General features: G+C 40.5%; 9 protein-coding genes and 2 long non-coding RNA genes across 17 annotated transcripts in view; 5 read left to right on the forward strand and 6 right to left on the reverse strand.

Moving 5' to 3' along the window:
• Nucleotides 1-81, reverse strand: part of LOC145430842 (uncharacterized) — a 3,184-nt gene extending 3,103 nt beyond the window's left edge. Inside the window, exon 1 of the mRNA XM_080305825.1 lies at nt 1-81. This exon is cut by the window's left edge and continues 283 nt beyond it. The gene's annotated coding sequence lies outside the window, so the exon portion shown is untranslated.
• Nucleotides 82-4,009: 3,928 nt separating this feature from the next.
• Nucleotides 4,010-6,899, reverse strand: LOC113029326 (transmembrane protein 236). The gene is made up of 4 exons (XM_026180153.2): nt 6,514-6,899; nt 6,206-6,278; nt 5,393-5,516; nt 4,010-4,855 (listed from the first exon to the last, which is right to left on the reverse strand). Exons 1-4 carry the CDS (start codon nt 6,783-6,785, stop codon nt 4,158-4,160), a joined length of 1,167 nt encoding a protein of 388 aa, XP_026035938.1. The 5' UTR covers nt 6,786-6,899; the 3' UTR covers nt 4,010-4,157.
• Nucleotides 6,900-9,010: 2,111 nt separating this feature from the next.
• hacd1 (3-hydroxyacyl-CoA dehydratase 1) lies at nt 9,011-24,323 on the forward strand. The gene is made up of 7 exons (XM_026179817.2): nt 9,011-9,302; nt 13,730-13,847; nt 14,878-14,896; nt 15,012-15,100; nt 15,359-15,480; nt 20,231-20,409; nt 22,957-24,323. The coding sequence occupies exons 1-7, from the start codon at nt 9,184-9,186 to the stop codon at nt 23,037-23,039; spliced, it is 729 nt and encodes a 242-aa protein (XP_026035602.1). The 5' UTR covers nt 9,011-9,183; the 3' UTR covers nt 23,040-24,323.
• A 65-nt stretch (nt 24,324-24,388) lies between these two features.
• Nucleotides 24,389-69,198, reverse strand: LOC113029145 (collectin-12). Its single transcript, XM_026179816.2, has 10 exons — nt 68,897-69,198; nt 67,855-67,905; nt 38,482-38,604; nt 30,129-30,215; nt 28,976-30,019; nt 28,355-28,852; nt 27,498-27,634; nt 27,301-27,410; nt 25,336-25,481; nt 24,389-25,231 (listed from the first exon to the last, which is right to left on the reverse strand). The coding sequence occupies exons 1-10, from the start codon at nt 68,901-68,903 to the stop codon at nt 25,212-25,214; spliced, it is 2,223 nt and encodes a 740-aa protein (XP_026035601.1). The 5' UTR covers nt 68,904-69,198; the 3' UTR covers nt 24,389-25,211.
• A 979-nt stretch (nt 69,199-70,177) lies between these two features.
• LOC145430959 (uncharacterized) lies at nt 70,178-73,023 on the forward strand. The gene is made up of 4 exons (XR_013911317.1): nt 70,178-70,735; nt 70,985-71,125; nt 72,555-72,774; nt 72,859-73,023. It is a non-coding gene; the product is annotated as an uncharacterized LOC145430959 (long non-coding RNA).
• Nucleotides 73,024-74,057: 1,034 nt separating this feature from the next.
• LOC113029147 (clusterin-like protein 1) lies at nt 74,058-78,100 on the forward strand. 2 transcript variants are annotated; one of them, XM_026179818.2, is made up of 9 exons: nt 74,058-74,202; nt 74,859-74,960; nt 75,059-75,207; nt 75,632-75,802; nt 75,897-76,347; nt 76,438-76,566; nt 77,012-77,226; nt 77,367-77,547; nt 77,871-78,100. In XM_026179818.2, exons 2-9 carry the CDS (start codon nt 74,870-74,872, stop codon nt 77,879-77,881), a joined length of 1,398 nt encoding a protein of 465 aa, XP_026035603.2. In that variant the 5' UTR covers nt 74,058-74,202; nt 74,859-74,869; the 3' UTR covers nt 77,882-78,100. The 2 variants fall into 2 exon arrangements, with proteins under 2 accessions (XP_026035603.2, XP_026035604.2); XM_026179819.2 differs by having other exon boundaries at nt 74,124-74,202; nt 74,831-74,960.
• Nucleotides 78,101-78,430: 330 nt separating this feature from the next.
• tyms (thymidylate synthetase) lies at nt 78,431-80,858 on the forward strand. Its single transcript, XM_026179820.2, has 7 exons — nt 78,431-78,785; nt 79,075-79,148; nt 79,240-79,414; nt 79,857-79,958; nt 80,049-80,224; nt 80,326-80,397; nt 80,489-80,858. The coding sequence occupies exons 1-7, from the start codon at nt 78,545-78,547 to the stop codon at nt 80,624-80,626; spliced, it is 978 nt and encodes a 325-aa protein (XP_026035605.2). The 5' UTR covers nt 78,431-78,544; the 3' UTR covers nt 80,627-80,858.
• LOC113029149 (uncharacterized) lies at nt 79,014-80,603 on the reverse strand. The gene is made up of 2 exons (XR_003273354.2): nt 80,464-80,603; nt 79,014-79,154 (listed from the first exon to the last, which is right to left on the reverse strand). It is a non-coding gene; the product is annotated as an uncharacterized LOC113029149 (long non-coding RNA).
• A 56-nt stretch (nt 80,859-80,914) lies between the features above and the next one.
• enosf1 (enolase superfamily member 1) lies at nt 80,915-86,383 on the reverse strand. The gene is made up of 15 exons (XM_026179822.2): nt 86,115-86,383; nt 85,905-86,007; nt 84,410-84,525; nt 83,893-83,979; nt 83,777-83,803; nt 83,619-83,691; nt 83,475-83,513; nt 83,274-83,356; nt 83,067-83,189; nt 82,859-82,993; nt 82,500-82,541; nt 82,289-82,418; nt 82,046-82,145; nt 81,880-81,961; nt 80,915-81,776 (listed from the first exon to the last, which is right to left on the reverse strand). Exons 1-15 carry the CDS (start codon nt 86,298-86,300, stop codon nt 81,684-81,686), a joined length of 1,419 nt encoding a protein of 472 aa, XP_026035607.1. The 5' UTR covers nt 86,301-86,383; the 3' UTR covers nt 80,915-81,683.
• Nucleotides 86,370-109,977, reverse strand: LOC113029151 (tyrosine-protein kinase yes). The gene is made up of 12 exons (XM_026179821.2): nt 109,556-109,977; nt 98,554-98,857; nt 96,658-96,757; nt 96,029-96,127; nt 95,672-95,775; nt 93,728-93,877; nt 93,055-93,210; nt 92,464-92,643; nt 91,796-91,872; nt 91,323-91,476; nt 89,699-89,830; nt 86,370-87,668 (listed from the first exon to the last, which is right to left on the reverse strand). The coding sequence occupies exons 2-12, from the start codon at nt 98,846-98,848 to the stop codon at nt 87,460-87,462; spliced, it is 1,656 nt and encodes a 551-aa protein (XP_026035606.1). The 5' UTR covers nt 98,849-98,857; nt 109,556-109,977; the 3' UTR covers nt 86,370-87,459.
• Nucleotides 109,978-123,470: 13,493 nt separating this feature from the next.
• adcyap1a (adenylate cyclase activating polypeptide 1a) lies at nt 123,471-129,214 on the forward strand. 6 transcript variants are annotated; one of them, XM_026179859.2, is made up of 7 exons: nt 123,471-123,790; nt 124,024-124,128; nt 124,687-124,821; nt 125,530-125,634; nt 126,433-126,567; nt 127,127-127,247; nt 128,678-129,214. In XM_026179859.2, the coding sequence occupies exons 2-7, from the start codon at nt 124,031-124,033 to the stop codon at nt 128,684-128,686; spliced, it is 603 nt and encodes a 200-aa protein (XP_026035644.1). In that variant the 5' UTR covers nt 123,471-123,790; nt 124,024-124,030; the 3' UTR covers nt 128,687-129,214. The 6 variants fall into 6 exon arrangements, with proteins under 6 accessions (XP_026035644.1, XP_026035642.1, XP_080162199.1 ...); XM_026179857.2 differs by lacking the exon at nt 128,678-129,214 and having other exon boundaries at nt 123,475-123,790; nt 127,127-127,852; XM_080306073.1 differs by lacking the exon at nt 125,530-125,634 and having other exon boundaries at nt 123,649-123,790.
• The last annotated feature ends 13,157 nt before the right edge of the window (nt 129,215-142,371 follow it).

The following is a 142,371-nucleotide window of genomic DNA, read 5'->3' on the forward strand; positions in this document are numbered from 1 at the left end:
CGTGTCTTCCCAGCGCCTCAGCTTTAGTTGCTCCCAGTATAGTTTTTGTATGACTTCTTATGTTCCTGTTAATAAAGACCTGCCTTTGAGTTCATCCCTAGAGCCGTGCATTTAGGTCCTCTCTTGCCTTCACACAGCCACCGCATGACACTTACCATTAACTTACGAACAGTTGAAGGCCTTACTGTAGATTTAATATCGGAAAAAGACAGATAAATACATACATAAATAAATAAACACATATATACATAGTCTGTTTGACTTAATATTATAAAAACAACCACGTCAAGACATGAAACACACAACAGACCAAAAATAGATGGATGATAAAAGCTAGATGTTAGAAGAAGGATTATAAAATCACCAAAGATATTTCAAAGCATTCTGAGAGACAAGAAAATATATCTCTATGTTTTTTATTAACACAATCCATTGATTACTGACAAAGTGGATGCTGCTATCCTTAAATCCACCCAGAACAAAGAAACACAAAACAGAAAAACAGAGAAAGTTTATAGCAACCCGTGTAGTGGAAGCCGACAGAACCCAGGGCATCAAATCCAGAGGCACATAAGTGCATAAAAGTTGCCAGTGCTCTGGTGACTGCAATGCTCATTAACTACTCAGTTACAGAGTTACATTCATTTTCTTCTACTCATCCAATTCAGGATTGCACGGGAGCTGGAGCCTGTCCCAACCATATTCAAACCTAAGAACACTGTGTCACAGTATCCTCTGCCAGGCACGGTGGCTCCATCATACTCCGGGGCTGTTTCACTGCCAGTTCTACTAGTGCTGCCAGTACATGTGGTACTAACTAATAATCAGAATTTCTGAATTATCTTTCTTCTTTTGCAAACACAAATACTTAACAACAATATTTAAAGCATGAAGAAATTATGCACAATATGGTAAAAAATGAAGACACCCTTCAATGCTAAAGCACATTTTAGCCTTTGTAGGTTGCTGCACCCACAATTTCTACCTTGATATTCCTTTCAACAGTGGTCACCCTGAGTCCCATGTATCCTCCAGTGACTCCAAAGTCCTGAACCTTTGAAGATCATGACATTTCTCTCATTGCACTTGCCCCAGTTTAAAGGCAGGTCCTGGTCTTTTAGGCCAAAGACCAGCAGCATCTTCACCCAGTGAAGGTGAAGTGTATATCATATATAGATATATTTAAATTCATTTAAAAGCCTAATATCCACCAAAAAATAAAAAATCTGAAGTGCCTATATCAGCAGTGATGCAGAGGTCTTGAAGGACACAAAGGGACACAGCAATTTTAAATAAGGTAACGTTATTCTCAGTGTGTGGTTTGCTGTTAGTGGCAAACGAGGCTGTAAGAGAGATTTCCTAATTTCCAGTCAAGGGGAGATGGGGTCTGGTACGTGCCAAGGTGTGTGACATGGAGGAACGGTAACACAGAGACACAGTACCTTCCCCTCTGAATCACCCTGAAAAATATCATGTCATTTACACCTGGTCAAATGCCTGCAAGGTCTACAAGCTTTTTGCAGACTTTTTTGGCAGGGTAGGCAAGAAGGGAAACAAACTGATCTCTCCATTCATCAAGAAAATGAAAGTCAACTTTGAAGGTCAGGTAGAAGTTTAAATGTTTGTAAAAAAAAGAAAAGAAAAGAAAGAGAGATTACATTTTTCAAGGGTAAAGATATTGCCGTTGTCATTGTTTTGTAACTGTTCTGAAGTAGCCATTGCATTATGGTTAAAGAAACACAGACTGTGTTATACAAGACTAAATTTGAAGATCTTTCATATGTCAGAAGATTTGGCAGAACAAATATGAGGAAACAAGGGTATAATGAGGTTTGTTGGACTTTGCTGATGTGATGGGTTTTGCAGGATAGCACTTCTCATGAGGCTTTGGGTGAACAGTACAGCGATGATATGTTTCAGCATACTTATATGACAAGAGGAAATCCTGCTCCCTATTCAGGGAAATGAGGGACAATATGACCACTTTGGCCTCAAACTGCAAGAATTCCCGTTAATACTTATTAACTTACACGGTAAGTTATAAGTAGCGTGAAGAGCATATAATGGAGGTGGGTTGCAATGCGGATTGCAGGAACAGTGAGTGAATTCAATCTTGGAAGGACCTAGGTGGCCAGTGGCTTCAAACCCATTTGTTGTGAGGCAATGGTGCTAACCCCGATACCACTACAACTTTAGGAAGATGAACACAAAAAGTCAAATATATGCCCCGTATATGTGTAGTGGGTAAATGTCCTTACTATCTTCTAGATAGAAATATCAAAGGAGTGGATATAAGAGACGAAAACATATGTTATGGGATTTAAACCCTAAACAACAAATAGAGGGTTTAATAAAAATGTTACATTATTTTTCTTTATGTGTGCACTGTAGTCACATCTTGATTGGTTGAGTTAAAACTCACGATACTAATGATTGGAAGCAAAATTACAAAACCTGCTATTGTCCAAGTACCTGAGTGTAAACTGCAGTGGGCATTATGTCATTAAAATATAGTACCTACTGTATGCTATTGGTATTTTTTCACGTTAATGTCTTGTGTTACTTTATTTAATTTGTTTTGGTTCTGCAACTTTGTCTATTCAGAAAATGATAATTGTCACAAAAGTGCTGTGTCAGTGCTGTATTAATTTACTTTACACTTTTCAGTGTAGTCATTGTTTCAGTGAACAATGACTGCCCTGTCATTGTTCTTGTGTGTGATGAAGTTGTTTTTGCAGAAGAATAACGGGAAACCCCTGCTCTTGAGGATTTAGAAAAAGATCAGATGAATTACAAGGAAAAACATTTAAGCAGAGTTTTTTTAAAAATTCCTAAAAACATACATGGGAGGTCAGTGCCAGTGAATTTTGTCTGCATAAAAAATATTTCACAAGTCAAAGTTGCAACATATTTTATGAGTTTCTTTATTAAGTTGACCAAAATATATGTATCAGTGACACAATCTCACACCAGTTTTTCTTTTTGTATAGAAACTTAGCCAAAAAAACAACCTAATATAAACAACATGAATTTATGCTTTTACATATTCACCGCACTTTATGATTGTAGAAAAATCATTACATTACAGGTACATTTCCAAAGTGCCATTCTTGGTTTAAAAAAAGTATATTTGGACATAACATGACAACAGTCACTCGACATGTAGTTTCCATTGCCTAAGAGCTCCCTTTTGGCCTGTGAAAATTACCATCATGCATTTTGTCACATGCACAAATTCATACTTGGTTTGACTGCACCAGCTGTGAATTGTGACTCCATCATGAAGTCTGAGAATGAACTTTTTCGTAAGTTATTCAATATTACGTTATCTTAAAAAATACCAGGGTTTAAGTGCCATTTGTACCATTAAAACTTAGGTGTAATAACAGAAAATCACTGTGGCATCACAATCTAGAAAAATGCTTGAAAATTACAATATATTAATCCCAGTCTTATAAATTTGAACATTTGAGCTAGATTTTTTTCTTAGCTTTTTCAATAATTGTCTTCTAGTTAAACAGGTTTTTATTTAGCGTGATGCCAGATTTGATGAACATATTACATATTGTTCTTCTACTCCTCACTAAAACATCATATATTCAATGCTCGGCCTGTTATTTGGTGTAAACATCTGGTATGAACTCTCTTGGCAATAACTACTTGAGAAGTCCTTTTGTTCTTTTAGTACTTAACCTATTACTTGACTCGTTTTAAGAAGTGCCGGTGCAGCCACCATCTGAATCAATACATTCTGTGTTTGTGTCAAACCTTTGCTTTAACCACCTCTTTTAAGGCAGTTGAGTAGCTGTGCATGACACATGGTTCAAAAACAAATCTCATTTCAGTCTTTGTTTAGCCAGTTTCCTTTTGATTGGCTGCCCTTTATAAACCAAAGGTTTAAACAGCATGTAGGTGGGGCTTCTGTGCTCACAGGCAAAGCTAAGTGCCTGAGACGATCATATAAGTGATATGGACTCTCTATAATGCCATGGAGAGCCATAGAAGACATAAAGCTGTCTGAAACAGAGTGTTTAGAGCAGTCTGAAGCCATCATCTACAAATTTGGCTGTTTAAAATGAGCACCCACTGTCGTGACAGTATTTAATGTATATATGACAGAAAATAAGGAAAAGCTTGTTTGCCCTTGAATGCTGGTCTCAAAAAAACATCCTCTCTGTGTTGAAGACCTTCAACTTGGTCATAAAGTTGAAGTAGATGAAGGCCAGCGAGACCAACAAGTTCTTCATCAGATAGAGGATGGGCGTAACAAAGCCGAAGAAGGCAATGAGGCCAACGCGCACAAAGAAGAAGGGTAAATCCTGCAGGGCTACTCCTAGGGAGGAAAGCAGGGGGCTGTGGGGCATGACCACCACACGCAAGCATGATAGGTAGCTGAAGATATAGATGGGAAACACCCAGCCTGAGTAGTAGACCAGAGGATGTCCTGCCACTCTCACCATCTCCACCGTATCCATCCAGAACATAAAGCTGTCCACAAACACGTCTGCACGGGCATCAGTGGCGCACAGGAATCTCAGAGGCCCAGTGTATGCATAGGGAGATATGTGGTACGGTGTGGTGCTTCCTGATGGTTCACTCAATCCAGACATGCCATATGGCCTCCCATTGTTACCTGGTATGCCCGGTAGCGTCCCATTGGTCTCTGGTCGAGCTCCTGCTCCGTTCTGGCTCCTGTCATTGAGCTGGTTTGCTCCTGGTTGCATAGGAGTGGGCACACCTTGCCTGTGCACAGCTGGCCCTGGCACAGCTGGAGTGATAGGTGTTACTGGTGCTACTTGTTCCACATGTGTGAGGACAGTGGAAGGGATGTCAGCATCTCTTTCGGTGTCATTAGCTGGAGAGAAGAAAAAGAAAACACAATATCTTGGATTATATTTACTTAAGCTGTTTATCATCAAGTGGTGTCGGCCCAGATTTACAAAGAGACAGCTGAAGGCTATCAGACAAATAATGTGGCTCACAGATATAAACATTAATCTGCTGTTTAGACAGAGGCAATAAATCAAGAGATCGCTCATTCAAACGATTTGGGCTTTGAAGAAATTCATATGAACTGTTTTATCATGTGGTTTTTAAGAAAATATATTTCCCTACTTCTGCCATGTCAGATTCAGAAAAATTTAAAAATATATCCTGCTCATTTCCTCATTTTGGATAAGTGAGAAATGAAGCAGTCCAAAGAAATATCCTGCTCATTTCTTCATTTTGCTCGAGTGATGTATAGAAATGTTCACAGTGTGTTTGCAGTTGCCTCCAAGCTCCTGCAATGCAAAACCCAGCATACTTTACTATACAAGTCTGCAGCAGAAAGTTCAGGATCTACAGCAGTCAAAGAGTGATTTGTGTAATGTGTTGAGAGAGCTGCGCTCACCCTGGCCGGTCAGCCTGCAGTGTCGTATCCTCTCCACAACGTCAATGCAGATGAGCGAGAAGAGGACTAGTGACACGGGGAGCTCAGTGAATGTATCGTGTTTCAGGTTGTTATTTATCTGAACCTGGATAAACAACCGTAAAATTGTTAGCCTGACTGAGTACTGTAATTATTTACTCACTTTTAATCTTTACAGAGCCCACTGGTTCACCTCAATGGTAATAAACATTTTGGGATTTGTCACTTGCAGCGAGGGCATTTGACACAGCCCTAAACAGACGAGTTGCTCATCTTAGCAGAATTTATGGTTCTTATGTTGAAGCCACTAGATAAGCAAAGGTCAAAAGGTTTGCTTAAGCTTTAAAGAATGCCACAAAAAAGGGCAAATAAGGTCTGGGCTGTAGCCAGTTAGGAAGTGAAAATGTGCCTCGTGGACATGATTTGACAAGGACAGCATGGACAGGAAGAGGAACCAAGCTGCTTATCAGTAGCTCCTTATCCATAAGGCTAGATAGTCCTCTCCTGAGATCCATAAGGATTCTCACAGCTCATCACATTTGTTTCAGTGATACTGTGAATCCTGTCATACACCATGTTCCCAAACACAATGTTGTAATAGATATATGTTTAAGTTAATAGCAACTTCTTTGGAGTATAAACACAATCACCCAACATGACTACAAAGGATCTACAATTACAGGTTGAGTCATGTTACAAGTATAGCAACATACAGGTCAAAGTTCATGATCAGAGCAGAGATAAACCTGATATGACAAATGAAAGCAGTGAGAAACAATCTGTTGGGTGTTGTACCTCAGAGCTGGCAATGAGAAAGGCAAAGCAGGGTAATGTGGATAGGATCACATAAACAAGGGTCACTGGCCTCCTGATATAAAGACAAAAAAAGGGCAAGAAAGAAAACAAGGGAGGAAGTTAAAGTCAGTGACAGGAATTGCTAAAGCCTGGTATTAACCAGCCAAGTTCTGTCCAAACCAGTCACAGGCCAGTTCAGCCTCAAACCAGCTGATCATGTCTCGGTCCCGTAGGACAGCACTGGGATCCCAGCTGCTGAGCATACACAACTCGGACCAGTTCTCAATCTTCATGTCTGAGAAACTCACCACTTCTTCCTCCCTATGAGAAATTTCTTCTTCATGAAGACCATATACTTCAGGGGTACCCAGACCAGCAGGGCAGTGGAGGTCACATAGGCAATAGAGGAGGCCACGATCAACCAGTAGGCAGTGCTGCCGTCTCCGGGGGGTTGTGCTGATGTTTTGACCTTTGCAACGATGACAGCAAACCTCTGCATGACGATGAAGAGTGGCACGCACAGGCCTGCAAACTGCAGCACCTCGCACAGGGCAAACTTCACCGTCCTCCCTGAGCCCATCCTGTGGCAGCTCACAAAAAGAAAAAGAAGGGAGGGAGACAGGGGCTGTTGTCGCAGTGAGGCGACCCCTGTCCCTCTGAGGGCTGGTCAGGCCTCGGACCTCTGCATTGTCTGCCTCCACTAGCATTTTCCACACACCACAGCCCTGGCTCTCTGCTCACCCAACTGCTTACACTGCACTAGGCATTGTGTGCCTTGGCGTGGCGGTGATGTGACCGGCCCTTTGCTCTCTTTTGATACAACGTACAAACAAAGTTCGTCTAACTTTACACCCTGAAGGACATGCATGTGACACAGCAATCGCTTTGGGGCAATCCGAGGTAAAAACAGCATCTCAGCCAGTGTTTTTCAGGCTTATCACATCACAGTCCACACAGCTTTAATGATGTGTACCTTGTATTCTTCCTGGGAATTCTCCAAATATAAGAAACACAAGTTAATTACTCCCACAGTATAATCAGCATCCCAGGACTACTGGCTGTAACCCAAGAAACAAGATACCACTAAAAACACATAGACTCCTCTCATGCTTATATATCACCATCTAGTGGCAAAGTGTTCTAACTGCAAAATTTTGGAATCCACACTGTTTTGTAACAATTGCAAATGCATTCGTGCTTTGAAATTGCTGTCAGTTCAACATGTTATTGTTCATCAAATTCAGGCGCTTGATTATGATTTGTTGCATCATAATAATAAGCGACATGAGACTTTTTTCCCCACCAAAGCCCAGCTAGAACTTTACCAGTCAAAAGCATTCATGAAGTAATTTTATCTGTCTTTAGTTCTAAAGCCATCAAGCCACAGTATCTGCTATGCCACAGACCAATATCGCTGCATAAAAGTGACGACGGAGTAAAAATGTTGCTGAATTGTTTAGACTTGTGTCTGCAAAACCCACACAGCTGGACATTGTGCCATTGCTGTCTTCAGACGTGTGAACACTTGATCAAGTAACTGGATCAGGATTAGATAATCTGGACTATACTCAGTGCTGTCTTCGGTTTGCACACATTTCTACGTGGTGTCATTAGAAGAGCTAATTTTAGATTCTGCATCGACGCGGTTTCTGAAGCAGTTCCTTCATGAGAGCACAACTCAGTCCAGTACAGGCTGATACCTGTATACTCCCAAGCAATTACAGTCCTGTGCAATACCAACGAAATTTGAAACGATTCAAAATGTTGTATCTTAATAATTTAAGTACTTCATCAAATTATTGATTATCAACAATAAATAAAGAAACTGTGAAAAGACTAGACTGAAAGTACAGACCCCAGAGCTCAAAGTCAGTAAAACTGTTTTTTATTTGCATTTGTATAGGATTTTCTTAAAATCCTGAAGATCAAGGCTCACATAGCAGATAGCAGATACAGTCGCTATCTAATCAGGGCTGGTTTTGGCAACTTGCCCCATTGGAGTATGTCAAAATGTGCTTGACATGTGGTGAAACTGTGGCCTGTCAGTCAAGGCCAAATGTATGATACTGCAAATTTTGGTATCCATACTTTGGTAATACCAAGTAAATACAAGGCCAGTGTTGCCGATACCAATAGTGTTACTGAGACTCATGTAGGGGTTATGTAGGGGTGAACAGTGTGTTATGATGACATGAATCATCATCAGTTTTTAACTTCTGATCACATTTTAATTACCACTAAATCACTTTGATTTATTACATCAATAATTAGTTAATAAAACTAATAAACTAATTTGAGGTATACTGAACACAATTCAATGGGATATATACGTAGAGCAAGGGGTGTGAAACATAAGGCCTGGGGGCCAGAATCAGCCAAGCAAGGCCTCCAATTCAGCCAATGGGAAGGCTTGGGGAAAAAGTAACCATCAGTTCATAAATTTCGGACTTATATTTTTCATAGGTTTTCCTATATTTTCACAGGTTTTACAGCTTTTTCTACTGATAAACACTTTGGCCATGGCCATTTACAACACATTTATAATTACATTATCTATGTCTGCAATTTTACACCTTTACTTCTTGCAGTTTAAGTCCAAACAATCATCCTGACAGGTCTTTGTCATTTGCTACAACATTTCTTCATCGTGTAGAAAAACTGCTCTTCTTTGTCTTATGTGATGTTATCTAATTTATAAAAGTTATACCTAAACTTGTTCACGCTGAGCTGAAGATTGGGGTGAAAATAAGCCTGAATTTCTATAGTTGCACCAACTGAGCCGTGACAAGCCGGCTTTATTTCACTAGTCTTTGCCTCACCGGCAGGCCACGCACTTGTTTCACTAGTCCCGCGAGAGGGGGATCCATGGGCGGATAGCTAGATAGATGGATGGATGGATGGATAACCCCGCTGCTCCCCTCCCTACTAGCCCCAGCTGTCAGCTCCCTTCCTGACTTCCCCACCCTGCCCCCGGTACCATGGCGTCCAGCGAGGAGGACGGCACGGTTGAGGAGAAGGAAAACAACAACAAAAAGAGAACGAAAAGCACCCTCGCTACCGCATGGCTCACTTTCTACAACATCGCCATGACCGCCGGGTACGTGCGTTATTCCGCCCCTGTCGCCTATTAATAAGAAAGGCAGTGAAGTTATAGCCGCTCCCTAAAAAACCGTAAGCGTGTGTTGCTGTTTATAGGACTGCGTCTCCGCCGAAAGTGCCTGTTCAGCTCGCTTGGATTTAGCAGTTCGTCGTCGCAATTGAGTTTGAGCAAGCTTTAGCGGTCAGTTTGGTAGTTTCTACGAAGAAACGAGCGACCGTTATTTGTCTCGAGTGTTGGAAAATGAATGAATGGTGTTTGGTGAAAGTGGCAGGCTGGCGCAACAGCCGTGTCCAAATAGGGCTGGCTGCATGGTGTCAGCGTCAAGGCCCACAGTGCGTCCGACAGTTGCAGTGATAAGTATAGCCGGACCGCGCTGACACTGGAGCTCAGGTCTGGGACAGTGAAGTGCTCAATGGGCACATTTTTAATAACAACAACGTTTGTGTGAAGAGAGCTTCCTGTGTTGTGATAAAGGACAAACACATGAGAACTTGAGAATAGCGGAGGTGTTGGGGTCACTGGATCAGTGGTGACTAAGCGCTTCCAGTTTGGCGCATGGCTTCAGGTACTGATCACTTTAATAATAATAATAATAATTATAACACGAAATAAAACAAGAATATATTTGTGCACATCGTTGTGACTCTGTCCAACTTAGTAACTTGTTTTTCATGTGTTAGTCAAAGATAAGTAAAATTGCAGCTGTCCAAATCTACTTGGCCCTATGTGGAAAACATTATATACACCCCTCCTCCCTCTATTATCCTCTTGATACATTATGAATTAACTGTGAATAACCCCATTTAAAAAAGAAAATCTGAGTTCAGTTTCACTACCCAAACCCAGGCCTGATTACTGCTAGATGTGTTGGATCAAGAAATCACTTAACTATAAGCTGTCTGACAAAGGGAAATAGGCTAAAAGATCTCAGATAGCAACGAGTAAAGCCACAATCTACAGAAACGACTGACAAACAAAGTAATTGACATCCATCAGTCTGGGATACAAAGTAATTTCTAAGGCCTTCGGCGTGAGAGCCATTATACGCAAATGGAGAAAACTTGAAACAGTTGCAAACCTTCCCAGTAGAGGTCGGCCTACCAACATTACTCTAAGAGCGCACAAGTGACTCATCCATTAGGTCACAAAAGAACCCAGAACATCTACAGAACTGCAGGCCTCACTTCAGTTAGGGTCAGAGTTCACGACTGAACAATAACAAAGAGGCTGGTCAAAAATGGCATCCATGGGAGAGTTCAAGGAGAAAACCACTGACGACAAAGAAAGGCTCATCTTGCCTAAAGTAACAGTGCTTTGCATAAAAAGAACATCATAGCAACAGGTGGTGGTAGTGTGATGGTCTGGTGCTGCTCTGTTGTTTCAGCACCAGGACGACTTGGTGTAATTGATGCTTTCTATTAGAAAATCCAGAATGAGAATCTCCAACCATTAGTTCATGGCTGGAAGCTCAAGCTCCCTCGGGTTATACAGCAGAAAAATGATCCTGGTTTTGGTGTGGTCTAGTCAAAGCCTGAACTGAAATCAGTTTGAGATAGTTTGGGATCATTATGATACACGGTTTAGGGTCCAGTTACTTTTTCACATAGGGCCGAGCAGATTTGGATAGCTTTCCCCCCTCGTAATAAATAAAATGTCATCATTTAAAAACTGTATTTTGCATCTTCTCTGTGTTTCCTTGTCTAATATTAAAATTTGTGACAAATATGCAAAAAATAGGAAATCGGGAAATGGGGTGAATTCTTTTTCACAGCACTGGTGTTGGTCTAGAACGTCACAGCTGGTGCGTCCTCAGTGAAAGGTGCATGACATCAGGGAAAGACGTGTACACACAAACATAGGTTTTCCTTATGAGGACATTTAGCGACAATATGCATTAAGAAAGCTTCACTTGCGCTCCGCTTATCAGTATGAGATCCTTTTTATAAATCAACTTAAATGGACTCACTGGTGGCTATAAACAGCTGAGTGAGGATGCTTCTTGGCTGCTCATCCTATCTACTGTGCAGGATTTTTTAAAGTTTTTTTATATAACATTGCAGCTGGATTTATTTTTTATGTTGTTTTTTTTAACATGCACATGCAAGACTTGTGAGTTCTTAGAGGTTTTTTATTCATAACTATTATTAGAACATGTATTAATAGAGCTATTGTGTTCTACAGTTGTCTCATTCCTAAATTAACAAAAAACAAAGCTCATTAAAGTGTGTATCCTGTTTGTTTTTTGTTTTTTTAAATGCCCTAACCCTTGACTGAATTCAAAGATTTAATCCAATTTTTTTTTTTAGATGTTTTTCTTTATTTCAAATTTTATTTGTCAGGGAAAATCTTCTACTCCCTCACATCAGAAAGGAGACAGTTGGGGTGGTTTGAGCATCTGGCTAGGATGCTTGCTGGTCCTGGTCGAGCTGTTGGGGTCTTGTCCAACTGGGAGGATGCCCTGGGGCAGACTCAGAACATGCAAGAAGGAGAGAAGGGATCAATCAAAAGGAAAATCCTGTTTTTCTGTGGTTTTACTTACACATAGAGTAAAGCTGGTGTGTTGCAGAGAGAGTTTGTAGCTGCTGCTATTCTTTAATATTTCACTGAAAGTGCCTTTACAATTGCCTGATGTAAAATGCTGCAGCTTTGGTTTGCTTTCTCAAGCTATTCCATTTTGCCCTCTTTATTATTTTGATTTTAGTTGCCAGTTTATTTATTCCAGTGCTCACTTTATGTATGGATAACTGTCTGATACATGTATACTTATAAATAGGGCTGCCACAAACGATTATTTTGATAGTCGACTAGTCACCGATTATTTTTGCGATTAGTCGACTAATCAGATCATCCATTGGACATACAGCTTATTGCACCAGCAGCATCTGCTCTTATATAACTATCATTAGCTTACAGCTTTAAGTGTTTAAGGTATGTGGTAACTAAAAATAAAGACAAGATGATAGTTTATTAAATTTTAATGAAATCTGCAGATTGTTGTGGTTTAATAAACTCCTTGCTATCTAAAATATAACAGGACACCGGAGTAAATTCTTGAGCATCTCACACTTCTGATAATCAGCTGTCTGCTTGACGTTTATTCAGCTGTGTAAAAACTTTAATCTCAGCCAAACCGATTTACTCAGGAACAAATAAAATACTAAAAAAAAGCCAAACAATAACATTTTGAAGTTATCTAAGTGACTTATATATATATTTAACCTGAGTAGCGAAAGACGGCGGTGGGTTTGAAAACGATTTGCCGGGAGTCCGGTGTTCTCACGGCTCTAGTTAGCCTAGCCTAGCCTCCGGCTAGCTATCGAGCTAGTGGGTAACAGACGTCTCTGAAAACGTCGGCGCACTTTTGAAAATATGTGGTGTCTTGATAAACTGAGCAGATATTTGAGGTTTACACAGCTACATTCTCGCCTGAAAATATGTTAAACATTTATTTTGTGACCCAGAAAGAATAATAAGAGTAAAACCAACTAGCTGCCACCATTGTTGGAAACTGAGCTGGGCCGCGCTATGAATTCTGGGACACAGCTTCTTCTTCTTCGGGGTTTAACGGCAGTTGGCATCCTTGTACATGCAGTGCTGCCATCTTCTGTTTCAGTCTGTTATTACACTCTTAAATCCTGCTACTTATTCCTGCGTCTTTCAGGATCTTACAAAGCTTCAAACGACACGTCGACTATTAAATCAGTCGTCGACGATTTTGATAGTCGACGTAATCGTGACTAGTCGACTAATCGTGGCAGCCCTACTTATAAACATAATGTAAATTTGTCTACCATCAGAAATTGTGGCATAGCTGTTGAACCGTGGTTGTGGCCTAGTGAAAAACACAAACAGACCAGTTTTATGACAATGTTAGGTTTTTTGTATTTGTCTGGTGTCTCAGTGGAATAAACAGGTAACACCAGATAAATAGAGGCAGTAATGTCTGTCTGTTACAGAATACCTTTGAAGAAAAGTATTTATTTTACTTTATTACATGACATAGTGATTGATATAGTGAAAAGCAGCATTTAGTGAGAGAATTTTTATCAGCTTTGTAGCCCAGTATGTCAGCATGTACTGGGAATTCCTTGGTTTCAGTGACAAGGTTAGAAAATGTTAATAATTTTTTTTAGTTTCATTCAGTATTTATGTTGTTTAAATTCCCAAGTTTTTTCCCTTTAAATTTACATCTCAAATGTGTTATTATAAGTTTCCTGTTCTATTCATATTGTCATCCTCAGTTTGATGTTATTATGAGGTGACTAAATGACTTAAATTAGGTTTAAAAGATTATATTTCCAGTTGTGTCACAGTTATTTTTGTTTGTTTTTTCCATTGCAGAAAAATGTCTGTCCTTTACACTCATTTTCTCCTTTCACATTTCAGTTGCACTGAGCGGTTGTGTGATTTTTATTTGTCTGCAGGTGGCTGGTTTTGGCCATGGCAATGACACGCTTCTACATACAGAAAGGCACACACAAGGGTCTGTACAGAAGTATAGCAAGGACACTCAAGTTTTTCCAGACCTTTGCATTAGTTGAGGTAAGACTTTTAAGTCTTAGAGACTGTGTGGAAAAAAAAAAAAGAATTTCGGCCTGAAAATTGAAGAAAATGCATAACTTTATAGTTAATGGCCAGCAGGGGGCAACAGGTGGTAAAAAGCTATCGGTCAGTATATAAGTCTATGAGAAAACAACCATACTACTCAATTTTTTTTAAAATGACCTACTTAAACATTTATATCTTGATTTTTATGGTTGTAATCATCAGTTTTAAGGCTTGTCAACAGGGATATTAAGACCGATGCTAGCTCTGATGTTAATATTTGGTTATTTTGATATTTCAATTGATATTTTATACATTAACGGATTACTCTAACAGTTGTTATATGCAGTTATTTATTTGTTCACACTTGTTGTTGCGTTTGTGGCGTTCAAAAAGGGAAGATGCCCCCTGGTGGACAAACTATGAAATGACAACATCCTTAAGATAATTGAAGGGTGTTTCTCACTATTTTCTTTGCTTTAAAATTTCTCTGTTATAAATGCCAGTAAAGATAGATTAGTAAGTAGCTTATTTTGGCTGATAATATTATCCTGCCAATAAATCAGCTGAGCTATAATAAATAGACAATAGAGCAGGAGGGTGTAGCTTTATTGTCCTTGACAAATAGCTACCTAATAGGTGTGCAGTGTTCTTTTTTATATAATGGCAAGTGTATTTTGTCGTAAGCCTGTTTTTCGCTAGCCAAAACTATCATCCCAGTAGGATGAAAGTTAGTGAAGGATGCACTTTGCTAACAATGTTTTAGCTGGACAGTTTACCATCTTTTGTTCAAAGATGTTCTTGTCTGGTTTTAAATAGCCGAAATAGCAAATGGAAAGTTTCAGAATTAGTCCACAGACCATTGGGTGACACAATGGTGCCATGTCCATCTTTGATTTACAGTCTATAGCGTTTCCTGTCACAAGTGGGACTTTAGTGAATTAGTGAATTTAAAAAACAAATACTTTTTTCTTAGACTTTAACAAGGCAGTCATTTTTACTGCTGTTTGTGTTGCTTGTCTTACAGGTGGGACATTGTGCCATTGGTATGTGACAACTTACATGAAAATATTTGGCTAATTTGTACAGATTCAGATAAATTCCCTCATCTGGCCATGTATTTATTGGTGATTTTTGTTTCTTACTTTGGCTGTGTTGCAGGAATCGTGAGGACTTCTGTGATTGTAACTGGGGTTCAAGTGTGTTCGCGGATTTTTATGGTTTGGTTCATCACCAACAGCATCAGACAGGTGACTTTTATGATAAACCGCAACTCCGTGACTTTTTACAATTGATCAGTCTTTAGTTGACAGATTTCACCACAGTACTCTTAACCTCCACACACTGTATGTATTGTCACAACTATTCTGGAACACAGTCTGTCCAGTTGCTTTTTTTCCCCCACATAAAAATCGTACTTTTCTCATCTTTTTGCCTGTAAGAGCTGCACCTGTCAGGTTTGAAGCTTCTTTTAACTCTTTATTTTTTGCCATTTTCCTGACTTAAAGATCCAGAGTGAAGAAAGCGTAATCCTATTTCTGGTTGTGTGGACGATGACAGAGATTATCAGATATTCCTACTACACATTCAAACTGCTCAACCACCTGCCGTACTTCATCAAATGGGCCAGGTGGAGACACCGTTAGCTGGGGCTGGGATGAGTTTGAATTGTCTTTCCTGTTTCGGGACACTGTCTGAGCATGTCGGCCTAATCCGGTGAATTCACCTCTGGCATGCTTTCTTGGCCTTGTAGCGCCGCGCGTGTATTAAGTATCTGTCGTCTAATACAAAGAGGAGTCGCATGTGTGTGTTTATTGATTAGCACCTCATTAGCCATTCTGTTTGTGGTCAGTGATCTAACCACTAACACAGCACTCTGAGGAAACAGGAAAAGGTGAAATGCTTGTTTATCTTTTGGTTTAAAACATAAAGAATTTCTGAATAAGTTTAGTTAGTTGCTGAAAGAGGCTGAAACCAGGCATTTTTTGTGAAAGAAATATTCTCAGCTGTAGTGAAATATAATACCTGTCTTGTGTTGAAGGCAGAGTACTTGTGATGTGTCGTTCTGGCCTCGAAGCAGCTCACCTGAAACTGGAGTCGTTAGTAGAAACGTGAGCCGTCCCCACTGAAGGCTGTCCAGCGCGCAGGCTCGGCATCTTAATTTTATTTATTCTTTCTGCTTCGCTGTGTCACGTGATTCTTCAGGCGGTCCATCTAATGCCAGCCACTCTTTTGTTTCTGCTCTGGATTCTTGTGCTCTTGAATGGCACCCTTCGCCTCCCCGCCCCCACCCTTCACGTCTTTCTTTAAGCACGGAGGAGACGACAGGCCCCTGGCAAGGGGCTCATGTTCAGCTGCTCCTGTTTTTAAGACCATCTGTTTTGGTCACGGAATGTTCACCCAACATTTCTCTCATCCGCTGAGACGCTCCCCCGAGCCTTTGCTGTGGTCCCCACTAAATACAGGAACTCTATAGTCCTGAGTCATGGCATATCATTTGGTCCTGGAGAGAGCTGCCATCATAGGAAGAGGCATGCTGTCTCACTGTTATTTGGGGCGGTGACGAGAAATTAAGTTGGTACTTTGTGATTAACTTAGTTGTGTGCAGGAGTTCTACCGTTGGTTTTTCAAGAACACAGTGTTTCCTTGCTGCTGGGTCTTCTTCCTCTTTTCTCCCATTATCCAAAGGAGTTCTGCAGGGCTCCACATTAGGTCCATTGCTCTTTTCTCGTTACATAAAGAACCTTTGTGATAATTTATCAAATGCTGCTTTCCATCTTTATGCAGATGATACAATTATCTGTTGTTCATCTCCTTCAGTAGCACAAACCCTATAATTCTGCAGTCTGCCTTTGATGTTGTTCAGTCCCATTTAACTCAACTTAAGTTGGTGTTAAATCCAGAGAAATCCAAGTTCATGTTATTCTCAAATGGCAAAGAGTTGTTAGCTACGTTTCCTAAGAGACATAGACTTTGTATATTCGCAGACTCTCTCATTAGCTGATCTTTATCTATAAATCTTTGCTTGGGCTAGTTCCCTCTTATTTATGTGTTTATATGTGTAAAACCACAACCAGTGCAGCCTTCATTCTCACAATTTAATACAATTGATTGTCCCAAAAATCAGAACAGAATTGGGGAAAAAGGCTTTGAAATACGTTGCCCCTGCTTGCTGGAATAATCTGCAGAAGGAACTGAAATTATCGAGAGAATAACTCTTTTACTCGGTGTAATTGTTTTTAATTTCGCTCTTAATTTGATCTGTTTTTGTATATTTTTCACATGTTCATATGGGATATTGTATTTTTTTATGTTATATACTTATATACATGTATTTTGACTTTTGTTGCCATGATGTCAGGTCTCTCTTGGAAATGAGATTTTTAATCTCATTGAGATTTTACCTGGATAAATAAAGGACTATTAAGTAATAAAATACAAACAGCCTCTTTCTTAGGCACCAATATCTTTTTTTTTCTCAATTTCCAATATATTATGACCAATTTGTCACCACATATTGATGTGGTTACTATTTTTTTTTCCTGTGCATAGATTTAATATCAGTGTTGCTAAAAAAATCCTCGCACTTTTTCAGTTCTTAGTTACTATATCATCACTACTGTAGCCTCTTCCTGATTGGCTGCTTTGCTTCATAAGGTCACAGTTCTGTATACGGTATGCAACTGAAGTTGTAATTAGACGGCATAGAATACATTTTTATTGCTATGAAGATGATACCCAGCTTTATTGATACATGAAGCCAGATGAAACACTCTGACTTAAACACATAAAGACTGATGACCTCTGATTTCCTGCTTCCAAATTCATAAAAACCTGAGGTTATTGTACTCTGTTCTAAAAATCTTAGAAATATCTTAGAAAAAAACAGATGTTTACTCTGGATGCTGTTAGCTTGACCTCTAATAACACTGTGAGGACTCTTGGAGTCGTTTTTGAACAGGATATGTCCTTCACTGAGCATATTAAAGAAATATGCAGGACTGCTTTGTTTCATCTGCACAACATCTCTAAAATTAGAAACGTCCCGTCTCAGAGTAGCGCTAAAAAGCTAGTTCATGCATTTATTACTTCTAGGCTGGACAATTGTAATTCGTTATTATCAGGCTTTCCGAAAAACTCCCTGATACAAAATCAGAATTGGACTACCTTATTAATTGCTTTGAATCTGAAATTTACATTTATTTCAGATAACCTGTTAACAGGCCCCAAAGATCAGTACATTACAGAGATTGATTCATTATTTAATTAATGTATTTTTGTGTTGTGTATCCATGTACATTTTCTGGTGATAGATTCAGTCCTACTGAGCGTGGACAGTGTCGGCATTGAACAGATTTCTTGGGCTATTCCTTTCTCTTTAATATACCCCCAAAGTATTGCATGTTATTTAAGTCTGATGATATCCTTCTCCACTTTAAAGTTTTCCTTTTTCACCTCCTGTAGAGAAAACAGACATTTGTGTGATTTGAGGCGTGAGCGTTGTTTGTATCGTTTCCATATTTCTCTTCTGCCAAGCTTCATCTTGTCTGCCAGTGTTTGCACCATATGTTCCTGTGGATATACCGAATCTATACATCTGTTCATTCCAGCAACTTTTTATTTCAGGACTACTTTCTGGGTGCAGTTCAGTCCATATATGCTGGATCATATTGGAGCCCAACAAATTTGTCTTGGCCTTGTTTGACCATAGAACATGCTCCCAGTAATCGTCAGACTTTGATGATGTTTAACGTTGTTTAAAGTTGACCTGTTACCCTTTCCTTATTTTCTGCCAGATACATGTTTCAAACTGTTTCAAACAAGCAATTTAGGAAGCTTTTCTCTTCTTGCTTCTTTATGAGAGGGGATATCCCTGATTTGCCTCTGACTGTGAGTGCAGCAGCCCCACCCTCATGCTGCTTAAACTGCTGTTTGTGAGGGGAACCCAATCAGAAGAAAGTTGGTTAAAAGAGTTGGTTAAGAGGTAAAATGACTTATTTGCTATTTTGGTGGATAAACTGGAAGTCCTACTATAAGATAAACAACAACTGTGAGCCATGCAAAGCTAGAAACAAAAATGTGGAGCATAAGAGGTCTTTAATCATTAATCTTGCAATTTCGAGTTGATTTTAGTTGATTAGTCATCTTGCATCATTTTCCATCTTTGTGAAATCTCATATGTTTCTTGCACAATTGTTTTGACAATTCCCTCATGTAATTCTAGGATGTAGATAGACACAGCCCATCCAACAAAGAGAACGTTCTGGTGCTTAGATTGTCAAACATCAGATTTAATCAGGACTGTTTTAGTAATAAGTAGTTTTAAGCGTTTAGCAGTGATTGCAGGTATATTCAGGTATATTGACAGTGAGCTTGAAACAATGCAGTTTTTGACATTTTATTTAAGATTATTTATTGGAGAGGTTTAAGTGACTTCTTTTGTATACCCTCTGTTCTTTGATGACCAGTCTAACCACTAAAATTGAACCTAGTATTTCTTATTCTTGTCTTTTGAGTTGCTTTAAAGAACTTCAATTGGTTTCTTTTATTTACTATAAATCAGATCTGTGGGAATTCATGCAGTGTATTCCCACATATTTGTGTGGGCTTTCTAATCTTAGAAAATTGGATTCAGTTCAATATTTTGGTCATTTTTGTTTGGTAATGTGCCCACTGCAAACAAACAGTGAGGCAAAAGATGCTGTGTTCCTGGTTGTTCTTAACATACCAGTTCACAAATTATAGTTTGGGAACATTAAAGTCTCAGATGTCAGAAGGTTTTTGCACACATGCCAGTTCAGTGGACCAATGTAATTATGCCTTCAGTTGCAAAACTGTGCACTGGCATGAAATAAGGTGAGGAGCTGCTGGAAAGTAATAATGCATATTTTATATCCAGCAGGCAATGAAACATTATTGTAACAACAAATCAGCTTATTACTTAATGCTGGAATATGATCTTATTCTTGACTTTCTCTCAATTAAAATGAACTGCATGAACAAAAAGGTTGAATTTCTTTTTAAACTTTTGCATGTGAACAGCATGAAAGTGTAAAAAGAAAATGATACCTTGGAGTTATCCAGAACCAAAATCACTCAGAGTTCCTGAAGATGGAAAAAATGTGAAAATATAACTTTTTTACAATGTGCTGCTTGACCACCATATCTCTGGAATACCTCGAGGGAAGTTTTATGTCCACAACTCAAGGCAGCTTTTGTTACAGTGTCTGGCCCCTGTGTCAGTCATCTTCCTGTGTTTTCAATATGCATGTGAGTGTATTAACATCCTCTGACTGTCAACTGTCCTAACTGTGTGAGTGCTAAAGTGATCACGCTGCTGGATTTGAAGACATCCATCCTGCTCTTTCTTCTTCCCCCAGATACAACCTCTTCATTGTCTTGTACCCGGTGGGAGTCATTGGTGAGCTGCTCACCATTTATGCTGCGCTGCCGTTCGTACGCAGGTCTGGAATGTACTCCATGAGGCTCCCAAACAAGTATAACGTGTCGTTTGACTACTACTACTGCCTCATCATCGTCATGCTGTCCTACATCCCATGTAAGAAGCAAATTTCATGCCTACATTGTGCACTTTCAGTTTTGGCATGTAGGTCAAAATCCTGCATGATTTTTAAACTGTATTTTCTCCTGTTGTGGTACAAATAATTCTGCCTGTTCTGCTCAAAAGCAGCTTTTCTGTCCTGTGGTGCAATGTTTGGTGGCATTTTATAATTTGAATAGAATCATCTGTTGTGGTATATCCAATTTTATTTGGAATATACTGTGTGTTCACATGTCGTACATAATTTTGAATATAAAGATCGTTTTTCATAACACAGCTGTCAATGACTCCTTGAAGTCTAGAATCCATAGACTTCACCAGATGTTGTTTTCTCTCATTGATTTGTGATGCTACCTTCAGTTGCTGGTTTTTGTCTTTCTGCATTCATTTAATAACTATTGATCTGAGATTGGGTGACTGACTTGGCCACTGAAGAATATCCCTTTTCTTGGGCTTGAGAAACTCTTGGCTTGCTTTTGCAGTTTGCTTTGGCTTGTTCTCAATTTGCACAGTGAAGCTCTGTCTGATCGGTTTTGCAGTATTTGGCTGAATCTGAGCAGAGAGTGTAGTCCTGTACACTTATTATTCACAGCACTGTCACAAGTCACAGATTAGATTTAAATTTTAATCTAGTCCAATCTGGTCTTCTCATTCATGATTATAACAAGTGGGTTGCAACTTGTTGTAAACTCTGTGTTTCCATCCATGAAGCCATCTCTTGTTCATCGACTTTGATAGTACTCCTACTTTCTCCACACTCTTGACTGAGCTCAGTGTTGTAAAGGGTTTTTCTTAACCATGGAAATAATTCTGCGATCATCCCGTTTAGTTGTTTCTTGTGGTCTTCTGGACCTTTTGATGTTAATGAGCTAACCAATTCATTTATTCTTTTTAAGAATTAACCACATTCTTGATTCGGCCACAAGTTTTTGCTGTCTCACTAATGATGGCCTACTTCACTCTAGGGCTGCCACAAACGATTATTTTGATAGTCGACTAGTCACCGATTATTTTTGCGATTAGTCGACTAATCAGATCATCATCCATTAGACGTAAAACTACAGCTTATTGCACCAGCAGCATCTGCTCTTATATAACTATCATTAGCTTACAGCTTTAAGTGTTTAAGGTCTGTGCTAACTAAAAATAAAGACAAGATGATAGTTTATTAAATTTTAATGAAATTTGCAGATTGTTTCGGTGAAGTTTAATAAACTCCTTGCTATCTAAAATATAACAGGACACTGGAGTATATTCTGGAGCATCTCACACTTCTGATAATCAGCTGTCTGCTTGACGTTTATTCAGCTATGTAAAAACTATAACTTTAATCTCAGCCAAACCGATTTACTCAGGAACAAATAAAATACTAAAAAAAAAAAAAGCCAAACAATAACATTTTAAGTTATCTAAGTGACTCATATATATTTAACCTGAGTAGCGAAAGACGGCGGTGGGTTTGAAAACGATTTGCGGGGAGTCCGGTGTTCTCACGGCTCTAGTGACCTAGCCCCCGGCTCGCTAACGAGCTAGTGGGTAACAGACGTCTCCGAAAACGTCGGAGCGCTTTTGAAAATATGTGGTGTCCTGATAAACTGAGCAGATATTTGAGGTTTACACAGCTACATTCTCGCCTGAAAATATGTTAAACGTTTATTTTGTGACCCAGAAAGAATAATAAGAGTAACATTAAAACTAACTAGCTGCCACCATTGTTGGAAACTGCGCTGGGCCGCGCTATGAATTCTGGGACACAGCTGCTTCTTCTTCTTCTTCTTCGGGGTTTAACGGTAGCTGACATCCTTGTACATGCAATGCTGCCATCTTCTGTTTCAGTCCGTTATTACACTCTTAAATCCTGCCACTTATTCCTGCGTCTTTTGTGATCGTACAAAGTTTCAAACGACGCGTCGACTATTAAATCAGTCGTCGACGATTTTGATAGTCGACGTAATCGTGACTAGTCGACAAATCGTGGCAGCCCTACTTCACTCCCACTGACATGTCTTTGGTCCTCAGGTTGAGAGTTCCAGTGAAAAGATACCGAATGCAAGTTCAACACCTGGAAGCAACTCCAGGTCTCTTGCCTGCATAATTTGTCATGAAATGATGGGAGGGAGTAAGACTCACTTGTTCATGTACTTTTGAGCCCCTGAAAACATACTGCACTGTATGAAAATGGCTGTAACTGCTCAACAGTTCATGCAAAATGCGTGTCAAATCCTTTGAATTAAAGCTGAAAGTTTTTACTTAAATCCGATGTTGATTATTTGATACAAAATGACAAAAATAGCCTTTGTTCAAAAAAATACGGACCAAATGTCATGGAATATATGGAAAAGTTGTCAGCTGTAATAGGCTCCAGGCTTTGCCAGACCACCCCAGTGGCTTATGTCTGTGAATGCATGTCTTCCCACTGTGCTGCTTCTTATTCAGAATTGAGACCAAGTTGAGAGTTGTGAATTTGTATTTCACTCTAACTTGCTTTCGTTTGTGTTCATCATAGTCACAGTCACCCTGAACACGCTCTCGTCTTTCTCGCAGTGTTTCCTCAGCTCTACTTCCACATGCTGCGGCAGAGAAGAAGGATGCTTCACGGGGAGGTCATAGTGGAGAAGGACGACTAGACGAGCACCACCTCCCACCTTCATTTGAGCCAGCCTGCCCTCCACTTCACCCTCACCTCCACCACCGCTTCATCTTCATCTCTGTCTCACCTTTTAGCACCATCAGCCATTACATTCTTCATTGCACGGGACCTAAAGAACCACACAGCTGACGATGGTTACCACCCAGTGACAATCAGTAATAACGACAAAGCCACGGAGTAAAACCACAGTAGTAATACCACATCTGGAGTGTTTCTTTGCAGGATTCATTCCTATCTGAATGGTAATATTGGAAACATGTTTACAGTCCCAGTGTTGCTGGAGCTAGAGACAGAAGCCTGTGGCGTCACATCTCAGCACTCAGAGATCACGAGTCCTTTATTCACCCACCAGCCTTACTGCATCTTGTTGCACTGAAGCATCGCAGCCTGAGAGAAACGAGCACTGAGCCACAACACTGCACCCCGAAGAAGGAAGAGCCAAATGAGGGGGAGGGGGGTGTTAAATTAGTCGCCTCAATTAAATTCATCATTCAGCCCATGCAATTGGCAGATTAAGTGTATATTAAGTATTTCATATATAAAATAAGCTTTCAAAGCGAGATTATTCATACCTCAACAATAAATCTACATTTGGACAATATGCTGCTTCTTGTGTGTATGTGTGTAACCCTATGTGTAAACGATGCAATGTGAAATGAGCAGTTAATCATATTTCTTAACAGTAATTTATTCGCATACTGTGAGCAAGCACAGCTCCGACTTAACATTGTGTCCGCTTGGCTCAGCTCGTGCTTTCTTTTATGTTGTTCTGATGTTTACTATGTCAAATTAATTTACAAGAGTGCATCTTAAACCAAATTCGAGTCTTCACAAAAGTAGTAACTTCTTTTTTTCTCTATAGGCCGCTGTAGGTATGAGACTACGATTCAAATTTATGTGAGCACTTCAGTCTTCAGTCTGTCTTGTTTGTTTTTGAAAATATCCGGTGTCTACATCGATTGGACAGTAGTTAGACTCCCTCCTACCAAAGGTGCTATTGTGAGATCATTTTAGTCTTCTGTGCAGCTGAAGGAGTGACTGTGATTGGAGATGACCTAAAGCAGGAAATCAGGATGTGAAATGACTGAGAGGAAATGTTAGCGAAGAACTGCATAGCCCATGGTTATCAAAGAAAAAAACCTTTTTGCTTGTAATCTGGGTTAGTGGGAAAACAATAAAAGAAAGTTATTTAAGGGAAAAAAAACTATAAAAATGTGAAAATACCTTTATGTGCAAATTCAATAAACTAAATTCTACAGTACTGAAGAGTTTTGTGATGAACTTCACTCTGGATCTAGAACTCAGCCACTGAGTACAACCACCCTGTGGATTTTATCTGTTTATTTGTGAGTTATTCCGTCATTTCTTTCATAGTTCTTTGTTTTGCAGGAAAATATCCAAGTGCAGAAAATGCATGAAGGATCCACAGTTTTATTCATGAACATATTTATGTATGTAATAGCAGAAAGTAAATCATACATAAAGTCTTACTCTGTAAATTCGTTTACTAAAACTCAAGCTGATTGTGGCATTTTTCTAAGTTTATACGTGAGTACTATATTTTTTATTTCCTACTCGTGTTATATAGATGGTCATGAGGTTAGATAACAGTTTCAAGATAGCATATCAGCGACATTATGTTTTTTGCGCATCATTTTGCACACCTTATTCCTTTTTTTTCTTTTTTCTTTTGGAATTATATAAAGAGAAGCATTACCAAAGTCCCTTTGGCTTCATAGATTTCATATTTTCCTACAAAAATTGCATAATGAAATATACATTCAGATATTCGGTTGTACATTGAGTACTGTTCTATAAAATGTATTCCAAAAAAATATAAAAATATTTATATATATATATATATATATATATATATAAATCAGTTGATTTGGTTATTAAAAAAAAGATTCTCTTCCTATCTTGGTCACCCTGCTGTATTGCACTCCTGGTAATGTTGGACTGGCTTTACTTTGGAGGAGAAAGGCATCTCATCAGCACTGGAGAGATGTTTACTGTTGCAGCCGTGGGCTCATTTCAAAATTGTCCCTTTGCTCTCTCCATACGGACTGTCCCATGTGCTGCGTCAGTTGGACCAGTGCCACACGGGTGTAGTCTAGCTGCTCACTGTGCACTCAGACTGAACACGTCACTATGATCCAGGTGATCTTGCTGAGGGAAAGAAAGAAAAGAAAAGGGATCAGCATTAAGGTAGTGAGCAAAATATGATTACAATTACTGTGGAGCGAAAACGGGCAAGACAGATGATGACGCACAGGTCTCCATTTCCTTCTCGCAGATGTAGCTTATGAGATCTTCACAGGAGAAATCGTTCCATAGCGCCTCGTGGGTGAGACCCGCGCAGTCTTCTCCTTCTTCATGGCCGTGGCCCCAGTTGTCGGGCTGACCTGGCTTCCATTTCCTGCAGGCGAACAACAGAGGGCGATCACATGTTAGATTTACTGTGTTTGATCTAAGAGCCTAGGAGAAAAGCAAATAAAATAAATCGCATCCAACAATTTTCCATTGAATATGCCTTTATTTTCGGTGGTTAGATCTGAAGGCAGATCCCTGTGGTTTAGTGATGGGATTTCCGGCTCTTTTTAGAGATCCGGCTCTTTCGGTTCGGCTCACTAAAAAGAGCCGGCTCTTTCGGCTCCGAACCGGCTCTTCAGGTTGTTTTGTTGCTTTAATTAATTTATTATTAACAATAATATAAAATTATGCACAAAAGGAATTACTAACATAAAAACAAGTGGTTTTATTTATATATGTTTATATATAAATATATGCGGTGGCCCCTAGAGACAAAACACGTACAAACTCCAAAACACATTTCTAGCATGAACTGAACTTCCAAAGCAGAGCTACTAGATCACTTAAATTACACAATTGAAAGCATGTGTGTATTGTTTGTGTATTTATACACAGGCACTCATATATATATTCAAATAATTTAAAAAAAAAGTTCATTTACCTGTTACTACGACACACCAAATCCGGTCGTTGGTACTTGCTGGCTTGTGTAGCCACAAGATAACAAAGGCTCAACACTGCGCCCAGCATCCTGGAGCACTTCTGTTGTCTTTTGTACGTGTTTTGAGTTTTTATATGCTTCTGAGTTTTTATATGCTTCCGAGTTTTTACGTGCTTCGGAGTTTGTACGTGTTTTTACGTGTTTTGGAGTTTGTACGTGTTTTTACGTGTTTTGGAGTTTGTACATGCTTCAGAGTTCGTACGTGATTTGAAGTTTGTATGTGCTTTGTCTCTAGGGGCCACCGTAAATATACTTTTATTTATTCACTCCACATAAAATGTAATAAATAAATCATATAATATAAAAATCAACTATTCACATTTCAAGTTTTAACTATTTAAATTTTCAGCTTTTTCCTTTCACAAATTTAAAGTGAAAAGAACACAAAACATTGCAAACCACAACACAATTAAATATAAATTATAATATGAAAACTAAAAGAACATGCATATTCTCTGTCATATGGACCTGCATGAATAAACTTTCTCAATCCTTTATCATCTGCAACCGAAAATAGTTGTGGATGATTACTATACCTTTCTAATGTTGTTGTCCCTGCCTCTCTTTCTCTCTCTCTGGCTCTGTTCCTGTGCTACTGAGTGTAACTACCGCCCCTCCCCCCTCTGCCCAGCGTAAAGCACAAGGCTCGCGTGCAGAGTGAAGCGGAAAAAAAGTGCGAGAGAGGCTGAGAGAAAAAAAAAAAACCCACGTGACGGCTCGCGATAAGGAGCCGGCTCGCGTCGTTCACGTCAAAGAGCCGGCTCTAAGAGCCATTTCGTTCGCGAACGACCCATCACTACTGTGGTTAACTTTTCTCAGTAATGCTGCATTAAACTTTTTCACTGTTCGTCTCATTGTTCTGTTTGCAGTTTTGTACACTTTAGTGTTTATCTCACTGTTCCCGAAAAGCAGTGAAATGCTCTCACTGGACGTGCCTCTATAAACAATGTTAGAATGAATTTGAATGTGTTTCTTTTGTTTAAATAGGCAGCAACGAGACTTGAGCACTGGAGGTCTACATTCAACTCTGTGCAATCACAAACTTTTCATAAGATTTTCACAGGGTTTTCAAAGTTTATTTTGTAATGTTTCATGTAACTGAAAACCTACAATTGTTATTATTGTTGGCATTTTTATTGGAAAGAAGTTCTTCTCTGAAACAAATATCCCTCCTGAGCATTTCCTAATTTACTGTAATACTGACGTAAAAGTAGGTTCAGTCCCATCCAGCCAGCGCCACGTGCGCTCCTTTTCCCTGTCGGTCAGACCCATCCAGAAGTAACCTTTGCCAAAGATCTGCCTCTTCAGCCATTTCTGAGGTCACATGAGGACAGAAAGAAAACTCAGTCAAAACTCACAAATACTAGAGAGCAATGTCAGATTACAAGATGTGCGACTCACCTGTTCCTCCATGTCGCTGATGATTAATAATGAACCAGACATTGATTCACAGGTTGTCTTTGCATGATCAAAGCTCTGCAGGTCTTTGGAGAAAAAATAGCACTTGTCTTTGTAGTTTAGCCATTCCGCAGGGCATCCTGCAAGATATTGAAAAAGCATTGTACAATTTGTTTTTTTCTAAAGTGATGTGAGATGAAGAAAAAAAAAAGCTCAGTTTAGCAGAAAGTACCACAAACCTGGCTCTGCCTAGCATTCCTGTAAAACATGTAGTTTAAACCACATAGTTATATATCTATATCTATCAAGAAAAAGTATGAAGAGACAGCAAACTAGACCACTCTAGTTGAGTCCCAGAATAAAAATACAGAGCTGTAAAGGAATCTAACAGGTCTCCTGTGACTAAATTGGCTAGTACGCAAATGGCTAGTTGGTGCTTTTTTAGCCTTTAGACCACAGGTGTCGGAATCCAGGCCCGAGGGCCGGTGTCCTGCAGGTTTTAGATGTGTCCTTGATCCAACACAGCTGATTTAAATGGCTAAATTACCAACATGTCTTCAAGTTCTCCAGAAGTCTGGTAATGAACTAATCATTTGATTCAGGTGTGTTGAAACAGGGTTATATCTAAAACCTGCAGGACACCTGCCCTCGAGGCCTGGAGTTTGACACCCCTTGCAGACCCTAGTTAGCTACACTAACCAGCTGCTAGCAGTTGCTTTATATTTTGCATGGAGGCATGAAAATTGGTAACAAGCTAAACATGATACTAATATGGTGATATTCTAGTTACCAACCAAAGTAAATATATGCTATCTGACTAAGTCAAAATAATCATTCTGAAACTGATTATGAAGTCATACCTGGAGCCCATATGGTAGGACCCACTGCCTCATCCTGCAGAGACACAGGTCCAAAAGGAACTGCAGGGACCCGGATTGGTAGTCCTGGTTGTCCGGGTGGTCCTACTGGCCCTGAGGGCCCTACTGGTCCTGGCAGTCCCCTTGGTCCTTGCTCCCCAGGTGGTCCAATTGGGCCACGGATACCTGGTGGGCCCTGTACACCCTGAGGACCAGGTTGTCCATCTCTTCCAGGCAAACCAGCACTACCTGGTTCTCCTTTAGTACCAGGTGGTCCAGCTCTGCCTCCTGACCCTCTAGGGCCCTTTGACCCGGGGCTGCCAGGTATGCCTGGGAGACCCTTTAACCCTGGAAGGCCCGGTGGTCCTGGACTACCCTGCTCTCCTCTAGGTCCTCGGATCCCAGGAGCTCCCTTGTCTCCTTTCTCTCCCTTCTGGCCTGACTGACCAGGTAGTCCCTGAGGTCCTTTGTCCCCTCTTGGCCCTCTGGGACCAGGGGGACCTGAAACAAAAGAACATTCTCTAACTTTCTCAATTTAATCTTAGCAAGAAAGTTAAAATAAAATGTAACATTTATAACACGCATTGATTCATATAATAAATTTTGCAGGCACACTTCTCATACCCTTTAAAATAGTAAAGTTGGTTATTAGTTGTGAATGCTTGGTGTCCACCAGCTTCATCTCCTCCATGACAATAGAGAGGCTTGTGACCTCCTTGTCCATACGCGCTGCCAGCTCTTCCTGCTGTGACCTCAGACTCGTTGCGTCTGTCCTCACGTCAGCCATACTGTTGTTGAGGTGTAGCAGGAAGTCTGAATGACGGCCAACTGTCTCTGAACAAGTGCGTAAATCATTCAGGTTTAGATTGATTGCACCAAGAAGCTGTGTGGTGAAGCTGATGTTGCCAGTCACACGATCAATACTCTGCTCCGACTCATCCAGTCGCACCTCTAGGCGGTCAAACTTTGTAGATGTGAGGTTGCCGAAGTCCCTCTGCTGATCCATGATCTCTCTCAGAGTCTGGTCATGAACCTCTGCCAGGCTGCTGGTGTTCTGGAGCTGGTTAGCAATAAAAGTGAGCTGTGTCCCCACATCCTCCAGGCTGTCATTGTTGGACTTTGCTAGAGCTGAGGTATTACTGGCCAAGATCTGCAGGTTTTCCACTTTGCTACGAAGCCACTCTGTATCAGAGCGGGTCTGTCGGGTGTTCTGTTCAAGGCTCTGAAAGTCATTGCGCGTCTTATGAATAGCCTGGCTGGTGTCATCGACTGAGCGTTGCAGAGCAGCAATGAGACCTCTCTGCTGGTCCTGAGTGAGGTTGAGACTGCTAATGCTGAGCAGCGCCTGATTTTGGAGTTTTACCTGCTGTTGGAGTTCTCTTTGCAACCTAGCTGTGTCTTCCTGTAGACCCCCAATGATGCTGCCGTACGACTGCAGACTGCCATTTACAGAGCGCAAGGTGGCTGTGTTAATGTTCAGCAGTCCTTGAATGGAGCCCTGGCTGCTCTGGATGTCTGAGCCAATGTTCTGCAGCTGATTCAGCTTAACTTGATCACTGCGGATGCGCTCTTCCACCGCAGTCAGCTGCCTCTGGAGGGTCCAGATGTTGTTCTTAAAAGCCTGGATCTCTGTGGTGGTATTCTCCGACTTCTCTCCGGTCTGATCATCTGAAGATGAAGATTTGTACAGTAAATGATAAAAAAAAAAATATGTCGATGATTTACTGTAGCTTTTAGTTACAGCTTTTGACTTCAACGTGTGAGCCTAGATACATACCTAGCTTTTTCAAATCAGTCTCAACAGCAATGATCTTTCCTCCATAGTTTGCAATACCTTCAGACACACTGTCAACTCTTTGCACCACTGTAAAGAAAACAGGGCAGGCAAGACAAAGGTTAGCTTCACAGGCTCTGTCTTTCATTAACAGACAAAACAGGTATGACAGAACTGCCTGCAACCACAGACACCGTATATAAATGGGATCAGAGAGGAAACCAATTAAAGTCTCTGACATACACTATAGGGGAGATGTGTCCACATGTCTTGGAGGCATGTAATAATGACAAACCGTCAGTAATGTAATCCCTTGGGTTACACCAGATTCAGACGTAAAGTGATATGGAGTTGCTGTGCATTGAAAAGGAAAAAGGCATTAATAAAGAGCGAGAGAGAGGGAGGAAGACACACTGATTCAGCAATGATGGTGTGGGTGGTCACTGACCAATGCTTAGATGTTAGGTGCATAGGAGGACATTGCAGAGGGCCTTAGGGGACAGGAAGTGACCTGAGGGGGGGGGCTTCAGTAAACAAGCGGATCAAAGATGACCAGTGGAGACAGACTCTGTGGCAGGGAGGCTCTTCACGCCCCCACAGGCGACACAGGCATTCATTTCCTCTGGAATGTGTCTGGGATTCCAGGGATGCATCCCGCTTCTACCTCCAGTCTCACCAGGGGGACACATCCTGTAAGTGGGAACAGCATTGGCTCCTCTGCTGTGAAGCTGCATCTGAACTGTTTACTTCAGGATAACGGCTGAATCCAAGGGGTTTAATTATTGACCAGAAACTAAATATATATTTTCCCCTGAATGGGAGCAAGCATCAAAATGCTTTAGATTAATGTTAGCATGAAGTGTGTCTCTGTTTAGTTTTGAATATTTTTTAAAAAAAAAATGTACAGACTAAACTAGGACATACAACTTTTTTTAATTGGTGAGTTCTAGAAATCGTGGTAGGCTGATTTTGTGGTTTGAACTGAGTTACAATAGCTGTTTTCATCTGTTTTCAGATTGTATGCTAAAAAAAAACGTCTGGAAATTTAATTCTGAAAATGTTTCCCGTCTTTGGCTTTTTAACCCTCTCCAAAACCCACCTAAACTTGTTTCTGGGAATAAGCAAACCAGTAAAACTGTCTTGCGATGCAACTGTACCACATAATTTTTTAGTTATGAATCTAAAAGGTCAGTTGGATAGGAAATACTGCACACACAGAAAATTAAATGTAACGCATTTCCAGTAACCAGATGTACAATGAAGCACAAACACCTAAAAAAAGCATATAAACTTTAAGCTCTGCAGACCTATCATAATCTACACCTATGGCACATTGTTTCATTAGCAAACACACACACACACACACACACACACACACACACACACACACACACACACACACACACACACACACACACACACACAAACCTCGAAACTAAAGCTAAACATGAGCAGAAGCTTCTGGAACTTTTCCACATGTTCTGTTCATGGGCTGGCCTCGGGAGAGGATCATTGCATCACACAATGGTAAAATTAACCATAAAACACACATGCAAAAAGCTGAAATTACAACAGGGCTGCAGAGTAAAGCATTATTTTGCCTCATAGGCCCAAATGTTGTAGAAATGAGCTGTTTTGTACTCAGTTTGAACTCTTTCCAAGATTTTGTGTGGACGGGTTCTGAAACTGTGTGTCGGCTCTGTCCGGGCTGTCTTGTAAAATCAAACTCTCTTATGCAACTTTTTAATGAAGTGAGTGAACTTCAAACTCCTGTGTGGGATTGCGCTGAATCTAAGAAGGCCAGCACATTAGCTAAAAGGACAGCGACAGTTTAGCATTAGCTGTCAACTGCAGTAAATTTCACTAGTTAAAACAGGTAGAACAGGAAACAAAAAACACATCTGCATAGGGACTCTGTCTGCAGCAGAAATGATGAATTGATCACTGAAATGTTTTTTGCTCATGAACCGAAAGTTATTTAAAGTTAATTTATAGAGAAATGTCAGTATTTCACTCTTTGGTGTTTTATGCTTGGAATTCAGAAAGAGAGTCGCAGGCTTCTGGTCCTTTTTCTTTGAGGAAAATTAATGGGACGTGAACCCATGAGCTCTGAGAATAACCTCATTTTGCTTTTGGTCCTGTCAATTGAGAAAACAAGCTGCAGGAGAAAAGAGTGGGGTCACTCCCTCCCAATTACACTTCTGTGATTAAACTGCATCAGAACAAAAGAGCCACATACAGGACGTTTCTGTGGGTCAGTGATGGAGAGACACACAAGTTTATTGCGTAGAAGACTCTGGGTCTCACTACATAACCATCTGGAGCTGGGAGTGTGTTTAGGCTGAGCTGTGGTTCCCTTGACAGAGGAGTGCTTCAGTGCCAGTAAAAACCCAGTTTCAGTGGGTTCTGCTGGAGTTGCACTGAGTTCACTCACTTCTCATCTGGGATCAATTAGGCCTGCCTGAAAACATGCAGCGAGGAACAAGAAAGACCGGCTGAGCTCACAGCGTAGGGGGACATCATTGTTCGTGTACTCAAGGCACACAGATAAGCCCCGAACATGTTAACTTCACGCCATTTTCACCAATTGAAAATAAGACGGGGACATAGAGCAGTCACATATGGGAATGTTTAAGACAATTATAGCAGGAACATTCAGAGTTCAATCCTCCAAAAGACGGCGGGACTGCTTCCCGACCTGGAAAAAATTAGAAAAAAAAAGCCAACCAGGAAGTTCAGCTCCACAAAGCCTGAAGAACTTCTCCGGAGGTGTGAGCTTTGGGGGAGTTGGTAAAATAAACTGAGAGAAGGTTGCGGGGTGGAGAGAGAAAAGAGAGAAGGCAGACAGACAGTCAGATGAAGTTGAAATTTAAAGGGTATTTTCACCCAAATTACATAGACAAATACTGTACATGCTCACGACTGATGTTTGTAGTCATGCATACCATGGCTACTTCACCTGTCCCTCCTGCACTTTCTTGCTCATTGTGTCAGATGTTTAGTTACTCCTCGGCCTCCTTTAGCAGTAATGATACTTGTTTTTTTTGGGGTTTTTTTTGGTTTTTTTGGTTTTTTTTGGGCCTGTCCCGTTTGGCTCTTTTGCCATCAGAATTGTTGTCTAAAGGCAAAGAAAGATGCCCAACGGATTTACTTTACCAAACTGACCATCCCAGCCTTGCCGTAATGGTCCATTTGATTCACCTTTTATTGTTTATTTTATTTTCACTTACTGAATACGGGACAGACTTGACTGGGGGAAAGAAGGGGAGAAAGAAAGAGGGAAAGAGAAACAGCTGAGAAGAGGGACGGGGGAGAAGGGCAAAAAACAAAAACCAACAGAACGGGCAGAGAAAAAAAATGCATATATCAATCACCTGGATCACCTGCTGAGAAAGAAAAAAGAAAGCAAGCAGAAGAGAGAGAAAAGAGAGAAGGCAGACAGACAGTCAGATGAAGTTGAAATTTAAAGGGTATTTTCACCCAAATTACATAGACAAATACTGTACATGCTCACGACTGATGTTTGTAGTCATGCATACCATGGCTACTTCACCTGTCCCTCCTGCACTTTCTTGCTCATTGTGTCAGATGTTTAGTTACTCCTCGGCCTCCTTTAGCAGTAATGATACTTGTAACAAATGTAGCATATTTGCAGCTCTGGAGGCCAGGATTACTGAATTGGGGACTCGGCTTCGCACCCTTCATTCACGCGTAGCTAGCCAGGCCCCTGTAGCTGGTGCAGCCGAAGATAGCGTAGGCCCCGCTAGGCTTTCCCCGGCAGACCCCAAGCAGCTGGGGAAAGAGGGCGGCTGGGTGACGGTGAGGAGGAAGCATAGTCCTAAACAGAAGCCCCAGGGACACCCGTTTTTCCCCACTTGGCGACACACCCGCCGGGGGTCAAACTCTGGTAATTGGTGATTCTGTTCTCAGACATGTGAAGCTAGAGACACCAGCAACCATAGTCAATTGTCTTCCAGGGGCCAGAGCAGGCGACATTGAAGGAAATTTAAAACTGCTGGCTAAGGGTAAACGTAAATTCAGTAAAATCATAATTGACGTCGGCAGTAATGACACCCGGATACACCAATCGGAGGTCACTAAAATCAATATTGAATTGGTGTGCAACTTTGCCAAAACAATGTCGGACTCTGTAGTTTTCTCTGGTCCCCTCCCCAATCAGACCAGGAGTGACATGTTTAGCCGCATGTTCTCCTTAAATTGGTGGCTGTCTGAGTGGTGTCCCAGAAACGATGTGGGCTTCATAGATAATTGGCAAACCTTCTGGCCTATTAATTAACGAAAGACCAAGACAGACTTTTAATTCATTTGAAAGCCTGATGCTTAGCCTTGTCCACCCCAGCTGTAAAACTCAGAAACCAGTCTTACTTGTTATCATCTATCGTCCACCTGGGCCTTACACAGAGTTTCTCTCTGATTTCTCAGACTTTTTATCTGATTTAGTTCTCAGCTCAGATAAAATAATTATTGTGGGTGATTTTAACATCCATGTAGATGCTAAAAATGACAGCCTCAACATGGCATTTAATCTGTTATTAGACTCAATTGGCTTCTCTCAAAATGTAAAAGAACCCACCCACCACTTTAATCACACTCTAGATCTTGTTTTAACATATGGCATAGAAACTGAACATTTAACAGTGTTTCCTGAAAACCCTCTCCTGTCTGATCATTTCCTGATAACATTTACATTTACAATAATTGATTACACAGCAGTGGAGAGTAGACTTTATCAAAGTAGATGTCTTTCAGAAAGCGCTGTAACTAAGTTTAAGAATATAATCCGCCCACTGTTATCATCTTCAATGCCCTGTACCAACATAGAGCAGAGCAGCTATCTGAACGCTACCCCAACAGAGGTCGATTATCTTGTTAATAATTTTACCTCCTCACTACGTACGACTCTGGATACTGTAGCTCCTGTGAAAACTAAGGTTTCTAATCAGAAGTTCCTGACTCCGTGGTATAATTCTCAAACAAGTACCCTAAAGCAGATGACTCGCAATCTGGAGAGGAAATGGCGTGTCACAAATTTAGAGGATCATCATTTAACCTGGAGAAATAGTTTGTTGCTTTATAAGAAAGCCCTCTGCAAAGCCAGAACACCTTACTATTCGTCACTGATTGAAGAAAATAAGAACAACCCCAGGTTTCTCTTCAGCACTGTAGCCAGGCTGACAAACAGTCAGAGCTCTATTGAGCCAACCATCCCTTTAACGTTAACTAGTAATGACTTCATGAACTTCTTCACAAATAAAATTTTTATCATTAGAGAAAAAATTACCAATAATCATCCCACAGATGTAATATCATCTCCAGCTACTCTTAGTACCATTGATGTTAAGTTCGACTCTTTTTCTCCAATTGATCTTTCTGAGTTAACTTCAATAATTACTTTCTCCAAACCATCAACGTGTCTTTTTGACCCCATTCCTACAAAACTGATCAAAGAAGTCCTGCCATTAATTAATTCTTCGATCTTAAATATGATCAACCTATCTCTAATAATCGGCTATGTACCACAGGCCTTCAAGCTAGCTGTAGTTAAACCTTTACTTAAAAAGCCATCTCTAGACCCAGCAGTCTTAGCTAATTATAGGCCAATCTCCAACTTCATTGAACCAACAACCAGAATCTCACGAACAGAGATCTGTCAGCACAAGGAAATTGAAACAAAGACAGTGTTTGCCGAAAGGTAAAGAAAGAAAATCCAATTTTGGAAAAAAAACACATATTATGACAATGACAATGTTTCGAATTGCTTGTTGAAGAAACCAATGGATATTAGTACAGTATAGTACTGTTGAAAAGTCTTCAGCTACCCATTATTTCTTTAGATATTTCTTTAACAGGATCTTGAGCAATATTTTTCAGAGGAATTTTAGGACTACTGGAGGACGAAAAACCTAAAAAAAAAAAACCCACGGTATCTACATGAACAGTATGCAAAAGTTACATCAGTTACATCTGGCCCTTCAGTTGATCCATCAACGGTTTGCTGAAGCCTCATCAGAAATGGTCTCAGTGGAAGGGTGGTTGTCAAACAGCCATTGGTAAGGAAGGGAAACAGAGAGAAAAGACTAAGGTCTGCCAAATTACACAAGAACTGGATTGAAAATCAGTGGCAACAGGTCTTATGGAATGATGAATCCAAATGTAAATTTTTTGGTTTAAATCATCAGTATATACAGAGGAGATCAGGAGAGAGTGTGTTACTGTTACAGTCATATACTATCAGTCATGGATAGGGATGGGTACGGTTCTGACATAAACGGTAGTAACCAGACCGAAAAGTAGCGCACATTTCGGTGCTTTATTTTGGTGCTTTTTTTTGTGAGCTGTGATACACTTTAGATTCTAGCCAATCATTTTACGTTTCCGAGGATAGTAGGCAGGTCCAGGTTCGTACGTTCTTTTAGCGCAGAGCTACAGATTAAAAATGCGAAGCGGTCAAAGTCTGGCTGTACTTCACAGCAAAATATGCAAACTCAGCAGCCTGCAACAAGTGCTTTAAGCTGATACTGTGATACTGTCAAAGGAGGTAACACCTCAAATCCGATGAAACACCTGGCGACGCATAAGTTTTTTTTTAAAAGCCGCAAAATGCGCCGTATTTTGATAGCTTGCTGCGAGACCTCACAACGTGCACATCTACTGCGGGTGTGGTGCCTGTTATCGGACGCGGAGTTAGCAACATCCCCCAAAAACCCGAAGAGGAGAGTCCTGGCCCGTAGCCCTGCCAGTGTAGCAGAAATGATGACGGATGATGATGGCAGCAGCAGCCGTTCTTCTCTGCGTGAGTAGCTTAATGTTGTTCGTGTGTAATTTACGTTGAGTAGGCTAACCACGTTATTACATTAATGCATGTAAGGTGAACTAGCAAACATCATCATAGCTACATGCGGCTGTCTTCTTGTTTAATGGCAGATAGTCCCTTCACCGTGGCCAAAAAGGCTAAAATGACCAAAGAAAAAGTGGAAAACAGTTAAACATGAGAGGTTTTTGGACAAAGTTTGTGTTTTTTCCATTGTTTAAGCACTGCTTCCAGCCAAGAGTGATACCATATATGCCCCATAGCGGCAGAAAAGGCTAGCATTGTTATCTTTTTACAAAAAAACAGCTGAACACAAGAGGTTTTTGGACCAATTTTTGCGTTCTCCATTCTTTAAGCACCGGTTTAAGCACCGTTTAAGCACCAGCACCGTTTCAAAAGTACCGGTTTGGCACCGGTATCGGATAAAACCTAAACGATACCCATCCCTAGTCATGGATTAGCCTCCCCGTAACCTAGATCTCAACATTATTAAAGCAGGTGGGATCGTCTTGACAACAAACAATACAAAAGGCAGAAACATTGAAAGCTTTGGATGTCCTTCAAGAAGTCTGCAAAACTATTCCTGAAGACGACTTAAAGAAATGACAAGAAAGCTGATTAAGAGAGTTCAGGCTATGTTGAAGAATAAAGATGGTCACACTAAATATTGACTTTCAAGCTCATTTTTGTTTTATATACTGTGTATGTTTGTACATTTATATATGTTTTGATTTCTATATGCACCTATTTTCTGTTTTCCTATCAAAATATAAAGGAATGGGGATTGGCTAAAGCCTTTCACAGTACTGTATCATCTTCTCTGGCTATTTCCCGTTTCCATTCACAATATATAGAGTATTTGGAGTCAACCCCGCATGTGAAATGCACTGCCAGGCATATTTGTTTTGTTAGCTGTTTCTCTTGAGTTCAATCACTGTTTGTTTTTGGTGACTTCATATTTACACATGAAGGTGAAATCTCTCACGTGACTCTGCAAGAAAGTAAACACGCATTTTTTTAAAATCTAAAACTCCTTGAGTAATGTTTTTGGGTTTTTTTGGCGGGGGTGGGGGGGTGGGGGGGGATTTGGTTTAACAGGGTGTTTATCTGTAACAGGAAATGTAGAGAGAGTAAATTGAGGGTAAAACTGCTAAGTTTTCCTCGTGGATGTGGCAGAAGTGTTGTCATACTTTCCATTACTGAAACATTGAATAATGACAATGAAGCATTGCAAAAGAACATTCATGTCATACTTGAGCATGCTGAAGTCCACTCAAGGGACAGAGAGCTGCTTGCCTCACACACAGGAGGTCTCATACGGTCATGAAACAGTGAAGCTCTTGGCAGCACAAAGAGAAAACTAATGATATGTTTGGATGGTTACTCCATCAACATAATGTAAGTGAATCATTTCAACATTTCAGAAAACAAAGGGCGTCATTGTAGAAGTGTTTGCCATCCTCTAATTTATTCTGTTAGATTACAGTGATAGTGGAAAGGAGCGTGGCGGGCAGCTTGTTTTACCTTTATATCCAAGTATAGCAACAGCGATGGTGAGGAGTGTACACAGCACATAGAGCAGAGCTATGGAGGTCTTCAGTGCCCATTCATTCTTACACTTCGTGCACTGGGTGCCCTCCTGGATTCCTGCGTAAAAACATGAAAGAATACCAAATGAGTCAATACACTTTGCTTCCTATGGAGCATTTTTCTGAATCAGAAATGCCTAAAGTGTGTAGGTGGAGTTTGGTGTTCGCTAAGGACTCCAGGAGGCCCACATCTGGATAAACAGCACTGGAGACTACATTAAAGAGGCCAGCTCTTCCCTCGGGGGTCCTGGTGGAGAAGCGACACAAAAACAATCCCCCCCACTGACTTGTTTAGACTCAGCGACATGCTTATTTTCCTGAACTTAGTCTTCTCTCAGCAAACTGCCTCTCTTTCAGTCGCCTTGTGTGAAAAGATTTCTTCCCAGAGAAACGGAGGCAAACGGTGTGTAGGTTTTTTTTTTTTTTAATGCAGTGTCAGGACTGTGGAATGAAATTAGGGGCCCTTAGCGTGTGGGGACACTTTTGGAATATTCCTTTTCAAGGATATTTTTCATGACAGATGAGTGGTGAGCTCTACAGTGCTGACGGGAACACAGCTGTTTTCATTTTCAGTTCAGGGAGTGTGTGTGTGTGTAAAGGTTGGGAATGTAGCGTGTGAGTGTGTGTGAATTTTGTGTTTTGGGGGGTGGGGGGGGTGTATTTGCTTTTCATGTACCTGGAATAAAAATTTTTATAAAGGAATACAAGATATATTCAGATTAACAGTCAGTTCCCATCATACGTGGATCTGTAAAGTGCAAGAATCACTTAGTGCCAAAGGTTTAACCACACATTGCGCTCGAGTGTGTTTTATATGGTGAGGTAATTCTTAAATAAACTAAAAATCCAGCTCCGATTGGATCCTCAGTGTCCCACTGGGAGTTTCGATGCCAAAGTTAACAACATCATTTATTCTTATTGGTGTGAAGGGATTTTTTGTAAGATCACTGATTGTTAGACCTCAGTCAAAGACCGTGTCAAGTTGGAGAGGAGGTGGAACACCTGGTCAACCTCAACAGGAGATTTACTGTAAAGAGTACAAGCAAGTGATGGATGAAACTGAAAAAGGGGGTTCTAGATGTAATCGTTCCATGCGATTGATTCTGTGCAAACTCAAATGACACCTCCATTACCTCACTGACCAGCAAGAAGACCTACTTTACTTCATATGCCTTAAGGTGCACTCAGTGTGTCGGGCCAGTACCCACACTGTTAAAAGCATATCTTCAGTGGAGGTAAACCAACAAATCAGCCAAGCTGTTCTAACCTGTTGTAGAGTTTGGGATGTTCGCGGTAGATCTTTTGGATCCCGGTGGTTGCAAATTGGGAGGTCCATGAATTGGACTTGACTGGAATTTGTCAACTATTACAAACCTTTGGGTTCTGGCATTTATGATGATGTAATGATACAATGACACATGCCACCTACCAAAAAATTGCCACCCCCAGTGGCCCTTAATGAAGGCCTCCCCTAGCAGGACCCCTTCCCACTGTAAAATCTGCTCAGGAAAGGTTTGAGGGACGGATCAAAGAAGCCAAGTATTCATACAGCCTCCACATTTCCCACATCACAATGTACTCACATAGCACTGAGGCCTCACGTAGCAACCTACAGCAACCAGGATCCACTGCCAACATCCTGGTACCTAATACCAGAGAACACCCACAGAGATCTCCTTTCTGAGTCAGGGCTGTTTAGGCAGTACAAGGTGACTTATACATTAAAAAGTAAGAGGCTGACTGGTGTATGACTTATCATACATTGTCATTTCAACCATGTACAGTGGTACAGTACAGAGTGAAACGAGACAGCATTCCTCTGAGAGCCTGGTGTTACACATGACATATAACAGACAATCAACACGGGACTACGTAAAAGTGCAATGTGCAAAAATTGCAAAAAAAAAAAAGACAAGACAGTGCAACACTAGACCGAACAGGATGATGGCGTGAATGCTGTAAGTGTCCGTGATGGAGGGAAGAGAGGGTACTGCAATCCACCTTTACCATATCAGACAGTGATGCAGCTGCTCAGGACGCTCTCGATAGTCTCTCTGTTGAACGTGGTGAGAATGGATGGAGGGAGATGGGCTTATCTCAGCTTCAGCAGGAAGTAGAGGCGCAGTTGGGCCTTCTTAGTTATGGAGCTGGTGTTGAGAGACCAGGAGAGGTTCTCCGCCAGGTGGACACCAAGGAATTTGGTGCTCTTGACGACGATTATAAGTAATAAGCATCAACATTACCAATATCCTTTTTTCATTTACTTTTTCCTTAAGGGAAAGACAATCCCTGAGCTATAGATATATAATTTTACCACTGGGATTTTTTCTTTTGTTGCACAGATATTAGTGTTCAAATTTTAAAGTTTATGGCCATACCTGTGGTGATCTTCTTTCTGAGGAAATTATAATTTAAACAAAAAGGTTTTTATTTGAATTGCACTTTGTCTTTACTAAATGTGAAGAGATTAAAAAACACTCAATTTTAAGAACTGTTTATGAGTATTTATTTATTTATTTGCAGGATCCTGAAGCAGTTAATTGACTTCTTCCAATTTCTTCCAATTAACTTCACACCTAAAAACATTCTTTGCTCACCACCAACTTCTAAGAAAGCATCTGTCTGATTTCATGCGGTAGCTTTTGGATTTTTTTTTTTTTGCAGGAAACGATACAGGTGAGAACAATTAGTCTGAATAAAATCAGTTAAGTTGCATCATAGTAAAACTGCTAACACAGAAGAGTCTGTAAATGTGAAGCAAACTATAGAGATTTGGCAGTTTTTAAAATGCTTTTGTTCCTGATCCAAACTTTACTCTCTCAACTTAAACAGAGAAGATTTATGTTTTCAACTCAAAACTGTACCATAAAAAAATGGCCTTGAGCATTTGTTTCCAACGATGACAACACAGAAGCCCATAAATCTTGTCGAAGTGTTTCAAAGCAAGACGTTTTTAAGAAAAATCAGTAACTTGTGACTCTCGTCTTGCCAAAATATTCACTTCTTTTCATTCTGTGGCCACAGAAAGATTAGGAAAGTGTGACATGAGTCAAAGAAATGAGAGAAAACTGTGGAAACTGCAGTACTCAGGCAGGTTAAGAGCCTTGTTTGCCTTCTTATGTGTATTAGCAGGTTTTCATGCCTGGAACATGTTAATCTTTTCAAAAACACAGGTCCGGTTCAGGGCACGGAGCGAAAGTGATTACCGCATCAGGAGTTACCAAAGTCTTTCCTCGGCTTGGTTTAACTGTAAGCAGAGAAGTGCACTCTGGGAATATGGCCATGATAAATGATTGCCTTTTCTGAATCATTCATAACTGCTGGCATGTTTGAAGTGTCAGCTCGTGCAAACTTCCCCAATGAAGTGAGCACATCAGTTCATCAGCTCACAGTAATCAAAGTGCTGCTGTTCCAATCCAAACAAGCTGACAGTGTTTACAAATCTGCTGCGCTGAAATGATACCAAAACACTTTGTAAGTGTATGAACTATTGCACAGGCTAAACTCTTTTCCATCTCAGTGCACCCCTAATTGATGAGCTTCAGATGCTCCGTGGATTAAGTGGAGAATTTCAAATTTGACAGCTGCCGTGACACAAAACACGTGGCAAACATCACAATAGGAAAGGAGAGACTTCGGTTTCACAGCTAATTTACAAGAACAAAGAGAAAAGACATCAGATGGAAAAGCTTAAACCTGAGTGTCCACACATGAGTGAACTGTCCAGTTCAGAGGTCATAGCGTGCCTGCTGATTATTTTCCAGTGGGTCACTTCCTGGATAATCGGCTTGTTTTTTTCTTTTTATTTGTGTGTCAACTGTCCATCTTTTTTTACAGCTGGATTCCATAAACGCGAATCATCAGCACAGGACAAACTAAAGCAGATACACTTCTAACTGGCTTGTGTTGACTCAGTAGCAGAAGCTACATTACCCTCGGGGCTAGAAGTAAAATCTTTCACTTTCCTAAGAACTCAGAGATTTCACATTTTTTTAGTTCAACCCAACCAAATGGCCAACGTGCAACTGAGAAAAAATTACAAGTTTACCTTGTGACAGGCTATGTTTAATGTGAAACACAAATCCTACCATCAGTATCCACTTTCCCTCCAGAGGCTATGACTACATTGGCCAGCTGCAACATCACCACCAAGGTGTGTCCACCATAACATATCTAGTTTCTATTGTCACAGTTTCCATTGGGCCTGCACATAAATTGGTCACATTGCACGCCAGCTCTGTGTCCTCAGAGGTCATGGCCACTTTGCACACTTTATGAGATCAGGACAATTTGAAGAAGCATTTAATTGGATAATTCCAAATAAATGCAAGGACAAGTTTCTTATTAATTAAAGAGCTCCGCTTTCTTTCATTTATTTTCTCTGAAGATAATGCGTGTGTTGTCTTACTGTTGCAAGCAAATAAAACCAGCTGTTCACCTCACAGCAGCTCTTTGTGAAGTTTTCTGAGGCATACCGCTCCTTGAATCGAGGTAGATGTTAGGGTTTTTACAATAGTCAAATCAAGGACAAGAAAACTCGGTTTCCTTTAGAAAAGGCATTGTTTTGTTAACTACAAATAACTGCCTGGAGGCATTTTTGCAATGGTCACAAGTGACAAAACAAAAAGGACTGTATATGCTAAGTATGTGGCAATCTGATATTTGGATCAGATATTAATACTGATACCGATACTGATCTAAAGGCTGGATCAGATAACGATTACATATCGATATTTCTGACTGATATCGGTGATGATATCTGATCCAGGTATCGATCAGATATTGCTAGTCTATTCAGTTCAGTTTGATGGTTTTGTGTTTAATTAATCATGGGACAGCGACAGCCAGTAACAGACCTAATATAGCGCGATAGAAGCTGTGTATATAGTCTGTACATAGCCCAACCATCAAGGCAAAAAGCCACCCTCCATGGGTTCTTTTGGGGTCTTATTCCTGATTTTAAAAAAAACAAAACGGAATTGTTGATTTTTGCTCCACAATATTGAAAGATCTTGCAATTTAGCGTAAAAGGTTTCCTAAAGACAAAGAGTCATATCCACACTTTACCCAAATGAATAAAGTCTAAAGTATAACAACTGTCTGTTTGTGTGACAAGCAGACACAGGGAAATGAGTCAGTCACTACAAACAAGCTTTCACACATTCTCAAATGTCTGACACACTAACACAGCCCAGATGCACGAAACCTAACAAATAAATAAAATATGGAGAGGTTTGCAGCTCAGCAAGCTTGTCTGTGCATATAGTCGGATCAGACCTGATAAATAGAAAAGTTTCTGGAGTGACAAATTTCTCAGTATGAGAGGAAGATGAACTTTCACGAGACAGTGGAAAAACACCACGAGCGTCAGGCTCCTTGACCACAGTTTACCATCAGAGACTCCTTTAGTTTGGTTCCTCATCATTAAAGCGGACACCAGTTCGTCATCTTTCCCACTCGCCTACACAGTTAGACGCAGTCGGATCATACTGACCACAACCACAAAAACAACCATCGGCCAGGATGCTCAGACCACAGGCTGACACCAACACTTTTACTGCTCATAGCAAAATATAAAGAATGATGCTCCAAACACAAAGGGCCTTACCAAAACAGGAAAAATACACTAGTGGGTTTTCAATGAGAAAGGATTCCCTTTGTCATCCTGTATGTTTCCAACAAAGTCATCCATTGTTTCTGTAAAACCTCTGAATTGGAACAATGTCCAGACAGTGTCCACCTTGGTGATAAAAAATGTATCCAAGCCTGCATCTTTCATCAGCCTCATTTCCTGAAACAAAGGATTACACAAACATCGCCTTTTTCATCTCAACATGGGCTCTGAAATGACAAAATAATGTCCAGGAGGCCACAGCTGATGCATGTGCCTTGTTCATTAAAACACCATGTTTATTTACTGTAAATAGCAGCAGGGACGCTATAGTAACGGCTGAGAACACAAAGCTGTGAGCTGAGGTCACACAAACTGTGATTTGGATCCCTGCCTTGCTTAACATGCTCTCAAGCCCTTTCCAGGAACCAGAGTGCAGATCTACTCCAAAAGGGTAATCAGTGAATTATACCTGGCACCAAAGACAAAGAAAGGAGTTCAAGACAAACTTCAGCTTCAGTGGAAGAAGCCTTCAAAGAAAAAAGGAGTTTTTTCACAAGACTGCATAGAGTCCTGTGAAAAACTAAGTGCATCCTTACTTCTTCCAAAGGAATTAAGAGGACAGTCAAATACACTTGATTAACATATCATCTGTAAGTGTGACCACCTCAATAAAAGCAGAGGTTTTGGCAGTTTGCTGGAAATTGTGGTGAAGATAAAGACTGAGCCTCAAATGGAGCTCTGAAAGGGAGAATGATGGAGAGCACAGATTTTAAACCATGTAAAGCATAGGCTGATTGGCTCAAAGAAGGCAGGCAAGAAGATGATTAGACTAGAGCAATGATGTCAGTACTGAGATTGACAGCATGGGAAAGCAGTAGACGTGTAAAGAACAGAAAAGCAGCTTACGCAGAAGCTTCATATTCTACAGGCCTCAGTTAGCATGTTAAATGTTAAAGTTCATAAAGATACAACTAGAAAAGACAAAGCAAGGGCAGTTTATTTGGAAGGGGTGCCAGGAGAATATGGCATCACAGGTTAGTTTTGCAAAGCTGCATCTGTACACACCACAAGACCTCTAAAACAACGGATTTAATGGATTAACTCTTAGTTTAGGACAATGCATCAGTTTGTTAGAGGACATAAATACACACTAACCAATGTATATCTATGAGTACAATATTGCTTCTGCTAGTTAAAAGTTTGCATGGACACCAGTGGATGTTGGATAAATTCAAACTTAAATGACAAAGCCACTTCTCAAGCTCCATGGTCGTTATATTTTAAACACACCGCTAACTAAGACAATTCACTCCTTTTCCACACACACACACACACACACACACACACACACACACACACACACACACACACACACACACACACACACACACACACACACACACACATGATTTCAATTTACTGATGAGCCATGAAAAACTGTAAAATATTTTTCACTGCGTGCCAATACGTGTGTTTCCTGGTTTTTTTGTTTCTTCTAATCTGCCCTTCATTACTCAAACAGAAATAAGATGTTTTACAAGATCTCTGATACACTGTAATCTAAGCCAAGTTGTTTTACAGTCAGGAGGGAGATGATGGCCCAATGAATGAGTCATGCACTGCTCAGATTTCTCAGTGGCAAAGTGAGGGGGCCTGGACTGAATCATGTGTGTAATGTGTGTTTGTGTGTGTGTGTGTGTGTGTGTGTGTGCACGCGCTAACAAGTGCACTGGTGCATGACTTTCAGCTTTTGTAGCCATAACTGACTTTCAGGTACTTTTAGCTGCAGAAGAATCCCTGCTTGATGTACATACTTGCATATAAACAAATCAGCTTTAAACAGTTGCCTTCAACTTTGGAGATTTTGGAGGGGTTTAATGAGCTACCAAACAAAAGAATATTCACAAAAAGCTTTTTTCCTTTTGTTTCTACACCTAATGCCACACTGTTAAAGGCACAGAGAACACCTTATGTCCTCCAACATGTCCACTGTGCGTACTTTGAGGCTTTACCTGCCAATGATGCAATCAGAGGAAGTGCAGAATTAGGGCCAAAGGGTTGTGAGTTCATGGGATGGCTCTGGGGCCCAGCAGGAAACCAACACCATCCCAGCTTCATGTGTGGCCTGATTTAGGCTCCATCTCTTTTATTACATGTGATGGAAACCATACGGGAAAGGCGCTCACAGTTGTCAGTGACTGGGTCAACAGCAAAAGGAGGAGTAAAGACAATGAGGACAAGGCCAACGCTTCGTCACGAGAGGCTGAAATTGGAGAAAAGGTGAAATGTGAGGGGAAAAAAGAGCAAGAGAGAGAATGAGAGAGGAGGCAGATGATTTAAAGATTTGAGAGGTGGAGAGAAAGCACTGATGGATGGCCTTTAAAAGCCAATAAATCCATGTTAGATTCAACCACCATGAGCCAAGAACCTCTCAGGGACCATGACACCGGCCACATCATCCACGTAAAAACTGGAGGAGAGGGGAAAAAGTGGTGCCTTTGTGGCAGGATATCGCTCACTGAGCTTTGTTTCAAATCTAACAAAAAACACTGTCAAAATATGAGGCAACCAAGATTACATCACCCAGCAGCTCTCTGAGGCTCCATCAGTCTGTTGCCTCACCATGGGGGTGTGACAGGGAACTATTTTTTTCCACATAATCATCTAATTCATCTGTCAGACCTGCTGTTATGCAGAGACATATTTAAAAGGAAACAGACACGATGCATTTTGCTGATAGCTAGTTGTATTTTGGCTTAATATGAGAAAAATACCAATAACATCAAGTCCACGCTTTTGAGAGAAAACATTTCAGTTTCAGAAAATGTCTCAATGTGTCTGAAAGAAACGTGTCTCAAGGGACTGCGAGACAGAATGAAAAGCAGAATCATTTCATGCAGCTGAAATGATTGATTTTCTGGCCATTTGGTGGCAGCTGAAAACAATAAAATCTGAAATTATCCAATTTGAAAGTTGCTATGTAGAAGTGTTTACACACTCGACGGACACGGAATAAGAGCATCGGTGCTCAACAATCTACTTTGATCTTTACCTACTCCCGAAAGTCACTCAAAGAAAGTGAAAAATTGATGGTTGCTCAGTAATTGCAATGAATTTTTTCCACTTTTGGCAACCAAAAGCAAGCAGTTGCAGCAATCGGCTGGAGTTTATACACACAAACAGATGGGCAACATGTTGCAAGTATAGTTAAGGTCAGTCTGCACCAAATAATGCAACTTGTCTGTGATGGATCGTTGTGCAACAGGAGACTCGACTTGACTAGTTGCATTCTTGTTATATTCCTGTAAAGGCAAAAAGATCCATGCCGTTATGTAGTTAAATGTATGCAACTATTTGTGGTGGGATTTTTGAATTACTGCTGTATGTACACAACAACAGATTTACAATCAATGGCAAAAATTGTGTGATATTTGCTGATTGATCACAAGCAGATTCCATGCAATTTCCAATTTGACCCCATTTAATCACAAACTGATTGCAGACTTTTAGCCATTTTATCGCCATCTTCATGCATGCAAGACAGTGACTGAATACGAGTGGTTGCAGACCTGGTCCCTGTTTTTGAAGCAACCATTCTAAAGGCAATGAGAAGTCAGTTTTGCAATCATTTTGGTTGTGCCAAGGTCTCCACCCACTGTTTTTCTTTTAAGTGACATTAGCATTAGCCGCTAGATGGTCATCAGTGTTCACGAGATAGAAACTCACCTTGTGTGGTTGCTACTTTGGTTGTTGGCTTGGTTTAATACAGCTTAATAACAGCAATATCTGGAGTAATGCTTTGCATGTTTAACACGGTCGGCATTTGAATATATTCAATATTAGTCAAATTGGAGATTTCACTAAATGCTTGTCTGATATTTTAGGACAGCTGTCCCTATGAAACATATTTCAGCTCAACTTTATTGCTGCTTCTTTTTCTTTTATTGCAAGTTCTTTACAGAGCAAGAGCCACATTTAGATTAAAAAACTGTACAAGAGCTTGTGAGTGGCAACAGTGTTTGCTTGTTCTACCTCTGTCTGCCTGATGATGAGTGTCTAGTGAGGTCATAGACTACGTATACAAGATTAATGTCACCCACTGGTTAGTACAGAACTTGATATTTTAAAACCTGATGTCACAAGCAAGAGGTGGATCTAAAGAAAGCAGAATACCGCTGTACACTTATATGGTAGAACTTGCCAATGACCAGGTAGGTCTTCCCTAAATTATACCCTCCTTTGTTGTTTATTTAACCCTAGAAGAGGCCATAATTACCAAAATGAACATCGTGCTCTATTCTGTGAGACTTAAAATCAGAGATTGAGATGATAAAATCCTCAGGAAAGGGTTTCCCCAGGTCATAGATGAAGTGAGCAGTGATTTTCCATCAAACTCCCAGAGAAGCCCCCTCTGCTGGCTATTAAAAGGAATGCAGTTTTAAGACTTCCCTTTCAGACCCAGTCTTACAAGCGTATAGAGGTAAAAGGCATCAAAATCCCTGCCGGAGCTGAGTTTATTATTATAAGTGACTTCTCTGCCAGTACATATAGACTAATTTATAATCCAAAAATACTCATTAGTGCAACTTCAGTGCAAAAGTAAGCTCATTCACTCAACAGAGCTTAAAAAATGAGCATGCCAAACTGGTCTTTACCCATCCCACGATAATGATGCCTCACCAACTGATAGTAAAGGTAGAGAAATAAACACTTCCAAAATGTTTTCAGATGAGCTGCGGTCAGACAGGCACGCAGGCTGCGGCACCATCCACGGCCTCTCCTACTCACCCCCTCCCACGAACCCAGAGGCCCCACTCAGCTCTGCAGAGACTCAGCACTCGCTGCAGTTACACAAACAGGTTGTCTTTCCAGAAATTTCATCAACAATGGAGTGGGGAGTGGGTATGGACTTACTCGGCTCCAGGATTTGGGGCCCACGGAGTGACTTGGGTTCTAGTTACAAAGCAAAACATCAGAGCTTAAGCACTCCAAACACTGCAACTCACTAGTAAGTTTTATGAGTGTGTGTCTGTGTGTGTGGCCCACTGGTTAATGATCATCACCTTAGCATCCAGAATTTGATAGCCTTCCTACGCTCAACTTTGAAAGAAATACAACACGATCAGCAAAAAGAGGAGCGACTTCAAAGTATGAATGCAGGAAAGCAGGACAAGAATAACACAGGAATCACTTTATTCAGCGAAAGATTCAAAGGCTGTCTGTGTTCAGTCAGCTGCCATTCAGCTGTCAGAAGTGAAGCAATTAATATCACCATGAAGCATTTATTTCTGCATCATATTCCCTTTTGCAATAGAGGAAAAACTGAGAATCTGTTATTCACTTTCAGTCAGCATTTTCCATTTTGATGGAAGTTTGTAGATCTGAGTTGCCCTCAGCTGCAAAGACTAGGAACTCAATTTCTGCCTGCAAAATCCTCATCGATCAATGCTGAGGTCCCCTGCTGGCTGATTCAGGTGCCACTCAAAACCCCACTACAAAGACCCTCCGTGCTGACGGAGCGCTGGCAAGCGCTTCAAAGAAAAATACACAGCTAAATGTCACGAGTCTGAGAAAAACCGAAATAAAATAAATAACACAATGGTGTTCCTCTCATGAGCAGCTGGGATAATAAACCACGACATGGTATTTGTGGCATGCCCTGGTGGTTTTTGTGGACAGAGTTTTTGGCATGGGATATAAAAGGATCTTACACAGCACATTTACTACTTTAATACGTCTATATATTTAAATCTACTCTCTCTTTTTTAACTATGTATTCTCTTTGTTGTTTAGACATGATACATTTACTTGATATCAAAACATACATGTTTATATGAAACTTAATATTATTATAAACAATGCAGGTTCCTAAATCATCAAAAATCAGCTTTGCAAATATTTCATGAGGAAAAAAGCAAATTTAGACCCAAAGGATGCACACAAAGAGAGTTACACTAAAAATGTCATAAGAACAAAACTCCACAGGGCATTAAAACAAATTAAGCTGCAACCTTCACAGCCTTACTGTGGCTTAAAGATGCAATTCCTCTAATGGGCACTAGATGCCCTCTTTCAGAGAAGAGTCAAAAAATATTTGGAATAAATCTTTTCTTCAAAGTAGAAGAAGAATTTGTGCCATTGTGCTGTGGCTGCTCATCCCACCTTAATGATAATGGTAATAACAACAACGGGAAAGTGAATTACACTCCACACAAAATACTAAAAAAATAACCCAAAACAACTATGTTGTTTATATCAGACATTATGATGTCACATTGCCTAGCAACCGCACACAGCTGGCTAAAATAATTCGTTTTTATGCATGTCTAACACCCTTTTAAAGCATCATTTGTATTTAGCAACAGTTACATTTAATTTATATTAGCAAAACTTTAATTATACAAGTACGCCATCAGGTTGCTTGGCAACCATCCATCAATGGGCTAAAATATTCAGTTCTTTTTTTGCCTTCAAAGAAAATCTGAAAGCGTTCTCAAAGCATTTAATTTCATGACAGTAACATCACATTTAGCAAGGGAGTTCAAATATCTTAGGATTTTATTCATGAGGAAGTTGCAGCAACAAAATGAAGAGAGAGCTGAGCTAAAAGGCAAAGCTTTCGATTAATCAGATGATCCCAATCCTCACCTGTGATCATCAAGTCTGGGTAATTACTGAAAGAAGGCTGTGAATACAAGTGGCCAAAATGAGTTTCCTCTGTGGTGTTTCTCAGCCTGGTGAAGGCCTGGTGAAGAGATGAAACATCTGGAGGGATCTCTGAGTAAACCCACTATGCCCCACTATTCCTGCATGTTGACAGGAGCCTGTTGACATGGCATTTGGTTAGGATGCCACAAGGCTCTTGGGTGCCTCCCATTGTAGGAGGCCCCAGAATATATATCCAACACCCACATGAGAGATTATATATCTCATTTAGCCAGGAAACACTTCTGGATTACCCAGGACTAACTGGAAGGTTTTTTTAAGGAAGAAGGACATCTGGAACACCAAACGTTTGCCTGTTGCTTGTTTTTTCATTTCATGGCCAGCAGCACAAACAGGTTGAACAATACTGCAGCATGTGCAAGCAGCAGTATTAAAAACAGGTGATAGAGTAATAGATAAATGCGCTGCAGCACAATAATATTAACCAGTGTATGACACAGCTTAACAGACAGCTAAAAATAATCACCATGATGTTGTGCTTTATGTTCATCCACCTATAAATGCACTGAACTACACTTCCTTTTCTGCTGGGGCACTGACAGACCAAACTTTAAAGGACTGAATTCTGGACACTTGACAGAAACTGCATTTGAGGGAAAATCTCTCTGGGACAGTTTTATTACATACATAAGCCATGCTCATCACCACACTGGCCACATCCACCACTGACTTCACCATACGTACAGAGGACAGGTTTTAATTGACACATGTCAGCCACTAGTGTTGCTTGTGGGTAACGTCTGTATAACATTATGGTCCTCGTGGAAGAAGCTGCTCTGTGATTGTAGGGTTTTGTGTAACTAGAATCTCTATCATTTAACAGTGGCTTTGAGGGAACATGGGGGGGCTGTAAAATATAAGCTGATCTGTGGTCTGTGTATTGTCAGGTGGTTAGAGCTTAAAGGAACTTCCATTGTTTTAATTCAGAAGCAAATATAGGTATAGTTTGACTTGCATGCAAATTTTGTGAACAGGCAAAAAAGAAGTGAGTTTGTCATGTAGTTGATGGTTATGTTATCTTTTAGTTTAATATATTTTAAACTAGTATTACAATTATATTAAGCAGTATCTGAGGACAAAAGAATACCTGATCAAAATATGAATTTCCCAAATGGAAAACTCACAATTACAATCACATATGTGAACTTCTCACCACAACAGTTAATTTATAAGAGAAAGAGAAAACCACAAGCTGAATGATCAATTACATGGTTGTACACTTTTACTCCAAAGCCTGACAAAGCTCCAAAGTCAACATTTCAAAGAGGAGTCGGTCTAAGAACTGATAGTTTGCTATGAGAAGTGGAAATGGAATGGAAATGCCTTCTGTTAATGCTGCTTCGTGAGTGTTGGAGTGTCTTCTGGGTGGCCTGCAACATCTGTGGTCGGATGCTGGTGTGTGGTATGTCAATCCGAATGACAGCAAGCCATCCTGGTCAGGAGGAAGAGCTACTTTTTTTCTGCTGAACCCTGTTTAGACAGACACACTCCAGACATGAGGGTGGCACTCTTTTAATTCTGAGTAGCCTGCAGTTATGACGAAACATCACGAGGCAGGAGGAGCTGTCTGACATCTGGGTGATACCATTTGCTGAATGCAGTAATCAACACCAGACAATGGTTTTAAATTGCTTGACAAAACTGTTTGTTTAGAGCAATTAAGAAGAAGTGCTGCGAGCAATGTCTACTCTGTAGGATAAAGGAACCGATCCCCAGGAACCAAAGTGTCTATTTTATTACTCCAAACAGTAAAATGTGATGACCAAAAGCAATTTATAATCAACCTACCTAATCATTTAATCTTTTTGAGTTCCAGCAGCAGACAATGCTAATGCTTCCAGGGTTTTGAGTGTCATCCATTCTTTTAAACTAAGCCTATTATTCTTTTCCCTTTTCTCTGTTTTGCCTGCTAGCAATGGGTTGGACCTCCCTTTACGTTCAGATTGGCTCAGATTCAACAAGGTGCTGGAAACATTCCTCAGAGTTTTTGGATCATGTTGACATGATTGCATCACACAGTTGTTGCAGATTTGTCAGCTGCACATCCATGATGTGAATTTTCTGTTTTACCAAATCTGTGCTGGACTGAATTGACTGCCTGGTAATTAGATGACTGTGGAGACCATCTAAGTACAGTGAATTCATTGTCATGTTTAAGAAACCAGTTTGAGATAATCTGAGCTTTATGACTTGGCATTATACCTCGATGGAAGCAGCTATCACAAGATGGATACACTGTGATCACACAATAATGGACATGGCCAGCAACAATGCTCAGTTGGTACTAAGGGGTAGAAAGTGTGCCAATATGATGACATTACCACCAGCAGCCTGAACCGCAGATAAAAAGTAGGATAAGTTCCAATCCTGGGTGAACTGTAGCCTCAATTTGCTGTTCTAAACTGACAGGAGCAGTGCCTGGCATGGTCTTCTGCTGCTGTAGCCCATTTGTCTTCAAAGTTCAACATGTCATGCATTCTTCTGCATACCTTGGTTGTATATTGTTGTATTGTTACCATCAGCTTGAAGAAAGTTTGTCATTTGCCTCTGAACTGATATCAACAACACATTTTTGTCCACTGAACTGCTTCTCACTGGATGATTTTAATTTTAATTTTTTTACTATTACTGTAGAAAACCCCTGTGATTTGTGTATATAGACTGTTCCACGGACCCCCTCTAACCACTGCTAAGATGGTACATTCCTCCCATCCTTTGTTTGTGTTTGCGCTGGTTCACCGTGATAGCGCTGGTGGAGCTGGGCTGTTGTACTGAACATGTGTCGTGCGTGTGCGTGAATGATAAGTAAGTGCCTTGTATTTGTTTGTTCTATGGTTGTAACTTATCATACACTTGCCTATCTACATTGTGTGATGCCTTTATAGAGTTTTCCAGCGGTTTGTGTAGCCACGAGACACTGTATATTCACGCTGATTTGACCAAAATGGCGCTACCCTTGTGAACTGAGCTGCCCAAAGTAAAGATGGAGTCTATCCCTGTGCAGCAGCCCATTTGTGTCCACCAGGGGGTGGTGTTTAGTCATTTCTGTTCAACCCTTTCTGTATTATTTAGACCAGTTTGGTTGACTTTAATTGTTTACTAATTGTAATTTCTGTTATTTTACAGAACCACACACACATATACATATACTCACACGAATTCACTTCTGGAGATGTTTAGATTAAAAGAACCCTAATTATCATTGCTGTGGACCCTCTCTTTCATCATATAAGTCACCTGTGCCTTCTGACCGAGGATAGGAAAATCCTGCTGTAATTTGCCAGTCTATTAAGCACACACATGTCCAGTTCAATTACAGTGGTCAATGTTGGCTAAATTTTCACATATTATATACAAGTGCTTTCACCCTCAGGTTTCAGACCGGTTTCAGACTGCTCGATCTGTATTATCGTAAAGAGATGTTAATCCTCAATATGGCCACACGGTATGACTTTAAGCGGGCAAGCTCTACCCACCTGTTTGACTCATAGTGTGTCCTGAAGCTGAAACTGAAGCTGAGTACTCAACAAGTTTTGAAGTTGACCAAAAGTGCAGTTTTCCGTTTTGTAGGAAAGTTACATTTTCTAAATCCTTCAACATATGACACATGACATTGATATTATTTCTTTTCTGTGCACTAAACAGCTACAAGCAAACATTTGTTTTTTGCCTCACCACTTGACAGAGGAGTCTTTCATCCAGCAAGCCCTTTACGCATAAACCCTTGGTCTATGCTTGCAGACACTGTCCAGCTGCAAGTAACATTACATTTCCCTCATGTACTGGTCTTAGACAGTATTTGATACATGCTAGTGATTGTAATGCGAGGTGCAGACAATCAGCAAAAATCTAGAGAGCTAAAACATCTTGTTTCAGACAACTGGATATACAGAGGGGCTGCATCAAGGTATACGACACTTAAGCCAAATGTAAGATAATTAAGGGTTATTTTAAACTTTAAATCATGCGAGGATCCTCCAGAATCCAAGAATGAAAATACAGAAATGAAAATCGGCATAATAGGTCTACTTCAAGTTCAGAGGACTTTAGTTGGTAGCAGCAAGAGATGATTTGGATGAATTTATCAGTCTCTGTAGAGACTGCTTGGCTGGACTTAGAGGGGAACTGGCACTCCTTTCATACCGCAATACAAACGTCAAATATTCAACACAAAAAGCATACATGAGTAATATATACTCAGTGGCTACCAGCTACACCAGTATAACACTCAGCAATGCCTGTATAATTGAGCTAACACCTGTCTGTCAAGCCAAAGAGAAGATTACAATCTTCCTAAGTTTAGAATATTAGGTGGATGTACTGCCTGGGGTTGCAATAAATTGCATAGATGTTAAATTCAATTCAGACATGAGTTGGAGATCCTTGAAGCAGCTGAAAATTAACAGGTCAAGTCTGGATTCAACTTGCTTTTGAAGCACCCATTTCTAGTAAGATGTGGAAAATCTGAAGGATCTTAAATACAATTATTTGATGGTGATAAAATTCACCTGCTGAAAGAGGCCCATCGCCTGCTGCCATGAAGGGGTACATGAGGTCTGCAACAATACATAGATAGGCAGCATGTGTCAAACTCAAGCAGAATGTGACTCAGAGCATCAACCCACCTCCACCAGTTTGCCATCTTCCCATCCAGCAGTTACCTCAGCTCACACATCAGGATGTCAATGTGATTTTATATCAGAACAGACCATCTTCTTCCACTGGTCCATTGAGTATTTGTGCTGTTTCTCTTTTGGTGGGGTTTCCATCATAGTCAGCAAGTATCTTGAAGGTTCGCCATTTTTACTGATTCAGACAGATCATCTTCAATAGTTGACAGTTCGAATGACTCTTCAGTGGAAAGGTGGAAATCTAGAAGCCATTCTTAAAGTAGAGAGATGGGAAGAAAAGGCTGAGGTTTGCCAAATTACACTAGAACTGGACAGAAAATCAGTGCCAAAATGTTTTATTGAGTGATGAATCCAGTGATTGAGGAGAAGCTCAGGAAAGAAGTACAACACAGTGTTTACAGCCATCTGTAAAACATGGTGGAGGTCCTGTCATATTTTGGGGTTGCATTTCAGCCATTGGCGATCTTGCCAAAAATTGACTGAATTACGAACACAGAAAAGTAATGTCAAATTTTGATCCACCACGAAATACCATCTGGAAAGTGTCTGATTGGCAACAGCTCCATTTTTTAACATGACAATGATCCCAAACCCACTGCCAATACAGTAAAAGCAAACCTGGATCGAAAAACACACAATGGAGCACTATCAGTCATGGACTGAGCAAAAGGGAGCCAGCATCCAAAGAAGAGCTTTGAATGTCCTTCAAGAAGCCTGGAGAACTTTTCCTGAAGACGACTTAAAGAAATGACAAGAAGACCTACCTAAAGGAGTTCACACTGTGCTGAAGAATTAAGATGGTCATACCAAATATTATAAAAACGCCTTTTTTGCCTTACATTCTATGTTTTCACAGGTTTCAATTTCCCATTTTTTCTGTCAAAATATGAAGAAATGAGGGGACAGCTCAAGACTTTTTCACAGTACTACAAACATCATTTCTGCACACTCAGAGACATACCTAGATTGGCTTTGTTTTCAACTAAGCCAATCTAAGTACACTCAACTGTATCAGCTGTGTGATCTGTAGAATAACAGAAAACGCACTGCAGCATATAGCACACACCATACATCCATAATGTATTCAAAGATGCATGCATGATAAGCATTTGGCAAAGGTGCCAGAAAATGAATTTAGTGAATTCCATCTGTCTGCAGTCTTCTTCACACATGGAAAATGTGAAAGCCATTATGGATCTGACAGGGCTTTGGAGCTGAACACTGTTCCTCTCTGCTTCAACTCCCTTTTGCAAACCAGGAAGCTGTGGGTTGATCTTGGCACCCTTCACAGTCATTTCTCCCTCCTTTCATTAACATTTTGGACTGAGAGTAAGAGCTTTAGGGGGCTTTATTACTTACACTAAAAGAGGAGAAATTAGAATTCCCAAATTCATTGTAAAAGTGTGCCTGTGTGTTCTGCTGCCGGAGGTGCTGGAGAAATCTTAGTGTTTGTGGACACAGGGGACTGGAGCACATAAAACAGTTTGTAGTGCAAAAGTGAGATATTGTGTGTTATTCTAGGAGTGAAATCACATATGCACAGACTAATGCACACACACGCACACGAAAGGGAATACGAATGTAAAACCTTATGTACAAGTACGGCTCTTGCAGAACAAAGAACTGCAGCGTGCCAAATTTTAACATAAGTCTTTTCACTGGAGGCGTTATAGGAACACACAGGTGTTTTGGAAAGCCTTCTCTCTGTGCTTTTTTATTTAATTACAAAATTTGTGACTCAGACCCTCAGTATAAATACCCCTTAAAGGCACAGAAAACAGGCCGTGCTGGACTCCAGAGACCCTCCCTTGACATCTGCGTATGGGTCACCTCAAGGACACCAGGCTTATTATGGTGTGTGAGAGCTGGAGCTAGGGGAACACGGTGGGGTTTGCTGCTTTTCCTCACTCTTAAAGGTGAGTCAGAAAAGTCACTGACACTCAGATGATCACAGTCCAGATTGAAAATAGCAGCTAACTACCCGCACATGTGTTGCTCTGGCAAAAACATCACATATCGACGCCTGCACTTTATATCCAATGCACTGAGTCATGTTACTGCTGTTTTATTCAAGCTAATGAAGGTGCAACAGAGAGAGAAAGAGGAGGTGGAACAAGAGTTTACAGGATCTCTTGGAACCAATTGTTATTTCTAGAAAAAGATATTCAAGACGCTTTTTGAGGGTACTGTGACCTTAATCACAGTTCAGGGGATCAACTGATGAGGCAGGTCAACCAAAGTCTGACCAGCTTAGTCAAAACCGAATATATGTATTGCATTTACAGACCCCAGAGGGCCAAATCTGCAATTAGAGGGAATCTGACCCATTTTCAGCACAGAAGCGACATATCAATACATAACACAAGGTGCAATAAGGTCCTTTAGTTATGTTAAAAAAGGAATTGAGCCCAATTAATATTTAGAAATAAAAACAGCAAACAAAACACAGAGATCACTATTTCACTATCACTGTGGTAAGCTACTAAGGTGTCAGAAAAGCACATCAAGTTCAATCAAAGCAACTTCCAATTCAACATCTGTTGAACAGTTACTCTCTGTTTTAGCTCTCTTTTGGTTTCCATCAGTACTTGAGGCTGCTGGCCCTTGAGCTCTCTGACTCATTCTATATTCCTCAGCTAGATCCTGACTTTGTAGGTTGTTGCTGGGCACTAAGCTAGCACTAGATCAAATGAGTTTTGCGGCATTAAAACAGCTGCTTAATGAAAAAGTGGCAGGCTGTACAACCTAAATGCACGAGGCTGGATCGGTGCTTGCTTTCATGTTCTTTACACCAAATTCTGACTCGACCATCTGAAAGTTGCAGCACAATTCAAAACTCGTCAGACCTGCCAAAGCTTTTCCAATGTTTTGTTTATGAATTGTGGCCTCAGTTTCCTGTTCTTAGCAGACAGGAGTGACACCCAATGTGGTCTTCTGCTGCTGTAGCCCATCTGCTTACACTGGTGTAAACAGGTGTGGTTATTTGATTGTTTGAGTTACTGTCGCCTTCCTATCAAGCCATCTAGTCATTCTCCTCTGACCTCTTTCATTAAGACGCTCATTGGATAGTTTCTCTTTGTCAGACCACTCCGGTTGTGCAGGAAAATCCCAGCAGATCAGCAGTTTCTGAAATACTCAGACCATGCTGTCTGGCACAAGTCACTTAAATCACCTTTCTTCCTGATTCTCAGTTTAAACTTCAGCAGTTATTTTGAATGCTTTCAGTTGCTGCCATGTGATTGGCTGATTAGATATTTGAGTTAACAAGATGACCTGTGAGTGCACATCCTTGTGTAGTCCTGCTAATGAGATGTTTATTAAGATGTAATATCAGTAGTTGAAGAGGTAGTTTAAATGTGACTAATTTAAAATGATTTTTTAACACTTAAATCATTTAAAAACAATCAAGTTCTTTTTTGTAAAATCCTATTCTGAAAGTAGGTAGAAAGTATACTGGTGTAGCAGTGGAGTATAAGTAGCATAAAACTGACATACTCAGTTGTGGCATGTGTGTAAATGCACTGCTGTCTTGAGAAAATGTACTGTTGAAAGCTCAAGGCAAAAGAAAAATGATGTGTTCATAAAATTCCTCTGTGGTTGGCTGCCATTCCCTCTTTCAGCTGCTTTTCTTCAAATTCAGATGGTTCAGTGAGTTTCCAGGTTGAAAGGTTTGAATCATAACAGAGATAAGATGAAGTGTAAATGTCAGAGAGTGGATTTGTAGAAAAAAACTACAGCAATTTTTTTTTCATTTTACTTTGCGCTTTTATTTCAAAAAGGTGCGCGTGTGTTACAGACAAACGGTCCAGATGGATCTCATACTGTCACAACTCCCACCCCTTCTATTATCTACTACCATCACATACTAACAAACCCTTATCTCCAGACACAGAGCTCCTCTCATTCTTCTCCAAACACATCCATCCTCTTCCTGCGCTTCACTTTCAACCAGCTGCATCACCTCCACCCTCCTCCCTTTTTTCCTCCAGCACCCGCTGTTCTCGCCGCTTAGTCAGCATTAAGTGTTATCCCTCCTCCCGTCTGTCCTGTGGTATGAGTTTCTCCCTAAACCAGATACAAGGAAATCCCTTACCCTGGTCTATAAATCATCTCTCTGTTTACACCCTCCTCTCCCTGCACAAAGAAAATTAGAACAAATGCAACAGAGATCCAATTCTGTTTTAAAAGTCACTGGCTGACATTTGACTTTAAAAAAAATCACATTATACGGGATTATTTATGGATTTTGTTTTGGGAGTCATAATTTGTAGCATCTGCCTTTATTTTTCTTGCCCTTAGAACATAGGTGTCAAACTCTGGCCCGCGAAGCCATACCAAATTACTATCAGAGCTGGCCTACTGGTATTATACAGCTAATATATATATTGTTTAGTATTAAGCTTTGCTTGTTCCATATTCAGTTTTTTAGCAAAACGTGTTTGAGTCCATAAGAAAAGATTCATTCTTATATCTGGAGGAATAAATATATTTCAATAAATATTAACGTTAGCCCGCGACTTTATTCCAGTTTTGAATTTTGGCCCACTGTGTATTTGAGTTTGACACCCCTGCCTTAGAACAACACAAACACTTCATTCTCACCTTCTTGTCACGACAGAAATTTCTCTCTGAAAGCTTTTCAAGCTTTCGGGGCAATCTGGGACTTTTAAAATAACTTGAAAACTTTCATGTATAAACACATAAAGAAGTGAGGCTACCTCACTTAAAATAATGATGAAGAATGAGCTAAATTAGCCAACTAACAGTATCAGTGTCACTGCACTTCACAATTAGTCATAAACAGGTAGCAAAAATCATGTGAATTAGAATTCAATTCAATTCAATTTTATCGCCAAATCACAACAACAGTCGCATCAAGGCGCTTTATATGTTAAGGTAGACCTTACAATAATACATAGAGATAAAAACCCAACAATCACATGACCCCCTATTAGCAAGCACTTTGGTGACAGTGGAAAGGAAAAACTCCCTTTTAACAGGAAGAAACCTCCAGCAGAACCAAGCTCAGGGAGCTGCGGTCATCTGCCACAACTGGTTGGGGGGAGATTTAAACTCTCAAAAATGTTTTCTATTTTAATACTGAGCCAGTCTGCCTCCAGTCTGGGATATGAAATCTGGAATTTAAAATGAGTGATTTCACATCTGTGAAGTCAAAGCTGGCTTTAAAACACAGGCCAATACTGACTTCCTGATTTTTACTAGACAAGCCCTTGAAAGTCAAAGAAAAGCCCAGTGTCTTATAGCTTGGTTTTCCCACTCTAAGTAAGTAGTTTCCCATCTTTGTCTTCTCTCTACAGCAGGTGTTAGCACACTGCATGCTTGACAACACACTTAACCTGCTTGAGTAGTTTTTGGTCTTTCAGAAGCTGAAGGAACACAGTAAACACACTCTTTTTTTGTTTGATTTACTAATCATTTAAACTAAATGAACTTAAACAGCATACAAAAAAAAAATGTTGAAACTAAGAAGTTGTTTTGTTTCTTGAAAAAAGTATAGGCCTACTCATTATGATCTTCATGGCAGAAATACACTGTAAAAATAGTTGTGATGGTCACATTTTCTTCAAACAACAGCTGCTGTAGTTTTAAAAGTGAAGCGTTTTCACTCGGGCTTGATTTAGATTTCTGCAGCGTGACAGTTTGGAGCCAACTTTCTTCTACTTTTCATGTTGTAATGCACCAAATGTTTTAGTGGGTCACAGGTCTGGATTGCAGGCCAGTTTAGCACCTGGACTCTAACAATGGAGTCATGCACTGGAATATGGCCAGAATGTTGTTTGGCACAGCCATTCCCTGAAAAATATGTTGTTCAGATACATATGTTGCTTCAAAGTTTGTATACACTCATTTTATTAGGTACACCTTGCTAGTACTGAGTTGGACCTGCTTTTGTCTTCATGGCACAGATTCAACAAGGCGCTTAAAACATGCTTCAGAGATTTTGGTCCATATTGACATGATAGCATCACACATATGCTGCTGATTTTTTGGCTGCACATCCATGATGTGAACCTCCTGTTTCTATCCGCAAGTTTTCTGCTCCTTATGAGATACTAAATACACCATTATGTTCACCAGCTAGTGTCTGCTGGTATTTCAGAGCTGTGCAGGTAGTTTCATTGCTTGAAACAGTTGCCTTCTGCAAAACAGAAGCAAACAGTCATTTGATCCATGTAGTGTGAATGTGGAATTTTGGCAACAGGAAAAAAAAACACTGAAAACTGGTGAACTGGTGATCATCATATGAGAGAAAATGCAAACATTATGGCAATAAAAAGAAAAGCACAGGGAAAGTCAAACACAGATGCTCACCCACACGCATAATAAATGTTTGCAAAGGCAAGCTGACTCTAAAGTATCAAGGCCAAAGGAAAAATCTGAAAGTGGTATGGCAGACAATGAAAAAACATTAAGACTTCATAAAAGTATTAAGTGATCAAAAGCTGCCACGTCATTTTGAAACAGAACTAAGAAGCAGAATCTGAGAATCCCACAACACAACCCTGCAAAAGAGGAGAAACCACAGCAAAGTTCATAAAATTCCCCATCAGACATTCTGACAAATGCACTGCAAAGTATCACATGACAGTATATATTAAATGTGTCAAGCACCCATGTTAACATAGGATGTCTGATACCCTGCTAACCAGGATGGATGAGGTGTTATTAAGACTACAGCTAAAGGTGGTTGAGAAGCCAGGGGATACTCTGCCAGAGAAACCCACCGAACTGAACCGAGCCCTGCCCATGCTGACACAGCTGCTTCCAGGCAAAGACACCCCGACACCATGCTCAGCCAGGAACGTTCTGGGCCTTTGCTGGAGAAACCATAACAAGTGCAGGAAATGGATTAGTGCATTCTGGGTTCCACACCGGCCACAAACCTCTTGAGCCTGGCCTCTCCAAACCCACATGCGTGGGAACAGCAGTCACAGCAGCACAGGGCGTATGACCCCCATCCAGATATCAGTGCTTGTCCCAAGAGGATGTCCTCCCTTTTTTTTTATCCTCAACTTGTGGAGGAAGTCTTGCATTTTACGCTTTGTTGTATTAACTTTGCACACTGTTTCATGTAATTCTACCTCTTTCATCGATATACTGTGCTGCTGGGATAAAACTCATTGTACATGACTATATCACAATGTATTGTAGTGCAGTTACATTCTGTCAGAGTTTGTTATTGCTACAACATAACCTAAAGATAATGTTTCAAAATAATTTCCACTGTTTTGTATGTTTCCTTACGCCGTTTCCAGTTGGTGCTATTTAGGTGGTAACCAACAAAAGGCTGCAGTTCCCTCAATGACCACTTGAGGCTGCTTCCAAAAACTAATCAGTCCTACTGACTGTCATGCTAAGATGCCCAATTTTATACATGCAATAATGTTTACAGTCTGATATAGTTCTGGTCTCTATATATAATAATTCACTCATTAATTATTATAATTAGTAATAATTAGTAATTATTAATTACTCATTAATTCACTCATTTAAACTGGTTCAAATTATCCATAGTTAACTTTTTTCTTGAGGGAAACTTAATTATGATACCTGCTAATTAATAAATGTCTGTTTCTGTGAGATACAAATATATACAAGAAGTCTAGTCATGAAAACTAGAGCACAGACTTCTTGGGCAACAATGCTTTATCAGCATCAACTTGGCAGTCAAAGCAGCCACGTTGTTAAAATGCATACCTTTAAGGCTAGATGCAACAGGTGAATAAAAAATCCATACACTTGCTACAGAGAACATATTCAATTCAATTCAGTCTTATTTATATCGTTTCATATCACAAAATCAGGTAAAGATAAAGATGCTACAATAGTACAGAAAAAAAATCTAAAATCAAATAAACCCCTTTGAGTAGGCACTTGGCGAGAGTGGGAAGGAAAAACTCCCTTTTAACAGGAAAAAACCTCCAGCAGAACCAGGCTCAGAGAGGGGCAGTCCTTTCTGTATCCAACTGAAAGAAGATGGTTTTTCTACCCCTGTTAATGTGCTTGGCATATTAACACAGGAGTTTTCAAGGCTTCAAGTCTGAAGAGCTGCAGTATTTGGCACTTGCACAGGTTGTTGTTATTTATTTACAAGGTAACTACAAGGTAACTTTTTAGAAATATGAAGTAAACTCTTTCATCTACAACAGATGGAAGCTTTGTGACAAGGTGGCTCTTTCTCTGTTCTTCTTTCTCTTTGTTTTCACAATTGTATGTTTTTTTTTGTGTGACTTGAAGGTTCATGCTTTGAATCAGGCCAAGGGCAGCTGCTGACTTCCATTGACCGATGATTATACTAGTCCTAATGGGGCTGTGAGAGTTCAGCCAAAGCTCAGGTAGATTTTGTTTTTGTTCTGATGGCCTTCTTGTGTCAGCCCCCCACAGTAAAATAAATATGTTTAAACCTTGAGCACTGTGAAAGCAATTCCGGCCCAGCTTCAGCTTGGCAGGGAGGGAGATGGGATCACCATATGAATTTACTTTGAGTATGCGCTGATAACTGTGTGTGTGTGTGTGCCTGAGTGGTGTACATTTACACTTGTATACAAGCGAGTGGAAAATGCATGTCTATATTTGTATTTGTGTAAATATACATGACATATCCATGCCTTATGGATGATGCTTAAGTAAAGAAAAGAATTAGAAAAAGCTCACTCTGTTTAAAAAGTGTATGTCTGTGCTTGCAAGTGTGTATCTTTGTATAAAGCCTACTTCTTACTTTGCACGTCAGCAAAAGCACAAACATCACCAAATGTACTTTTAAAGATATTTCAGCATGTGGTCACTTCCCATTACTGGTTCACATGTGTTCATATTACACATTGCACTTTTTAATGCAAACCTTATATACTTATATGCAGAAAAGAGGGAGCCTGGACTTTGCTGGTTTGTATATGAATTGCAGCCAAAACAGTGAAGAAAGTGAATGAAACCAGTGTGGAGTTTCCTTACAGTTGTATATCTGCACTTTATCACAAAACTGAGGTGAACACATCAAATCCTGGAATTTCAGGAATTGGACGAGCGCTTCATAAACAACCATCTGGAAAGATGAAGCCAAAAATGAAACCATGTGGAATTTTACTGGTTATCTTTTCTATTGCTTCCTTGATAGAGAGAGAAAAGCAAATCACACAAGAAAGTGGTCCCCTTGGTCCTTTATCCTACAGTTGTGCAGCGGACTGCATTCAAAAGCATTTTTTACAATTAACTCAAAGCATGGACAATTTATTTTAAGACTAATTTCTTCAACCAGCACGGGCGTGAAGCATCTTGTTCTAATCATGTTTGATTTCTTATGCAACAAGAAATATCGCTTCTACCCAGAAATATGGAGCCACCAGCCACCTCTCATGTATTCATTCACAAATGCTAACGCACTGATGAGAGCTACCATGCCAGGCTCTGGCCCAACTGTGGGTCTCGACATATGGAAAGCATGATCTACCTGCTGACAGCTGCTCATTCCTCACATCTCTATGTTTCACGTCTCCCTAAGATGATTTTCTTTGCGTTCAGGAATTTTATGGGAGCCCGTCGCTCTCTGCAAAAACTTCTGGAGCACTTTGGGAATTGGCCAGTAGCAATGCAAAGTATGTGAAATGTGTATATGAAAGGATGCCAAAGCCCACTCGTATTATAGGTGTCATTTCTTGTTCACAGTGACTTTGAAAAACCGGCGGGTTTGAGTGTTCTTTCTTTCCCGTGTTAGCTCGCCCCGTGTTATTTTTTTTAAGCTCAGTGGTGACTTTATAAACTGGGCAGATATTCACACAACATTCACAGCTTTGACATGTCACGACAGTTTAAACACTATCAGTCTCCCGGGAGACCGCAGTGAATTAAAGCAAAACATGCAGGGAGGAAATAACTGTTTGTTCCCTTCTGTGAACTGACATTATAGCACTAATAGTGGTAGAATGAGGGCTCGGGAGGGTTTGCATGAATGCGGCTCTATTGCACAACAAAGGCTCTGGAGGGGTGAAGCAGACCCCCGGAGCCGGCCCCTCAGAACAGCTGCCGTGTCCCAGCAGGACCAATTTCACTCAGTTAGAAGTTCAGCGGCTTTCTTGTCCTACTCATCCACATGTCAAAAGTTCATTTGAATAAAGTTAAAAGTGAGCTGGATTTGACTTCCCCACCCCACCCTCCCCACGGCTCTCTAATGTATGAGCGGGGACTTGCACGCGCTCACAGAGAAAGACAAACAGGATGCTTCTACTCGGGTGACTGGGATGAAAGGGACCGTGTGCTTGGACGCAGCTTGAATTCGTCTCCGCTGGTCCTGAGTTAGACAGCGTAGCCCGCTGCCTCCTTTTCACTCTCACGGACTTCGGCCAAACTGTGTGTGAATGAGTCATACTCCAGTAACACCCTGAATACAGCGACTCTGAGACTCCTGATCGCAATTCGATGAGCAGTTATGGGGCATGTGCTCATGCCTGCAGTGAGAATAATAATGATAATGCTCTTTAGCGTGTGTGACAGAGGGTTGGTCCCTTGGTTTGGTTTTTAAGCGTTATCCAAAAGCATGAATAGCGAATATGCTGAAGCAGTGAACATCAACAGCACATCAGCAGCAAGTACAGAAAAACAACTGAAAGCAGATCCTGTTTTTAAAAAAGTGCTTGTGATGGAGAGACTGTACATCATTAAACATATATTATGTATGGGCAAGAGGGGAAAAAATGCATAACTGGAGCAGAGTGGATGGTATTAAAGCTGGCTTTGAGGGAAAACACTGAGCAGAGGTGTTGTGTAAAACACTCAATTTGCCCAAATTACTAAAAATTAGGATGCATTAGTCATGGGAACTATTTGTTTGGCAGAAAAACACTTCAAAACTGCAGAGAGTGCAAGGATACTTTCCCCGAAGCTACTGCTGACTTTCACAATCATTACAGAATGTAGTGCAGTGATAAGTGGAAATGGACTGCCTGTTGTTACAGAGAGCAATCTTTAGAGGGCAAGAATAGTCTGCGTTAAACACTTAGTGTGTCGGGAAACTGAAATTTCAGCAATTTGTAACCAAATTTTATAAGACAGAGGGTGACAGTGATGGATTAACTTCAGTAGGATACCAGCTTTGATGTATTTAGACTGTAGACTGGTAAAAACCTTCTGGATAGTCAGCTGCTGTTCCTCTGTTTGCTTTTGGGTTACAACCGCATCGGTGGTCATAACAGCTGGAGGACACATCGTGGAAACAAGATCCTGCTGCAACAGCTCAAGTAGATGTTCTGCTTTGTCGTCTAGTTTTTCACTGTTTACTTTCATGTATTTTAATCTCTATTGAGCCTTTTTAGTTACTGTAAGATGTTGCAAGTCTAATCACTAATGACTTTTGCTTTAAAGTGGCTCTATTGTGCTTTTGCTTATTATCTGTGACCACAGTTTTAAATAATGAGGTCAGACTATATTGAAGTGATTCCTCTGAGCCTAAGATTCAGGCTTCAGACTGATCCAAATGATCCAAATCTCAGGCACACAGCTCTGACTGTGAGCATAGAAACCCCACCCACATGGTATTTAAACCATCTGTTTTTCAGGGGCAGCCAATCAGCACAAAGTTGGCTTAAAGGGAAAGAAGCTAAAAGAAGAAGCTTGCTTCAGACAGTGAATAAGTTGCAGGTATGTACCAGAGCCCAGCATGAAAATAAAAGAGTGTGTAAGTCATGTAAAGCTTCTCTTGCAGAGTGGAAATGAGGATAAAAGAGGCCTTCAAATAATTCATAATGTACAGATCTATAAAGAAAGCCTCTGTAAACTGGGCAAAAAAAAAAACATATGTTGCCTGTGCATGAACACACTTCTATACACACACAAAAATGCATGTACCACAACAGACGGACATGCATTGACTACAGTCTGAGTTTGAGTAGCCACATTTTTGAGGTTCTCGGCATGTTTGTGTGAGTCAACATGTTTAAGTGACTCGGTTTAAGTGGATAAAGGGGAGGTTTTGAAACTTCTTGATCTGGAGAGCTCTGTCGGCAGTCGTTGAGCCTGCGGCAAGCTGGACCTCACAGACTGTCAGCCACATTTATGTTCAGCCTAAAATCCTGCCATCAGAGGCAAAACCATTAGCGATGACTATCGGGACAGATGAGGTTCAGGCAGCCAGCTGTCTGTCCTGACATAGAATGATTCAATTAGAGCAACATGCTTGTAAATATCCAGGTAATTGTAGGTATGCAGCAACAGAAAGAGAGAAGGAGGTGGGCCCACACACTAAGGCCCTTTAATTCATGGCTTTTTATTCACACAAAAAAGGAGTTTTGTGATTAAAAAGAAGAAAAGGTCACGTCTCACTCACCGAACCTCTTGTATCCAAAAGACTGTACTTCCTCCTCGTCTGCAAAGTCGTCTGCGTGACATAATCAGAAACATATGACATAAATAGGTCACACAACTAGGGGTACACTGTATCTGAGACAGTTGTTAGGACTCCATAAATAACATAAAAGTGATAGAGACACTACCGGGCTGCTGCGTAGAGTCAAAAATGTATAAAGTTATCTTTAAATACAAAGATCAGGGCAGCCAATGAGGATTTATGCTAGAGATAATAGAGTATCATCTCCTCTGTGTATGTGTGAGTGTGAGTTTAGAGATAGGAGGTCCACAGAACTGTAAAAACCACAGGCTGCGGTTTCTCTGGGTTGTTGACAGTAAACCCTAATTACACTGCTACACTGCACTGAAGACTGGAGCGGAGCACAGAGAACATCGCTGGTAATGGTTAACAGATGGGGCCAGGAGGAGGGTGACATGGGTAAGGGGGAGTGATGGGAGGGATGACTTTCACGAAGGGGGGGCGTTTAGACTAGATCAGGAGCTACTGTTGCAGAGTGGATCACACATTCCTGAGTGCTAATTCCCCTCCAGTTCACTCTACACGAGGAAGATGCTGATGAATTAGAACGCCTGCAGATTGTTGTCTTTAATCGGCTACTTGTTGGAGTTTAAGCACAAACACAGCAGTCAGTGATGAAGCTCTGCAGGTGGTGCTCACTGGTCATCATCAGTCATACCCTTCTCTTTCTCATGCTTAAAATCAAGTGAATCTAAAGCCTCTCTTTTCTCTCGTTTGTTAGATCTGGGCTTTTTTTAAATTCTCACATTATCAGTTTAGCGGCCAAATTGCGCAAACATTATTTGGTGTTTTAATTCTTTCAATGGGATGAAACTGGTGGTGGAAAAAACTGCATTTTACAACTTCTGCTGCGCAGTAGCGTAATGTCATCCAGATGTGCGCACTCGCAGAACACAAAGAAACACTTACATGTTAAATCAATGCAATATTTGAATGAAAGTAAAGGTCTTGCACTTTTCTTTCTGCAGCAACAGTTACGTACCTTTCATGGCGTTTTATCACTCGTTGAGAACTGTAGAAGAGATGAGGACCGCTGTCACTTTATGCGCATCTCACCATCCAGTGCAGAAGTGTAAACTTGTTCCAACACACTATAATTAAAGGATTTTTTTTAAAGCTACAAGTCTGCATTGACTTTCATGACTCTCAGTTTAAATTCCCATCGTTTCTGCTTTCTTGCTCGCTGTGGCTCAGAAGAGTGTTTGCGGGAGAGCTCAGATGATCCCAGAGCGCTGAGCTAAAGGAGAGTTGAGCTGAGACTTAGACCAGTGTTAAGTTACACAAAGCAGCAAGTTGTGTTTCCGGTGGTCCTTTCAGAATAAATTGTAGTCGCCCCACCTCTTTTCCACCCCTTAAACCACAGAAAATACAACTTATTTCCGGAAGATGAAATAGATGCCTAATAGATGAAGATGCCTTTCACATAATTTGTTCCCATTTCTTCTTTCTATGAAAAAAATACCAAACATATCTCAGTTTATCAAATATAACAATGCAAATGATCAAAAGATATTACTGAAAACCTGGCACCTCTTGTCAAGTGGTAGCCCTAAATTCTATCTACAGGATAGGATTTCGCATGGCACTCGTTCCAAACAAACTGCTGATGCAATAAAAGCATACCTGAATTAAAAACACACACAATAGAACACTCTCTGCCATTCACTGGCTTTCCTACAGCTCGAACATCAACATTATTGAAGCAGTGTTGGATCATCCTAACAGGGAACAGAACAAAAGGCAGCCAACATTTTCCTGAAGCCTGCTTAAAGAAAATACAAGAAGCCCTGCCTAAGAGAGTTCAGGCTGTGTTTATAAAAAATATATATATTATCACACTAAATATTGACTTTTCACCTTTTTGCACAAGCTGTGTTTTTGCCTTATATACTGTATTTCCATTTGTGTATATATTTTTCAACAAGTGACTGCACATATTTTCCTAGTAAAATATAAAGATATGAAGGATGCCTCGGGTCTTTTGCACAGTTCTTGGTTTCAAGACATCAGAAAACAACTTCTGTGTCAAGCTCAAAATCTTTGCTTTGACACATTTAGGGGGGGAAACTAATCTATTGGTCATTTGTAACAACATATAGATGACATTTTCTGTCCTCTCTTTTAGATTTTCTAAGCGCTTTTAAGGTATCTAAATTTAATTTAGGCACGCTTTTATTGTGAAAGCTAAGATACTTCATTTCCGTCACTGGACTCAATTTCTGCATAACTTTATACATAACTTGACAACCAAACTTGTTACTACATCTGTGCTGCACAGCCTTTCAAAGCAGTTACGGTCCCCGGCCCTCCTGCTGAGCCTCCTCCTGTGGGGACAGAGGAGGTGCGGACTGCTTTCAGCACTACAGACCGCGAGACGTCGCCCGACGCTGCAGTAATCCAGCCGGAGATGAGATTAGGTTACAGGGGGTTGATAGCAATCTCGTCCCCCGGGTAAAAATCTGGTACCCATTAGAGATAATTTCAAAGGTTGGAGAAGGTGGAAGGGAGCACCGCGACATTTCTGCCCAGTTTCTGTTTTGCATATTTAGGCTCATATCTCATGTCCTTCAAGGATTTAAAAATCATTTTAATATCAGCCTCCCTGCGGTAATAGATTAAATATGCTGTTTGGTGACGTGTTATCGTCTGATTTATCACGGCAGCCCCACAATTCTGCAAAACACTGCAGAGTATTTTCCATTGCTTCCACAGAACAGGAGAGAATCCTGCAGGAAAAAATAGCAGGCATACAAAAACTAAAATCAAAAACTTATAGATTCAAGAAAAAGTCTTACGGCTGCGTGAGAGCTGTACTTCAAAGGTATAAAAAAAGTTTGCATGATCCAGCTGCATGCATAAATTAGTGGAAAAACTATAACTATGCATTTTTATTGCCACGATGTCTAAATGAGCTCTGTTTGATAAAGCACAATAACATCCTCATGACAACATGGCTATATAGATGGTTGCACTTCCTCTAGAAACAACTTATTTTGCTGAGAAGTGTCCGCTGTTTATCCATATTAGACTGTAAGGTTCACTGGGCGCCATTTTTCTTTAACTCTTCCAGGTGTTGTGATAATTCCTGGACACTTCCTGTATCCACAGTCTTCAGATCACTGATCAAACACAGAGCTCCAGCTGCATCCTCCCAGACTAACAAGGAACATCAAAGAAATGAGACAGGCCCACTCTTGCATCTTCAGTCCAGGTTAGTGTCACTGGGTTACATGATGCTAATCTTTTTACACTCGTTCACTTCATGCCAGTAAATTTTCCAGAAACGGATGCAGACAACATCAAGTGTCTCAGCACTGGAATCCTCTGGGCTTGGAAGGAAAGCAGCACACATGTCCAGCTCAGATCTGTTTGTTCTTCTTTCTTTGGATAACACAGCCTTCTAACTCTGGCTCAGCACTAATAGCTTGAGTTTGACCCAGTGTGCCACATAACATACTTCAGACCAAGTTGAGATGATCAAGCAACTAATTACTTGTTTTACTAAAGGCTTCAAAACTGTTATTTTACTGTCGGCTATGATTGGAGCAGCAGGCTAGTATTGGGGCGCAGAGAGAGATCGTGGTGAGCTAATAAAAAGCAGCTGAGGGTCAGGTAGCTTACTACCAAGCTCCTGCTGGTCCTTATTCAGGGGTTGGGACCTCATTTGCTGGGTCAAGGCTTTCTGCAGTGGGTTCAGATTAGCAGGAGATTTAGAAAGCATACAGGAATTCCACATTTGCCACGGTGCCGCCATGTAGTGATTAGAAAAATGGCAACTCAAATCATTCAATTGCTGCAGGAGAGATTCACTGTTGGCAGACTAGAGAAAGTACTTTTCCATAGACTGCTGAGATAGTTTAATAACTTTTTAGTTTATTAAAACTGTACCTTAACATAACCGTTCATGCCCTTAAAAAAGAAAGAAAATTATGATCACTTGGGGGCAGCAGTGACAAGCTCTAAAAAATGATGAATTCTTACTGTAAAATCCTGTTTTTAAAAATAGTCTTAAATCTTCCACAGCTTAACTTACCAACAGGATTTTAAAATGCAACCACTATGACTTTATGCCTGAAAAAGAGATATAAAAATAAGGTGAAAGAGGGCTGGGCTGTACTTTTATGTAATACCACATTGTACCACAAGAGGGGGCAGTGAGTCAATGTAACCTTTATCCAACCAGTAAATGATTAAACATTTTTATTTAGAATGGCAGCCTGCAAATTCCAAAGCATCTTAAATAAATATATATACTTTAAAAAAAAAAGAAGCAGCTGCAAACATCTGGAAAAATTTAAACAAACTCATTAGACCAACACTGCCTCCTGGTAGTAAAGTTTTCAGTTAAAGTTTTTAAGATTAATTAAAAAATAGTGTCTTTAATACAGCTCCAGGTGTGCGGCTGGAATTTTCCATCAGGATCCTGAGTCTACCTGGTATCGCCCCTGGGCAGGGCCATCTTCTCCTCTGCAGTTCTACACACCTGGAGCTGATTGCAGGCAATCAAGCCAGAGTGATTTAGGCCTCACGCTGACATTCATTCACCGCCAGTTCATCATCAACTCATGTTGGTAGCCAGCTTACATGGTTCAGGCTCTCCTTGTGATTTACTCTGCTAACCTTGTTTTCTTGTGACACAGTTCCAGGACTCACCTTGACTCAAACCTCAAGCTTAAGCTCCTCTTTTGGACTCAGGATACCTTACCCAATCTTTGAAATCACTCTGTGCCTCATCTGCCTGCCCTTCCGCTATTGCACATCATCAGAAACCTTCAGATCTCAGGTCAGCCATCCCACACCGTCCAGCTCACTCTGGATTCACGTCACCCCTCCCTCATTGCTTACTCACTCCACCTGCAAGTAAGAAAAGTTGTAAAACATACTAACCATCTACAGAGCTCCTCTCCACTACCCTTCCCTAATTCAGTTGTCCTCTCTCCTCAGTGTGACTGCTAAACTGCTACGTTCCAGTGTACATCAATTCCCCCCTCTCAATCCATGTCAAGCTAGCCACGTAAACTAGGCCTCGCCACGTCAAGTCCTGTGTTTTATTGCCTCTGTCCTTACTTATCATATTTTGAGTTTAACCAATAAACATCGTAAAACGTTCTGCTGTCTCTGCTCTGGGTTCCTACACAGTCCAGTTTTTGGACCAAGCTTTCGGTCTTATGACACACTATTTCTAAGTATGATGACTTCCAGGATCAGATAGTTTCCAGTTTTCTCTGTGTGGATGGAAGACAGATTGGTAACGAACTAAAGGAAGAGTCTGAATACGTAAGTGGAGAAACGCACAAATACTGATGTTTCAATGAGGAAAACTAAGTATAAAAATGTTGTATGTAAAGTTAGATGGTTAATTACTAAGTGATAATGCATACAGTCACAATATCATTCTCCATAACCGGAAGAGTTTCAGACAGAGTGCCAGAAAGCTTTGTAGCTGTTCTGGTTACTCATGATGACAGATGGGTTTCAGTAAGACACAAGAGCCTAAAGGATTACATGCAGTTTCTTTTGGCTGTTTATCACCAGCTAGTACATTTACAGCACAGGTAACCATATCACAAGGCATACAGCTGTATTACGTGAAGTTGAAATGACAGTGCACATTGTAGAGTCAGGGTTCTTATCGATCTAAACCATATTTCGTGTTCCCTGGACTGGATTATACAGCTGTCTTCTACTGATTTTTTTTTTGATACCCTACAGAAATGAATGGCTGCCTGGAATGGTAGAAAAACGGAAAACAAGCAACATAAACTGAAAGTCTACACAGTTTGTTGTTAAAGCTTAAACTAAGAGCAGCCGTATATCCTCTTTTCAGTTACCCTGTTTTGTGTATAGTGTGCACGTGTGCATGTGCAGTCCTCCTGCTCCTGTTGTGGCCTGCAGTGCAGAGCTTAACCCATGATTGAGACCATGCCAGTGTGTGTGCCAATTCTCTGCAGGGGGCTCAGGCTTACTGTCAGTCTGATAGAGATTAAAGCATAAAGTTTTACCTAAGGAGGGCTCTGGACTATGTTAGAGACCATTAAGTGCGTGAGACAGACAAACAACTGAGCACGTTATATTTACAGAGCATTAAAGTTGATCTGCAGGTATGCAGCGCGCATAAGGCTTAATAACCAATAATGCAAACACACTAATAGGATCTGTACTGCTGAGTAGATCCATAAAAATAGAACAATCCTCGGAGGAACCAGACTGTGTCAGTCTCATTCTTCCATAAGCACAAGCTGCTTCTTTTTTTTTTTTCGGGAGTCGGATATTTTCAGAGCTCTCAAGGTAAAAGCTTGTTCTACATTTCTTCGGTTTGTGTTTTGCACAGAATGGCACAGTTGCAGTGCAACAGCAGGCTTGGATGAGATATTGGAGGAGACTTGCAATACAGCTGTTGTTTTTTTTAAACTAGATATTTTAAATGTTTGCAACCTGGAAGACATCTTACTCTGTGTTCACTGAAGGTTAATGGGAATAATTTGCATTGATAAGACGCCATAAACTAAATAAATATGCAGTATTCAGAGCAAAAACACACAGTTATGGTTGTTTCCTGTTATTTACTATTTACTTGCTGTTGCTTTCAGCTCATTTAAGAAAAAAATTGTGTAGTAATTTGAGGTTTTGTTGTGTACATTTTTTGGATATTCACCTTTATGTATAATTCATCTGCACTTTATGGTAGCAAGCCATCATATTTCCTAATGTGATACTAATGAACAAATCCAAAAAGATTAACTGACAGCTGCCTTAGTGGATCTGTTCAGCTCATCATGTTTATTGGTTTGACATTGATTTCATATTGGATACTAATGAACTGACATTTTATCCACTCCCCTTCATCCTGTAAATATTATATATAAATTTGCTTGTGAGCTGGCACCACCATGTGGTCGTTGTTTCTTTTTGCTAGAAAAAAAATTTCTTCTCCTGTTCTGAAGCTTGAGGCACGATGTGGAGGTTTCTTGCTCAGATTCTCTTCATCGCTGAAGTCATGCTCTGTGCCGCCGACTCTCCTCCGATCAGCGAGGAAACACTGAAAAGTAAGGCCTTCGCTGACGGAAAAGAAAAGCGAAAAACAAGACACCAGTGATTACTGTTGCAGAGCTTAAAGTATTGTGTGTTCCACGGGTGTGTGCAGGGCTTTCCGCAGCGGGAGAGCAGTATGTTGATGAGGAACTAAAGGGAACTTTGCTCGGAGTGAAGCAGGTGAAGGAAATGATGGAGAAGAAAGAAGAGAAGCACAGGCACCTGATGGATGCACTGAGGCACAGCAGTGATAAGAAGAAGGTGAATTCTGTTCGTTTTGCACTGTGCTGATCGTCCAGTTTCAAAAATCCTGCACAGCATTTGTGGCTGGTTAAGATGTAACCGCAATTAAAACCGTGTTTAAACGGTTTCATGCCAGTCCTTGTGCATTTTTCTGAAACCCACCACATATTTTCTGCTTCACAAAGACAAAGTCACATGGAGAGACCTCAAAGCAGACAGTGAAAAATGAGTGTGGGAGTGCAGCTGGTTAAGTGAGTCTGGGGTGTAGTTTTACTACAGTCAGGATAAATTAACTGTCTCTAGATTATTATATTTTCTGAGTGTTTTCAGAACGCAGGGCAGGGCAGAGTGCCAGAGCCTCAGACTTCATCTTATCCTCTGTGGTTTATTAAAAGGGAATGTATCTGTGACAGAGTTTTCTGTTTTTTGGGTTGGGTTTTAGGGGGTGATGCAGCTGGCCAAAGAAACACAGCAAAAAGTCGAGGAAGCCGAACAACAATGTCAAGATTTAACCAAATCTTCCTTTGGGGAGTGCCAACCATGTTTGGAAGATTCTTGTAAGGCCTTCTATACATCTACGTGTCGCCGCGGCTTCGCCTCTTTCTCGTTCAAGGTTTGACTTCAGCACATTCCAACAAAAGGAATCTCTTTAGGACTGATGTTTAAGGTGCAAACATATCTCTGTGAATCTCTCTCCCTCCCTTCAGGTAGAGGAGTTTTTCAGGAAAATGGCCACTAAGTTGGAAGATGCCGAGCAGGTCCACAATAAAAATCAGGAGAATTCAGGTGAAAATGTCGCAGCTGAAAAGCAGGTCACAGAGGACAAATCCAATATGGAGCTGCTGCAGGCTGAAGCATCGTTCAGCGACCTGTTGTCAAACATCAGCCTTTTGTACAACCAGAGCATTGGTCTGGCCAAGAAGATGCAACCCGTGTTTGGTCACGCCTTTCTAGAAACCTTTGCCACTGAGCTGCAGTCCAGCACGCTTTCGACCAGAGGGTCAAGCTCTGGCTTCCTTGGGTCGGTGGGTTTGGAGCACGTTCTTCACTCAGTGCTTGACTTTGGGAAGAGCGTGCTGGAAGGCTTCAGTGCCCCAGTGGCTGATTTGTTTGAGGAAATAAAAGAAGCTGAAGAGTACGTTCAGCAATCAAGTCGAGGTATCTGATGCACAACGCTGCACTCTTAAATGTGTGTGTTTGTAGACAATGGTTGTTTGTGTGTAACATAATTCATGTCCACCTACAAAGATACAGGCTTGTTTTCTGCAATGGGACCGCTGCAGAGCAGATATATGTGCAGAAGACTCCGCAGACAAGCATCAGAGTGCTGGAAGCTTCAAGACCTGTGTGAGACATGCAGGGATTATCTGTTAAAGGGTAAATCCAGATTTATTTTGCCGCTCTTCCCACACAGACACATATAAACAGTTTAAAACTGGTTTTATTTGACGTTAAAAAGAAGGAAAACTATGGAAAACAAAAAATGTCTGTCACAATTTCCTAGAGTCTCAATGCCACATAGCTTGTTGGGTCTGAAAAACTGTCCAAACCCAACAATGTGGTCAGATTAAAATGATTTAGCAGACACAAAAACAGAACATTCACATCTGAGAAATGGGAATCAACTTGTTTAGGGCATTTTTGAGGCTTTACTTGTTAAAATAGTTGTTGATTAGTTTTCTCTTGACTGAGAGGATTTTAAAAAATGGTTTTAACGCTTTTTAGATAGATGCTTAAAATTCTTTCATCAGGAATAATGCAAAAAAAAAAAAAAAGTCCTTTAGTTCAACATGAACATCTGGATTTCTGCCTCCTCATACAGCATGCCCCAGCATGCAGCAGTTGCACTCTGAGATGGAGGAGATGTACATGCTGCTGAACGCCTCCCGTCAGCAGTATGACGGCAGGCTGCAGCTGGTCCACAGACACACAGCAGACACTCAGATGTGGCTCAGCAGCATGCATGACAAGTATGGCTGGGTCAGCCAGCTGTCCAACAGCACAGTGGACCCACACAGCATCTTCAGTGTGATATTGGTATGTGGCTAGTGATGCTGCATCTGTAGACATTATCTTTGCTGTATAAATTGGGAAGCTTTTATTAAGGTTGCAACAAGCCAAGGTTGCAATTTTGAGTCAGACGGCTACTTTCATTTTCATCTCTTCTCATCTTTTAGGTGAGTCCACACCAACAGATAAAGAATAACAAGCCTAAAGCAGACAGCAGTGTCACTGTCTCCATAATGGATTCAGCCCCAGTAACCATACTGGTCCCAGCAGATCTGGAGGTGGATGACCCTGCTTTCATCCAAAATGTTGCTCTAGAGGCTCTGACACTATATAAACGGAAGATAAAAGGTATTGATCCCACGATTGTGGTCCCTTAGTGCAGTATTTGGCTACCAGCATCACCTGGCAGAGTTCCAAATCGAATTTAACCCAGATGAACTGCGATCATTTGAAAGCGCTTTACACTGCGATCGCTACAGATTGGATAGTATGTTGCAATCCAAGATGATAATGTGACTAGAAAAACAATCATACATTCCTCTTTTTATTGACTTGTTTAAAAAGATTAATTGGATCTACATGAAATCAATCTCTAATTATATTATATTTTTTGTTTTTTAATGGTCTGTACACTTACATAATGTAAAACTTAATAGTTTTTTTCTGCACAGGAATGGAGTAATGTGATCATACCACCATGGGAACAGTTTCTTCATGCAGAGTGAAGAGTCCAGGACATTCAGGTTTTCTCCTGCACAATTAAGCTGATCTGTATAATACTTGAAAATGCACCGCATAGACCTCTAAACCTTCATATGCACAGTTTATGTTGTTCTTATTCATGTATTTTGATGCTTAGATTTTTAAACGTCTACGCAATAAAACAGTGTACACTCCTCAACCTCTATTTTGTTTGTTATTTATGTCACGAGTACTTTTGAATTTAGTTTTTGAATCGTACTTCATAGTATGTTTTGTTTACAGTTTTAAATAAATGCAAACCGTGGTTTGCATCTCGTAAATCTGTAAGAACAGTGAAAGGGTGACTTTTGTTCGTATGCATTTCTCTTATCAATTCAGTTTTCAATCACGTGATCGACTCACTAATTTGGCGGTAAAGGGGCGCAGTGGTGTTTTGCCCACGTGAACCTTGCTTTGTTGCACATGCGGAAGAGGTCCATATAAGAAAAATCTTCTCCTTCTATGATTGGCCGTTCTATCGCTGTACCCAGAACAGCCAACCAGAGAAGCAGTTTGACTGGGAGCGCAACAAAATGCAAAAAATGAGCGGGAGTTCTTCAGTTGATTCTGAGGCTGGAAATACTGAAACAGTTTATTTACAAAAATGCCCGCAACTTCTGAAATACACGCCGGGGAGCTGCCGAAGCAGGGCAGCTGTGAGAAAGAGGAAAAGCAGCGGCTGACGACGGCGGCCGAGAAGCAGAAAAACTCTGGATTTTTCTGTGATGAACAAGGATATCTGAGTCTGGTGGAGCACATCTTGGAGAACGGCCGCTTAAAGGGGGACCGAACCAACACTGGAGTCCTGTCCCTGTTCGGCGCTCAAGTCAGATACAGCCTGAGAGGTACAGTTTACAGCTAGCATGGCATTGTATCTGTGTGTTAAAAGTACTGAAAACAGAAGGACTGCATGAAGTAATATGAAAAAGTCTTCCTAAAACAAAGTAATCTGCACCTTTTAGTCTGCTAACCACTGTAATTGACTTACAAGTATAAAGTGGCATAACATTAAAATATAAAATAAAGGTAGTCGTTGCATAAATACCCATCTGCAAATGACAGCTGCTTCCTACTTCCTCAGCAACATCACGTAACGTTTTTGGTTTGTTTTTTTTTTTGCGCAATCTTTCACAGACCAGTTTCCCCTGTTGACAACAAAGAGAGTGTTCTGGAGAGGGATCCTTGAGGAGCTGCTGTGGTTCATCAGGGTGAGCCTGGCAGGAAAACAAAAGAAACACAAGTCAATGAAAATCTTGCCAGTGTATAAATTAGATCTGATATTTTTGCAATCTGTCACAGGGATCAACAAATTCCAAGGAGCTGTCAGAAAAAGGAGTGAAGATCTGGGATGCCAACGGGTCTCGGGACTTTCTGGACAACCTTGGGTTCACTGACAGAGAAGAGGGTGACCTAGGACCTGTGTATGGTTTCCAGTGGAGGCACTTTGGTGCAGAGTACACAGACATGCATGCAGGTACAGTTTTCACCCAGTTGAATGAAGCTGTGAAGTCATTTGTCAGGATCAGATCTGCTCACCAAACTGTAGCCATGCATATAATTTTTCCTTTATTTGTCCATATTTTTATCCCAGTAGAAGAAAAGCAATGCAGGTTTGTTTGTGGTTGGTGCGGCAGCTATACAAGTAACTGTCTGAATTACTACATATAACTGGAAGTGCATGAGGAAACATCCACCTTTGGACTTTATAGTTAATTTGTTCACTCAAAGGTATTTGAGGGCCACCCTTTATTTAGTCATTCTGAATATTTCATAAAGATGCACAGAAATTCTGTAAAACATACAGCAGGCTGTGGGTTTTTACAGGTGTTATCTTATATGGAAATGCTGCTGTAAATGAAAATCATTTGTAGAGATGTCGAGTTTTCATGTTTTTTCCTGGTTTCATCTTTGGACAGATTACACAGGACAAGGTGTTGACCAGCTGCAGAAAGTCATTGACACCATCAAAACGAATCCAGAGGACCGGCGCATCATCATGTGTGCCTGGAACCCCAAAGGTGAGGCCAACGGAGACCTTTTGCTTTAAGTCGCATTTGGTGAAGAATTATACAAAAGGTAAATCTTTGTCGTGTCTTGTGGTGTTGCAGACCTTCCTAGGATGGCGCTGCCCCCCTGCCACGCACTCTGCCAGTTCTACGTGTGCGACGGCGAGCTGTCGTGTCAGCTGTACCAGCGCTCAGCTGATATGGGATTAGGGGTGCCTTTCAACATCGCCAGCTATTCACTTCTTACCTACATGATTGCACACATTACAGGACTCAAGGTATGGCCAGTGCATTCTTGTCATATTTGATACCTGTTTGGTCCAGCAGTGTCCCCTCTATCGCATCACCTGATATATTTTTTTTTAATCTGTCCATTCAGCCGGGCGACTTTGTTCACACCCTGGGAGATGCTCATGTTTACCTCAACCATACTGAACCTCTCAAAGGGCAGGTGGGTTACTTAAATGTGCTTCTTGCATGTCTCATTGCTTTTTTTTTTTTTAAATTTCAAACTTACACGTTTGTTTGTGTTTCATGTGCAGCTTCAGCGAGAGATCCGACCATTCCCCAAACTGAGGATCCTGAGAAAAGTGGAGAAAATCGATGATTTCCGCATGGAGGACTTTGAGATCTACGACTACAACCCACATCCCACAATCAAAATGAAGATGGCTGTGTAAACTCAAGTCACAACGTTGTTCTGAATGAACAGTATGCTCTCCACTGTAATGTGTGCCTGCTTCACTCATGCTAAAAGTTCAGTTTTTTTTCTGTCTGGTTTGGGTGAACTCTCTTTTAAGCCTTAAGCACTTCAAAGTGTTTTTTTTTCTCTCTCTTCAAGTTCTTTGTTTTGTGTTTTAAATGAATAATTATCTAAGTCTGTAAATAAAGATGTTAACTTTGTCAGCTTGAGCGCAATCTAGTTGTACATTCAGTACAAAATATGACACTGGTGGGTAAGTGGAGAGTTTGCTTTGATTTTTAGTTTATTTAAAGAGTTTGAAGATGCTAGTTGTGACTTTGCAAGACGTCACAAAAGTTAAAAGATGTGTTCATATATCCTAATAAAGGACGGGTTTACCAATTAAAACTAAGTAAAGGGTGTCACATACAGTGAGCCCAGGTTGCCTTCTTTACAGCTTTGTCCACAAGTCTTTAATTCCATGTATTTGCAACTTCCTATATGCTAACTGATGAACTGGAGTTGTACACCCATGAACTGTTTGGCTTAAACAGGGTAGCATCCTTCAGATATCTTGTTAATGGGTTTCTGCTGCAAAGCACTGCATAGGAGGGAAATTCTTCAGAAGACAGAATTTAGAGGATTTACATGATAAGTGCTTATGAAGGAAAGATGACCACAATCTGATGACTTAAGAGGACTTAATACAAGGTTTACAGCTTGACTTGTAATTTTTCAAGTTTCATTAATATAGTTCTATTTCACAGCAGCAGTTTTCTCACAGCACTTTACATTATAAAGGAAAGACCAAAGAGTATTAAAAAAAAATCAAATGATTCACTAAAGCTTGGCACTTTGATCAGTAAGAAGAAAAATATTCTATTTACGGTAACAGAAAAAGAGCTCTGGAGAAAGTTAATTTCAGTTCCCCAGGCTTTCTGAAAGACTTTTTCTTTGGACATTTTCAGTCCAGTCCTTTTATGTGACAATTTCAGAATGTTTTTTCCCCTCCAATGTTTGTACTGTACAAATGTAAAATGTTTAAAATACAGTCCCTATTTCTTTATTTCCTGTTTCCATATGTCTCCTTCAGGGTACTCATGTCGGTTCACAGATTCCTCCAGCATCTCACAAGAATAGCCTGGATCCTGAAATCAAAGAGCAGAACGATCTATACCAGCAGCTGTAAACAACGCAAAGTTGTTTTTTTTTTCAGAGTAATGCAGATTGACTTCCTAATCAGTTTCTTGCCTTCGGTGGCATATAGTGGGCGTCTTGAATCACTACAGGACTAGTGAAGTGCTCGTGGAGGTGGTCTACATATTCACACATTCTGGGGGGAAAACAAATCAAAAAGTCAGTGTTTGGTTATAATCACTGAGATCAAACTGTTGATAAAAATAAACGCTGCTCCTACCGGTTCCTGAGATCCGCAGACACGCAGATGTAATCAAACAGAATCAGATGCTGGACGAGCTCACAGAGCCCGACTCCACCGGCATGAGGACACACAGGCACTGAGAAAGAAGAAACGCAAACCCACGAGTTTCCTCTGTGTAGGCAGTATTTGTCTAATAACCTTTGAGGGCCTTTGGCAACTTTTAAAAAACATGCCTTGGGGATCTGTATGATTCATGATTGTTATTCCTTGAACTTTTACCTTGGAACTTGTAAGCCATCAGCAGCACGGCCAGGTTCTCGTTGACACTGCCCAGCCTACAGCTGTCTATCTGGACAAACTGCAGTGCAGAGGCCTGCAGGAACTGCTTAAACATCACCCTGTTGTGACACTGGAGAGAAAACTCAACTCAACTCAACTAAAAATATAACCCATCAAAGATATGCTTGTTGGAACAGACCTGAGCTCTGACCTGCTCGCCTGTTGCCACTCCAATCCCCAGTGGAGCCAAAGCCTGCAACAAGAAAGTTGTTTATAACTCAACAGCCCTGGATGGATGACTGAATGTACCTAAGAGACAGAAAGAGGGTCCTGTTCTTGTGTTTATTGTTACCCTTAATATTATTCATTAGAAATCAATGATACAACCATATAGAGGTTTAAAACGACTGCCAAGGGATGCAAAATAGCCACAGAAAGACATAAAATGTATCTGATGGTTGCTTTGTTTTGATGATTTTTCAACCTTTCTGTTGTCCCATATACATACTGTATCACAGAAATGCCTTTCATACACATAAACAAGCTGAAAACTAGAAATTATTCTCTTACCTTGGAAATAGCAGCATGACCCAGGATGTCATCTGGAGACGTGGGCTCCTCGATCCAAAGGGGTTTGACCTCAGCCAGTCTGGACACCCAACTTATGGCCTCGGCTACGTCCCATCTCTGGTTGGCGTCGATCATCTAACAGGAAAATAAACCCCTTTGGTATAATTTCCTAATGCCATTACACATGCAGGGGCAAGAACAGGCTTACCAATGTGCTGCTGGGTCCAATCATTTTCCTTATGAGGCGGCACCGGCGTATGTCGTCCTCTAGATCAGCGCCAACCTTCACCTTAAATCTGGTCCATCCACTTTTAAGAGCATCCGAGCAGAGCTTAACAGAAACATGACTGTCATTACAGTTAGTAGTATGCCTAACTAGGCACACTGTTTGCTGAGCGATTTATACAACAGAGACCTGCTTGAGCTGCTGGTCTGAGTATCCGAGCCAAGCACAGGAGGTGGTATATGCAGGATAACCCTCTTTCAGCATCTGATCCTCTGATGGAAAAAAGATATGTACTGAATTAAATTGTGTTTAAATGGAATAAACTGGCCTTTTATGGTGGCTGAAAGGGCTCTGGTTGGTTTCTAAAGAGGCAGTAATTAGTGTGCTCACCTCTCTGCTTCTTGCCCTCCTGTGCTTTCACAAGTATGTCTAAGAAAAGAATGAAGACAGAAGGAGTGTGACACAGCGTTTTGGTAACACTGCATTTCTCAAACTGTACTGGACACACTCAATGACGTCAAAAACCAGTCTCACCCAGAGCTTCTTCCTCTGTAAGCACATCAGTGATGTATCTGAAGTCGATGCACGACACAATCTGCTTCGGGTCCTGAATTGACAAATACATGGCATGATATTTCCCTTGTGATTACATCTCGGATATAAATCGGTGGAGTAAATTATCTCTGACTCACCATGTCCACGAGCAGCTTCCACAGCGGCTGTGGAAAAAGTCTGTGAGCCATGATGTGTCATGCTTTATGAAAGAAACAAAGTTTTACTTATTAAGCTTCATCTGAGATTTCCCCACCTTGCCTTCAGCTCTTGCCCAGAGGTCCCACACAGCATTCAGGACTGCAGCAGTGGCCAGGTGGATCACTCCTTTCTCTGGGCCTAACTGTACCAGACGAGAGTCATAATTACATCTAGCAAAACTGGAGAGTACACCGCCGTTTGTTAACAGACACATTTTTCATCATGCATTTATTAACTAGGTCTCTTTTTATAGTTAATTATTGTTGGAGGCTTTTTTGGCATGAAAAAACAAGCATACATTATTCAACAACACTGGCAAAGCCACCAGTCTGAATAAGCTGTCTCGTATGGATACAAAAGTGTGGGCACCGCTAGATAAATGACATATTTTATAAATATAAAATATGTCATTTAACATTTATTCAATAATCATATTGATATTAACCCATAAGTGTTAAACACCGAGTGAATATCAGCAGATTCCATCAGTCAAGTGAAACTGATATTAGCTTGAAATCTAAAGAAATGACTGTAATCTGGTCATGTTTGTTATGTTATGTTTGTACTCTCACCCATCTCATCTGGCCATCACTGGTCAGGAGGCGGTAAAATCCACGGAAGTTACTCACAATCTCCTGCAAAGATTTGCCGATAACTAGTCCTGCAAGGGCCTTGACAGCGCACAGCACTGTGGGGTTTCAACCAGCAACAAAAACAAAGAAAAACTGGATGAAGATCAAAACTTCAACAAAGATCTATAATTTTAATAAACCTCATTTAAACAGATACAGGGACTGTGGAGTCTGAGAAGACAGCCCTGCAACAGCCAAGTTATGATGTTCGGTGTTTTGTCCAGTTTATCTCCCTGTTGCTCTGTGCCACCCTACACAAAGGCGTCTCGCTCATAAGCCTGCACTCTTTGATATCCACTGTGACTAATTGAGGGTGAGTGGGAAGAGAAGAGAACAGAGAGAGACAGAGTAACAGTTACACTATGTTAGACAGAGATGAATAATTACTAATGAATATTTTTCAGTTTCAACAGTTTTCAACAGTAGTTTCCTGTTTTATTTTGATAGTCTCTTGCCTTGACAATATTTTCTGTTGCTGCAGCGTCAAGAGGACTTGAGTCATGAACTCAAGTGCTCTTGATGCTTTATAACCAGCAACTTTGCACGTACAGCGAGTGAAAGCATTGGGTGAACCGAATGAGGCGAAATTAAATCGAGCTATTAGACCTGAGTGAACTCGTATTGATCAGAGTTAGAACAACTAAAATAAACTTAGATTAACCTGAAAGGAACTAATATAGGTTAAGCGGTAGTTGATACAAATCAGGATTTAAAACCAAACCTGGGAAGGGGGAGAAATATATCTTTGTTTTGCTTTTGTTTGTTTGTTTTTTTATCTTCTTTTTTTATTTAAAATAACTAATGCCATATACACACACCTACACACCATATACACATTTTTATAGTCAATCCTCATGTATTTACTGTGTGCGTATTAACTAGTAATCCATCCTTATTCCAGCATCTATGAACCACCATACATGTTATAAATGTTATCGTTTTTGTCATGTTCATATCATGTCAGTATTCTCTGTAATGTAACTGAAATCCATTGACTAAAACTACCACAAGATGGCAGTGCAGGGCTTGGAAATTAAAAAGAGAAAAATCATCCAAGATCGGACATTTTCTCTGCAACTTTTTAATCATTAAGGAGCATGTAGGCCATAGAAACACCGACAATAAACCATAATGTGGCTGATTTCTGCATTGTTAATGTTTTTTTAAACAATTTGGTGGTGTAAGTTATGAGACGTTGTATTCATGTAAAAATCTACATCGCAGTTGTAATTTTGCTCAATAAAAAACAGCAGCGTTTTCACATTTACTCTATATAGCTGAGATTTTTTTCCCCTACCGAAAACCTTTTGATAAAATTCACACTGTTCAAGAACCAGAAATTCCGAGCTCACTGCGTGCACTTGAATGCAACAGCAAGTTTGTTGTGGTGGCTTCGTCAAAGTGGGTCTTTAAGGCCGCCCCGCGTGGATCTTACCGATCTCGGTGCCTTTTCCCAACGTGAACGTGAGGCCGAAACCTTTGAGGCCGCTGTCCGTGTCGAGGACCACATAGGCGGCCGAGTAGTCCGGGTCGGTGTGCTGCAGCGTGGACATGAGAGGGAGGGGGGAAAGGTCTCATTCTTGTGACTGTGTCTGTGAATGCGAACATGCACGCGCGTGGAGAACGAGCTGCACAAACTTCTTACCATCGCGTCTGAGCCGTGCTGCTCCAGGGACGTCGGGAACCTCACATCCCTCACTCTCAAATTAACAATTTTGTGCGACATCTCTGCGCACAGATTAAATCTGTCATGTGATCGAAGCGGTTTCTGCTGTTGTGACCTCTGTAAGCTTACCCCACCCACTTCACCGTGTCGTGCCGGTTTAAACATTAAAGATGAGGCTTAAAGAGACAAATCAAAGCGTCTGGTCTCTAAGTGAATAATAAAAATATAAAAATACACTGTGTAAAATCGCGTTTTATTGTACAAATTCCCCAGGTGAGTCTCCACCCACAACCTGCCTCCCCGGTAAACTTTGCAGTCTTGTCAATTTTATCAATAATCATACAAAATGAGGAGTTTATAAAGCCCTTCATTACAAGCTCGGTCATCAACTGGAATTAATAACAATATAATATTGTCCTGTCGAGTCCATACAGGAGCAAAGAGAAGAGCTATCATACACATCACTGCCATACAAACAACAGTTTTTGCAGAGTCACCATAAAACACGAGAGTCTGAGTTTCATCCCATCCCTGTTTAAACGTTAAATAGACCCAGTGACACACTATACAAACGTCTTTCATGTAAGCATGTCTCTGCAGCGATTACAGTGGGATTATAGTAACCGGGGCAGTGAGGGACACAAAGAATTATGGCATTGTAATCACAAAGTCTCTTCTGGAGGATGATGGACAGCGAGGGGAAGTCTTCAAATGAAGCTTTAAATCAATGTCCGTGAGATTATAAATTCTAGGAACATATTTGTTCTTTTTTAAAAAAGACAGAGTTTATCACAATCTTAATCATGTCTACTGCAACTGATGACGTGAATAAAGATAAGCCGTGTGGAATTTGGACCATCAACCTCACCCTGAGAATGTCTCCCCGTTAGGAAAATATATTATTTCTTATCAACAATTAATCATTATGTTGCATAATTTATTGTTACAGCACAAATTTGGAGGCAAATGAGTGCGACGGTCGGCTTTTCTCAGTGGGTTTTTCGTCCGCGAGGCTTCGTCACAGCTTATTTCACAGGAGTAAGAATCCCACGTGGAGTGTATCTGAAACATTTCTCTGAAATCGGAAACCACAGTCATATTCAGAAATTCACACATCTAAGACTTGAGTAGTACCGTAGGTTAACACAAAATTATGAAATGCAACAAAATCTTGTGTGGACACTGGAAACAGAAAAAAAGGAAGAGAGAAAATGTAGAGCAAGTAGTGGTTTGTGTGACTGGCAGTTTCCGGTCAACTTTTTCTGGACTTGTCATTAAACAAGCTTCCTCTGGGCGTAGGGATACACAGAAGAGTCCAGTCTGGCTATAGGTTTTCTCCAGGTTGATACTGTGGCTCTGTGGCGGTGAAATAGTCCTCCAGAAAGGACTGCAGGTACTCAAAGGTTGGCCTCTCGTCGGGCTCCTTCTTCCAGCACAGCTTCATCATCTCATGAAGGGACTCGGGACAACCCTGCGGGCAGGGCATGCGGTAGCCTCTCTCCACCTGCTCCAACACCTCCCGGTTCACCATACCTGAGGTGGAGATGGAGTGGAGACAGAGAGGGCTGTAAGAGCTTTTGTTCAAGCCTTTTTTTTCCAAATGGAAAAAGAAGAGATAAGAGGGCTCAGGAGGCTGCATATTCCACAGAAAATCCAGAGTGCATCATTAAAATCACAGCCACCATCAACAGAAAGGATTGAAAGCCTAGCAAATCCCCTCCCTGCTGAATATCAATCTACAGCAGCAAGTTGTGATTAAAAAAAAACTATTTGAGTGTCACAATATAATGGTGCTGATGATATCCATGCTGCATGTAAAATAAATAAATAAATAAAGTAGTAATAGGCAAATCATATATCTGTACTGCAGGTGGACCCCAATAATATAAGAAATTCAGCTTGAAATTCTTCACTTGCATTTTAATATTAATTGATTTATTTATGTTAATAATTAAAACTAAGCACCTTCTGTTACCACTTTGTGATATTACTCTTTACGCTGACCTAAATTTACTGCTCTTGTATTGACGCATTGGATCCCAGTGGCAGGAGGCCTTAACACTTTGCACATGACTGGGTAGCATTAGTAATTTATAGCCAACAGTCCATGTGGTTTATGTTTTTAAATAAACATTTTAAGGAAACATATCACTCACTCTTTTACATTTTGATTTCAAGACAAGATTTGGGATTGCTTAGGCTCCATGGGAGTTTGTCCTATAGACTTGTGAATTGATTTGCCTATCATAAAAGTGTATTTAAAACAGAATAGATAAAGAATATTGTGACAGACCTGCCAATCATGTAATCATTTAGCACCTTTAAACTGAGAAAAATCAGTCACAAATTTCCATCCCTAATTTTTCAATCCCAATATTACTGAAGCTGCACATTTGCTCAAATTAAAAGGCTTCATATAATTCATTTGAAATGAAATACAATCTTTTTGTTTGATTTATTACTAAAGACACCAACCTGTTAGTTAAGCTTAGCTTATAGATTTTGTCCAAAAGTAATAAAACAACAACTGTATATAAAAGATGGATGTGGCCTGACCAGGTTGAAAACGTGAAGCCACCTTGGAAGGATCCTAATTTTACATATTTTTTCTAACACCGAGCCGGGTCTGAGTCTTTCTCAATGACAACAAACATGTTACTGATTGTTTTATGGTCTAAACTGTTTATTAATCCATGTCATGTACAGATTGCTTGAGAGTTGTCCGCCCTTTTAAACGTGATACAACAGTCGGGCAGTGGATGACTTGGGCCTTATTTACTTGATCCTACATGCTCACCAAGGGTGTAACACATCCACAATGGCAGACAAATGAACATCAAATGGTTAGTAAATGTGTGTTTGCAAAAACCTCAACAGAATATATTGTTAAATTTGAGAATTGTTCCTGTGAGGTAAGAATATGGCTACCTTGAGCTGCTACCATACCTGCAATTTCAAACATATAAATGCAAATGTATAAAATCCAGTGGTATTTGTTCACAGAGCCCAGTGAGCTGTTTCCCCAGGTTTACCATAAATATGTGTCTATTTCTCAAAATGTCAACTTACTTCTATAATCAATTATCAGATTCTCTTCAGCCACACACCTCTAATATTAGTTTCAAGGCTACATCACATATAAACCTGATCTGTGTGAAGGTAGCACAGAAGGCTACGGGCACTGCTCCCTGGGGCAGAATCGGTCTGGCAGATGGTTATAAACAAGAGTTGTGTTCAATCTCCTGATCGTCCCCCACCAGATGGTCTCATCTAATCTCAAATGTGCCACAGAGTCTGTGTATGTGTGTGTGTAAGGCTATCTGTGTGTGCATGCGTGTACATGTCAATACTCCCCCTACAGAGCCATAAACAACCAGTGCAGACAATGTCAGACAGCTTCACTTCATCCTCTGATATTAACAAGCACACCAGCTCAACGTCTGCTGACAGACTGCAGGCTGATCGCTCTGGTCATTAATCACTGCGCTCTGTTGGTGCACTACACCTTTTCTTCACACCAGGTATGTGTATATCTGTGTGCTAGTGTTGACCCTGTCACTTACCTGGATAGGGCACTCTGCCTTTGGTGACAAGCTCAGTGAGCAGGATGCCAAAGGACCAGACGTCTGACTTGATGGTGAAACGGCCGTACAGCGCAGCTTCTGGGGCCGTCCATTTAATAGGGAATTTGGCTCCTGCGTGTGATGGAGGAGACAGGAGAGAGGGTTAGGTGAAGTGCTGCCACTAGAGGGCATATGGGCTAATTTCTGTCTTCATTTCCAGGAAGTCACAGGAAGGTCAGTTAACCATAGTTATATAATTTGGAGCACATTATATTTTCCTACTCAGTCATACAGATTTTTTAAATAGACCTCAGAGAAAACAGGTTTAAGGGGTAACAACGGATATAAACAATACAATAAAGAACGCTGCATTTGAATAATTAAAAAAAGATATCTAAAGTATTAAAAGTATTTATTAATATATATTTCAAAAAGCAGTTTCATTTGAACTACTCTCTACCTGAGAAACAGTCCTTATGGAAATAGTGTCATGTGCACCACAAACAAAAGTTCATTGATCTCTGCCACAGTCACGAACTCATATATAGACTGTAAATAAAAGATGGACACAGACATGGTGGCATCATCTAGTGTAGCAAAGTCTCAATGTGATGTTTCCCTGTCACCATCACAGTGTTTTAAAACACATGGATGTGACAGAGAAACAAAAACAAACACTGCCCTCTTATGTGTTATTAAGAACAGTATGCTCTATTGTTTATTTCACTGTAAACAGGACTATAATTTAACAAATGAATGTAATGTTGTATTCAAGTGTCTTAAAAGTAGCTGTTAACAGAATAAACCCATCTGAAAAGTGTTTACTGAGGTCATAGAGAACCCAGCGCAGTTTCTCCAGGCACGGGAGTTACATCTTTTATATACAGTCTATGAGATTAAGTGAATTTTTTACAGCCACCAAGTTTTCAGATCTTTGACCAAGCAGATGCTCACAGGTATCTTTTTAGTCTTCTGTCCCAGGTATTTAGTTTTTCTGCTCCTAAGCAGGCCATCAACTGTGCCCCACTTCCCTCAGCTAATATGCTGCTAATGCAACATTTTTAGCATATTTTTGAGGACTGTGTGTTTATAAGATTATTTTTTCATCCATCTCATGATATATCGATTAGCTTCAGCTCTACTTTAGTGATAAATTACTAAATCTCAAACTAAAAATGTGAGCATATTTAGTATTTAACTCCTTTCTTTCTTTATAGCATCACTGGCAACTGTCTCTTGTTTCTACGCCACTGGTCTTCAGACTGTAATTAAATTTGTAGAGCAGTACTGTTCCCTAAGTTTCACAGATGCTTCTAAAACAAGCTTCAGAAGGAAACTGCAGTCTTCAGCCTTCACTGGAAGCATCTAAAGCTTGCTCCACTTTCTCATGAGGGTAAGGCACTGCTTGCGAAGCAGAAATAGCAGAGATAAATTCTTCCAACATGTGAAGGGCAAAGCTAATAAGAGATCAAAAGAAGCATCTGGTTTTTCTTATGTTAGCCTAATTCATCATGAGGTGAGACAACCGGGAGTCGTCATAGCTGTAAGGCTCTCTCTGTTTCTGCCCTGACACCTCATTCACCTGTGACTCACACAGCCTGTGTTTAAGTGTGCGTGTACCCACCTTGCCTCGCCGTGTACTCGTTGTCCTCTATCAGCCTGGCCAAACCGAAGTCGGCAATCTTACACACCAGGTTCTCGCCCACGAGGATGTTGGCGGCACGCAGGTCCCTGTGAATGTAGTTCATCCTCTCGATGAAAGCCATGCCATCAGCGATCTTTAAAATAAACACACAAAAAAAGAAACCCAAAATGGTTAGACAGCATCTCACGTTCGCCACTTCAGCTAATAATTTTCAGCTTCTCGTACTTTCCATCACCTCTTCATGTCTGATTGATTTTCAAAGAGTAAGAATAAAAGCAAAGTGTGCCAAATCTGGGAGAGGAGGACTTGTTTACCTGAGGCTGTGATTCTTCTTCTTCTTCCTTCTTTTTTTTTTAAATGTCAGAAGCTTAAAATAGAGCTCTATACTTGGCAGTGCACTGAGGTGAATTCTGCACTAGTGGAGAAAAAAAAGATACAGGTGCTGGTCTCACCTTTGCAGCCATGTCCACCAGCATGACAAGATTCAAATGTCTGCCATCTCCTTCTTTGAGGAAGTCCAGCAGGCTTCCTATTAAAAGCAAGTGTGAGAAGTCATAATGGATGTGAGGGAGCTGCATAACGACATACTGCTACAGAGTGTGGAATAATAGCTTAAAGTGAATAATGCATTAAGTTGGACAGTAATTAATTTTGCGATTCACAGTGTTAGCTGATCCATGTTTCTTGTTTGGAGTTAAAGTATGGAAAGGTCAGTGTCAGTGTCTTTGTGAAATCACTGCACCCGAGTGCATCAAAGACTGCAGACACGTAGGCATGCATCTGTCACCGAGTAACCTCAGAAAAATTTTTTCTATGAAAACCTGCTGCAGCTTTCAATTACCCATTCCACTTTCCCGCATCAGGGACCCACCAGGGACCCTGAGGGACTTTCAATTTTTAAAGCATATTAATTAAAAAGCCTATAAAATTTACATTTTTCCTTCAAGGAAATCACCATGTGTAAATTAAAGAGGAAAAAAAGCAAGGGCATGTGATCCACCTGAAAAATCTAGAGGCTCACACCTGATGTTGTTTTTCCTTCTCTCTAAAAATAGACCTCAGGAGTGTCGTGTAACAGGAAAACAGCTGAGTACTGTTATTCTCCAGGGATTGGCGGTACCTTTGGACATGTACTCTGTGACAATATAGATGGGTTCCTCAGACACCACTGCATACAGAGGCACCAGTTTGTCATGCCTGAGCTTCTTCATAATCTGAGCCTCTTGGAGGAAGGCCTCAGGTGACATGGTCCCCGGCTTCAGCGTCTTTATGGCTACCTTAGTTGTACCATTCCACGTGCCTGCAGAGATGGAGATGCGGGAGAGAGAAAAGCCCACAGGCAACAGGGGTAATCAGTGTTGTTAATGGGCTGGGAGCGAGACAATATCATTAATTAGGTCTTGTAATTGCTCAGACATGTGCTGTCATGCATGCGATTCTCGCAAAATATCCCTGGGATGAGCGGATACGGGCTCACGGCAAACAAATCCAGCTCGCTCTCTCCTCCTGAGAGATACGATCTCTAGAGATAAAGATGATATAACAAAAAGAGGAAGCAACTGAAGGAAGTGGATAAGTCCCCAGCTCTGACAGAGACAATAAACATAGATGGACAATGACATTTTCTATATAAACTGGGGCTTATTCTGTATTTCCCAATGTACATAAATATAGATAATTACTAAACAACATGTGGCTGCTTTGGCCTTACCCATCCAAACCTCTCCAAAGCAGCCCTGGCCCAGTTTGAGCTCCAGCTGCAGTGACTCCCGGGGAATCTCCCAGGCATCTTTAGCAAGGCCCTGGGTCTGAGGCTTGACTGTGGGGCAAACTGTGGTCAGCTTGTGGCAGAGCCCGTCAGCATGCTCTGTGACAGAGACACCGAGAGAAATCAAAATGACACATTACACCCAGCAGTGCCACACACCAATACACACAAGTCTTTTAACCAGCAGGATTCAGTGTCGTAAAGTTTCATCCATCATTCGTTCCATTTGATGTGGATGACTTTAGATGCACTCATCCCAGCTGCGATGAAATATAAATGAGATGAAGTGGCTTTTTAACACACCAGAGCGCTCTCGAGAGCCAAGCTGAAATGGAGTGGGATCACAGAGACTTAACCTCAGCTCTCTTCGGGCTAAGGAGGAGGTGTGAGTTTCAAAATTATAACAGCACCATCAATTGTTATTAAAATTAAAGGCCATTCATCTCCTGTGGTAACCCTAAAGGAAGCACGGCAAACTGCGTGGCACAGAGCAGCAGCTGTGAGTAAGAGTAATTTTCAGGATAATTCCTCGAGGTATGAAGAACGACTGTGATGAATAATGAATGAGATGACACAGAAAAAGCGAGTGAGCAGGGAGTGCTGCCTGTGTACATACCTGTATAATGTTTCACAAGCTTCTGTAATGTGTCAAATTGTGCTCTGGTAGTGATGTAGTACCCCCCATTATCAAGCTTGCGGATCTTGTAGTGTTTCACATTATCTCCTTTGGATTCGTCCCAGTCCCGTATGGAAAGAGAATAAGCACCTGGAGGACATACAGGAAGTGGTTTTCATTTTTTTAAGCACAACTGTGAGTGATTTGGCTTTGTTGTGGTTAAAAAACATGGCTTCCAAACTAGGATAAAGCTCTGGTTCCCTCAGACTTTTATTTTCCTTTTTTACAGCTGTGAATTTATGTTTTTCTTACAAAGTTGTTATTCTTAGCACAAAAAAGTATCCTCCACTGCTTTGGAGACTTATGTTTCTTCCATCAGTTTCTGATGCTAAATACATCAATACCACAACAGCCTGAACACTGAAGTCAAACACAGGGCAATTATTTTTTACAGAGAGTTCTTACCATTGCTGGCTGCTTCATTCTTTTAAAGCAGCTGCATGCTGTTATTAGTCTTCCTCATGGCTTTATGCAGATCCAATTGTGTAACTGTTGTAGGTTTTGTTCTCTTTACTATTTTAACAGTACCAGGATCTATGCATCCGTACGCGCTACAGGGTGCTGCAGAAAATGATTGCTGCCCCCACCCTTCTCACACACAGGCTAAGAGAAAGCTCACTCATCTAGACGAGGAACAGCAAATATGAAGCATACTTTAATCTTATTGCAAATTAGAGTTGGTGAGAAGAATTTTTTTTAAAGATTTAGCTGTGACACAAGCAGTGTTAAACTTGTGCATCCATTAATGTGACAGCATGAATTCAAATGTACTATAGTCAAAGTCATCAGTAAGTGACCTCCGTTGCAATTCCTGAGCATGCCATGAACTGAAAACTGCTATAACACCTGCATCACTGTCCACAGTGAAGCCAGTTTTACATTGCCCCTGACCAAAATCAGCACCTTCGTGCATGACTGAAATGTACACCTGTGCACAGGGACAAACCAAATGCCTTTGGAAGAAAAATCTTACAGTCAGACGAGACAAAGAATGAGCTATTTGACAACAATAACTAGAGGTATCTTTGGAGGGGTAAAGGTAAGGCTTTCAGATCTAAGAACACTGACAGCTGTGTTCTTAGACTATCTCAAAACCCCAACTTCACTCCAAACAATAATTTATGGACTATATTTAAAAGATGGGTCCGTGCCAGCAAATCAACCAATTTAAATAAAGAGTGGTCAAATATCCAACCAGGTTTATACAAGGATACTAAAGGCATCTGGCTGAGGTACTACTAAGGGGCTTTTGGAGTCAGTAGAGGCCATGGTAGCAACCTAAATGCTAATGTTGAAGCTTTAAAATGCTAAAATCAACAGGTAACATTGATAGAGATACGTCCATCTTTTTTTAAAGACTCACTAATACTAACACTAACAACTATAACAGTCTCATTGTATCATGTCATTATAGTTGACCTACTCACCTTCCACCCAGAATCTGAAAGTGGAGTGATTTAACGTGGTGAATGTATTTCATATAAACACTTTTTTTTAGCATTGCAAAATTATTACTTATGTCGTTGTTTATATTTGCCACGAAGTCATGAAAGTGCTTCAGTTGCTATGGACTAGCATGATCCATGCAGCAACAGGATTTTCAGCCTGGACCACTTTAGTCAAAAGAACATTTCTATTTCCATTTGCAGTAGTTTATATTTGGCGATAAGTATCTGTCTTGGGTCTTCCCTGCTTTTCCCCACTTACATGTGGAAAGCTGAAGGTGGGGGAAAAAAGCAGCAAGAAGCAAAACCCCAGCACGACAGAGATCAATGACAATAGAAATAACAATGAACCTGAAATGATACATCTGCAGTGACCATGCTAGATTGTAATCCATGCACGCCCGGAAACGACTCCTCCCACTTTGCTGAATATAATCACCTTTAGTAGTTTCACTTTCTCGCACCAAGAAAGTTCCTCGATGATTCCCTGGATTCAGCAGCAACCTCTCAGCATCTTTGCGTCCCATTTTACCAAAGTACCACCTGCAAAGAAAGAGCACTTGAATAAAATGCTCAGACGTGACTAAGGACTTGAATGGTTAAAAACACAAAAAACAAAAAAGCAGGAACGCATTTAATGCATTCCCTTCTTTTGAATGTCACAATCACATCATAAAGCTTTTTAAAGGCTGTTAATGTTGGATAGCGTGCTTTGTGCAATATGAGGTCATAGCTTCTTGGTGCAGCTTTCATAGCTGGAGTAATGAGGTTATAAGAAGCAGCAACAAGGTCTTACTCTTCAGCCTGGATGGAGTCAGCAGGAGCCACATAATTACTTGGGATGTAGCCTTTCTTTCCTGTGTTGATGGAGCGAGCCTCCCACCAGTCTCCTTCTCTGCAGTGTGACAGCGACACAGGAGATGAGATAAATGACTTGTTCAGTTAACACTCAACCAAAGACTGATCATCAAATAATAGTGTCACTGATACCTGGAACGGAAAAAAACTGTAAATGATTGCTTATAATTTTTGGGTAAGCCCTGTGGAAATACTTCGAAATTCTTTTCAATCTTGTTTGCACTTGTAAACCTCATTATTTGATTCAAAATCAGTCTTTAAAATGTGTTTAACACTAAATGCTAACATCTAAATGGGACTGAATGAGACTAATCTATTTTACATTACAATAATATAACCCGGGGCAACATTTCTGCCAGAGCAGACGTGCACAGTTCCCAGTAGAAAGCTGGCATTAGGAGACAAGTGGCAATCTAAGTCATTCATTGAGGCCGACACACGGCGAACAGGTGCAGCTGTGCATTGCTGCGACAAAGAAAGGCATCTGGTAATCGCAGCAGTACTCACGAGGAAGCATTTTCATACAGGCGCTTCATAAACTGAGAGAGAAACTGGAGCGATTCTTACGTATTGTTGATGATCTGGAAACGATCTCCTTTTTTAAAGGTGAGGTCATCTGACGTTCTGGCTTCGTAGTCGTACAAGGCCACAAAGAATGTAACGCCACCTAACAACATAAAAAGAGACAAAGAACTGAAAAGAATAACATCACAGCGATGCGGCAATGTTTGTGTCTTAACAGCATGGAAATATGACTGAGAATAGATGCTGTCAAGACAGACAGTGAAATTTACACACATGGTAAACAACTGCCACCGTATAAAACTGGTTTTATTTGATAGTGTTGCTTTCCATGTAATAATAAAGTTTATTAGTATATCACTTTTGAGAACACAGGTGCTCTATCTTTCCATGCAATATTTTGCCTACCGTGTAGCCATATGCCCAGACATGATATTCATATACCTACCACTGACAACAATGCTGTCAACAGTAATTCTATTATCACCTGCAGAAAGCAAATACCATGGCAGTGCCACCTTTATCCCCCTCTGAGAGCAGATAATCCATCATGGAGGAGGATTACAACCTAAATCCCACCTAAACAGGAGGGCTCTCAGGATCGCTGTAAGCTGTGTGATCAGAGCCGATAGTTGTTATCGCCAACAACTTCAAATAACAACGACCGGCATTAGCTGTCACACCGTAAAGCCAGATCAGCATGCTGACCAGGCTAAGCCTAATATTAATAATGTTTGCATGTTTTATCCCATTTATGTTTTACTGTAATACAAATTATGTTTACTTTGCATTTCTGCTCCTGACCGTCTCAGCATATGTGATGGGAATTTTCTATTTCATAAAGCTCTTTCAGTTTATGTCACTGTAACATTCAAATCAATATTCAGGACATCAAACTTGAGCCAGTGATGTGACAGTTAAAAGTGGACTGCATTAGTACAAAACAAAGAGGACGTAATGTTGATGAAATAAAACTAAAGCCTGATTTAAGGCAGATTTATGAGCCCATGTTGGTGTCTGTTTGCTTAACTCTTCAGTTACACAGTCAAGGATTATGAGACGCATCTACCAAAAAGCCAACAGTGAAAGATTTGTTCTCCATTTACGAGAATATACATATACATATATCTATATACATGTCAAAAGCTGATTGATTGAAGGTGGACTGAACTGAAAACATTAGGATTTCTATCTTCTCTTCTGCAGGGAATAAGCAGAAGGACCAACATCAACATAGGCAAGAGCCACTACAGACAGTATAAAACATGGAAACTGGTTCTGAATTGGAAAAATTGAGTCAATGCAGGAATTACTTAAAACTGCACTCTATCTGAAGATCACTAGATGGTGACAGGCCATAAAAAGACTTCCAGTCCTATTGAGGTTTGCAGACACGTGACTGCTAACCACATGACATTAACTTGTCCACCATTTTGGACACATAGCAATCATAGTGACAATGTAGGATCAAGTGAATAAGTGCAACACAAACTGCAAACGTGGATCATTTTGCTTCAAAGTAAAGCTTGCACCTTTTGAAATACGCTAGCTTTAGTGTTGAGGCACAACTTTTATTTTTAAGGTTAATTTTCTTCATTTTTGGTTTGTGATGCACTTTTTTGAGTTTTTCTAACACTCGGCTAGTAGTTAGCGAGCATTTGCAGAGAAATGCGATCACCAAAATGTGCTTCTATACCAATAAATATTTCCCTAGCAACCGGGTCTAATACAGTGGACACATTTTGATGTGCGCATGACATCAAATGAATGTCTGCAGTTGGTGTTAGACAGAAGCAACATGTAGACATCTGTCTGCAAAGCTCTCCATAGGATGTACATGTTGAGCTTTAAATAATAAAGAAATAAGTAAACAGTGGTTTCATTTTGCATGAACACCATTATCAGTGCAGTATTGACATCACGCAGTAAAACTCTACTCACTGGGGACGGAACCAGAGAATGAGTTGGACACAGGACCGGAGAAAGAAGATGACGTTCCTCCAAAGGGAGTAATGGCAGATGAAGAGCCACCAAACGGCGTGAGGGTGTGGTTGAAATTTACTGCCCCCGAGCCAGAGGAAGATGAGGGAATTTGACTCTGCTGCAGCTGGGTGGGTTCTGGTCCGTAGTGACCGACGTGAGGCGTGGTGGCGGTATTGGTGTCAGATGCCTGGGAGTTCTCTGGCTGATACTTCATTGTCTGGCCTTTGTCCTCTTTGCTCTTTATGCACCCCATCTTCTCACCCTTGAGAAAGAACACACAACAAGAAGATATTATTTCAGTGTAAACTGAGGAAGAGGATGAGACAGTATAGATGGAGGGGCTGAGGGGCATATAGGATTACTGACTACAACATAAGGTCTGCAGGAACTGGAACAAGCATTATGAAATAAAAATGTATTGACCTGATATGATTATGTGAATCATTTTATTGTTGTTAAAACCTCTAAGACTATAAGCCATGTGGTAACTGGGACATATGGATAAATGTAAAATCCGATTTGAATCACTCAAACAAGGCCATGTAGATAAAACTGTGCAGTTCTGTCATTTTCACTATTACCATCTATTACTTGACGCTCCTGTTCCATCAAGAGACTCTGTAAACAAATAACAGATTTTATGCTATTTAAATCTACTCCACATTATATAGGGAAATGCATATTTCTTTGGAGTATCTACATTTATGCCTTGCTGCAATTCAGACAAGTCTGTATGGGGCCCTCCATCCATGGATGGTTACCAAATGGGTTCAACATGCCAAAGATCCAGAGGGCCAAAGTGTCACAGTCCATTTCTATGAAGTGACAGTTCATGCCTTTTATTAAAAATCAATCAAATTACAGCAAAGAGTAGCAGAAGTATCATAAGACACAAAATGACCACATAAGCCCTCAGGCATCCTAATTGGGTGCCCGAACCAGGGCCGGCCCGTGGCATAGGGCTTTGGAGCGTGATGTCACGGGGGTGGGCGTGGAAAGGATTTTGGCCCGATCCGCCATTTTGGGGGTCTAAGTGAAAAAGGAGCGAAAGCATAGCCATGGTTCGTATTTGCTGTGTGGTCCGCTGCAATGTTCGATCACACGACCGGCAAGAGAATAAGCTTGAAAATGGTTTATCTTTTCATTCTTTCCCAACCTGGAAGCAACATGAGGCAGCTCGTGTATCGATGTTAGCAAACGAAGGCGTCCAGCCTGGATAGCAGCTGTGATAGGCCGTATAGGCAAATGCTAAGGGCGCCGTCCATCAGGGGGCGCCACGCCAGTGCCACAAATGTTGAAAAAAAAAAAGAAAAGTTGGTACTATTATTTCTAAATACAAAAAATAATCCCACGTTAATTAAAATGCAAAGTAAAGCTTATTTAATAGAAATATTATTTGTTACAACATTACACTACACTGCTGATGTAGGGGGGCGCCACCTAAAATCTTGCCTAGGGCGCCAGATTGGTTAGGGCCGTTTCTGGCCCGAACCACCTGATATTTTTCGTTTCGATGTGGAGTAAAGTCTCTACTCTGAGTCCCCAATCAACCCTTGGTGGAAACTCATTTCTGCCCCGTGTATCTGCAATCTCACTTTTTGATTAATTGAGGTTAAGAATGTAGACTGACATATCATAGCTTTGGGTTAATCAAACCCCTCACTTCTGAACCAAGATATTTGTGGCAACAACTTGTCCCTGACTTGCAGTGGGCACTTAAATCTTTTCTGGCCAAGAAACATGGCCTTAGACTTGGAGGTGCTGATTTCCATTCCCGCGGGCTCACACTTGGCTATGAACTACTCCAGAGCAAGTTGGAGGTCACCACCTGATGAAGCCAACAGAACCACATCATGCGCAAAAAGCTGAGATGTGACCTTGAGGCCAGATAGGGAAAGTGGAAATCTTCTGCTACTTGGCTATGTCACAGATTATGTTCATAAAAGCTACGTACAGATAAAGGCAGCCTTGTTGGAGGCCCAATAGCCACTATAAAGAAAATTAAAGAAACCATAAAGAGACATCGTCGGATAATCACAAAACAGACGTAATAATTAAAAGAATAAAATGATTGCAAAGAGAAAAAGCAACCAACAAATACTTACAGCGACACAGAAAACAGCATAAACTGACCAGAAACAAAATGCAACAAAACCACTAAGAAACACTCAAAGCCACACAATCATATTACAAAGTGATACAAAATGACAGCAAAAGGAAATTACTACAAATTTGATTATAAATGAGCGACACAATAATCGGTGTCGGACAAAACTGTGAGTCATTTTTGTGTCCGAGCCTGAGATTCCTGGATTTTGTGTCTTTGTCCGGGCATCTTAGTCCTCTGCTTTTTACACGTCTCTGCCAAGTCGTCTACCATTTCACAATCTATCAATGCCTCAGCCTGACCACGCTGGAAGATTTAAAGCATTGATGTGTCTCTATCGGCGTGGTTGTCATTCCTCTTCCTAACATAATTTGGATGGAGTCACACTGAGGCATTCTTTTGTGGAGTGAAGGCCTGGAAAATGTGGAGACAATCAGATACGCTCGTAAAGAAGTCTGAGCGCTGGGAGATCAGAACGGTTTCATTTGCCAAGAACAACGGCTGAACGCAGAGTAGGAGCTGGTTTACTGACACTCCAAGACAGTAAAACAAAAGAGGTAAAAGATTTTTATAAAGAGCTGATATGTTCAGCGTGGAAGTAGACTAAACACAGCGCTACTGAGCAATACGGCGGCACAGTTGGTTACAGCAGCGCACTGAATTACAGGGCAGTGATCGTACAATCATCAGTGAAAGAGGATCTACTGGTGCAGTAATACATCTCTCTTTGATTTTGTAACAGTGGCCTTGATGTTGGGAGGTGGGAGGGATTTGTCCTCATCGTAGAGGGAGGTTCATAATCAAGAGTTCATCGAGTTCTTCAGCTAAACTGCCAAAGAAATCAACAAAACGGGGACAAACCGCAGAAACCTTCCAAAGATTCAGAACACTTTGCTTAAATAAAACTGTGCAAATTGCAGGTTGCAAGTCATGCTGGGTACTGGTCGTCTTCCACAAAACATTTTTTATGGGTGGTCAGTTAGTGGAGTTGTGTCAGAAAGACGGATTTCTTAAAAACAGCTTCAAATGAATATGTCGGTAAATCTGATCTCAGATTTTAGATCTGCAGCTGACATGCTGAGAATGTTGGCATGGAAAAAAAAAACACTTTTCTGAACCAAACTTTCCTTTAACCTTGAGACAAAAACAGTGTCACGGAAAGCAGAGGGCTTTGCTCAGTGGTCGACTCGGGTGGCCTTGTATTTCACATTTAGACAGATGGGTGCCTGGCCCGCCTGGTCAGCAGTGAAGCTATCACACTGTAAAACACTGGCCGGCATCCCGGGAATATTTGCACTTTAGAAATGTTTTTCCTTCCAAAAATAAGGCCTCAGTCATTTCATAAAAGTGACGTCAGTCTCCCAAAATCATCATAAATACTGAAGTTAAGAGATTTAAAAATAAAGTATGTGTCTTTTATTTTTATACTATACCAGAATGCTGTTAAATAATTACACATCACACAGTTTTTTTGGTCAGTGTAGTAATGTAGTGAGATAATGGATTAATAACTTATTTGTTAAGATGATTTCTTTTCTGCTTTGGAAAAATCAATCTTGTAGAAGGAAAGAGGAACCAAGAATCGGCCATAAACGCGATGCCTTCAGTTCACATGTGATCTTTGTTTAACATTTTCACCATCCCTCTGATAAAGCTACAAAAAATGCTCCTAAAAGTGATTTTAAAAAAAATCAGTGTGTTCAAAGTTTAGTCTTTTTAATCAATGCTACAAGACTTATTTTTAGCAATGAAGGGTTTCAGTGCTGGTCTGACAGCTGTTGAATTTGTCTTTCAGTTGCTGGGTGGATGCTTTGATCTCTCTGACTACATCTGATCAGATATCTGATCAGATGTAGTCAGAGAGATCAAAGCATCTGCCCAGCAACTGAAAGACAAATTCAACAGCTGTCAGATGTCTCACAGATGCTGTTTACGCCACAGTTCATGCGTGAAAGTGGTCACAGCTTTTGTATTTGGGCTTTGATGATAAACTGGATATTTTAAACTACATTGTTGCACACACGTATGATATATGATATTCTCATATGATAATATCATATAATTGTTCTTTTTGTAGGATTTTACACAATATTGGGAAAAAAAACCTACACCTTCCTGAACCTGGATTTTGAGTGAAATTAATTTGTCAAAAATTAGACAAAACTCACAATAAACAAAGTCAAAAATTAGTTTTTTTAAATATAGCATATTCATTTCATTTTCTTTTTTATTAATATAGCACAAATACTGACTCAAATCCGGCATTGTGGCAGCCAAGTTTGGTAAGTATGCACTTTCTTGTTTTTTGTTAAGGGTTAGGAAACATTAGCATGCTTTAACAATAAACTAAGATACCAAACATAGAAAATATTTCTTGCAAAATACCAACATGGACTATTTGGTTAGCAATTAGATTAAATCACAGTGGTTGATAAGCATGGCTTCACAGTGCTTTAGTCTTCATAAAAAGAAAGATACTGAGTTCATTAGGTAATTGTTAAAGTTAGCATGCTGTTTGCTTTTCGATACAATGATCAATAAGCTGATCAAAAATGAAAAGTGTTAACAATAATCCTAAATTTGATTTATGCTGTTAAAAGTTTAACAACAAAGCTATCAGCCTGTTGACAGTACATTTAAGGTTCTGTACTTTAAGCTAGCAAGTTAAATTCACTGAAATTCCCATCGGATACTGAAAGGAGTTTATCTGTCAGCACACACTCACTTCCTCATCCTATTTGTATTAATACAGAAGCAATAACTATGATATATGGTGTTTAACTGAAGGCTGGGCTATAACTGCAGTGGAGCATACTAAACAGATAGATTCCTATCTCAGTGTCACAATATCCTTCCAAAACCCCAATGATAAAAACTCAGATACGATTCCTGTTACTGGTTGTGTGAAGAAAGAAATGTTATGAAATGTAGGGTACAGGGAGAGTTTTGCTGAATGCTTGTGCTGAATGAGGAGGGGGCCAAACGGGCTCATAGCCAGCTTTACCAGCTTAAATTACTAGGATTATGAGGATGGTGGATTTAACTTAAGAGGATAATAACAGAAAACAAAAAAAGAGGAGTGACCACCGGTGGCAGTAGCTGAAACACAGAAGACTTCTGACTCTACAGTCACTTTGGCCTATTAAATATTTGTTGTGTTCATGGGCTTCTCACATGAGCAGAATTATGAGGGCTATCAGCTGAAGAGGAGGCTCTTAAGGGCTCTTTGCTGTGACGATACAAAGAGGACTGGCTTTGCCTGAAGCCTCTAAATCAGCTCAGTTAGCTCTCTGTCAGTCTGCCAGTCATCACATACTGACACCACAGGCTTTGTCTACACTGAAAATCGAGAGCTTTAGGAGAAAATATGGCACAAAAATAAAAGATGCAACAGCAACAATGTTAAGGCCAGTGAGCATGCATAGCTGTCATGAACCCCCCCCCCCCCCCCAAACCTCCACAATCACAAGAAAAATCACACTCTAACATCAAAATGCCTCACTCTCTTTTGCACTCAGCGCAACACAAGATCTGTAGCAGAATCATGAAGCCAGAAGGAAAATCTGCCTTGCTGCTAATTATAGTAACTTACTCTAATTGCGGACAACATCCCACTGCCCCCAGGATGCTAACATGACCTACAACAGCATGCAAACACGAGAAGACTCCCAGTAGCACCAGTCGGAGCCATAAAGGAACAATGAGAGAGGAAGGTGAAGGGTTTAAAAATGGGGAAGCTTACATGTCAGCACATGCACATATAAACCAAGGCCTCTTTTACTATCTGATTGGAAAGGTTTGGTGCTATTGTCTAAGAACTGCTATGTTCTGACAGACAGACAGAAGATCAGTAAGTAAGAAAGCTTGACATATCACTAGATGCGGGCGGATAGACCCAAATATCGACAGTATCGATACCAATGCTGGTACTGGATTGATACTAGTACGATAGGACTGATACTTTGTTTTTATCCTCTGAGTTCAATATCTAGCTGACTGAATTGTGCTAAATAAGTGAGAAATAAAAAAAATGCACCTCGAAAACACGTCAGAACCTTTTTGCGTTGACTTTCACATCTATTTTATTTACAGCATGTACACATTTAAACAACAGAAGCTGACCCAAAGTGCTTCAGAGACAGCCACGTTAACCTGGCTTTATTAGTAAAAAGTATCAGTGTCGCTATTGGTGTTGATATGGAATAAAAGCTTTTTCATTTGGTACAAAAATGCTCTGCTCAGATTAAAGATTGTCATTTTCCAGCCCAACAAACTGAGAAATTATCTATATATCACTTGTATATCACCAGCAGAAGCCTTTTCTGTAGCGTGAACGACAGAGAGGTGAAAAATACCTGCAACACAGAAACATAAATATGTTTTCCATCACTGCTGAGCTTCCTTCTGTTTCCACAGAGTCTCAAAAGACCCAAAGACTAGACACTATCTCTGTTTAATATTCCTCTTCCAGCGAGGTCAGATTGCCAAGTGAGCTACTGTGGCACAGACAGCTGACAGGGGATTCAGTGAGTTGCTCAAGGACACATCAACAAAGCTGATACTTGCCGAAACCTGCCTGCCTGCATGTGAGAGCTTCTTGGCGCTTCCTTAGACTGTCAAGTATTACAGGAAATACATAATAAACCAAAAAAACGACTATTTTTGGACATCTGAGGCAGCTCCAGATGTTCCCCCGAGGGACTGCATCCCTCCATAAACATCTGAGATTCAGACAGCAACTCAGACCCTTAACCTTTTGTATTTAGCGTTTTCAAGCTTTCACTCTTTTCTCGAAGAACTCTTTTGCCTGCTTTGTTTCATTTGTGTATTTACGTAAGCTAACGTGATCTGAGTTTCAATTAAAACCCATCTCCTGTTTTTTCCATGATCTCTTGTAAGACTGATAATTCAAACCTGAACACTTCTTATCAGCGACCTTCTTTTGGCTTCCTTCCCTGACTCTGACCACAAAGTGATAATTCCACAGAGGCTTCACAAAACGCTGATAAGACAGAGAGGAGAGCATTTTTCCGTCACTCTCTTGGATTATACTGAAGAGTTTTACAGGGATCACAGTTCAGAGTGTTTAAGAAGGCTGCAGAGACAATGTTTAGATGAGTAAGCTGAATGTGGAGGAGTCCCATGATCAGAAACCAGAACAAAATCTGATTTTTACCTATTACTGCTATAGTAATGCCTGGATTTGCTGTTTTTTTATGCTTTTATATGAATTTTAACTTGTTTCTTTTGGTTTTTGTATTGTTAAATAGACCAAAGAGTCACTTTGAAAAGAACTGATTGCTTGCAAAGAATAACCTGCAGCATTACACAAACTTTTATGAGACATCCCCATCAAAAATCCAATTCAGAACTTATAATTGGACAAATTGTTTCATGTTTTTTTTAAATTTTATTTAATGTGAGAGCTGCAGTTGTTGCTAGTTTTTACCCATGCTAATTCAATTCACTGTTATATGCACATTCCTGAAGCAACCGGTATGATAATAAGGTACAGCTTAACAACTTGCACATATAAAACACATTGAACATAAAACATGCTGTAAATAAAATTCAGTGAAAACGCGGCGCTTCTAGTGAATTTTAAAACATTTTAAACCAAACACATAACCAACCAGGTTAGGTTAGGTTACCATGGTGATTTAGCCACTTTAGTGACACAGAAAACTCCGACTTTAACCCCGACATAGCTCGCTATCACACTAATCTTGCTTTGTAGTACAGACCTCACAACTGTGTTGGTGTTTCATCTTTTGGATTATGTTTAAAGCCATTATCTTACCGTAACATGACTGCGTGTGTTTATTTAACAAAGAGTCCGTCCAAGAAGTGTGTGTTGTAGTTTTTGAGTGATACTAGTAGTTTAGCAGCCAGTACCTCTGAGTATGAATAGATAATGTTTGCTGATAACCTAACACTCAAGATTCCCATCTAAATATGGTCACTTCTGACTCCAAAAAGCAAACAAACAATATGGTGGGAGTCAAAATGCTGAAACTCAAAAGAGGAATCCTCAAACCACTGCATGCATATTTAATATATGGCTACAAAAGGAGTGTCTGCCTGCTACCGTGGCAATAAATAGAAATAAATCTGGATTTACCTCTTTCATTAGATGTTTTTAACTTTTAATTTTCAACTTTTTGAAGTATTTGCACATGCAGATATGATACATGAAAGTGTTGCTAGCCTGATAAGTTACCCAAGATAAAGCTGTGCTAGTGAAGTATAAATTATTACATCTTCCTTTTGCATGCCATGCATTATACATGAATTGAAGCCTGATTCTAAGATATTCTAAGATACAGTAAGACTCTCAGTAGTTTGAACAGGCTCAAATCTTCTGAGATTTAGATTAACTAGATCTTGATAGTTGGCTGGGTGAGAGCTTGGCAGCTTAGCTGAAGGGTAGTATGGTGGTGTTTTCCTCCTCCATCAGTCATCAGAGGTCTTACTGAAATACTGCCCAGCATCTTGCCGGGCAGCTGTTAGCTGCTGTCGCTGCGGATGCAGACTGGGCGGGTCTGTGGAGCTTTAATGGGCTTCAGATCTTCAACAGATGCAGCCTGCGACATTCCTCTGATGCCAAAGAGTTAAATCTGGGTCTGGAGAAACGTCATGTGACGGTGGAGATCTGAAGCCCCGCAGCATCAAGAGAAACATCAATAAATGGTTCATAATGAGATTTACTCTGCACTGGGTGTTGAGTTCTGTTGCAAGCGTGCTCACAGTAAGCTGATCCTGAGGCTTACAACACTTTGACATCGATCTGAGAACAAGTTTAGCTTGAAGAGCCTCCTCGCTCATCAGTGTTCGACTTCAGTCCAACAGAAAAAAGGAAAAAGATCAGTTTTGGTTATTTACATTATTATCATAACTGACTTTATTTAACCTGTCTCAAAACTTCAATGAAGAGCTTGTGGTTGTGCTCATGTCAGTTACTGTGCTGCCAGAGAATAGACATCACACATTTTTCAGAATAAAAGCTCTCATGAGAAATCCTGAATGGCGTGCTATTTTTGGGAATCATCCTTTTGCCAGCACATAACAGGACCGATTGTTTTAAGTGTCAACATCGAAAAACAAAAGGTGACTCCAAAACCCCCAATACAGCCTAGATTAGAGTCTTCTTCACTGAGATAGAAACAAAAGCTGTATTTGACATGTGGACTGTGGCATTAGCAGAGTTTAGGAAACACTGGAGCGCTTTGTTCGCAATATCAGAACTAACTCTCCCTTACAGACTGCTGATAAGAGGGCAACTCTTAGATATTTGTTCATGCGCCTTCTTTTTTCACGCATGGAGAGCACTGCTCTGATTTCACTCCCTCACATGCTGGAGAAAGAAGCGAGTGAAGTCCTGAGTTTGAAAAAGAAAAAAATAATGAAAAGAAACATTCTTAGAGTGGTGAACTGATTTAATATGCTAGAAGATGACCTTATTAACCAATCATGTGATGAAATTCCAAAATTTCACATCTTCTACTATTAGTATCTTCGTTCAGTGAAGACCTTAAAGAAGGGGAAGTTTCATGTCAGTCAAAAGAAGAAATGGCATCACTTCAGGTATCCTGAGCTATAAAGAAAACAATATTTTGCTGTTAAGCCCAACATCAGTCTAAAAACACACAAACTAAATGATCCACTGAGTATATTCTCTACAAACAGATCAGCCTGGAAACTGTCAACTGTCTTTTTAACCCTCTGACATCCAACCCATCATAGGTGTTCCCAGAACGCTGATGCTGTTGCATCACCACTGATGACTCAGACCATCAAACTGTAGGAATTGTGCATTAAAAACATCAAAACAACAGCTGCAAACTTCAACAAATGAATCAATTCAATAAGTACTTCTAGCAGCTTCGGTGGTAACATTAAAAGCTGTAACTTTTTAATGTCTTCACAGGAACCTTCCAGGGGTGAAAGATCACACTCCAAAGCCCGAATAACAACACAACTGCCTTCTCTCCAACCTCGCCAGACCTTATAAGGATTCAGAGCTGCTATGATTCACTTACATAGTTGTGCAAAAGTGCAGAGCTGTTCAGGATATGACACCACACCGAGTCACTTGAAGTCTTAACAGTTTACAGACTTCAAAGAACATGTGTGCAAGTAAAGCCCGTGTCCTAAAAGTGGAGACTGAAAGGTTGGAGTGAGAGAAGAATAAGCAACCCCTCAAAGTGTGACTCAGCTGTTAAATGAGTGACTCTGCATCACAAAAAGAACCCGAACCTCTTCCTCTTCCTCCTCTTCTTCTTCTTTCTCTTTCAACCCATCTTTATCCGAATCCAGCACTGTGGAATCAACTTTTCTCAGTTATTTAATCTAATTAACACGCTGACAAGTGAACACATAGAAAATGGGAGAAAATAAGGATTTAATCCATTTTTTCTCACACGGGTTTTTGGCAATTAATCTCTAATTTACCACTATAATCCCACGATGACAATTTAAGACTCGTGTTTATGATAATTAAACCGTGAAATGATAATTAGACCCCTGCTATTTTATCAAACTGCAGAACACTCAGCTTGTGTTACTTTGATTATTCATCTGCAATCCAGTATACTTATACCGTATTCCTCTGGGACTGAAAGCATGCCGACTGCTCGCTGATGTCCTATAAAATGACACAAAGCGGCTGGTTTGCAGGATAAAGGAACATTCACACACTACATAGAAAATCTACAAGCATGTCTGTGTTATTATTGGACATCTAATTTCCTTTGTTGACAGCCCAGACAGGCGAGCAGCTGCGCTTCGGCCCATCTTTATCTGATCCCGCTGCTCTGACAAAGACCACTTTTCTTTTTTTCCCTTTTCATTTACCTTCTCAAATCCGAGTCCTCGGTGGGTGTTTTCTCTTTCCCCCCTCTGTTCCCCTCGAGTCAGATCAGCAAAAAGCAAAAGAAAAATATCCGAGTTATTTCAAACGGAACCGAGTCGCCTTCATCCCCACTTTACGCATCCAGCAGAGTCAACTGTGGTCAGATTTTTTTCTTTTTCTTTTTTTTGTGAAGTTAAATCAAAGCAGCTTAAGTGTTGCAGTCTTGGAGAGGATGGCGGGGGCGATGGAGGAGACGGTCATTGTTGTCAGAGCGGACGGGTCAGCGAGGATGAGTCCTGCATCGGCATGACAGTGATTTAAAAAAAAAAAAGCAAAGAAAAAAAAAGTGAGACCCTGAAGTATCCCAGCGCTTTGTAGCCTCCACTTCCTACTACTAAACTTCCATCAACCCCCACACAACAACATGGCCGACCCAGCCTGCGGGACTGGAGCCACACAGCTGGAGTTACAGACAGAGATCCGTCTGCTGCAGCTGGTCTGAGATCAGCCAAGACAAGAGATGATGACTGAGGGAGAGAGGAAATAAGAATAGAAAGAAAAGAAAGAAACAAAATCAGGCGACTAAGAACAGACCGGTCCGTGAAGTGAAGGAAGGCTTCCTTTACAAAAGGGACTAAATGTGCAGCGCTTTCAATCACAAGTACAGGTCTTGGACGCCCCCTGCTGGTTGATCATCTCTTATTACAGTTCAGGGGGAGAACTGCTGTATCGCACCCGTTGTATCACGCTTAACTTTCACAGGGATGCATTTCACATAATATGGTGTTACGATAAACTAATTTGTATCACTTGCCTCCCACCATGTTTACGCTTTAACCCTAAAAACATTTATCGTTTAAAGTTCGCTCAACGTTTTACTGAATGTGTTTTTTTTTTAATTAATTGCATTTTGTTCTTTATATTCTTTTCTTACAATCGTCAATGCAAAACTACAGTGCCAGTATGGCTCATAGAAATATTCTACGTGGTTCTGTGCAGTGTTGCACTCAACCTTGCCACATTTATATGATCTAGGTTTAAAATGTTAATATAACTCAGTTTATACCAAAGACAGAAGTGAGGATGTTGATTAATTCGTGTGTTGTAATTCAAATAATAAAATTAGCTACATTTAATCTGCGGAAACAGGATCTTATTTGTTACATTCCTACTGATTAAAAAAAAGTTTTTAAGGTGAAATGTTTCTGTTTATTTGAATCCTTTTAACAGTACTTAGTGAAACATTTCGGCATACGTTTGTGATTTTCACATGGTTTGTCTGTAAAATGTGAAGCTCTTGTATTGCAGTGGTAATTCTATCCACTTTAATGGACTATTGTTATCAATGTTTCCTCTAAACTGCGCGCGTGCGCAATTGCGCACTGCTGGCACGGTCTCTGCGCACAGAAAATCTGCGTTGCGCACAGAAAAAAAAATCTAACTTGACTTGAAATTAAAATTAAAACTTTAACAATTCTGTTTTGCAGTGTTAGTCAGTAAGTGACTGGCTGCTCCCTTATGGGATTAGAACGGTGCCACCTTATCCCATAGTCCAGCCAATAATGCGATTCACGTTCATCTATACGCAGCTAATCAACGTCGTTGACAGGCTATGACAGCGTCCTTATGTGCTGACACCGGTGTTTTAGCTGGCAAAGCGGCTGATGTGGAGTGAAGCCACGTTGATGACGTGTAGAACCATTGGAGATGTGAGCAGGACAGACGGAACAATTGACAGAAAAAGTGTGGACTTTATACCAGTTTTTAAATTGTGTTGATAGGCCACGTAAAACCAGAGTTATGATTAAAAAAATGCAATGTTTGGTTTCCTTCTTGAATACTATCGTTGTTTATATTTACTGCAGGAAGAAACGGTAAAAACGGCGTTTTATAAGGAAAACCTCGAAAGCACTCTCCGCCTGTGAGCAAACCCCTGCCCTCAGCCTTTCCTATTGGTGGAAAAATGTACCATGTCGACCAATCAAAAAATGATATGGCAACATGGTATTTAGTTGATTAGGAAGGGGGGAAGTTTTAGGAGTGACAGCGGTGTTTTGAGCTGTGACAGATTTGCAACGTTTAGCACGAATCTTGTGTAGTTAGTGTGTAGTGTAGTCAATAGTTTTGTTGTGTGTGTCAGAACAATGAGGCAACTGCTGAATGTTACAGGAGTGATACATCTCCTGTTGTCAGGCCTGCAGGTACCAGGCCGTTGTTCTCCTTTATCTCATAGTGGACAGAAATTATTTTTTGGAGTGACACAAATAATTTGTGTGGCATCAAATTTGATGCAGAACAGCTGATTGTTCTGTAAATAGTTTGAAATGTTTATTTAAAAAACGCCTTGGCTGCATTTTTAGGTAAACAGCTGCAAAAAACGTTGTTGTTTGCAAAACTCAGTAACTTTTTTGAAGAAGTAACTATATAATTAATTGCCCAACATTGGTCATTATTTACTGTATTTTGCAGACAGAGAGTTACAGGACTCTCTCCCAGACCCACAGACTCAACCTCATAATACAAGTCAGAGCTTTATAAAAAAAAATAAAAATAAAAAAAAATAAAGTTTTGTTTTCAAAATTTTCATTTTTTTTTTACATTTTCATTGTAAGTGGGCTAAAGCAGTTAATTAAAAGTCTAACATAAATGTAAATACTGTAATCTGATTATTTTAATAAACCATGTGACTTGGATGGATGTGATGCTGGCGTGACCACAGTGCACACGTCTGCTGTTGCTCACAGTGGTCCAAGGGACCGCTCAGGGAGTTTGTGTATTCGCTCTGTGACACATGAAAAATTAGAGGGAACATTGATTGTTATTATAATGAACACTCCTGCCTCCTTTTTTACACCATTAAATTAACCACAGGATGTCCTTTCTCTTCAGTTTTGGACTCCTCTATCTTTGCCTCCTACATATGGTACATTCCTATTTTTAACACTTTTATAATGTGGTACAAATCCTATATTAATTAGGTTTGGCAAGAAAAGCAACAGCACCTTGCGATTAACCTAAAGATAAGGTGATTAAATATTAATATACTTAATTAGTAATGATACTTATGAATGTCTTTTTCTGCATAACAGCTTTACTTTTTGAGTTATTTCATGTTGAACCTTCTAATTACTGCTTTTTGGTGGTTAATACAAGGAATACAAACCATCCTGCTTTGGTTAGTCTATAGTCATTCTATCTTAATAACCCAAAATATATCTTTTTGTGTGAGAAAAATTACAAGTGTTGATAGTATTCAAATCAAACCTAACTCTTTATATGTTCCTATTTTAAGTCTTATTATCACTGATTCATTAGAGGGTTGATGATTCACGCCTCACACAGGTTCCCAGTCCTGAAATTGCTTCCTCGTCACACTTTGTAAATTCATTATATCACTCAGCTACTTCAGTTAAATGTTTTTTTGTTGTTGTTATTGTTTTTACTGGAAGTCAGTTGAGGCAGATAGTTTTTGAACTCATTTAGGCGTAGAGGAAGACATTCAGCAGTAGTAGAACTACCACCATTATTCATTAACTGTTTCCAAGATTATCACACTACTGTGTGTGAAAACAAGCAACTCGATACCTGATTTTCTGCTTAAAAAGTAAAAGTAAACATAGCTGTTCCTGATAAGTGCAACTGGAAATAGATGGTGCATAAATTATACTCGTGTCTGCTCACAAGCATCGCTGTTCTTTGCTATGAAGCGACACAGATGTTTCTCCTGAAGTAGTGAAAGTTATGATTTCTATTTAATTTTTGGTTCAGAAATTATAAAAATAAATCAAAATGTTGTTTCGTGTATGTAAACCACACAGTGATTAGTATGAGGTGCCGTAAGGGACATTATTACTGAAACGCTCTCACACACACAACTGAAACGCTCTCACACACACTACTGAAACGCTCTCACACACACTACTGAAACGCTCTCACACACACTACTGAAATTTTAGCTCTCACACACACTACTGAAACGCTCTCACACACACTACTGAAACGCTCTCACACACACATATGAAATTTTAGCTCTCACACACACTACTGAAACGCTCTCACACACACTACTGAAACGCTCTCACACACACTACTGAAACACTCTCACACACACAACTGAAATTTTAGCTCTCACACACACAACTGAAATTTTAGCTCTCACACACACTACTGAAATTTTAGCTCTCACGCACACTACTGAAACGCTCTCACACACACTACTGAAACGCTCTCACACACACTACTGAAATTTTAGCTCTCACACACACTACTGAAACGTTCTCACACACACTACTGAAACGCTCTCACACACACAACTGAAACGCTCTCACACACACTACTGAAATTTTAGCTCTCACACACACTACTGAAACGCTCTCACACACACTACTGAAATTTTAGCTCTCACACACACTACTGAAACGCTCTCACACACACTACTGAAAAACCAAGTCATTTCTGTTGAACAGGAAGGCATTTCAGTTGAACAGGAAGGCATTTCAGTTGAACAGGAAGGCATTTCAGTTAAACAGGAAGGTGTTTCAGTTGAACAGGAAGGTGTTTCAGTTGAACAGGAAGGTGTTTCAGTTGAACAGGAAGGCGTTTCAGTTGAACAGGAAGGCATTTCAGTTAAACAGGAAGGCATTTCAGTTGAACAGGAAGGCATTTCAGTTAAACAGGAAGTTAATTCTTGACAAGGAAAAAGTGTTAGATTTCAAACAAACCACTACACAGATGTCTACTCAGCAACCTGTTAGTTAGGGGTGGGTTTTTATAATCGATTTATTGATTAAAATCGATTCTGGCTTGGATAACGTGAAATCGATTCATTAAAATCCTGAATCGATTTTTTAATATAAATTTATTTTACCCGAAATGCCAGAATCTCTGGTGAAACCTCACAAAATTTCAACAACCACCAAACAGCTAAGACAGTAAATGAGAGCAGGTACACGGCTTCTGCACAAAGACGTAAACACACAGCGCGGACCCGCGGATCAGAATCAGTGAGATGTCGCCTTTCTCACCCGACAGCACGGACACGGTCGGGGCTGAAAGCCGACAGCTCGCTGACTCTGATCTGTCGGCAGGTCCGCGCTTTGTTTTCACGCCGTTTTTGCGCCGATTCTAAAGCTGTTAGTTTTATCTCTCTCCAAACAATATTGACTGAACCAGCAGCAAAAGAAGATCCAAACTGCGCTTCACATAAACATCGTCATGAATTCCCTCACTGTTTTGCTTCCACCACGATAAAATCGCACGTCATGCACAGCCCTCTCTCTCTCTTTCTCTCTCTCTGTACTTCAAGAACAGTTTCCCGTCTAAAAATCTGTTTTCTGTATTATTCGCTTGCTTGTTATGCACAAGTCTACTGTTGTTTACAGCGCAGTCGGCCGCTGTTTTTTTTTTTCATTTTACATACTTCCGAAAAGAAAACCTAATTTCTGCCGTTCAATACTGAATAAATTTAAACTTTTTAAAATTATGCAAAATGCAAAACGTTAGCCGTGTCTCTAATAAAACCGCTGTAACGTCAGAGGTAACGTTCATATGGTTTTCTTTCGTTTTTGATGTACTGCAGAATATTTTTTATAAAATCCCAGGCCAGGAAAATCACCTTCATGTTTTTATTTGTTTTATCTTCAGCTACTTTGACACAAAGGCATCTGCTGTGATGCTCACACCTTTGATAAAGTCTTGCGTGTGTCAGCTTCCTTTTTTTAAATTCAAAATTTAGAATAGCGGGAGACGTGCATTATCCTGGTTATTTTTTTGGCATATGTGCTTTTTGTCTTTTTTAGCAAAGAAAAATATCTTAAAATCATCAATAAAACCAGGGAGAGAAGGCTTAGCGTTCCTCCATTTAGCACAATGGATATGATATTTACTCAAAAGTATGATGATGTTAATAATGTCTGAGACATCCAATGCTAGATGATCCATATAAAAAAAATTATGATGTAATTCAAACAGTGGCACATCATTAATATTTAGGGAAATCCAATTTTTTAAGTTGCACCAAATACATTGTGTGATAGGGCATAGAAAAAAAAAGATGTTCTAGGGTTTCATTTTCATCAGTACAAAAAGAACACTGATCCACCTCAAAGCCAAATCTCTTTTTTTAGAAATTCTGCCACAGTATTAGTTTTGTTTAAAGTGTTTCTTTAACTTTAGGTAGAATAGGCTATTTCATAAATTTTTAGTATGCTTTATCCAGTGTATATGAAATAACTAAATTAGAACCATGCCATGTAACCATTCTGTTGTAACTATGAAATATTTTGTCTTTGAAGAAACTACTAACAAATTTCTTATTGCATTTTTATCAAACAGCTGACATTGCCCTAGCAATAAATTTGGGAGCACTGATGAGAAATTATTGTATATCATAAAAATTTTAATCAAATGAAGCAGAGGCAGTGGGACCAGTTCACAAAATTTGTTATATTCTCTTTGAGAACAGTTTAGACAATATTTTTCTGAAAAGTCTGTGTAACTTAGAATGACACCGTTATCATCCAACAAATCTGTTATGAATATAATATTTTTGTTCAAACCAGTCACTCTTGAAAATTGATTTTTGATTAAGTGTTATTACCCTATTATTCCATAAGGTTGAATTATGGGGAGAAGTTGTGGGTAAATCTCATTTTCCCAAAAATGCAACGTCTGTTTTGGAAAGTTTGATATCTTTATGGGGATTTTATTTGCCGCAAAATCACATTTCAAAATAAAGTCTAATCCTGTATACTATTTTATTAAACAAGAATCATGGGATGTGGAGCTAAGTAGAGTCTGGCTGTGACAGACAAGATTTTAACCATTTAATTCTAAGGGTGCCAACCATAAATTCCAATTCTGGAGTTTTGATACCACCTTTATTGTATCCCTTCACAAGCTGAGATCTTTCTATGTAATGGGTTTTATTCCTCCACAAAAATTCGAACACATTTCTATTTATGGTTTTCATGGTATTTATCGTTTTTTTTATTTTTATATCGTTTACGTGGCGCAAAAAAGGTTGGGGACTGCTGTACTAGCAGGTTGCTGAGTAGAAATCCTTGTAGTGTTTTGAAATATACCACTTTTTCCATCAGTTTCCTTGTCAGGAAACAACTTCCTGTTCAGCAGAAATGTCTCTGGTTTCAGTAGTGTGTGTGAGAGCGTTTCAGTAGTGTGTGTGAGAGCATTTCAGTTGTGTGTGTGAGAGCGTTTCAGTAGTGTGCATGAGAGCTAAAATTTCAGTAGTGTGTGTGAGAGCGTTTCAGTAGTGTGTGTGAGAGCGTTTCAGTAGTGTGTGTGAGAGCTAAAATTTCAGTTGTGTGTGTGAGTGCGTTTCAGTAGTGTGTGTGAGAGCTAAAATTTCAGTTGTGTGTGTGAGAGCGTTTCAGTAGTGTGTGTGAGAGCTAAAATTTCAGTAGTGTGTGTGAGAGCGTTTCAGTAGTGTGTGTGAGAGCTAAAATTTCAGTAGTGTGTGTGAGAGCGTTTCAGTAGTGTGTGTGAGAGCTAAAATTTCAGTTGTGTGTGTGAGTGCGTTTCAGTAGTGTGTGTGAGAGCTAAAATTTCAGTTGTGTGTGTGAGAGCGTTTCAGTAGTGTGTGTGAGAGCTAAAATTTCAGTAGTGTGTGTGAGAGCGTTTCAGTAGTGTGTGTGAGAGCTAAAATTTCAGTAGTGTGTGTGAGAGCGTTTCAGTAGTGTGTGTGAGAGCTAAAATTTCAGTAGTGTGTGTGAGAGCGTTTCAGTAGTGTGTGTGAGAGCTAAAATTTCAGTTGTGTGTGTGAGAGCGTTTCAGTAGTGTGTGTGTGAGAGCTAAAATTTCAGTTGTGTGTGTGAGAGCGTTTCAGTAGTGTGTGTGAGAGCGTTTCAGTAGTGTGTGTGAGAGCTAAAATTTCAGTAGTGTGTGTGAGAGCGTTTCAGTAGTGTGTGTGAGAGCTAAAATTTCAGTTGTGTGTGTGAGAGCGTTTCAGTTGTGTGTGTGAGAGCGTTTCAGTAGTGTGTGTGAGAGCGTTTCAGTTGTGTGTGTGAGAGCTAAAATTTCAGTAGTGTGTGTGAGAGCGTTTCAGTAGTGTGTGTGAGAGCGTTTCAGTAGTGTGTGTGAGAGCGTTTCAGTTGTGTGTGTGAGAGCGTTTCAGTTGTGTGTGTGAGAGCATTTCAGTAGTGTGTGTGAGAGCGTTTCAGTTGTGTGTGTGAGAGCGTTTCAGTTGTGTGTGTGAGAGCGTTTCAGTTGTGTGTGTGAGAGTGTTTCCGTAGTGTGTGTGAGAGCTAAAATTTCAGTCGTGTGTGTGAGAGCGTTTCAGTAGTGTGTGTGAGAGCGTTTCAGTAGTGTGTGTGAGAGCTAAAATTTCAGTTGTGTGTGTGAGTGCGTTTCAGTAGTGTGTGTGAGAGCTAAAATTTCAGTTGTGTGTGTGAGAGCGTTTCAGTAGTGTGTGTGAGAGCTAAAATTTCAGTTGTGTGTGTGAGAGCGTTTCAGTAGTGTGTGTGAGAGCTAAAATTTCAGTAGTGTGTGTGAGAGCGTTTCAGTAGTGTGTGTGAGAGCGTTTCAGTAATAATGTCCCTTACGGCACCTCATAGATTAGCGCTGCTGTCTCACAGCAAGAAGATCCCGAGTTCAACTCCACCAGCAGGCCGGAGCCTGTCTGTGAGGAGTTTACATGTTCTCCTCGTGTTTACGTGGGTACTCTGGTTTCCTCCCACAGTCCAAAGATATGCAGTTAATGAGGTTAGGTTAGGTTAACTTGTGATTCTGAACTGCTCATAAGTGTGAACGTGTATAACACCTCTTGCCCTATGGAAGCTGGAAAATTTCCATTTCCTTCATGGGAAATTGACTTGATCCTGCATTTAACTACTATTAGCCTGAACTTCCTGACCTCTTGATCCCCAAAACACTGCGGTTGCAGTAAAAATAAACCTGATTAGAAAAATTCTGTTTAATTACATTTTATTAATATAGCACCTAATCACAACAACACCCGTCACAAGGTCAAGACCCTACAATAATCAAGAGAACCCCTAGCAATCAAGCGACCCCATATGAGCAAGCATTTGGGGACAGTGGAAAGGAAAAACTCCCTTTTAACAGGAAGAAACCACTGGTAGAACCAGGCTAAGGGAGGCATGTAATCATCTAATTATAAATCTGTGAGATGGATATGAATATTTTTTTTCTCTAATGGTTACATTTTTATTTGTGATGAAATTCATGTCGTTACTAGTTATGGTTATGGTTAAACCATTAAAGCCAAGCGTATCGTATTTGATACATGTGTTTTTGTGAGTTTTTGAGTCTTCTACATCATCATTGTGACTTTTTTTTACCCTCAAAAAATGAAATAAATTGCATGACACATTTTTAATGACTAAATTGCAAAAATATGGCTTATGTAGCAAATGGGATACAAATTAAAACTTGTATATGCGGATTAAAATTTGATATATTTTCATATATTTTGTCTAAAGGTTCAACAAACCCTCTATGATCAAAAAAATAAAGATATACTTTTTTGTCAGCCCGGCTATAGTGCTGAAGAGAAACCTAGGGCTGTTATTATCTTAATCAGTGATGAATAGTAAGTAAGGACGGGGCTGTGGCTCCCCACACCATCTAGCAGATCATTACATGAAGGAACCTTTTAAATACAAGCACGCTCATGCTCACAGGTGTACACACGGGTGCTCACACACACAAACTACACCCTTTTTGGCTCCTACCTCAAAGCACACTGTGTCCTGTCGATCTTACGTGCTGCACAATAATGTTTAATATTTAGTATTTACTGTCATATTCCCATAGATCATCGTGAGGTTGTTTATTATGTTGCTCTTTTTTTCTGCTTGTTTTCTCTTTTTTCTTTCTCAACAGGTGATCCACGTGATTGATATATGTATTTTTTGTCTTCTTATTTTGTTGGTTTTTGTTTTTTGACCTTTATCCTCGTCCCTCTTCCCCGCTGTTTTTCTTTCCCCCTTTCTTTCTCCCCTTTCTTTTCCCCAGTCAAGTCTTTCCCGTAGTTAGCAGGTTCAAATAAAATAAACAATAAAAGGCGAATCAAATAGACCAATACGGCAAGGCTGGGTTTGGTCGATTTGGTAAAGTAAATCCGTTGGGCATCTTTCTTTGCCTTTAGACAATAATTCTGATGGCAAAAGAGCCAAACGGGACAGGCGAAAAAAAAAAATAAAAAAAAAAAATAAAGAAATGTAATTTTTTAAAATGTTTGAAATGTTAATACCTAAATATTTAATATTGCCAGTATGAAGCGGGAGGGAGGGGTGCTGAGCTGCAGAATCCCAGGCCTCCTCAAAAAGCATCAGAATGGACGATATATCCCAGTTTATTGTGTAGTTAGAGATTTTTGAGAAGTTGATAATTATTTTGAAAGTTTCCTGTAATGAGTTATGTGGGTCTTGTAGATAGAGTAATTTTGGCATATTGGGATATTTTGGCATATTGCTGCATTAATGGATCAATGAAAATGGTGAATAAAGATGGAGAGTGGGGAACCTTGTCTGGTTCCCCAGTGAAGAGTGAAATTTGTGATGTGACCCCATTTGTAGCGATTGTTCTTTTGGGTGAAGTGTAAATATTTTTATCCAGTCGATGAACTACTCTCCAAAACCCAGTCTGTGTAGAGTGCTGAATAGAAATGTCCAGTTAACTTTATCAGATGCCTTTTCTGCCTCTGATGATAGAATTTTTTATATGGTGTTTAGAGGTGAGACTTACTAAGTTTTCTGGTTTTGATGAAACCGGATCGGTCTGGGTGGATTAAAACTTTTTCTATTCTAGTAGCTAGGGTTTGCTAATGGAGTCAAGTACTTCTGATTTAAAGCTTTCTTTTTCAGAGTTCAGGCTGTACTGAAGAATAAAAGTGGTAATTGACTTCCAAGCTCATTAGAACTGTGTAATATCTTTTTTTTTGCATTATATACTATATTTCCATGTAGAGTGGCACATCTCTGCACCCATTTCCCATTTTCCTTGCAAAAAATAAAGAAATGAGGGATAACTCATTACCCCTTTAGTTGGAACTATAGCCCATGCATAAGGACATGTCCAAGGAATGAACCTTACATCTTTATGGTTTACAGTATTAGGATCAGCTTTTGTTAACATAAGGAAGCTGAATTTGTACAGTGTGTCTGTTGATACAGACATGTACACCTTACAAATAAGATTTTCAAAATCCACGTCTGCCACATTCTGTCAACACTTGTCATTGTAAAAGCTGAGTACTGCCTACTTGAACTGTGAGACTGTAACATTAATAAAACTCTTTCAACACAACATGTCAGCACCAGAAGGTGCTATAAAAAGCTAACAGTGCTAAAATTAGAATGAGTCATATGTTCCTCTCTTGTCTTGTTTGGGGTGATAAAGCTCATCGTGGTCCGCTGTGATTGTTCAGATCTCTCTTTCCAAGCAGGAGATATTAAACAGTGTGAAGGGAAGCTCCTGTTTGCTGACCCTTCTAATCAAACAAGAGCATATTTTCTTTTACTGTAACTTCGTTCGCTACTTACAGTATATAAAATATAATATGTGCTATCTGAATACTGGAAACTGGGTTTAATGATTGTTTGCTACAATAAAATCTGGACCAAAAGAAAACAATAATTTTAAACAGTTTACAGTTGAACATAAAATACAGACAGTAAAGAATTAAATGACTGTTCAGGGTAGCAAGTTTATTAATATTCCACCATGTTTATGACAGGAAGGAGCTTCAAAGGATCTTAACTGTTAAAGGTTAGAAAGGCAGGTGATCCACTATTAAACCCCTCAAAAGCAAACAGGAATACAGTAAAACAATTGCTTAAAGTATGATTGAAACAACATTACAAATAATTGCAATGACACGTCTGCATTTATGTTGAGATTTCTTGTGCATTTGACTTTTTGTGCCAATCTACAATCACTGGGGCCCCTAATATGACACAGTGCACTGTCTTTTCATAGCCACTGGGGCGCAGTGCTCACCAAGAACAAGAAGAAAACCCGAATCCAATAGGTATTTTCAGATAAAATGGGGATTTTTTTGCTATAAATTTTATGTATTCATTGTGTTATTTTTGCACTAAGCCCACCGTCACATGACGTCAAGAGCATCAACTGGTCTGAATCACCCAATACAGATTCAACACATTTCTGATTCCTCTGCGGACAGCGGACACAGCTGACTCTAAATGAATAGTGCCCAAACGGTAAAAGTAGTCTCAATGAGAAGAAAACCACAAATCTCTTATAGAGTTGCACATTTAAGGACTTTTAACACTTCAGCAACTTTACATTTCACAGAAAATTATTCTAAATTTTTAATTCTCTGACAGCTGTAGTCAGTTTTAAATTTTCAGATCAAGACTTTACCCAAAAAAGTAATGTTTTTCTCTTTAAAATTCAGATACTGTTGTAGATTCACCCTCTTTATGTCACACGTTTCTCATTCATTGAATACAGATTGAATACAGTATATCAGAAAGACATTTTTAGGGTGTATGTTTGTCAGATGATCTCATTAAAATAACCCTTAAAGCCCTAAATAGATAAAAGGATCAAATGTGTGACCACAAAAGGACCAGTTAGAATAAAGCAGAGCAGAACTCTGTATTTTCTTCTTTCCTGCCTCATTATCTTCTGACCTTTTGGAGTGTCTTTTCCTCTAGGCTGAGAACCACTCAACCAAATTCCTTTACACAGAGTAGCTCCACGCTGACAAGCTTCAACAGTATGGTGTTGCATCAATATTGTTGTTTTGTAATTATATTTTTAAGTGGAGAATATAAGCAGTTTATTTTCTCTCCACAATCAGGTTTTTCACTTATGACTTAAACAATTTCAAGTAACTGTATCAAGCAAAGCCAAAGCTCTGCTTCAACAATGTGACTCTGACTCAAATGCTTAATAAAATGTCTGATATTGTGAGTGCAAAGTGAAATAAGTAAAGAGTTAAGCATTATTTTCTGTGCAGTTAGGTAGCTTTCTCAACAGAGTCGTGAAACCATATTTCAGCACCGGATAGCTCCCAAAGACAATAGTTAATGAAACTTAATGTAACATGTATAAAAAGTACTCATAGTACACAGTTTTGCTCATCAGTGAAACCCCAAGTTGTCATTAAGGGTCCCTGAATTGTAAGTTTTCAGATATCCCGTGTCTTTGCACCAATGGTTTATTTGTGGTTGAGGAAACTTCCAATTGATTATCTGTAATATGTGTTAAATAACCCCTTTTAGAAAGTTTATGAGTAAAAATAAGAAACACTGTCACAAAAATCTATCTATCTATCAATAGAATTGTGCTATTATTCTGTAGAGGTCAGATTGTGGGGCAAAAAGCTAAAATTATGAGTACAACCCAAAACGTCCATTCAGTATGGATCCTTCAGCAAGTTCACGTTCAGGCTCTGAACAATACTTAGATATGTGGTTGTGTAACTGAGCCTCATCTCCTCTGCAGAGGCGGACATTTGAAAAACAGGAAGGAAAAACGATTAGCACATTGCAGCTTTTTAACTCCTTGAAACATCTCTTTGTTGCCTCTAGAGAAACGATCCATTTTTTTTCTAGAAGAAAGCATGACTGTCATATTTCAGCACCCCCAACACAAACTTCAGCACTGGACAGCTCCCCACCACCTCCACCTCCACTAGGCCCGTCATGTGATCCTATTTATGGCATGACGTCAAATATTGATTCACTGTTTAATGAATTATAATGTTTGAATTCAAACTTCTTTTTTTATGGCGTGGCTTGGGGGGGGGGGGGGGGGGTGTCTTTCATTGACGCGAAGGAGGGATGTACTCTAATGGGACTGGTGAGGTGGGTGGGGGGGATGACGCAGCCGCCCACCTACCCCCACCACTCCCCCCTTACCCCCCCTTACCTACGCGACAAGTGAAAAAGGCATGCTTTCGGAATTATGCATAAAAAAACCAAAGGGAGTACAGTTCGCAGGACGCAGGAAAGTTTTCTGCAGACAAATGTTTGCCGCTTTTCTTCTCCACCGCGACCGAGTCCGCTTAGAAACTCCCCAAAACTGAGCCGCAGGTGCACAGCGGGCTACGCACACTCCGACCAAGCACAAGGGCACCGAAGAAGCTCTTCGCTGAGTAACAGAGGAAGAGAGGAGGAAGGGAGAGAGAGTGCGTGTGTGTGTGAGAGAGAGAGACTGAGATAGAGATCCTATCTCACTCTCCCAGTTGAGGTTTTCAGCGGATCGCGTCCAGCGTCTCGCAACTGGTAAGAGGAGCCACTTTTGGGGAGTTTTTTCTTCTTCTTTTCTTTCTTTTTATTCTGGGTAAAAGTGAGGCGAGTTTAGATGAAAGTCCTGGTGTGTGGTTGTCTGTTTGCTTTGAAACTCAGGTGTGGTGTGAAAGCAGCTAAAGTGAACCTACCTGATCGTAGAGCTGTGCTGTGAGTAGATTCGTTTAACTGTTGCCTGACTTGATGCCGCTTTTTTTTTTCTTTTGCAGCAGGACAATGTCTAGTAAAGCGACTTTAGCACTATTCATCTATGGAATCATAATGCATTACAGCGTCAACAGCTCACCTGTGGGGCTTAGCTTTCCCAGTCTTAGGTATGTATGCTCTTATCCGTCTTTAAGTTTCCCTTTTCAGTCGCTGATTTGTGGTTCATGTGCAGCTCCTGGTGGGCACCGAGCACCCGCAGGGCACAGGCTAACGAGCTTATCTGCTTTAGAGTTAGTTATGTCTGGGAGTATAATAGCCGATTGGATTACTGGATAACATCATCTGACAGCCAATCCATAGGGCTGAGAAACATTCACCAGGGAGCGGCGGTAATGAAATTTAAGCTACTGAGGCAGTGAACTACGGCGTCTCAACCTGACCTGCAGCCATTAATACACCGGATGTATGTGATTGAATGATTAATAGAAACGAGTTTACTGGGTTTAAACAAGTTTAAATCCCAATTAGTTAAGAGAATTTCGTGTGACTAATCCTTATAATTCCAACATTTAAAAAACAAATGTTGTGAAAAGAGTTCCTGAAACTCCTGATGTCTGATCTTCTTTCTGAGTTAGAATTTCATGTGAATATGCGAATAATATGCTACATGAAGTGCAGATGTGAAGAGAAACTGGGAAAAACTGTCCATTCTTACTTTTATTCAGACTTGATGGCGATGTTTATGATGAGGACGGCAATTCCTTACCGTCCCTGGATTACGACAGAGATCAAATTGAGGCGAGGAGCGCTCCGTCTGTCGCTGACGACGTCTACACTTTATACTACCCTCCGGAAAAAAGGTGACTTTCATGTCGGCTACGAAAAACTCCCCCCCCCCCCCCCCCTTCTCTCTTTTCTCTCTCTCTCTCGCTCAACGTTGCAGACATCCATGTTGAACATCTCATCGCCGTACAGTCCCTATTTATGTCCATGTATGTGTATGTTACGTGTTAATCAATGTATTGTCGAGATTTTGTAACTTCAAACACGAAGGTTTTATTTTAATCATTTTTTTTGTTTTGAAGCTTTAACAAAAACAAAACAAAAAAATCAGTCTGCTTTGAAACGAGGGAAAAGTCATTGATTAAAGTCATTAAAATTTAATGAAAGAATAGAGACGATGATGAATATCTTCACTTTCCAAGAAAAAGGGTGGGGGGGGGGGGGGGGGGGGGGGAATCAGCAACGTCTCTCTGCGTCAGGATGCGCTGAATTTATCTCCCGTGAAGACTCAAAAGCTTGTTTTTCTTTAAATAAGCTAAAAAAAATTAGTTATTTTGAATCAAGGGGAATGTCTTGGGGGAAAATAATGCTTTTTACGGATTCACTGTAAATCACAAAGGAAATGATCTCATAGTGACTCGTAGAGTTTTTACTTAAAGGGTGGAGGGAGGTTTAAAAAAAAAGCCCGTTTTAGGCCTAAATAATCGATTTAAGGTGGATATTTTTGCAGTGTAGCGACTTGACATTGTGTGGTGATTTTACTGTGTGGCTATCTATCATCCCAGAACGGAAAGACATGCAGACGGCATGTTTAATAAAGCCTACAGGAAAGCGCTGGGTCAGTTATCAGCAAGGAAATACCTTCATTCTCTGATGGCAAAACGTGTAGGGTAAGAGCTTCTTCTTGGTTGTCACCTCTTCTTTTCTTATATTAAATGTGGTCTGTCCTATGTGTGTTTTTCCCCCGTTGGTTTTCTTTAAAAACTCATAATTCACGCTGTTACACGTATTGTATATGTCTGTGGTCCCATTATCTCCCAGCGTGCTGCTAAATAAATCGCCCTCGTCCTCTGAATCAGCCTTTATTAATGCTATAAAAAAATCGTCAGGGGGAACACAAATGGGCACTTGATTGATTTGGGAAGTGTCGTTTTCTGAGCTGGCTGCAATCTAAAGGCGCAAAGGGAAGAATTAAGCCGCACAAGTTTAAATTTATCTCCAAATGAATTATTTATGGGGACTGAGTCCCAGTGGTTCCCGGTGGAAGGAGGGGTGGGGTGTGATGGAGGGGGTTGCAGTTCCTCTATAGCCTTATGAGCAGGCCCATCACATCTCAGTGCAGGCATGAAAAATAGTGAAGGGGTGGGTTAAAAGTTAAGCAGAGGGAACATGAATCAGTGTGGAAAAAGCCTTTGTGAGATCACTATTGTGCTCACTACCATGCTGCCTGTTTTTGTCAGTAAATCTCCAACAAATGTTTTAAACTGAGGATGCAGAGTGAGTGTATCCACAGCTCTCCTGGCTGGTGATAAAAAAGGAGGAATGTGGTTATACAATGATTTTCCTTTTTAAGGAAAAACACAAACAAAATAGATTTAGCACCACAGGCTGTACATATGGGTGGGTCTTGTGAATGCATCATGTATCCGTGTGCTGGTAGTGAGACCCGCCTCTCGTCTCTCCCACAGCGGGGGGAAAATGTTGGATGACAGCTCAGAGCCCCTCTCCAAGCGACACTCAGATGGGATCTTCACAGACAGCTACAGCCGCTACAGAAAGCAAATGGCAGTCAAGAAATACCTGGCGGCGGTCCTTGGGAAAAGGTATAGACAGAGAATTAGAAACAAAGGACGGCGGCTGGCATATTTGTAGCATCTTCCTCCTCCTCTCCTGAAAAACAAAACAAAAACAAAAAAAAACCAAAATCAAAGTGTGTGCAGCCCCAGATGAAGTCATTTTGAAATCTGACCAATCAGTGGATCGCTTTTGTGTTCTTAAACATGTATTTATGTATGAAGTAAGCCATTAAAATGAATATTTTGATAATAATATTGTTTTTTATTTTGTACTTAAAGCACTTGAGAACGCACATATCTACTTTGTGGACCAATTTTTCTTTCTTTGTTTGTTTGTTTTGTTGTTGTTGATTTAAGAAAATTTAGCCTCTATTTCTGTATTCATTGATTTATTTATTTTAGGCTAATTTATTGAGGGGACACAGTTGTCTGACGTGACTCATATGCTCCAACAGCCCTGTCTTTTAAAAAATTAGCAAAGAGACATGAATGTGAGGAAAATAAATAGTTTAAAAGACAATCAATGTATTGAATGCTGCTTTTTGTGACGTGACATTAAGAGTTTAGTTGTCTTTATTCACAACAGCCTTGAAGACATAGGTTTTCACCATATCCTACAAGAAATAGACTTTGATGCCCTCCCGGACGGGGAAGAGTTTGAGGCTTTTTTGGGAGAATGGCTGAAACAGTTCTCTCCCGAAATCCCGGTGAGTTTCAGGCTCTTTCCTGAGGCCGTGTCCTTGCAAGGGGCTTCTTACGCCCCTCCTTTTTCCCCCTCCTCACCTTCAGCTCTCGTTTCAAACACTCAAAACTCAACCTCTTCTTCCACCTCATCTGTGCTCCTGTCTCTCTAGACTCTCACAGATTTTTACTTTTAATTAACCCATCTATCCACAAAAAAGTGTGGAGAGATGGAAAAAAAGTAATTTTAGTTGGCTGGAAAAAATGCCAGTTTTGTTTAAGTAAATTTGAGAGGCTTGTCAAAATAAAAGCCTCCAAATCTGAGATGAAGACCAGAGTACTTTTGAGGTTTTTCTTGCCCTTTTTCTTCCTTGGTGTTTACAAAGTGAGCACACACACACACACACGCACACGCACACACACACACGCACACGACACACACACACACACACACACACACACACACACACACACACACACACACACACACACACACACACACACACCTTTGACTCGTGTAAAGTGCCAATCTTGTGTTTTCTGGATTCTGTGTTTTGGAAACCTCTTATCCTGCTAAAGGTTTTCTCACGCCTCTCTGCCCATTTAATAAGTATCACGAACATCTCAAGCACCATCAGGCAAATTTAAAAGAAAAAAAAAAAGAAATGATACTTGTTACATGGTAACTTATTCATCAGTTTGTTCTTTGTGAGAGACATAACAAGGCAGTTTGAAGCTTTGTGTTTGAACCTTCTGGGTCTATTGTGCTTCCATTCTCTGTCATGTGAACCGATGTAAAAACTACAGTAGATTGCATGATTAAAGTAATTGCACTAGCCACCGCATCTGTGCAGACGACTCCAACTAGATGGTTTTGCTTGCTTTCTGACTACTACAAACATACACGCCTTTCATTTCTGGATGTTGTTTTGTGTTCTTTTCTCTTCACTTTTCCCTCACATTTCTACACAAAGCTGTATGTCCTCTCTGAATGCACTGGCGAGAGTTTCCCAATCTAATGTCATACTTTATGGGTTTGTTACTTAGGCAAGGGAGATTTTTGTAATCTACTGTTGAATTGTGTGCGAGAAAAAATAACTGTGGACGATTCATTTTCTAGTATCTTTATACGGCAAAAGCCACAATGATTGATTATATTAAAAAAGAGAGAGTGAGGATATGATGTAACCAGGGTTAGAAACACACAAAGAGAACTGAAGTAAGGGAAGCAGGGGTGGGTCAAATGACAAAGAACATGCTGATTTTGAAAGGGATCAGGGCAAGTTTATACAACCAGCATGGTTAGACCAAAAACTCAAAGTCTTAGTGGTCCCCCGCCGCCCCTACAATCTGCACACTTCTTACCAAATGTGTTAGGAAGGAATAACAGCAGGGTAAACGTTTCCAATTTGTGTTTACTGTATCAATCTTTCTTTAATTTTGCATTCCCCTCTAGGGTTTGTGACGCAGGAAGCAGTTTGCGGCTGTGGTGCCTTGCATCGACTTTAAAATCGCCATGAATCCTAGATGGCTATTTAGTGGCCCTACAATGCTGCACATCATCAGCTTACATTTCACCCTTTTGTTGTTGTTGTTGTTGCTGTTGTTTTTGTGTTGCACAGATGTTTGATATAGTCTTAAGCATCATTCATCTTAGACGTCAAGCACTGTTGCTTGCGCTGCTTTCTTTTTGTACTTTGTGTTTAGAGCACTAGATGTGGATTTTTGTGAAAATAAAGCGAAGAAGCAGTTTTCCGCACTCCATAAAACATTATATGTATGGTAATTCAAAGCGCCAATAGCCTTACGAAAATGAAATAATCTTCAAAGATATATATATAAATATATATATATATATATATATTTACTGTGTGGAAAGTGAATATTAGACTACTTCTTCGAATGGCCGTCTGCAAGGGTCAAGTCAATAAATGTTTAAAAAAAAAACGTGTTGTAAGATTTGTATGAATAAATTTTTGTAAACAACAAAAAATTTCGTCTAATCTTTGAAGCCAGTATCAACAGAACTCATAACGTTTGAGAGGACCCTAACTAGTGATGAAAACCTAAATCACCACATTCTTTCAAAGGAAAGAGACTATCCGCTCGACAGTTTTGAAGGGATGTTACGGTACATGAGAAAGGACATACAAATTAAAAGAAAAAATCTGGTCAAAGAACAATGGTGAAATATTAACAGCATGAAATATCAAATAAACTGCACATAGCCAGATAAGACAAAACGACATCATGCAAATGAACCAAAGAGTGGAATTTATGTTGGAATAACCAAAATAGGAAACAGACATTGCTTCTTTATCAACAGTGGGTTTAATTTTGTTGTGAAAAACCCCACCAAACTGCAGAAACAAAGGAAAGCTGGTGAAAGGGAGACCAAAAGATCCAAGTCTCTGCCCCATTTTCACCGTGACTCAGTCAGTTTGGCGGAGGAACTGTGACACCAGTTGGCCGGGTGACTACCTCCCCTTGGGAGAGCATGAGTAAAGAGACGTGGGAGGGATCACCCAGCCTGCGCCACACACTGCTTCGCTGCACTTTACACCTCTCTGGGACTTCAGCAGTTGCGACCAAAGGCCTGCAGGACTGGTGGAACAGTTGGGCTGTCTGAACACTGGTACTGGCACTCTGTGAAAGGAAGAACTGGTGTGGGCTGGTTTTGAACAGAAAGTACAGGGTACATGCATACATCCACATGTTTTTTAAAAAAATGAAATGTCCAAACCTATATGGGAGGTGCTTCCTTTTATATCCCTAAAAATCTTCTTCCTTGTAAGATAAAGGTGAAGGAATCCTCGAAATAGCTGCAGGCCAGGGTGATGCAACAATTTTCAATATGTAAAAGACTATTAAAAAAAACCCCAAAATGAGACTCCAACATAAAATTTGCACAATTATATGGCATTTGATATGCATATATATTCACACAGTGTATCATTAGAATGTATATGGACCAGTGCTTTTGGTTAAACATTGCTAACAACTCTTCCAATACTTGCTCACATTTTCCAGTAGCTATACATGTTAGCAGATGTGGACTTCACAGTTTATCTTCAGTACCCCTTCCTGGCCAAATGTAGACCTTGTTTGGGTCCTAACACTTTTTCTGAGCTTTGCAAAGTGCAGTTTGAGTTGTTAAAGTTTTCAATATCTGCTGCAAAAGACGTCTGTTGTTTCCGGTAAACTTTAATAAAGGCGTCAGCAGGATGCTACTGTAAATCTACAGAATGCCCATGTTTATGATCTATGTGGTGACTATCACTATAACCACTACATGCATGAATGATAAAAATAGTACGATGTGAATCTCTATCAGCCCAGTGTGTCTCACTCCCGCTGAGACTCCTGCGTTGTTGGAGCAGCCGATGACATTTGGAATACCACCACCCACCCTGTCGCCCTCATCTCTCGTCTTTTCCTCACAAGTGACACCTTTTAAAACTTGTGTGTCTGTCTCAATGCCAGCTAATGACCTTAAATAGATCCCCATATTTCATAATACCTGATAATAGCGCAGAAGAGAGAAGGACCTTTTCTATAGATTGAAGGCTTGTCTGCACGTCCCCCGCTCTCCAGACCGGCCCTCTGTATTGCCTGAAATCTCTTTAAAGGGCATCAATTACAATCACATCACTTGCGACAGTGAGTAGTTGCAGCAGGACACCGCCTTGCGCGTTATGGGATGTTAGACAGTGTGACCACACAAAGCCTGCTGTGTCTCTCTCGGCTCCCCTGTGTGCGTAATAACCCCCTCTCAGACATGAAGGCAGGGCTTTGATTTTCATGGCTGCGGCCTCAGCTCTCAGCGGAGCGCAGAGAGAGGATGATCAATGGGAGTGATCTGATTCCTTTGGCCCGTGCCAGACCCTTTCTTAACCCTGCTAACCCAATCAGCCAGTGTTGCCAGGCAACCAGTCCCAGGAGGATGCGTTGCAAGTGGGTGGGGTGCCAGTGGCTTTCCTGAGTACCAAAAGATCACAGTGGATATATTTCACTCAAATGGCACCAGTCTCAGCTATGTTGTCTTCTACAGGCTGAAATTGCAAGGCGCAGGGAGGGGCTGATAAACAGGCTCTCATATAGGCGAGCAGAGGTTGAGTAATGGGTAGTGATCCATAATGGGCACTCACACAAATAAATCACAAAAGCAAAACACGTAAATATGTGGTAAAGTAGCATCACTGTAGGAGCAAATAAGAAAATGAAAGTGAAAATGCATCTTATATGAAAAACTTGAGTCCTGAATAAGTTAAGGATATGACAGGTAATAAGAATAAAGCACCAGGAATAAGTTTGCAGCCATACTAAGACTCTGTGTGGTTGTATTTAATTGTGTAAGAAAGTCACTGTCACTCACTGGTCAGTGGACTCCTACTACTCTTGGCATTTGATTTTGAAGAAGATGTTGGCATAATGGAGAGGGCGATAGCACCAGGGAGATAAACTGCATTCTTAACAGTCAGTCATGTTACCAGTGCAAAGCTCTGGAGGGCAAAACATAATTTAAATATCCTGAACATAGAACGTCAGTACACGACTGCCACTTTCCATCTGTTTCAAGCAACAGGCAACCTCCAGAGCTGAAAGGGAGCCAAAAGATAAGTGGCAGAAACTGCAGTTCCTCTAGTGACCACTTGAGGCTGCCTCCAAACAGTTAATCCCTATTGTGTTACGCATTAAAATGTCCAACTTTACAGCATTAAAAAGGACATCTACAGCCTGTCTTCTATGATTAGTTTTGTCATTCGTGATTACTCTACGTGGGGTTATTTATATATTTTTATAAGTCATCCACTTGGATAGTTGAGTTAGGCGTGTGGACACATTAATGGACACACGTCCCACACAGACACATGGAGCTGATTGTAGTTTGCTAGGCTTCATCCACTATTTCAAGTTGTTGAACTGAGTCTGTTCACAGTGTAGACGCTTGTGTTGTGTGGTACTGACCATCCAAAAAGTTTTGGTGACTGAGATTCATGAAAGCAATGGGTAGCATCAACCTTACGACATCCATCTTTCACACTGTCTTTGGTTTCAAGCTATGAAAACTGAGCTCCTCTCTCAAAAGAGACAAAAAACAACCAAGTCAGGAAAGTGCAAGGAAAATGTTCAGAAGAACAAATAAGCCTATGCATTTCTGTATTGTCTACTTGTATATATGAGGGTTTAAAGAAGTGTTTTTGCATGTAATCCTTGAATCTATGTTATGCTAGTAGCTGTCAAAAAACTGAGAGACTTGTTAGTGCATCCAGTTTAGAAACTAGCTTTCATTTTGTCAAAGCAAAGGTGAGATAGCTTGCTATGGAACACTGATCTATCAGCTGTTAGTTTTCAGGGTCATTGTTGGCAGTGTTCTGGGGCAGTAGTAATAGGAGTAATATTTTTGAAGTCTTTTTGACATAAATCTAATTAACACTTTGAGTCATGTGAAAAAGAAACTTTTCACCCCGAGGTCAGAATGTCTAATAGTGAAACTGCAAAAACCCAAGAGCTCTATCTCAGACTCTACAGGCCTCAATTAGCATGTTAAAACTCCTCAACATGTATGGCTTGTCAAGGGAAATTCTCTTCTCTCTGAAACAAACATGGCAGCACAGCTTGGGTTTGCAAAGGTGCATCTGAGTAAATCACAAGACTTCTGGACCAATGTTCTTTGGACAGAAGACCAACCCAAGATGTTTGGTCAAGATGTTTTGGCAACTGTGCTTGTTTGTCAGGGTTAAGGAAAGTGTGATTGCAAGCTGTGCTATACTCTACTCTTCCAGATGAAGAATCCAGAACAATAAACACATACATATATACACATATATATATATATATATATATATATATATATATATATATATACACACACATATATATATATATATATATATATATATATATATATATATATATATATATATATATATATATATATATATATATATATATATATATATATATAAACACCCAGCACGCCCCTGCGGGCGGTTTATCCTTCAAGCTCGGGTCCTCTACCAGAGGCCTGGGAGCTTGAGGGTCCTGCGCAGTATCTTAGCTGTTCCCAGGACTGCACTCTTCTGGACAGAGATCTCCGATGTTATTCCCGGGATCTGCTGGAGCCACTCGCCTAGCTTGGGAGTCACCGCACCTAGTGCTCCGATTACCACGGGGACCACCACTACCTTCACCCTCCACATCCTCTCGAGCTCTTCTCTGAGCCCTTGGTATTTCTCCAGCTTCTCGTGTTCCTTCTTCCTGATATTGCTGTCATTCGGAACCGCTACATCGATCACTACGGCCGTCTTCTTCTGTTTGTCTACCACCACTATGTCCGGTTGGTTAGCCACCACCATTTTGTCCGTCTGTATCTGGAAGTCCCACAGGATCTTAGCTCGGTCATTCTCCACCACCCTTGGGGGCATCTCCCATTTTGACCTCGGGACTTCTAGGTTATACTCGGCACAGATGTTCCTGTACACTATGCCGGCCACTTGGTTATGGCGTTCCATGTATGCCTTGCCTGCTAGCATCTTGCACCCTGCTGTTATGTGCTGGATTGTCTCTGGGGCATCTTTACACAGCCTGCACCTGGGGTCTTGCCTGGTGTGATAGACCCCAGCCTCTATGGATCTTGTACTCAGAGCTTGTTCTTGTGCTTTGTGTATATATATATATATATATATATATATATATATATATATATATATATATATATATATATATATATATATATATACACATACACCAGCAGCCCACTGATACAAGGCAGTATCCATTCCTTCATATTGTTCACACAAAATTCTGACCCTACCATCTGAATGTTGAAGCAGAAATCAAGACTCATCAGACCAAGTAACATTTCTGATCTTTTATTGTCTAATTTTGGTGAATTCATTAAAATTGTAGCCTCAGTTTTTGAGTTACTGTTGGCTTCAAACAGTCTGGCCATTCTTCGATGACCTCTGACATCAACAAGGTATTTTCTCTCAGAGAACTAATCCTCACTGGATATTTTCTCGTCTTCGGGCCATTCTTTGTTAACCCTAGACTTAGTTGCTTGGGAAATTCCCAGCACATCAACAGTTTCTGACATACTCACACCAGCCCGTGTGGCACCAACAAGCATTCCACATTGAACATCACTTAAAATCACCTTTCTTTTAAAGTTCCTGCCATGAGTAGTTGAACACATATACCCATATAAGGCGGTTGGAGAGTGTTCTTACCACAGTACCACCAACAAAAATATTTTTTTTCTGTGAAGTTTATAAATAGGAGCACCCTCAAAAACTAGTGCTACTCACTTTATGAGCTTCTCGTTCTCCTCCCTTCAAAAGACAGATGATGATTAACTTGAGATTGAATTAACTTTCCAGTCTCAAGACTAATTTCTCTTCTGTGAAATTGGGTTGTGAACATGTTATTTCTGATAGAAGCAAAGGTAGGAATTTGTTTGCGTTGAGTCCCAGTGTGCATGCATATGGGTGTCTGTGTGGTATCTTAGTTCCGCTCTGTGTGTAGTAACGAAGGAATAGACAGCACTGACAGCAGTTCACAGCTCACCTTGTTAAGTGGTTGGAATTTCTGCTTTTCATCCCACCTTTCTAGCAGAAGCATTAAGTGCTGGAGGCAAGTCATTTTTTACTAACCACTGTATCTATAAGAACCCGTCAGAACAAAGATTCATATCGCAATCACAACTTCACAATATTTTACGTCCATATTGTTAATTTAAACCTGCATCTGGAGCACGCACCCAGCCCATTTCCCACGTTTCTCCCTACCCTCCACCTCACTAACTCTCCACAGACCCTTACAGTACATCACAGCCCAATTAGCGTTCTTCTGCCTCAGACGTCATGGCAGTCTAGGTTCAGAGGCTGGAGGTTGGACAGCATGTTCCCTGGATTTGGACTGAACGCTGTACTCATTACTGGACTTGTCAGCTGACCTCTGATGTGATTTTCCTCACATCATTAGAGATGCTGCAGATCTCAGAGCTAAACCGGACTTATCCACACTCACGTCACAGCGCCATTATCTACTGCCGTCACGCTATCGATCTATGTATTAGAAGACAGTATAACCTCATGAAGTCATCCGTGTGCAGGACAGTGGTTGTAACTTTGCAAGCAGACAGGGTGAAGGAGGTTGCAGACACTGGGCAAATGTGTACACAATTAACAATTCCATCCTACTATGGTGATTCAACCTTGTGTTGGGAGGTCATTGACAACGATGAAAGCGATAAAAGTCCTTTTTGTAGTAGTTTTCATATCTGGATGCTCATCATTCATCCACCACCAGAAAGATAGTGGTAATAAATCAGTTTCTCTAAATCCTGCTAAAGATAGAGGGAGAGTTAATTTATCTCACTTGTGCTGACGTGGATGTACCCGTATTCTGTTGTTGCAAAAAAAATGTACCTGGTGAGCATATATAAATCATTCACTACCAGAATAGTACATCCAGTCATCTTTTAGAAAAGCAACATCAAATACTTACGTACACAAGCTATTTTAGCCTTGCTCTTTTTTTTCCTCCTGCAGCTCAATGAAAACACATTTTTACTCAAAGAAATAAATAATCAGAGAAAAGGGTGCAAGAGAAAATAAGGTTTTGCTTTGTAGATGCAACTTTGAGTCAGTTTGTTTCTTAACATGTATAATGAATAGAAATACAAAAAAATGTACTTATGTATCAACTAGGGGTGCAACGATACACAAAATTCACGGTTCGGTTCGGTTCGATACTTTGGTGTCACGGTTCGATATTTTTTCGATACAAAAAAAATGTTCATGCCTTTTTAATTTGTCATTTATTAAAATTATAAATATATATTTTAACTCAAAAGTACAGTTTTTAAATTTAACCCTAACCCTTGTGTGTGTTTTTTATTTTGACAGCGAATGCGCACCTGCGGACCACTTATGTGCACCCCTGGTTATTTAGCTCGTCATATCGCAGCCACAGAAATTCTTTTGTCCATGAAACCATAAAGCTGCACTTTCTTTTTGCCTTATAGTCTGATTTGTCATAACTTCTCCGTTTTGTGGTAAGCTTTTCTTTGGCTGTCACTTCTTCACCCTGACCTGTCTTATTTGGCTCAGCAGAACTAAAATATATATCCTGCTGCTTTTACACACGCACTCACATAAGCTCAGCGATTCTCTGCACGATCAACCTCTCACATGTTTAAGCTTGCTGCGGGAGATTTCACTTGTCATGTTTGCATAGTAAGCTAACGATTAATAAGACGATGTCAGAGGAATTGGTGCACAAATTATCATCACTCACAGATCAGTGCTGTCGCTCTCTATACACAGTTCGCACGATTGCAAAGTGAAAGCAAAAAAACAAGCGCAAATTCAAACGCGACTTCAATATGTCACATATTGACAGTGGCTCACCGATGCCAATGACATAATTACCCAGCTACATTTCTGAAAGAATGCAAAAGCATTGACATATATTTTTCCTTCCTACAATAGCCCGACGGGCAGGGAAGAGATAGATTTTGGTAGCCCGACTGAAAAAAATCGCTAGCCCCGGGATGTCGGGCTAGCGATTTTGCGAGCCCTGTATCTGATTGAGGAATCACTCATCTTTGGAAAAGAGAGTTTATTACAGAGAAATGGCTCTTTCCAAAATAAAAGCTATACTATCCGCTTCTTCTGGGCTATATTCTCAGCAGCATAAGGAGAATCATGTGCTAACAGCTGTCTAAATGACTCGGCTAAAGTTAGTAGCATGCTTGTTGTTTTTGTCTTTGCACTAGGATGATGTCGGCATAAATGTGCAGTCATATTCGTTGTGTTCCCACTAGTGCTTTCAGGTTAATCTCGTTGAAATGACCTTAACGCCACAACACGGCAAATCTCCATTAACGAGCTACCGATCGCCCCGTGCATGGGGCTAGACGGCCAACACGTTAACGAGCTAACTGCGCTAACACACTAGTTCCCACCCATGTAATTGAGCATTGCGTGGCACATCCAACATACTGTTTTACTTTAGTCCATGACTCGCTTACCTTCAGGGTCATACGTCACATGAAAACCAAAATAATTCCAAACGCCAGATCTGAATGAGGGTGGGGGAGGTCCATGTTGCAAGGAGAGCTTAACTTCTGTCTTGCTAGCTTGCCCTGCGCTCTTCCTTCTGACGATGCTGTCTGTGTTGAGCGCTCAGTGGATCTGCGCTCGACAGTGCAGCCTAGGCGGAGTAGTCGAACGCAGATTCACTGAGCGCTCAACACAGACAGCATCGTCAGAAGGAAAGTTGATACAATAAATTACAAATGTTGTATTGTTCGATACATATGCGTACCGAACCGAAAGCACTGTATCGAACGGTTCAATATCGATACGAATATCGTTGCACCCCTAGTATCAACTTAAAATAGTAAATAGAAAGTTAAAGCTTGCCACACTTTGTGTGTATTTGGAGCTTCTTGTCTGCTTTATTTTGGCTTTCTTGGTGATGCACCACACAAAAGAACAAAGATAAAAGGAGCGAAGAAGAGTCTTCAATGATATATCATTCATGAGGAATTTCAAGTGAAACACTTTAAGCTCTGTCCTACAGGACCAATGAAGCTATGAAGGAAAGTTAGAAAAGTTTATACAGACAGCAACTAGAATATAATGAGAATTTTGTTCCTGTCATTCATGTCAAACCTACACTATTAGCTAGATATCTTTTAAAATGTAATAGGTTCTAACATCAGTACGCATTGATCTGATTTGCAGAGCTGAGGTGTCCGAGGGGAAAAGAGAACCAGTCAGGAACAACTTACTAATTTGCAAAATCTTGCAGGTCATAGTGTTGACTGCACAGAGCCTCGTATTTACTAAGTTTTACATCATTCAAATCCAAGTAGAACCTCATAAACTCACCGACACAGAAACTATAACTCTGCTCTTGGTGCTACGCTCACATCTATCACAACATATTTGCTGAGCTAAGTTGTGTTGAAATATAGATAAACATGTCCTAGATACCCAAAACATAAAAGAAAGAACTACTGAACTGAAGAAGTTCTATATAAATTATTTGAGAGATTTGTTATATTCTTTGACTGCATGTTCTTTATCAGAAAATATCTGCCTATTGCTGCTGGACTCAAAATATGTAGTAGTAGAATCACTACTGTAAATATAAAAATATTGATTAGAGCTTTAATGGTAGAATGCAGCTTTCATCATCAAAATTTAATTTGTGCAATGTTTGTATTTTCACTATGATTCATTCATTTTGCTCCACAGCAGCAGATGCTCAGGGCTGTCATATATATACACCCAGCACGCCCCTGCGGGCGGTTTATCCTTCAAGCTCGGGTCCTCTACCAGAGGCCTGGGAGCTTGAGGGTCCTGCGCAGTATCTTAGCTGTTCCCAGGACTGCGCTCTTCTGGACAGAGATCTCCGATGTTATTCCCGGGATCTGCTGGAGCCACTCGCCTAGCTTGGGAGTCACCGCACCTAGTGCTCCGATTACCACGGGGACCACCACTACCTTCACCCTCCACATCCTCTCGAGCTCTTCTCTGAGCCCTTGGTATTTCTCCAGCTTCTCGTGTTCCTTCTTCCTGATATTGCTGTCATTCGGAACCGCTACATCGATCACTACGGCCGTCTTCTTCTGTTTGTCTACCACCACTATGTCCGGTTGGTTAGCCACCACCATTTTGTCCGTCTGTATCTGGAAGTCCCACAGGATCTTAGCTCGGTCATTCTCCACCACCCTTGGGGGCATCTCCCATTTTGACCTCGGGACTTCCAGGTTATACTCGGCACAGATGTTCCTGTACACTATGCCGGCCACTTGGTTATGGCGTTCTATGTATGCCTTGCCTGCTAGCATCTTGCACCCTGCTGTTATGTGCTGGATTGTCTCTGGGGCATCTTTACACAGCCTGCACCTGGGGTCTTGCCTGGTGTGATAGACCCCAGCCTCTATGGATCTTGTACTCAGAGCTTGTTCTTGTGCTGCCATGATTAGTGCCTCTGTGCTGTCTTTCAGTCCAGCTTTGTCCAGCCACTGGTAGGATTTCTGGATATCAGCCACCTCCTCTATCTGCCGGTGGTACATACCGTGCAGGGGCCTGTCCTTCCATGATGGTTCCTCGTTTCCCTCCTCTTTCTTGGGTTTCTGCTGCCTGAGGTATTCACTGAGCACTCGGTCAGTTGGGGCCATCTTCCCAATGTATTCTTGGATGTTTCTTGTCTCATCCTGGACTGTGGTGCTAACACTCACCAGTCCCCGGCCCCCTTCCTTCCGCTTAGCGTACAGCCTCAGGGTGCTGGACTTGGGGTGAAACCCTCCATGCATGGTAAGGAGCTTTCTTGTCTTTATGTCAGTGGCTTCTATCTCCTCCTTTGGCCAGCCTATTACCCCAGCAGGGTACCTGATCACGGGCAGGGCGTATGTGTTGATGGCCCGGATCTTGTTCTTACCATTCAGCTGACTCCTCAGGACTTGCCTGACCCTCTGCAGGTACTTGGTGGTTGCAGCCTTTCTAGCGGCCTCTTCATGGTTCCCATTTGCCTGCGGGATCCCCAGGTACTTGTAACTGTCCTCTATGTCTGCAATGTTGCCTTCTGGTAGTTCAATCCCCTCAGTTCTGACTACCTTCCCTCTCTTTGATACCATCTGACTACACTTCTCCAGTCCGAACGACATTCCAATGTCATTGCTGTATATCCTGGTAGTGTGGATCAGTGAATCGATGTCTCGTTCACTCTTGGCATACAGCTTGATGTCATCCATGTACAGGAGGTGGCTGACAACTGCTCCGTTCCGTAGTCGGTATCCGTAGCCAGTCTTGTTAATGATCTCACTGAGGGGGTTCAGGCCTATGCAGAACAGCAGTGGGGACAGAGCATCTCCTTGGTAGATCCCGCACTTGATGGTGACTTGTGCTATGGGCTTGGAGTTGGCCTCTAGTGTTGTACGCCACATCCCCATTGAGTTCCTGATGAAGGCTCTTAGGGTCCCATTGATCTTGTACAATTCTAGGCATTCCAGTATCCAGCTGTGGGGCATTGAGTCATAGGCCTTCTTGTAATCAATCCAGGCAGTGCACAGGTTGGTCAGTCTGGTCTTGCAGTCTCGGCTGATTGTTCTGTCTACCAGTAGCTGGTGTTTTGCGCCTCTGGTATTCTTGCCAATTCCTTTCTGTGTCCCGCTCATGTATTGACCCATGTGCCTGTTCATCTTAGCCGATATGATGCCTGACAGGAGCTTCCATGTAGTACTGAGGCAGGTTATTGGTCGGTAGTTGGAGGGGACCGGTCCCTTATTGGGGTCCTTGGGGATCAGGACCGTCCGGCCTTCAGTTAGCCATTCCGGGTGTCTCTCGTTAACTAGCAGCTGGTTCATTAGTGCTGCCAGACGCTCGTGGAGTGCAGTCAGCTTCTTCAGCCAGTAGGCGTGAACCATGTCGGGCCCTGGTGCTGTCCAACTCTTCATACTGGAGACCCTTTCTTGGATATATATATATATATATATATATATATCAACTTCCTCTTATCCATCTTTACTGGAAATTTCCTTCATCGGTCTTCCTGGTTGCGGGGCAGCCTAATAAGATTTAATGGATTCCTTTAAACCATTTAGTGACCACCTTCTTTATGACACACAGATAAACAGGTGATGAATAGGAAAGGTAATTAGATGCGACTCCAGCTGAAACATGTTTGTAAATTAGCTGAGCATTCGCTGCGTGACCATTTCAATCTGGTTTGCGGAAGAAATTAATTTTCTGTCATATGCGATTAGACAGCTTGCTTTGGATGTTATCCTGTTTACGCTTGAGTAAATGATTCATTCATCGTGTTTGGATTTTATAGACCATCAACATTCTTTTTACAATGTTGCCAAACATTTGTTTTAATATATTTTACAGTCCTTTAGAGTACATTTCTTGGGCCGTGCAGGTTTTAGAGGTCTTATTCACAACATGCCAAGTTGTTTGATGTCCTTACATAAAGAGTAAGTAGGTTAATGACCTAAAACAGAGGTTGACCTAATTTTCACCTGATCCCTAATCTGCAACTTAGTAACCACGGTAAGTTAAATACCTTAATTACGCTGGTGGTCACTGACTGAAGATAACCTTTGGGTGGTTCATTAGAGTTAGCTACTACAAGAATGAGCTCACTATCATTCTTGTCTTTTCTGCTCCCTGTTTCATATGTATCTTTAATATCTTCAGTTACTAAAATAGAGCCTCTATCTTTAGCTGTTCACAGTTCATCTTAGCAGACAGTGACTGCTCCTGAAATAAAGCGTCCTGTCTAGTCAGACTCCTCCCGAGGTAACGCTGCCGGGTGGAAGTGTTGATGAAGCAGCAGGGAGCGAATCACAGAAATTCAATTCAATTCAGGTTTATTTATACAACACCAAATCACAACAGCAGTCGACTCAAGCTGCTTTCTACTGTAAGGTAAAGAGCCTCAAAATTATATAGAGAAAATCCCAACACTGAAAAGTGGGAAGGAAAAACTCCCTTGTAACAGGAAGAAACCTGAAGGGAAAGAGAAAATTGAAAAGATAAAATTCCCATTTTAATTTAAGAAACTCTAGGAACCACAGCTAAGACTGCCGTCTGAGAGAGAAGAGCTCTATTAAGATAATACGGTACGATGAGGTCTTTAAGATAAGATGGGGATTATTCAATATTTGTATGTGAGGAGAAGGACTTTAAATTTGATTCTGGATTTAACAGGGAGCCAGTGAAGCCTGGGAGAAATGTGATCTCTCTCTCGTCCCTGTTAGTCTCCTTAGAAAAACCAGAAGACTTTCAGGAACTGAAAAACAATGACATCATCATTTTGTAGCTGTTTAATAATTCCAGAGTAAGAAAATAGAAAAGGAAGAAAATGCAAAAAACACAGCAACACAGCTGCTGTAAACTTTAAAATGTGCAAGGATGGAAAAAGTTACGGTCTACGGTCTTCCTCGTGTCTTGAAAAATGCATGATACTCGTTTATTTGTCCCTTGCACATGCTGAAAAATCTCTGCTGAGCAGCAAACAGCCTCCTCTGTCAGAATCAGCACCATTACTGTCTAACAGTGAACTGTAGTGTTAAGCTCAGAGCTTATTAAAAAAGACTGAGCACACCGCATCTTCAGACAGCCC

The sequence above is a fragment of the Astatotilapia calliptera genome, chromosome 9 (genome assembly GCF_964374335.1).
Source record: "Astatotilapia calliptera chromosome 9, fAstCal68.1, whole genome shotgun sequence".
In the NCBI taxonomy this organism is placed as follows: Eukaryota; Metazoa; Chordata; class Actinopteri; order Cichliformes; family Cichlidae; genus Astatotilapia; species Astatotilapia calliptera.

Coding starts and splice junctions, on each gene's coding strand:
- LOC113029326 (XM_026180153.2), bottom strand. CDS start 6,785: ATGGGCTCAGGGAGGACGGTGAAGTTTGCCCTGTGCGAGGTGCTGCAG. Junction 6,279..6,513: donor CTCATAGGGAGGAAGAAGTG/GTGAGTTTCTCA, acceptor TCTTTATATCAG/GAGGCCAGTGACCCTTGTTT. Junction 4,856..5,392: donor CTGCAGGCTGACCGGCCAGG/GTGAGCGCAGCT, acceptor TCTTCTCTCCAG/CTAATGACACCGAAAGAGAT.
- tyms (XM_026179820.2), top strand. CDS start 78,545: ATGCCCGCAACTTCTGAAATACACGCCGGGGAGCTGCCGAAGCAGGGC. Junction 79,415..79,856: donor GTACACAGACATGCATGCAG/GTACAGTTTTCA, acceptor ATCTTTGGACAG/ATTACACAGGACAAGGTGTT. Junction 79,959..80,048: donor GTGTGCCTGGAACCCCAAAG/GTGAGGCCAACG, acceptor GTGGTGTTGCAG/ACCTTCCTAGGATGGCGCTG.
- LOC113029145 (XM_026179816.2), bottom strand. Junction 38,605..67,854: donor TTTTGGATACAAGAGGTTCG/GTGAGTGAGACG, acceptor GTTTTTACGCAG/GAATCCAGGAGGGCACCCAG. Junction 30,216..38,481: donor TGCTATACTTGGATATAAAG/GTAAAACAAGCT, acceptor TTTTCTTTACAG/TGGTGCAAAGAGTTGACAGT.
- LOC113029147 (XM_026179818.2), top strand. CDS start 74,870: ATGTGGAGGTTTCTTGCTCAGATTCTCTTCATCGCTGAAGTCATGCTC. Junction 75,208..75,631: donor ACAGCAGTGATAAGAAGAAG/GTGAATTCTGTT, acceptor GTTGGGTTTTAG/GGGGTGATGCAGCTGGCCAA. Junction 75,803..75,896: donor TCGCCTCTTTCTCGTTCAAG/GTTTGACTTCAG, acceptor CCCTCCCTTCAG/GTAGAGGAGTTTTTCAGGAA.
- adcyap1a (XM_080306070.1), top strand. CDS start 123,998: ATGCCGCTTTTTTTTTTCTTTTGCAGCAGGACAATGTCTAGTAAAGCG. Junction 124,822..125,529: donor TACTACCCTCCGGAAAAAAG/GTGACTTTCATG, acceptor CTATCATCCCAG/AACGGAAAGACATGCAGACG. Junction 125,635..126,432: donor CTGATGGCAAAACGTGTAGG/GTAAGAGCTTCT, acceptor TCTCTCCCACAG/CGGGGGGAAAATGTTGGATG.
- LOC113029151 (XM_026179821.2), bottom strand. CDS start 98,848: ATGGGGTGCATAAAGAGCAAAGAGGACAAAGGCCAGACAATGAAGTAT. Junction 93,878..95,671: donor AGAAAGTGAAACTACTAAAG/GTGATTATATTC, acceptor TATGTCCTCCAG/GTGCTTATTCTCTTTCCATA. Junction 91,477..91,795: donor TGGTGGACATGGCTGCAAAG/GTGAGACCAGCA, acceptor TTTATTTTAAAG/ATCGCTGATGGCATGGCTTT.
- hacd1 (XM_026179817.2), top strand. CDS start 9,184: ATGGCGTCCAGCGAGGAGGACGGCACGGTTGAGGAGAAGGAAAACAAC. Junction 9,303..13,729: donor AACATCGCCATGACCGCCGG/GTACGTGCGTTA, acceptor ATTTGTCTGCAG/GTGGCTGGTTTTGGCCATGG. Junction 15,101..15,358: donor TCACCAACAGCATCAGACAG/GTGACTTTTATG, acceptor CCTGACTTAAAG/ATCCAGAGTGAAGAAAGCGT.
- enosf1 (XM_026179822.2), bottom strand. CDS start 86,300: ATGTTTAAACCGGCACGACACGGTGAAGTGGGTGGGGTAAGCTTACAG. Junction 83,804..83,892: donor GGGCAAGAGCTGAAGGCAAG/GTGGGGAAATCT, acceptor CTTTTTCCACAG/CCGCTGTGGAAGCTGCTCGT. Junction 83,514..83,618: donor TACAGAGGAAGAAGCTCTGG/GTGAGACTGGTT, acceptor TTCTTTTCTTAG/ACATACTTGTGAAAGCACAG.